Raw genomic sequence first — 144,179 nt, 5'->3', positions numbered from 1 at the left:
CAAAGAGCCGTTGTGAATGTCCCTGGGCAGCGAGGGGGAATGTTATAGGACAAAGAGCCGTTGTGAATGTCCCTGGGCAGCGTGGGGGAATGTTATAGGACAAAGAGCCGTTGTGAATGTCCCTGGGCAGCGTGGGGGAATGTTATAGGACAAAGAGCCGTTGTGAATGTCCCTGGGCAGCAAAGAGCCGGGGGAATGTTATAGGACAAAGAGCCGTTGTGAATGTCCCTGGGCAGCGAGGGGAATGGGAGCCGTTGTGAATGTCCCTGGCCAGCGAGGGGGAATGTTATAGGACAAAGAGCCGTTAGAATGTCCCTGGGCAGCGAGGGGGAATGTTATAGGACAAAGAGCCGTTGTGAATGTCCCTGGGCAGCGAGGGGAATGTTATAGGACAAAGAGCCGTTGTGAATGTCCCTGGGCAGCTGGGCAGAGGGGAATGTTATAGGACAAAGAGCCGTTGTGAATGTCCCTGGGCAGCGAGGGGGAATGTTATAGGACAAAGAGCCGTTGTGAATGTCCCTGGGCAGCGAGGGGGAATGTTATAGGACAAAGAGCCGTTGTAAATGTCCCGAGGGGGAAATGGGCAGCGAATGTCCCTGGGGGGAATGTTATAGGACAAAGAGCCATTGTGAATGTCCCTGGGCAGCGTGGGGAATGTTCTAGGACAAAGAGCCGTTGTGAATGTCCCTGGGCAGCGAGGGGGAATGTTATAGGACAAAGAGCCGTTGTGAATGTCCCTGGGCAGCGAGGGGGAATGTTATAGGACAAAGAGCCGTTGTGAATGTCCCTGGGCAGCGAGGGGGAATGTTATAGGACAAAGAGCCGTTGTGAATGTCCCTGGGCAGCGAGGGGGGGGAAGCGTTATAGGGAGGGAATGTAGGACAAAGAGCCATTGTGAATGTCCCTGGGCAGCGAAATGTTATAGGACAAAGAGCCGTTGTGAATGTCCCTGGGCAGCGTGGGGGAATGTTATAGGACAAAGAGCCATGTTATTGTGAATGTCCCTGGGCAGCGTGTTGGGGGAATGTTATAGGACAAAGAGCCGTTGTCCCTGGGCAAGGGGGAATGTCCCTGGGCAGCGTGGGGGAATGTTATAGGACAAAGAGCCGTTGTGAATGTCCCTGGGCAGCGAGGGGGAATGTTATAGGACAAAGAGCCGTTGTGAATGTCCCTGGGCAGCGAGAGGGAATGTTATAGGACAAAGAGCCATTGTGAATGTCCCTGGGCAGCGAGGGGGAATGTTATAGGACAAAGAGCCGTTGTGAATGTCCCTGGGCAGCATGAGGGAAATATTACCTTGTGTGCCGCCATTCATCTGCAAGGAGTTCTCCATTAACATGCCACCCTCGGTCCCTACAATACTGCACACATAATCATATTTCTGGATGCACTACATAATACAGTTGTATAGAACGGACCAGAGCAGCCCTGGTTTGTTGTCATCTGGGATAATGTTAGTTTCCACTGGCTGCTCTGGTCAGGGACTGGTTCACCAACCACAATAACTTCACAGTTGTATACTTTCCCCCTCACTACCCATTTCTCAGTCCGATTGAGGAATAGTTGGACCAAACAGAGGAGTAGCTTGACCAGGAAGAGGAGTAGCTGGACCAGGCAGAGGAGTAGCTGGACCAAGCAGAGGAGTAGCTGGACCAGGGAGAGGAGTAGCTGGACCAAGCAGAGGAGTAGCTGGACCAGGAAGAGGAGTAGCTGGACCAGGAAGAGGAGTAGCTGGACCAGGAAGAGGAGTATCTGGACCAGGCAGAGGAGTAGCTGGACCAGGCAGAGGAGTATCTGGACCAGGCAGAGGAGTAGCTGGACCAGGCAGAGGAGTAGCTGGACCAGGCAGAGGAGTAGCTGGACCAGGAAGAGGAGTAGCTGGACCAGGAAGAGGAGTATCTGGACCAGGCAGAGGAGTAGCTGGACCAGGCAGAGGAGTATCTGGACCAGGCAGAGGAGTAGCTGGACCAGGCAGAGGAGTAGCTGGACCAGGCAGAGGAGTAGCTGGACCAGGCAGAGGAGTAGCTGGACCAGGCAGAGGAGTAGCTGGACCAGGCAGAGGAGTAGCTGGACCAGGCAGAGGAGTAGCTGGACCAGGCAGAGGAGTATCTGGACCAGGCAGAGGAGTATCTGGACCAGGCAGAGGAGTAGCTGGACCAGGCAGAGGAGTATCTGGACCAGGCAGAGGAGTAGTTGGACCAGGACAAGGGAGAAGGAGAGGTAGGGGAGAGCATTAAGAATGTGTGATGGTGTTCGAAGGTCACTGATGAAATAAGAGCCACCATGTGATAAACCATGGACTATCACTGAGAGAGGCTGGTGAAAGAGTCCAGCCTAATACCATAGACTATAGCAATAAGCAATGGTATTCTTTCACTGTAATAGCTACTGTAAATTGGACTGTGCAGTTAGATTAATGAACGAATAGTGGTTTTGAGCAGAAAATGAACTATTTTGCTGATTGTGTGATGTCAGAGGTGTGTTGGACCAGGACAAGGGAGAAAAAGTATTGTTTGTGTGGGTAAACGGAGAGCATTAAGAATGTGTGATGGTGTTAAGGTCACTTGAAACAAAACCCATGCCCTGTCAATAGGACCAACGAATATAGAACATGATCATCTGTATTTACGTGTTGCATTCAACCACTCAACCTAATAACATAGACTATATTTACTGTAAGCAATGGAGTTTTCTTTCACTGATGAATAGGCAAAATGCTACTGTAGATGGAATGGGGACTCTGTCTCTCAGTCTAGATTAATTAACCACTCCAATGACAGTGGACTGATGGGCAGTGTTTCAGGTGCCAGTTGACAGTGGACTGATGGGCAGTGTTTCAGGTGCCAGACTCATTATGGACAGAGCACCAATGACAGTGGACTGATGGGCAGTGTTTCTGAACTCATTATAGACAGAGTCCAATGACAGTGGACTGATGGGCAGTGTTGCTGTGGTTAGGAAAAAGTGTCAGGTGCCAGTTTATGGGAGTCCAATGACAGTGGACTGATGGGCAGTGTTCAGGTGCCAATTGGACAGAGCAATGACAGTGGACTGATGGGCAGTGTTTCAGGTGCCAATACATTATTGAAACAAAACAGTGCCCTGTGGGCAATAGGACCAACGATTATATAGAACATGATCATCTGTATTTCAGGTGCCAGTTGCATTCAACACACCAATGACAGTTAACTGATGGGCTATAATTTCAGGTGCCAGACCCATTATGGACAGAGTCCAATGACAGTGGACTGATGGGCAGTGTTTCAGGTGCCAGACTCATTATGGACAGAGCACTCCAATGACAGTGGACTGATGGGCAGTGTTTCAGGTGCCAGACTCATTATAGACAGAGCACTCCAATGACAGTGGACTGATGGGCAGTGTTTCAGGTGCCAGACTCATTATGGACAGAGCACTCCAATGACAGTGGACTGAGGAAACGGTCTCTGTCTCATTATGGACAGTCTGGACTGATGGGCAGTGTTTCAGGTCATTATGGACAGAGCACTCCAATGACAGTGGACTCAGGTGCCAGCCTCATTATGGACAGAGCACTCCAATGACAGTGGACTGATGGGCTGTTTCAGGTGCCAGGACAGAGTGACAGTGGACTGATGGGCAGTGTTTCAGGTGCCAGACTCATTATAGACAGAGCACTCCAATGACAGTGGACTGATGGGCAGTGTTTCAGGTGCCAGTGCCAGACTGGACAGAGCACTCCAATGACAGTGGACTGATGGGCATGTGCCAGACAGAGCACTCCAATGACAGTGGACTGATGGGCAGTGTTTCAGGTGCCAGACTTATTATAGACAGAGCACTTGACAGTGGACTGATGGGCAGAGCAGACATTATCCAATGACAGTGGACTGATGGGCAGTGTTTCAGGTGCCAGACTCATTATGGACAGAGCACTCCAATGACAGTGGACTGATGGGCAGTGTTTCAGGTGCCAGACTCATTATGGACAGAGCACTCCAATGACAGTGGACTGATGGGCAGTGTTTCAGGTGCCAGACTCATTATGGACAGAGCACTCCAATGACAGTGGACTGATGGGCAGTGTTTCAGGTGCCAGACTCATTATAGACAGAGCACTCCAATGACAGTGGACTGATGGGCAGTGTTTCAGGTGCCAGACTCATTATGGACAGAGCACTCCAATGACAGTGGACTGATGGGCAGTGTTTGACAGTGGACTGATGGGCAGGTGCCAGACTCATTATGACAGAGCACTCCAATGACAGAGCACTGCCAGACCAATGACAGTGGACTGATGGGCAGTGTTTCAGGTGCCAGACTCATTATGGACAGAGCACTCCAATGACAGTGGACTGATGGGCAGTGTATTCAATGACAGTGGACTGTGGGCCAGGTGACTCATTATGGACAGAGCACTCCAATGACTGATGGGCAGTGTTTCAGGTGCCAGACTGACTGGGCAGTGTTTCAGGTGCCAGACTCATTATGGACAGAGCATTCCATGACAGTGGACTATGGACAGACAGAGCACTCCAATGACAGTGGACTGATGGGCAGTGTTTCAGGTGCCAGACTCATTATGGACAGAGCACTCCAATGACAGTGGACTGATGGGCAGTGTTTCAGGTGCCAGACTCATTATAGACAGAGCACTCCAATGACAGTGGACTGATGGGCAGTGTTTCAGGTGCCAGACTCATTATGGACAGAGCACTCCAATGACAGTGGACTGATGGGCAGTGTTTCAGGTGCCAGACCATGGACAGAGCACTCATTGACAGTGGACATGGGCAGCAGGTGCCCAATGACAGTGGACTGATGGGCAGTGTTTCAGGTGCCAGACTCATTATGGACAGAGCACTCCAATGACAGTGGACTGATGGGCAGTGTTTCAGGTGCCAGACTCATTATGGACAGAGCACTCCAATGACAGTGGACTGATGGGCAGTGTTTCAGGTGCCAGACTCATTATAGACAGAGCACTCCAATGACAGTGGACTGATAGGCAGTGCTAGCCCAGTTATAATAAATGTTGATCCCAGAAACAAACTCTAGTTTTGAGAGCTACCTTTTAAAAAGGAAATTCCTTCCAAGGTTTATCGCTCCCCTTCTGAATTGGCTGATGTAGTTTATCATTTCGGCGCATTACAAATTAATCTCAAAATAATAGACATTTAATGAGCGTGAAGCAGAAAGTGAATATCCAACGGAAATTGGTAATAGATATATAGAGTTACATTGTTAGGGTAGACTAAAAATGTAAACAACCCTCCTATAATGCCATATCTTAATCATTTGAAGGAGCTAAGGTTTCAATACAATGTTCCATGTCGATCAGAGGTATTGAGCCTCGGGACCGATATTAAATTAGAGGCTGCAATCTGGTGTTTGGGTTAAAGATAAGCTTCCTGTGGACCCATAGATAAGCCGCCAGTGAAAGTGAGTGGTACACACTGAACTCAGGCTGTAAGGGAAACAGTGGGACAATTTGGAACAGAGGTATGAATAATCGAATAAGATAAAACATTTTTTTACAATTTCCAATTATTATTTCTTAATTCGATAGTGTGAATAACACCAGTGATTTAAGTAACAATGTAATGTCATTTTAAACCAGTATTCTGTTTCCATTATGCGGAACTGTGTCCAAATGTTTTTAGTACCAGGGCTGTGAAAAACAAGTAAAGCACTGATAAGCCAGCACCAACTTTTTATAAACACTAGCAGATTTGTTAAACATTGGGTTTCATATTTTGGTTTGATGCCATTCGCTCCGTTCCAGCCATTATCATGAGCCGTCCTCCCCTCAGCGGCCTCCAATGCTGTGGATTTAACTCATGATGTGCGGGTGGGATGTGACCAAGACACACAGTGGAGTGCAGTTGCTTCACGTCGTGCCTTACAACAGCCTTTAGCCATGATATACTTGCCGTGTACTGAACCTCCTCGGACCTTACTGCTTAAATAACAGACAACAACATCCTGGCACATGGAACAGTAATGGCATTCTATAGTCATCTGCTTTATTGGTCTGTTTACTGTCACAGTACAATACAAGTGTCCCTGTGTAGGTTGAAGCAGGAATGTTTATCAAACCCACTGTCACGCCCTGACTTTAGTTCCTTTTTTACGTCTCTATTTTGGTTTGGTCGGGGCGTGAGTTGGGGTGGGCATGCTATGTTGTTTTTCTATGTTTTCTATGTGTTTGGCCTGGTATGGTTCCCAATCAGAGGCAGCTGTCTTTTGTTGTCTCTGATTGAGAACCATACTTCGGTAGCCTGTTCCCACCTGGTGTTTGTGGGTAGTTGTTAACCTGTTTTTGTGTTGTGTCACCTTTCAGGACTGTTTCCATTTTTGTTGTTTCACTTTGTTATTTTGTATTTCGTGTTCAGTTATATTAAACTAACATGGACACTTACCACGCTGCGTTTTGGTCCGATCTTTCCTGTTCCTCAGATGAAGAAGATCGTTACACCCACATTGATGAATGAAATTAATGATTGAATGAATGCAACAACAAAAAAATGGGGTCAAATTGCTAATTGGCAACCCATTACTTCTGGGATTAATTGACACAAACAAACATTACAAGAATTCGCTATGGTAATTAAATTATAATTCTTCCAGTGTTCTCTGCATTGTGCTTCTCATAAAGAGTGAAAAAAGTAAGGTAAAAATAAATACATAATCGTAAATTACATCCCTAGAGCAGTAAAATAATATACATACAGTACATACACACTGTACACAGTTGAAGTCAGAAGTTTACATACACCTTAGCCAAATACATTTAAACTCAGTTTTTCCTGAAATGTATTCCTGACATTGAATCCAAATAAAAATGCCCTGTCTTAATTCAGTTAGGATCACCACTTTATTTTAAGAATGTGAAATGTCAGAATAATAGAATAGATTTATTTGAATGATTTGTTTCCGATTTGTTCCTTTCATCACATTCCCAGTGGGTCAGAAGTTTACATACACTCAATTAGTATTTGGTAGCATTGCCTTTAAATTGTTTAACTTGGGTCAAACGTTTCAGGTAGCCTTCCACAAGCTTCCCACTATAAGTTGGGTGAATGTTGGCCCCTTTCTCCTGACAGAGCTGGTGAAACTGAGTCAGGTTTGTTGGCCTCCTTGCTCGCGCACGCTTTTCAGGTCTGCCCACAAATTGTCTATAGGGTTGAAGTCAGGGCTTTGATGGCCACTCAAATACCTTGACCTTGTTGTCCATTTTGCCACAACTTTGGAAGTATGCTTGGGGTCATTGTCCACTTGGAAGACCCATTTGTGACCAAGTTTTAACTTCCTGACTGATGTCTCGAGATGTTGCTTCAATATATCCACATAATTTTCCTACCTCACGATGACATCTATTTTGTGAAGTGCACCAGTCCCTCCTGCAGCAAAGCACCCCCACAACATGATGCCGCCACCCCCACAACATGATGCTGCCACCCCCGTGCTTCACGGTTGGGATGGTGTTCTGCGGCTTGCAAACCTCCCCCTTTTTCCTCCAAACAAAACGATGGTCATTATGGCCAAACAGTTCCATTTTTGTTTCATCAGACCAGAGGACATTTCTCCAAAAAGTATGATCTTTGTCCCCATGTGCAGTTGTAAACGGTAGTCTGCCTTTTTTATGTTGGTTTTGGAGCAGTGGCTTCTTCCTTGCTTAGTGGCCTTTCAGGTTATGTCGATATAGGACTTGTTATACTGTGGATGAATATACTTTTGTACCTGTTTCCTCCAGCATCTTCACAAGGTCCTTTTCTGTTGTTCTGGGATTGATTTGCACTTTTTGCACCGAAGTACGTTCATCACTACAAGAGAGAACATCTTTCTTTCCTGAACGGTATGACGGCTGCGTGGTCCCAGGGTGCTTATACTTGCGTACTATTGTTTGTACAGATGACCATGGTACCTTCAGGTGTTTGTAAATTGCTCCAAAGGATAAACCAGACTTGTGGAGGTCTACAATTTTCTTTTCTGAGGTCTTGGCTGATTTATTTTGATTTTCCCATGATGTCAAGCAAAGGGGCACTGAGTTTGAAGGTAGGCCTTGAAATACATCCACAGTACACTTCCAATTGACTCAAATGATGGCTTCTAAAGCCATGACATCATTTCCTGGATTTGTTTGTTGTTGTTTTTGTTTAAAGGCACAGTCAACTTAGTGTTTTGTAAACTTCTGACCCACTGTAATTGTGATTCAGTGAATTATAAGTGAAATAATCTGTCTGTAAACAAATGTTTGAAAAATGACTTGTGTCATGCACAAAGTAGATGTCCTAACCAACTTCCCCCAAACTATTGTTCGTTAACAATACATTTGTGGAGTGGTTGAAAAACGAGTTTTAATTACTTCAACCTAAGTTTATGTAAACTTCCGACTTCAACTGTATATACACACATACATACATAACATATACAGTGGCAAGAAAAAGTATATGAACCCTTTGGAAATACCTGGATTTCTGCATAAATTGGTAAAATTTTATCTGATCTTCATCTAGGTCACAACAACAGACACAGTCTGCTTAACTAATAACACACAAACAATTCTACGTTTTCATGCCTTTATTGAACACACCGTGAAAACATTCCCAATGCAGGGTGGGGAATGTATGTGAACCCTTGGACTCAAGGGATTCAACTGGTTGACCCTCCTTTGGCAGCAATAACCTCAACCAAACATTTTTTGTAGTTGTGGATCAGACCTGCACAACGGTCAGGAGGAATTTTGGACCATTCCTCTTTACAAAACTGTTTCAGTTCAGCAATATTCTTGGGATGTCTGGTGTGAACCGCTCTCTTGAGGTCATGCCACAGCATCTCAATCGGGTTGAGGTCAGGACTCTGACTGGGCCACTCCAGAAGGCGTATTTTCTTCTGTTGAAGACATTCTGTTGTTGATTTACTTCAGTGTTTTGGGTCGTTGTCCTGTTGCGTCACCCAACTTCTGTTGAGCTTCAATTGGCGGACAGATAGCCTAACATTCTCCTGCAAAACGTCTTGATGAACTTGGGAATTAATTTTCTGTCGATGATAGCAACTGTCCAGGCCCTGAGACAGCAAAGCAGCCCCAAACCATGATGCTCCCTCCACCAGACTTTACAGTTGGGATGAGGTTTTGATGTTGGTGTGCTGTGCCTTTTTTCTCCATACATTAGTGTTGTGTGTTCCTTCCAAACAACTCAACTGTAGTTTCATCTGTACACAGAATATTTTGCCAGTAGCGCTGTGGAACATCCCGGTGCACTTTTGCAAACCTCAGATGTGCAGTAATGTTTTTTATGGACAGCAGTGGCTTCTTCCGTGTTGTCCTCCCATGAACACCATTCTTGTTTAGTGTTTTACAGATCGTAGACTCGCCAACAGAGATGTTAGCAGTATTTAGCTGACACTCTAAGATTCTTCTTAACCTCATTGAGCATTATGTGCTGTGCTCTTGCAGTCATCTTTGCAGGATTGCCACTCCTAGGGAGAGCAGCAACAGTGTTGAACTTTCTCCATTTATAGAAAATGTGTCTTACCGTGGACTGATCAACATCAAGGCTTTTATAGATACTTTTGTAACCCTTTCCAGCTTTATGCAAGTCAACAATTCTTAATCTGAGGTCTTCTGAGATCTCTTTTGTTTGAGGCCTTCTGAGATCTCTTTTGTTTGAGGCATGGTTCACATCAGGCAATGATACTGGTGAATAGCAAACTCAAATTTTGTGAGTGTTTTTGATAGGGCAAGGCAGCTCTAACCAACATCTCCAATCTCGTCTCATTGATTGGACTCCAGGTTAGCTGACTCCTGACTCCAGTTAGCTTTTGGAGAAGTTATTAGCCTAGGGGTTCACATGCTTTTTCCAACCTACACTGTGAATGTTTAAATTATGTATTCAATATAGATAAGAAAAACACAATCATTTGTGTGTTATTAGTTTTCTATTGTTTTGACTTAGATTAAGATAAAATCAAATTTGATGACCAATTTACGCAGAAATCCAGGTAATTCCAAAGGTGTTAGACTCTAAAAACACTCAAAAAAATCACAACATACACTTCAAATTAACCTTACAAATAGCAGTGTTGGGCAATTTGGAATGCCATAGTCAGTCAATAAATAATATTATAATAATACTCGTAGGAAAGGTTGTCTTTAGCTCACAATCTGTGTATACTATACGATTAGAAAAGGTGAAAAAAATGGTGTAAAACATCACAGCACAATTAAAAAATATATGGCACATGGAAACCAAACGAGGGTGGTCTATGGTGATAGGTGTGATAAGATGAGAGTGGTTGAGGGTTGGGTTTAAAGAACTGAGGTCTATGGTGATAGGTGGGATAAGATGAGAGTGGTTGAGGGTTGGGTTTAAAGGACTGAGGTCTATGGTGATAGGTGTGATAAGATGAGAGTGGCTGAGGGTTGGGTTTAAAGAACTGAGGTCTATGGTGATAGGTGGGATAAGATGAGAGTGGTTGAGGGTTGGGTTTAAAGAACTGAGGTCTATGGTGATAGGTGTGATAAGATGAGAGTGGTTGAGGGTTGGGTTTAAAGAACTGAGGTCTATGGTGATAGGTGTGATAAGATGAGAGTGGTTGAGGGTTGGGTTTAAAGAGCTGAGGTCTATGGTGATAGGTGGGATGGGCTGAGAGTGGCTGAGGGGCAGGATTAAAGAGCTGATGTCTATGGTGATAGGTGGGAAGGGCTGAGAGTGGCTGAGGGGCGGGATTAAAGAGCTGAGGTCTATGGTGATAGGTGGGATGGGCTGAGTGTGGCTGAGGGGCGGGATTAAAGAGCTGAGGTCTATGGTGATAGGTGGGATGGGCTGAGTGTGGCTGAGGGGCAGGATTAAAGAACTGAGGTCTATGGTGATAGGTGGGATGGGCTGAGTGTGGCTGAGGGGCGGGATTAAAGAGCTGAGGTCTATGGTGATAGGTGGGATGGGCTGAGTGTGGCTGAGGGGCGGGATTAAAGAGCTGAGGTCTATGGTGATAGGTGGGATGGGCTGAGTGTGGCTGAGGGGCGGGATTAAAGAGCTGAGGTCTATGGTGATAGGTGGGATGGGCTGAGTGTGGCTGAGGGGCGGGATTAAAGAGCTGAGGTCTATGGTGATAGGTGGGATGGGCTGAGTGTGGCTGAGGGTTGGGATTAAAGAGTTTATGTTTGGTAATGTATTATTGTTATGTGACTGCTTTATATAAAAGTACCACGTATGTAAAATGTGTATGTAAAATGTGTATGTAAAATGTATGTTTATGTATCAGAAAAGCTGTAAAATAAATATAGATATATTTGTCCTCTGAAGAGGGGCAGGTGGTAGAGGGGTTAAAAAATAAATAAATAAAATAAAATAAATGATTTGTGGGTGTATTTTGGATAGCTAATTTGTGTGATTGCATCTCTCAGCACCCCCCACCCCCGCCTATGACACACACACACTGAAATACACACACACAAATACAGAATCTCTCTCTCTTCGTCACACACACACTCATTGAATCATTGGAGCTCAGCTTTGATTAATCCCTCTTCCAGGAGCTGTGGAGAGGACCATTGCTTTACTTGATTTCAGCAGCTTGATGTTAAAGCCATTACTCTGATTTGTACATGAATTAAACACACTTAATTAAGGTGCACCGCTCAACATCCATTTAACCTTCTTTTATAGGTCCCTCGAAGAAATCCCTTTAAAGCACTAGTGCATGACATTACCGGCAATATTAATATACTATGTGGTCAATACTTAAAGTAACTGTCCAGTGTTTCCATATTTCTATGAAATATGACCTTTAATTAATTACAATATGAGCTAAATAGTTTTCCTTCCAAAATATTTTAATTAAGTATGTTCAAAAGCATTTCCACAGCATGGTGTGGGCATATACCGGCCATTAATAATATTGAGGTGAGTAGACTGCTGATTGGATAGCTCTTCCAATGAGCTAACATGACTGAAAAAGAGCGCCATCATGTTATGGTGGTTTAGATCAGGTGTCGGTATCGATCAGGTGTCGGTATAGATTAGGTGTCGGTATCGATCAGGTGTCGGTATAGATTAGGTGTCGGTATCGATCAGGTGTCGGTATAGATTAGGTGTCGGTATCGATCAGGTGTCGGTATAGATTAGGTGTCGGTATCGATCAGGTGTCGGTATAGATTAGGTGTCGGTATCGATCAGGTGTCGGTATAGATCAGGTGTCGGTATCGATCAGGTGTCGGTATAGATTAGGTGTCGGTATCGATCAGGTGTCGGTATCGATCAGGTATCGATCAGGTGCCGGTATCGATCAGGTGTCGGTATCGATCAGGTCAGGTGCCGATCAGGTGTATATAGATCAGGTGTATCGATCAGGTGTCGGTATAGATCAGGTGTCGGTATCGATCAGGTGTCGGTATCGATCAGGTGTCGGTATCGATCAGGTGTCGGTATAGATCAGGTGTCGGTATAGATCAGGTGTCGGTATAGATCAGGTGTCGGTATAGATCAGGTGTCGGTATAGATCAGGTGTCGGTATAGATCAGGTGATTAGGTGTCGGTATAGATCAGGTGTCGGTATCGATCAGGTGTCGGTATCGATCAGGTGTCGGTATCGATCAGGTGCCGGTATAGATCAGGTGTCGGTGTCGATCAGGTGTCGGTATAGATCAGGTGTCGGTATAGATCAGGTGTCGATCAGGTGTCGGTATAGATCAGGTGTCGGTATCGATCAGGTGTCGGTATCGATCAGGTGCCGGTATCGATCAGGTATCGATCAGGTGCCGGTATCGATCAGGTGCCGGTATCGATCAGGTGTCGGTATAGATCAGGTGCCGTTATAGATCAGGTTCCGGTATCGATCAGGTGACGGTATAGATCAGGTGTCGGTATAGATCCGGTGTCGGTATAGATCCGGTGTCGGTATAGATCAGGTGTCGTTTTAGACCAGGTGCCGGTTTAGATCAGGTGCCGGTATAGATCAGGTGTCGTTTTGATCAGGTGTCGTTTTAGATCAGGTGTCGGTATAGATCAGGTGTCGGTATAGATCAGGTGTCGTTTTAGATCAGGTGTCGGTATAGATCAGGTGTCGGTATAGATCCGGTGTCGGTATAGATCAGGTGTCGTTTTAGATCAGGTGCCGGTTTAGATCAGGTGTCGGTATAGATCAGGTGTCGGTATAGATCAGGTGCCGGTTTAGATCCGGTGTCGGTATAGATCAGGTGCCGGTATAGATCAGGAGTGGGTATAGATCAGGTGCCGGTATAGATCCGGTGTCGGTATAGATCAGGTGTCGGTATAGATCAGGTGCCGGTTTAGATCCGGTGTCGGTATAGATCAGGTGCCGGTATAGATCAGGAGTGGGTATAGATCAGGTGCCAGTTTAGATCCGGTGTCGGTATAGATCAGGTGCCGGTATAGATCAGGTGCCGGTATAGATCAGGAGTGGGTATAGATCAGGTGCCGGTATAGATCAGGTGCCGGTATAGATCAGGTGCCGGTATAGATCAGGTGCCGGTATAGATCAGGTGACGGTATAGATCAGGTGTCGGTATAGATCAGGTGCTGGTATAGATCAGGTGTCGTTTTAGATCAGGTGTCGTTTTAGATCAGGTGCCGGTTTAGATCAGGTGCCGGTTTAGATCAGGTGACTAGTAGGAGACAGGTGTACAGAACACTGGCACAGACAAACACAAATCAAATCAAATTCAATTTTATTTGTCACATACACATGGTTAGCAGATGTTAATGCGAGTGTAGCGAAATGCTTGTGCTTCTAGTTCCGACAATGCAGTGATAACCAACAAGTAATCTAACTAACAATTCCAAAACTACTGTCTTATACACAGTGTAAGGGGATAAAGAATATGTACATAAGGATATATGAATGAGTGATGGTACAGAGCAGCATACAGTAGATGGTATCGAGTACAGTATATACATATGAGATGAGTATGTAGACAAAGTAAACAAAGTGGCATAGTTAAAGTGACTAGTGATACATGTATTACATAAGGATGCAGTCGATGATGTAGAGTACAGTATATACGTATGCATATGAGATGAATAATGTAGGGTAAGTAACATTATATAAGGTAGCATTGTTTAAAGTGGCTAGTGATATATTTACATCATTTCCCATCAATTCCCATTATTAAAGTGGCTGGAGTTGGGTCAGTGTCAATGACAGTGTGTTGGCAGTAGCCACTCAATGTTAGTGGTGGCTGTTTAACAGTCTGATGGCCTTGAGATAGAAGCTGTTTTTCAGTCTCTCGGTCCCAGCTTTGATGCACCTGTACTGACCTCGCCTTCTGGATGATAGCGGGGTGAACAGGCAGTGGTTCGGGTGGTTGATGTCCTTGATGATCTTTATGGCCTTCCTGTAACATCGGGTGGTGTAGGTGTCCTGGAGGGCAGGTAGTTTGCCCCCGGTGATGCGTTGTGCAGACCTCACTACCATCTGGAGAGCCTTACGGTTGAGGGCGGAGCAGTTTCCGTACCAGGCAGTGATACAGCCCGCCAGGATGCTCTCGATTGTGCATCTGTAGAAGTTTGTGAGTGCTTTTGGTGACAAGCCAAATTTCTTCAGCCTCCTGAGGTTGAAGAGGCGCTGCTGCGCCTTCTTCACGACGCTGTCAGTGTGAGTGGACCAATTCAGTTTGTCTGTGATGTGTATGCCGAGGAACTTAAAACTTGCTACCCTCTCCACTACTGTTCCATCGATGTGGATAGGGGGTGTTCCCTCTGCTGTTTCCTGAAGTCCACAATCATCTCCTTAGTTTTGTTGACGTTGAGTGTGAGGTTATTTTCCTGACACCACACTCCGAGGGCCCTCACCTCCTCCCTGTAGGCCGTCTCGTCGTTGTTGGTAATCAAGCCTACCACTGTTGTGTCGTCCGCAAACTTGATGATTGAGTTGGAGGCGTGCGTGGCCACGCAGTCGTGGGTGAACAGGGAGTACAGGAGAGGGCTCAGAACGCACCCTTGTGGGGCCCCCGTGTTGAGGATCAGCGGGGAGGAGATGTTGTTGCCTACCCTCACCAGCAAACAGGAAGTGGACCAGTGAAAGTGACAGTGGTTAAGAAGAACAGAGAGAAATACAGAGCAGTATTACAGAGTAGTAGTACATAGCAGTAGTACCAGACTAGGTAGCTAATAGTGGTGAGCTAACATATCACACAGCAGTAGCAACGGGGATGATGCTAGCAAAACATAGACAGTATGGAAAGGGCTTGTACAGAAGCAAGCATGCTAGACTACACAGTGGGTAGTAGCATACACTATAAACAATACAGTTGGTTAGCATGCTAGGTTACTGGCTAGCAGGCCTAAGGCTAAAGGCCGGAATAAGGGACTGTATACAAGGGATAAGCAGTGGCAAGGAGTAGCTACTGATGCTTGCAACACACGGCCATTTTGGTAGAGGCCTAGACATGGTGACATCAGAGACCGACCATCTTGGGTGAGTTTGAACAATGACTGACTGACAGCTATCTTGGCCCATAATAAGTAATGGGGAAGAGTGTACCACATGGCCAGAATGGTGAAGCACAAATAACCAGGGTTGGGTAGGTTACTTTCTAAATGTAATTCATTACAGTTACTAGTTACCTGTCCAAACTTTTAATCAGTATGGTAACTTTTGGATTAACCAAACTCAGTAAGGTAATCGGATTACTTTCAGTTACTTTTAGATTACATTCCCTTTAAGAGCGTTTTTTGTAATGAATCTTGCTCTGGAGGCGGCTCTGAGTGGTCACTAGCTAGCACCGCCAAAAAGTTATACAATCTTATTTTAAACCTAGCCCTAATCTTAACCACACTGCTATTCCTAATGCCTAAACCTAACCTTCAATTAAATAGCCAATTTTGAAGCTGGCACATCTAGGGGAAATCGCTCGCTCAGTTCTGCCTCATGGACAAGGCACAAATATAATGACCAATTGAACAACGTCCATTGCAGGATAAATCAATGTTAGAGTTTACATAGCTGGCCATAAAAAGATGTTGCATTTTACTTTATGGGGTAATGTAGGCTTCTTCAAACCCATTGCTTTCTACTACAGATAATAATACAATTAGGCTATATCTCTACATAAAAAAACAGAGTCTGTCAGATTTCCAGTCATTCCAATTAATGTAATACCCTTTGATCGTGCTATTGGCATTTTAAAAATTAATTCCATATGCTGCATTTGCTAAAGGCCTATTTTTCCTTTTTTTTGGTGACACTTCGATAGCTCCATAATTTGCAGCTGTTTAAGTCTATCAAAAGTGTGTGAGTTTCAACATGTGTCCATTAGACCTATGGATATTTTTTTGAATAAGCAGAAATTAGAGCAATAAAAGCTCCACGTCCCCATCGGAGGTCTTTTGCCTTTTGGTAGGCTGTCATTGTAAAAAATAATTTGTTCTTAACTGACTTGCCTAGTTAAATAAAGGTTAAAAAAATAATCAAATAAAAATAGTGGTCTCTGATTTGTGGTCAGACTCGCTCAGGTGGAACAAATTTAAACTTGCGCCTTTTTTCAATGCTAATTTGAGTGTCATTGAGAAACAATTTAGAAGTAATGCTAGAAGTAATCATCTTGTTCTTTAAAAATATATGGATTACAGTAAGAGTTTTTTTTCAGAATCCTTTACTCCCCAACCCTGCACATAATGTATGCCAAAGGGACCATATAAATACAGTATGCAGTAGTACGCAGGCATGTAGTAACAGCATACTAACACATAGAAGCAGTTTGTTACATAGTAGCAAGATGCTTCTACACCTGCATTGCTTGCTGTTTGGGGTTTTAGGCTGGGTTTCTGTACAGCACTTTGAAATATCAGCTGATGTACGAAGGGCTATATAAATAAAATTTGATTGATTGATTGATAGCAGAAGACATCTACACTGAGAGTAAAACACATTTGGAACACCTTCTGCCCTCAGAACAGCCTCAATTCGTTGGGGCACTACAAGGTGTCGAAAGCGTCCCAGAGGGATGCTGGCCCATGTTGACTCCAATGCTTCCCACACTTGTGTCAAATTGACTGGATGGACCATTCTTGATGCACACGGGAAACTGTTGAGCGTGGAAAAACCCAATGTGAAAAACCCAGCAGCGCTGCAGTTCTTGACATACTCAAACCGGTGCGCCTGGCAACTACTACAATACCCCATTCAAAGGCTCTTGAATCTTTTGTCTTGCCAATTCACCCTCTGAATGGTGAAGCCTCCAAACACACAATCCATGTTTCAATTGTCTGAAGGCATATAAATCCTTCTTTAACCTGCTCCCTCGCCTTCATCTAAGCTGATTGAAGTGGATTTAACAAGTGACATCAATAAGAGATCATAGCCTGGATTCACCTCGTCCGTCTATGTCCTGCCTAAATGATTGCCGCCCCGTGGCAGTCACGTCGGTAGCCATGAAGTGCTTTGAAAGGCTGGTCATGGCTCACATCAATAGCATCCTCCCGGACACCTGCACCCTCCCACTCCTATTCGCATAGCACCTCGACTGATCCACAGATGACGCAATCTCAATCGCACTCCACACCGCCCTTTCTCACCTGGACAAAAGGAGTGAGAATGCTGTTCATTGACTACAGCTCAGCGTTCAACACAATAGTGCACACTAAGCTCATCACTAAACCAAGGACTCTGGGACTAAACACCTTCCTCTGCAACTGAATCCTGGACTACCTGACAGGCGGCCCCTAGGTAGGTGGTAAGAGTAGGCAACAATACGTCTGCCACACTGATCCTTAACACTGGGGCCCCTCAGGGGTGTGTACTTAGTCCCCTCCTGTATTCCTTGTTCATCCATGACTGCGTGGCCAAACAAGACTCCAACCCCATCATTAAGTTTGCTGACGACATAACAGTGGTGGGCCTGATCACCGACAACGATGAGACGGTCTATAGGGAGGAGGTCAGAGAACTGGCAGTGTGGTGCCAGGACAACAACCTCTCCCTCAATGTGAGCAAGACAAAGGATCTGATCGTGGACTACAGGAAAAGGCGGGCCGAACAGGCCCCCATTAACATCGATGGGGCTGTAGTGGAGCGGGTCAAGAGTTTCAAGTTCCTTGGTGTCCATATCACCAACAAACTATCATGGTCCAAAAATACCAATACAGTCATGAAGAGGGCACAACAAAAACTTTTCCCCCCCAGGAGACTGAAAAGATTTGTCATAGGCCCCCAGATCCTCCAAAGGTTCTACAGCTGCACCTGACCGGTTGCATCACCGCCTGGTATGGCAACTGCTCGGCATCTGACCGTAAGGCGCTACAGAGGGTAGTGCGTATGGCCCAGTACATCACTGGGGCCGAGCTTCCTACCATACACTATTGTACTCCAGTCACCCAAGTTATAGACTGTTTTCTCTGCTACTGCTGAGCAATTCATTTAAATCACCACCGGACAATCTGAGCCAAGCTTCCTGTCATCCAGGACCTATATAATAGGCGGTGTCAGAGGAAAGCCTATAAAATTGTCAGAGACTCCAGTCAACGGATGGAGTGGCCAGGACTTGAGATGTGAAATAGGAGATGATAGCCTCTGGTGGGCCAGAGAGAGGGTTTTCTACTATTACAAACATGTTCATTGAGGAAATAGCAAGCATTTTTGAAAACGGTCTGTTTGAGGTGGGGTTTTTAAAGTATTTTTTCTCCAAGCTTTGGCCACAATTTAGAACAAGTCAACATTTTTGGGTATGAGTTAACAGAATACTAACTTTAAAACTTTTTGTCACACCTATTATGACATGTTTTGCATCAGCAGCACTTAAGAAGAGCTCCTCCTTAAATTGCAATTTTTGTTTAAAAAAAATATATATAAGTGAACAAATATGCTATTTTAGTACATTGCTGTGTTCTGTCCATCTGGAGGAATTGTAAGATATTTTTCTTTTGTGTAAATAGTTTGGAGAGATTTTAAGACATTGATCGACTTTGTTCTTACAAGACTCATCTTGCTGAATCATCAGACAACACCAGGAAGGAATTGGATAGGATGACTATGAACCCAACAAGGACAACAAGATGAATTAGGACATCAACTCATCAAAAAAAGAAACATCCTTTCACTGTCAACTGCATTTATATTAAGCAAACTTAACATGTGTTAATATTTGTATGAACATAACAAGATTCAACAACTGAGACATAAGCTGAACAAGTTCCACAGACATGTGACTAACAGTCATATAATAATGTGTCCCTGAACAAAGGGGGGTCAAAATCAAAAGTAATAGTCAGTATCTCGTGTGGCCACCAGCTGCATTAAGTACTGCAGTGCATCTCCTCCTCATGGACTGCACCAGATTTGCCAGTTCTTGCTGTGAGATGTTACCCCACTCTTCCACCAAGGCACCTGCAAGTTCCCGGACATTTCAGGGGGGAATGGCCCTAGCCCTCACCCTCCGATCCAATAGGTCCCAGACGTGCTCAATGGGATTGAGATCCGGGCTCTTTGCTGGCCATGGCAGAACACTGACATTCCTGTCTTGCAGGAAATCACGCACAGAATGAGCAGTATGGCTGGTGGCATTGTCATGCTGGAGGGTCATGTAAGGATGAACCTGCAGGAAGGGTACCACAGGAGAGAGGAGGATGTCTTCCCTGTAACACACAGCATTGAGATGGCCTGCAATGACAACAAGCTCAGTCCGACCATGACGGACCCTCCACCTCCAAATCGATCCCGCTCCAGAGTACAGGCCTCGGTGTAACGCTCATTCCTTCGACGATAAACGCGAATCTGACCATCACCCCTGGTGAGACAAAACCGTGACTCGTCAGTGAAGAGTACTTTTTGCCAGTCCTGTCTGGTCCAGCGACGGTGAGTTTGTGCCCATAGGCGACGTTGTTGTCGGTGATGTCTGGGGAGGACCTGCCTTACGTCAGGAATACAAGCCCTAAGTCCAGCCTCTCTCAGCCTTTCACTGACAGTCTGAGCACTGATGGAGGGATTGTGCGTTCCTGGTGTAACTCAGGCAGTTGTTGTTGCCATCCTGTACCTGTCCCACAGGTGTGATGTTTGGATGTACCGATCCTGTGCAGGTGTTGTTACACCTGCACGAGGATGATCAGTTGTCCATCCTGTCTCCCTGTAGCGCTGTCTTAGGCATCTCACATTGCAATTTATTGCTCTGGCCACATCTGCAGTCCTCATGCCTCCTTGCATCTTGCCTAAGGCACATTCACGCAGATGAGCAGGGACCCTGGCCATCTTTCTTTTGGTGTTTTTCAGAGTCAGCAGAAAGGCCTCTTTAGTGTCCTAAGTTATCATAACTGTGACCTTAATTGCCTAACGCCTGTAAGCAGTTGGTGTCTGAACGAGCGTTCCACAGTTGCATGTTCATTAATATTTTTTTTATGGTTCATTGAACAAGCATGGGAAACAATGTTTAAACTCTTTACAATGAAGATCTGTGAAGTTATCAGGATTTATACGAATTATCTTGAAAAGATAGGGTCCTGATAAAGGGACATTCTTTTTTTGCTGAGTTTAGATAAACAAACAGATTTCTCATGGATTTCTGGAGGATAGTTCAGGCCTTGAGGGAAACATGCTTTCAGACGAACAAACAAGCAAAATGAGTGCCTTTAAAAAAAATGTATGTACAGTTGAAGTCAAAAGTTTACATACACCTTGGCCAAATACATTTAAAATCCGTTTTTCACAATTCCTGATATTTAATCTTAGTAAAAATGCCCTGTCTTAGGTCAGTTAGGATCACCACTTTATTTTAAGAATGTGAAATGTCAGAATAACAGTAGAGAGAATTATTTATTTCAGCTTTTATTTCTTTCATCACATTCCCAGTGGGTCAGAAGTTTACATACACTCAATTGGTATTTGGTAGCATTGCCTTTACATTGTTTAACTTGGGTCAAATGTTTCGGGTAGCCTTCCACAAGCTTCCCACTAAGTTGGGTGAATTTTGGCCCATTCCTTCTGACAGAGCTGATGTAACTGAGTCAGGTTTGTAGGGCTCCTTGCTCGCACACGCTTTTTCAGTTCTGCCCACAAATTGTCTATAGGATTGAGGTCAGGGCTTTGTGATGGCCACTCCAATAGGTTGACTTTGTTGTCCTTAAGCCATTTTGCCACAACTTTGGAAGTATGCTTGAGGTCATTGCCCATTTGGAAGACCCATTTGTGACCAAGCCTTAACTTCCGTGCCTCACGTGCATTCACGGTTGGGATGGTGTTCTTCGGCCTCCCCCCTTTTCCTCCAAACATAACAATGGTCATTATGGCCAAACAGTTCAAGTTTTGTATCATCAGATCAGAGGACATTTCACCAAAAGTACAATCTTTGTCCCCACGTGCAGTTACAAACCATAGTCTGGCTTTTTATGGCGGTTTTGGAGCAGTGGCTTCTTCCTTGCTGAGCGGCCTTTCAGGTTATGTCGATATAGGACTCGTTTTACTGTGGATATAGATACTTTCGTACCCATTTCCTCCAGTATCTATACAAGGTCTTTTGCTGTTGTTCTGGGATTGATTTGCACTTTTTGCGACAAAGTACGTTCATCTCTAGGAGACAGATCGCGTCTCCTTTCTGAGCCGTATGACAGCTGCGTGGTACCATGGTGTTTATACCTTTATACTATTGTTTGTATAGCTGAACCTGGTACCTTCAGACGTTTGGAAATTGCTCCCAAGGATAAACCAGACTTGTGGAGGTCTACATTTTTATTTTCTGAGGTCTTGGCTGATTTCTTTTGAGTTTCCCATGATGTCAAGCAAAGAGGCAGTAAGTTTGAAGGTAGGCCTTGAAATACATCCACGGGTACACCTCCAATTGACTGAAATGATGTCAATTAGCCTATCAGAAGCTTCTAAAGCCATGACATCATTTTATGGAATTTTCCAAGCTGTTTAAAGGCACAGTCAACTTAGTGTATGTAAACTTCTGACTCACAGGAATTGTGATACAGTGAATTATAAGTGAATAATCTGTCTGTAAACAATTGTTGGAAAAATTACTTGTGTCATGCACAAAGTAGATGTCCTAACTGACTTGCCAAAACTATAATTTGTTAACAAGAAATGTTTGGAGTGGTTGAAAAACGAGTTTTAACTTCAACTGTAGTTCTGTCCTTGAGCTGTTCTTGTCTTAGTGTTCTGTATTGTCATGTTTCATGTTTTGTGTGAACCCCAGGAAGAGTAATTGCTTCTTTTGCAACAGCAAATGGGGATCCTAATAAAAATACCAAAAGTTAAAGGAAGTAGAAACATTCTGAAGATTGAGAGAGTATCTGTAATGTGTTGTTTTGTTGAAAAACACATTTAGGTGGGTTCGTAAATTCACTCTGGTGTGCCAGAGAGCGTTCAGAGTGCGCTCTGGGCGTTCATAAATTCAGAGCGTTGTCAGATTGTCTGTTCATAAATAGAGCGTTGTCAGATTGTCTGTTCATAAATAGAGCGTTGTCAGATTGTCTGTTCATAAATTCAGAGCGTTGTCAGATTGTCTGTTCATAAATTCAGAGCGTTGTCAGATTGTCTGTTCATAAATAGAGCGTTGTCAGATTGTCTGTTCATAAATTCAGAGCGTTGTCAGATTGTCTGTTCATAAATTCAGAGCGTTGTCAGATTGTCTGTTCATAAATTCAGAGCGTTGTCAGATTGTCTGTTCATAAATTCAGAGCGTTGTCAGATTGTCTGTTCATAAATTCAGAGCGTTGTCAGATTGTCTGTTCATAAATTCAGAGCGTTGTCAGATTGTCTGTTCATAAATTCAGAGCGTTGTCAGATTGTCTGTTCATAAATTCAGAGCGTTGTCAGATTGTCTGTTCATAAATAGAGTGTTGTCAGATTGTCTGTTCATAAATTCATAGTGTTTCACTCTCGGAGCGTTGGTGTCTGTAACTGTGCTGCTAGCAACAATTGAATTACTCTCTTTTTGCAGACATTTACACCGGCCATATTCAATTGGTGTTGAGCGTTCATAAGTTATTCTGCACTCTGGCACACTATCTTACTTAATTTGCACACATTGTATATATACTTTTTTCTCTCTATCATGTTATTGACTGTATGTTTGTTTATTCCATGTGTAACTCTGAGTTGTTTGTGTCGCACTGCTTTGCTTTATCTTGGACAGGTCGCTGTTGTAAATGAGAACTTGTTCTCAACTAGCCTACCTGGTTAAATAAAGGTGAAACAAAAATGTTAAAAAATAAAACACTTAGACAAGAATGCTCTGAAATCAGAGTAGATAGCCAGAGCGAATTTACAAATGCACCTTTAATATCTTTATTTGTATTATTCATAAAAGTGCATTGATCTATAGATGCATTATTTAAATAAGTGCTTTAATCAAGAGGCACATGCACATCATTCTAGAACAGAGTGCATTGTTTAAAGAGGTCGCCATGGAGATGAAGACGGGGATGCAGTCTTTAAGCATAGTTTCAGAGACCTTGACATCACGTATCCTAAAAATGTTACAAGTGAGTCGGGGGAAAAAAAAGTTTTATCCTGCTGTAAAAGCGAACAAGGGAATAAAAGGAATAAAAATGGATGATCCTAATTCTTTTCCATAAGACCAACAATTAACTTAAAATGTCCAAAAACAGAACAATGAGGCAACTGTACATTGGTTCCACCCCCAAATTTAACATTAATATTGATAATAATGACACTGATGGATCAAGGTTCGGAGACCAATCTGGATCAATTTGTCCTCTACTTCGACCAACAAATCCTCTTGGTCCTCAAGAGCAACCTTTTGTTTCTGAACTTAAAACCTCTCCACTGTCACTATCTGCTACAGTCTCCACTCCCTCTGTTCCCCAATATGTAGTCTCCAGCACAGCTTGGCTCCTCAAACCATATCATTATTCACACTTAGAGACTTCCACCCTGACACCATCCAGAGGGTAAATGCTAGCCTCTCTCAGGACCGTGTGCGATGGCCCAACGACGGTAGTGCACCACATGATGCAGTAAATACCATGTATCATTCACATCATCAGCCCTCATATGCTGAGAGTTTGGAGCTTCACTAGCCACACTGCCCTCCACACCACCCTCCTCAATTCCCCCCACAACCTCCCTTTAGTTTTGGTTACCTTCCATACTCTCATTCCCTGGACAGGCCTGGGAAACTCCTGCTCCCCATGGCAGGCCCAACACTGCAAAAGGAGCCACACCAAGGCCTCCTGTGCACACCCAGAATGGAATATTGGCAGCCCTTCCGATCCCCTACAGCAGCTCCAATCTTTTGGCTGGAGCTTCATCAGGGTGGACTGAGCTCTGCCAACACTGCTCTTCCAGTTCCCCCAGTTCCCGCATCCAGCAACTTGAGGGAAGTCTGTCAAATGCTCAGTCTACTCCGCTCTCACATGGTTGACCAGGGGCCTTGGCTAACTCTCAGCTCACTCAAAGAATAGCTGCAGATGACCCTATGCCTGTTAGCTCTTATGTGAATGTGCTGAATACCCTCTGACTCTAAATCTTGTAGTGGGCTTGGGCTAACGCACCTAAACGTGCAAAGTATGATTTAAAAAATGGAAACATGGTTAAATGGTTCTGTATCTATCTGATAAAGACATTGAATTAAATTATATTAATAATGTATTTAGATTTGAAATATTACATTAATGGGGAGGAGTGGCCATACATTTAAAATCTCATTTCATGACGTCCCAATCTTTAAACATTTCTGTTCCCAAGAAATTTGAGTTTATTTGTTGCTGGGATTTACCACCCCCCCTGCTGCCATGGCGGATGCTACTGGTGCTCTATCCGAGTGTTTAACACCTTTTTTGTCCTCGGAGTTCTGGTCATTTTAAGGGATCTTAATCTGGATTGGCTATCCCTGGCCTCAAATCAGTTTCGGATTATATGCATTGATTTTAATCTGACTCAATTGAGCTCAAAACCCACACGGCTAAATGTGAAAAACCCTTTTAACTCTTCATTGATTGATTTAATTCTTACTAACATCCCCCATAAAAATGTGTCAAGTGGAGTATTTGCATATAATTTCAGTGCACATTGTCCTATAATATGTATTAGAGATACAAAACAGCATCCTCGTTTAATTAAAAAAGAGAAAATGTAAAAATCTTTCTTCTCAAGGGTTTTTACATGACAGGAGTTAGCTCTAGAACATTTCTCTTCCATATGTATTAGTCTGGCAGACATACAATTCTAACCCTTGGTTTTCTTCTGAGATATCGGAGCTCATTCTGATGAGAAATCAGTCCTGACCCAAAGCAAGAAAAACTGACTCTGTAGTAGACTGGCAATCTGTCACACCCTGATTTGTTTCACCAGTCTTTGTGATTGTCTCCACCCCCCTCCAGGTGTCGCCCATCTTCCCCATTATCCCCTGTGTATTTATACCTGTGTTCTCTGTTTGTCAAGTCAACCAGCGTTTTTTCTCAGCTCCTGCTTTTCCAAGTCCCTGTCCTGACCCTGAGCCCGCTTAACTGACCACTCTGCTTGCCCCTGTGCCTGCCTGCTGACATGTACCTTTGCCCCACCTCTGAATAATTGACCTCTGCCTACCCTGACCCTCAGCCTGCCTGGTGCTGTTGCCCTACCTCCAGTTACTGACCTCTGCCTGCCTTGACCTGTATTGCCCCTGTTGGATTATTAAACCATTGTTAATTCGACATTGTCTGCATCTGGGTCTTACCTTCATACCTGATAGTACGAACTGCCCGACTGACCCAGCAGACTCAGGCCAGCTGCGCAACGCCATCTCCACCCAAGGAGCCTCCATTGGTAGGCACGAGGAATTGCTTCGTGGTCTTATGGAGGGGGTCCAGACGTTGGTTGAGCGCCATGACTGGACGTTGGACATGCTGCTGGAACAATTTCGCGGGTTGTCTGGGGGGGCAGTCTGCCATGGTGGTAACCCCACCGCCCCTCAGTAAATCGGCGGTTAGCAGCGCCGCCCCACCGGCCACTCTACTTTCCCGGTAGCCCCGTTTACTTCCACCCGGAACACCTTAATGGCGAGCCGAGCACCTATCGGCCGTTTTCAGCTCAGTGTGCCCTTATTTTCGAGCTTCAGCCCTCCTCTTTCCCCTCGGATCACACCAAGATAGCCTACCTCATCACGCTGATGTCTTGGAGGGCTCCCACCATTTGGGAACAACCGTCGGCCATTTGCGTGAGTCTGGAGGGGTTTGTGGGAGAGGTGAGAGGTTTTTGATGCCCCGTTCTCTGGGAGAGAAGCTGTCCAGAAGCTAATCCAGCTCCGGCAGGGGGGCCGACTATGCGGTGGATTTCCGGAGAGTGTGTGGAACCAGGAAGCACTTTGGCAGCTGAGAGTGTGTGGAACCAGGAAGCACTTTGGCAGCTGAGTGTGTGGAACCAGGAAGCACTTTGGCAGCGGAGAGTGTGTGGAACCAGGAAGCACTTTGGCAGCGGAGAGTGTGTGGAACCAGGGAGCACTTTTCGCCATGTTCCTGCACTGCGCCTCGGAGGTGGTTAAGAATGAGCTTGCTGCTCGGGAGTTACCCATGGATCTTGACTCCCTCATAGCCTTGACCCCTTGACCGTAACGATCGATGGGCGCCTATGGGAACGCAGGAGGGAGATGAGGTATGTTCTCGGCCACACTCGCTCATCCACGGTTTCTCCCTTGCCTCCGAAGTCGTCCTCGGAGGTCCCCAATGCCTGCATTCCTGAGAGAATCCGAAGACCCAAATCATTGGAGACTGGTAACTCGTCAGCAGAGTCTCTAACCATCTCTAAACACAACCGCTGGCCGTGTTGAAAGCGGTCTTCCACCCGTCCTCCTCTCGTTTCCAGATCCAGCTTGGAGAAAACAGTGGCCCCCTGGAGTAGGGGCCACTAATTACCTCCGATAATCCATGAAGGAGGGTGTCGACCAGGGACTCCGGGTTCCGCTCTCGGCGGCCAACGTGCGAAAGTCTACCGCATAGTCTGCCACACTGTGGAAGTCTTGACATAGTTGAAGTAGCTTCTGAGACGCTTCTCTCCCAGACCCCGGAGAATCAAACATCTTCCTCACCTCTGCTATGAAATCCTCCAGACGAAGGCAAACAGCAGAATGTTGCTCCCACACCGCCGTAGCCCAATCGAGTGCCCTTACAGACATCAGCTTTATGAGATACGCTATCTTTGTACAATCTGAAGGAGGTTTCGGTTGTTGCTTGCTGCATGATAGATAGTCTGAGGGATTGCTCGAATAATGAATTGAAACCCTGGTCAAGGCATTCTGCCAAGGTATGAAGTACTTCCATAAGGTTAAGAAGTGGCTCCTTGCAAGCTGGTCCGAGTCTGTTGGGTCAGTCATGACCAGTTTGTACTATAACGACACAGGATGAGACCCAGATGCAGACACAGGGGGCAGATGGTTAGAGTCTCAGAGATGTAATATATACAAGGGGTAGGCAAATGGTAGGTCCAGGACAGGCAGAGATTAGTAATCCTAAGAAGAGTCAAGTAGGCGTAGAGCGGCAAGCAGGCTCAGGGTCAGGTCAGTCAAAAACATGTCTGTACCGGGAAGTCTAGAACACTAACTAGAGAGAAGGAAAAAACGACTTGACGAGACAAGACGAACTGGCAACAGACTGACAGAAAACGTAGGTATAAATACATAGGAGATAATGGGGAAAATAGAAGACACTTGGTGGAGACAAGCACAAGACAGGTGAAACAGACAAAAATGCACTGAAGTGTACAAATTCCTCTTCTTCCCTGTCTGACTGACATAACTGCGAAGAATGGGATAAGTGATGCTTTTATCATCATTTTATGTCGGCAGGCTTTTTAGTTGAGAGAAAAGGTGGTTTAATTGACCCTGGTCAGTCAGTCGACTGCTCCTCCCTCTGCCAGCCTCTAGCTGACTCAACGGTTAACCTGTCTAGTGAATCTTTGTTTTTTTCATTTCAACAATTTACTATCTGTGATGTGCTCGATGCCTTGCTTATGATTGATGTAAAAAATACATCCTCTGGGGCTAATACGCTTGATCTATTTTTGCTGCAGCTCTCTGCCTCCCTGATTGCTGAATCATTAACCATTATTTTCAACTTGACAATTATATCGGGTACTATCCCCAAGGTTTGGAAGGCGGCCCATGTACTCCACCTTCACAAAAGTGGTGATCCTTGTGACATAAATAATTTTAAAAAATGGGCCTAATTCTAAACTTTCTGGACTAGCTAAAATACTACCATCCTTGATTAATCCTCTGCTAAGATCTTTCTTATCTTTGAAATGTATTCTAAATGTACATCAGTCGGGTTTTAGACCAGGTCATAGCACTTTGTGGCACAGTTGGTGGAGCATGGCGCTTGTAACGCCAGGGTAGTGGGTTCGATTCCCGGGACCACCCATACGTAGAATGTATGCACACATGACTGTAAGTCGCTTTGGATAAAAGTGTCTGCTAAATGGCATATATTATTATTATTATATTACTTTCGATACTGTTGATCACTGCTAATTCAGAGGCTTTCTTCAACTGGCCTAGACCAGGCTGCATGTAACTGGTTTAAAAATGACTTGACAGATAGAACTCCATGTGTATCTACTGATGTTGTTCAATCAGGTATCCTGGATATTACAAAAGGTGACTCACAGGGGTCGATTCTGGGTCCTGTACTTTTACTGTTTACAATATCGTCTGTAAAAACCTCTAACCTGCAATTGTATGCTGATGATACTGTTGTGTAGGTTGACCAGGCTCTAACTATAGTCTGCCTTCATTGTATTACAGAAAAACTTTATTGACCTGAAATTAGTATTGAACGCAAGTAAAACTAAATATACATTATGTTGTTCTCTAGAGCACTTAAAAATAACTTATTTCAACATATGTATGATGGTGTCTATACTGACCGTGTACCTGCTTACAAATTTCTTGGCATCTGGATAGATGAAAAGCTGTCTTTTAAAAAGCATATTGATGAGTTAAGAAGCTGAGGATAAAAATTGGCTTCTTCTAAAGAAATAGGTCCTGCCTCTCAAGAAATAGTAGAAAGCAGATTATTCCGTTGACATTCCTATCAGTCCTAGACTATGGTGACATCATCTATATGAACACAACTGCCACTTCATTAAAGCCGTTAGATGCTGTTGCGCACTGCGCTTTATTACGGGTGACAATATTAGTACCCTTCTGATGACCAGGTGGCGAATCGCATCTCTGCATGTCTGGCAGACATATCAGTGTGGATGACGGATCACCACCTCAAGCTGAACCTCGGCAAGACGGAGCTGCTCTTCCTCCCGGGGAAGGACTGCCCGTTCCATGATCTCGCCATCACGGTTGACAACTCCATTGTGTCCTCCTCCCAGAGCGCTAAGAACCTTGGCGTGATCCTGGACAACACCCTGTCGTTCTCAACTAACATCAAGGCGGTGGCCCGTTCCTGTAGGTTCATGCTCTACAACATCCGCAGAGTACGACCCTGCCTCACACAGGAAGCGGCGCAGGTCCTAATCCAGGCACTTGTCATCTCCCGTCTGGATTACTGCAACTCGCTGTTGGCTGGGCTCCCTGCCTGTGCCATTAAACCCCTACAACTCATCCAGAACGCCGCAGCCCGTCTGGTGTTCAACCTTCCCAAGTTCTCTCACGTCACCCCGCTCCTCCGCTCTCTCCACTGGCTTCCAGTTGAAGCTCGCATCCGCTACAAGACCATGGTGCTTGCCTACGGAGCTGTGAGGGGAACGGCACCTCAGTACCTCCAGGCTCTGATCAGGCCCTACACCCAAACAAGGGCACTGCGTTCATCCACCTCTGGCCTGCTCGCCTCCCTACCACTGAGGAAGTACAGTTCCCGCTCAGCCCAGTCAAAACTGTTCGCTGCTCTGGCCCCCAATGGTGGAACAAACTCCCTCACGACGCCAGGACAGCGGAGTCAATCACCACCTTCCGGAGACACCTGAAACCCCACCTCTTTAAGGAATACCTAGGATAGGATAAAGTAATCCTTCTCACCCCCTTAAAAGATATTTAGACGCACTATTGTAAAGTGGCTGTTCCACTGGATGTCATAAGGTGAATGCACCAATTTGTAAGTCGCTCTGGATAAGAGCGTCTGCTAAATGACTTAAATGTGATGTAAATGTACTCATCACTGCATTCTCTACCAGAAAGTTGGTTGGCCCTCTGTGATGTCATCACTGCATTCTCTACCAGAAAGTATATGTTTTAATTTATAAAACCCTTCTACAAAAAGTCCCACTGTACCTAAAATCTTCACGAAACTTTAGACATCCCACTGTACCTAACACCTTCACTAAACTTTAGACATCCCACTGTACCTAACACCTTCACTAAACTTTATAAATCCCACTGTACCTAACACCTTCACTAAACTTTAGACATCCCACTGTACCTAACACCTTCCCACTGTACCTAACATCTTCACTAAACTTTAGACATCCCACTGTACCTAACACCTTTAGACATCCCAACATCTTCACTAAACTTTAGACATCCCACTGTACCTAACACCTTCACTAAACTTTAGACATCCCACTGTAGACTAAACTTTCATCCCACTGTACCTAACACCTTCACTAAACTTTAGACATCCCACTGTACCTAACACCTTCACTAAACTTTAGACATCCCACTGTACCTAACACCTTCACTAAACTTTAGACATCCCACTGTACCTAACACCTTCACTAAACTTTAGACATCCCACTGTACCTAACATCTTCACTAAACTTTACACATCCCACTGTACCTAACATCTTCACTAAACTTTAGACATCCCACTGTACCTAACACCTTCACTAAACTTTACACATCCCACTGTACCTAACACCTTCACTAAACTTTACACATCCCACTGTACCTAACACCTTCACTAAACTTTAGACATCCCACTGTACCTAACACCTTCACTAAACTTTAGACATCCCACTGTACCTAACACCTTCACTAAACTTTAGACATCCCACTGTACCTAACACCTTCACTAAACTTTAGACATCCCACTGTACCTAACATCTTCACAAAACTTTAGACATATGAGTTTTCTTGCACCTTATTTGGGGAACAATCTTCAAAATGTTCTTAAATGTAATGTTGTGGTTACTCTAGGGCTGTGGTTCCCAAACTCGTTATAGTCCCGTACTCCTTCAAAACACTCAACCTCCAGCTGCGTACCCCCTCTAGCACCAGGATCAGCGCAAATGTTTTTTTTCCCCATCATTGTAAGCCTGCCACACATACACACTATACGATACATTTATTAAACATAAGAATGAGTGTGAGTTTGTCACAACCTGGCTCGTGGGAAGTGACAATGAGCTCTTATAGGACCACGGCACAAATAATAATATCATTTTTTATTTAACCATCTTACATATAAAACCTTATTTGTTCTTCGGAAATTGTGAATAACTCACCACAGGTTAATGAGAAGGGTGTGCTTGAAAGGGGGTTGTATTGGAGAGAGCCTCAGTCTTAAATCGTTTTCCACACATAGTCTGTGCCTGTATTTAGTTTTCATGCTAGTGAGGACCGAGAATCTCACTCTCACATAGGTACGTGGTTGCAAAGGGCATCAGTGTCTTAACAGTGTGATTTGCCAAGGCAGGATACTCTGAGCACAGCCCAATCAAGTAATCTGGCAGAGGCTTCTGGTTAAATTAAATTTTCACAGAACCGCTTATTGCAATTTCGATGAGGCTCTCTTGTTCAGATATTTGTAAATGGACTGGAGACAGGGCATGAAAGGTATAATGAATCCAGTTCTTTGTGTCATCCGTTTCGGTACCTGCCTAATTGCACACCCAACTCACTCAGGTACTTTGCTATATCTCATTTGACATTGTAGGTAAGCTTGAGTTAATTTGCACATAAAAAAAAATCATACAATGATGGAAGGACCTGTGTGTTGTCCTTGTTAATGCAGACACAGAAGTGCTCTAACTTCTTAACCATAGCCTCAATTTTGTCCTGCACATTGAATATAGTTGCAGAGAGTCCCAGTAATGGGAGACTCCCTGTAATCGTAGAGTCCCTGTAATGGGAGAGTCCCTGTAATGGGAGAGTCCCTGTAATCGTAGATTCAGATCATTCAGGCGAGAAGAAACATCACCCAGAGAGGCCAGTCGTGTGAGAAACTCATCATCGTGCAAGTGGTCAGACGTGAAAATTATGGTCAGTAAAGAAAAGTTTAAGCTTGTCTCTCAATTTAAAAAAACTTGTCAATACTTTGCCCATATCATTGCATAGTGCAGAAAATACACGAGAGTTCAGGGGCCTTGCTTTAACAAAGTTAAAGCATTTTCACTGTAGTGTTCAAAATGTCTTTCAAGCTGTCAGGCATTCCCTTGGCAGCAAGAGCCTCTTTGTGAATGCTGCAGTGTACCCAAGTGCCGTCGGGAGCAACTGCTTGCATGCGCGTTACCACTCCACTATGTCTCCCTGTCATAGCTTTTGCTCCATCAATACAGATGCCAAAATAAGCAGCAGCTACGTGTGGCTAGTAACGGTTGATGTGATTGGATGTTAATGATTTGACTTGGCTACCTGTATTTGACATTGTGTTGTTAATTCGCTGAACACTAGATGGTTTAATTTTATTTTTTGGCAGTGAAATGAGGCTACTCAGGCGAGAGAAGGGGAAAAAACACCCAAAAGTATAGCCCTTTGAAAAATATGAACGGACTGTTTGAAAATTAAGGGGAAAAAAGTGTTTATACATAAAAAAAAAATGTGAATCACCTTTTATTTGGTGTACCCCCCGACGGCAGGGGTACCCCAGGTTGGGAATACCTCCTTTAGGGTCATTCAGAAAGCTGATTGAGGACCATATTACTGATGAATGTGTTTGTTTTTCATGACCCTGTTTTTCTTTCTACTTGCATTTTGGATTTATATTGACGTGTGTATTTTCTATAATTTAGGGCTCATCTATTAAGAAGGTGGTGCTGTATTGTAATGTTGGGTGAATCACCAGGTAAGGCCTTCGGGAAACATTTGTTTCAGTCAGGATAAATATCACAAAGTATGTGGTAGTAGTTATCGGATTGGTGCTGATCTTAAACGTATATTTCTGCCTGTCTCAGTATGACTCCCTGATAAAATAGTTCAATAAATAAATAATATCTTTAACCTGGGTTAGGGGAGGTAATTTTCCTAAACAAGACTAGTCAACATTCATGCACCTGTGATTAAAAAAACAGTACAACAAAGTGCAAAGGTCAGTTGGAACACTATGAAATGCAGTGAAAGGGACATATTGAGATGGCCCTATGATTTCTCCATTGAAGAGCATGATCTGTCCCAAGGCAGATGCATTCTTTGCTCAGAAATTAGATTGTACAACTGGTACTCTCTGCTACTTGCTTAAAATAATTACCCTTTGGTGACTAAACTGACTATCAAAATGGTACAGCCTATGAAAGGAAGACCTTACACCCAAGTCAATTAAAATGTTTTACAGCTAAATCAAGTTTACACCGCAGTCATTTTGTTCTATAGTTGGGGTTATGCACACGAGTTAGAGTATCTTGGGCCGAAAAATAAAATGATGCATCCCTTTGATAATGTCTTATAACTAGCCCATTGTAGCGTATACAATCCTCCTCAGAGCTATCATGAAGAGGGAACTGGGTAAATAGAGGGGTAGCTGGGTAACTACAGAAGGGTTCCAGCATTCATCTCACTTTCCAGTAGTGCCGAAGATCAGAATTGTTTCCCTTAGAAAAATAGAAAACATTTCTCTGTACATTATCTCACTGAGAGAAATGAAGTTTTGACGTCCAATCAATCTCACAAACTAAGGATCATCTCTGCCGATAAGAGAGACCTCCAATTATCATAGCAAAGGGATCTCACACAAAGGAATTGCAGAAGCTCTTGAGACGTTCACAGAGGGAATATTTTTGTTTATTGTATATTCCATTTTCTTTGGCAATGTAAACATATATTTCCCATGCCAATAAAGCCCACGGAATTGAATTGAGAGTTGTGGGCAGTCTTACCTTGATTGATTCTAAAGTAACACATTGTGGTCCTGGAGTTTCAGTGATATAGTGCAGAGTTCAGGTCCAACCAGGCGCCCGACCACTCCTGACTGCTAATCACCACACTAATTTAACTAATTGACCTATCACACCACAACTTAAAATATTTATCTATCTCAATGATTAGTTGAATTCCACCTGTCTGGTCTCTCAGGTTCTCAAGGCAAAGTTGTCAGCCCAGTCAAAATGTCTGACCCCCCAATGGTGGTGTTCACCTTAGGATAAAAGCATCCCCCCTTAAAAGATTTAGATGCACTATTGTAAACAATGATGAAAATAGAATGCACCAATTTTTTTTAGCGTCTGCTAAATGTAAATTAAATGTAACACATTGTGGTCCTGGAGTTTCAGTGATATTCAGATAGCTGACTTCCTAATTGACCTATCACACCACAACTTAAAATATTTTCATCTCTGTTTTGGATAAGGCGTTTTCTTCATTTTTGTGCCTACTGAACACAACCCTGTACTTGGGGCTCTTCAAAGTCCAGGGTGGCTTTCCCCTGTATTAGAGGCTTGTTCAAAGCAATGTATAATTAACAGCCTAAGAGCACTGATGATTTGATTGAATGGATAGTGTGATGGACATCTTTATTGCACTATTTCTCGATTGGTGTAGCACGTTATAGTACTTTCAGTTGATCTGTACAACGTCAGCTAGCCTGCTTTCTTCCAAAACCAGAATTTCCAGAATGTCCTGTCATTTTATGGTGATAGACACGGAACGTAGAATGTAATTGGTTAATAATTGGTTAAAGTAAACCAATGGCAGGTCCCTCCCTAGTTCAGGAGGAGAGATCCCTAACATTCAGAAGTTTAACAACTGGAAGTACGGGTGGAAGCCTAACATTTAGAATCCATGAATTTCTATAAGGTACACTTACTAAACTTTAATAATTTTACTTAAGTTAGCTTTCAGTTGGAAATACAGACAGTTATGCAAATAGTTTCTCAGCTGTGAAAATGTATTTGGGATTTTTTAAATTGCTGTTGTATAATCATATTTGTAGCAAGAAGCAACAAACCATATAAACCACTGTAAGGCAATTCACCTTCGTACTTTAACTCTCATTCTGTTATCAGTCTTTCCCCTCCCTCCCCTCCCTCTCTCTCTCCCTCCCTCCCCTCCCTCCCTCTCTCTCCCCTCCCCTCTCTCTCCCTCCCCTCCCTCCCCCCTCCCCCCTCCTCCCCTCCCCCCTCCCCCTCCCCTCCCTCTCTCCCCCCCCTCCCTCCCTCCCTCCCTCCCCTCCCCCCTCCCTCCCCTCCCCCTCCCTCTCTCCCTCCCCTCCCTCCCCTCCCTCTCCCTCCCCTCCCTCCCTCTCTCCCTCCCCTCCCTCCCCTCCCTCTCTCCCTCCCTCCCTCCCTCTCTCCCTCCCCTCCCTCTCTCTCCCTCCCCCTCCCTCCCTCCCTCCCTCCCTCCCCCCTCCCTCCCTCTCTCCCTCTCTCCCTCCCTCTCTCCCCTCCCTCCCTCCCCTCCCTCCCTCCCTCCCTCCCTCCCCTCCCTCTCTCCCTCTCCCTCCCTCCCCCTCCCTCCCTCCCCTCTCCCTCTCTCCCTCTAGCCTTCAGCCTCAGGGACCCAGGAAATTAATTAAACGACGGAAAATGACAGGCTCTCTCCCTCCCCTCCCCTCCCTCCCTCCCTCTCTCCCTCTCTCCCTCCCTCTCTCCCTCTCTCCCTCCCTCCCTCTCTCCCTCCCCTCCCTCCCCTCCCTCCCTCCCCTCCCTCCCTCTCTCCCTCTAGCCTTCAGCCTCAGGGACCCAGGAAATTAATTAAACGACGGAAAATGACAGGCTCTCTTTCTCCCAACTCGCCCCAGCAACTGTCCTTTTCCCTCAGGCCCCAGGGACGACACATTGATTTCCCCGCTGTCTAATTTTCTCAAGCCATGTCTTCCAGGGGAAGTTTTTTGTAGCTTGAGTGGGTGGGAAGAAGGAAGAGTGAGAGGGCGGATAGGAGGGAACACACAAACAGTCACTGCCAGTGAAGGCCCTTCAATAACCCACAGTGCCGTTCCCTAGGCATACCCTCCCTTTTTTAAATGTTTTGTTTCCCTGGCTCATGGAGGAAGGTCACCCAACAAAGGAAGGACTCCTGTAGTGGCCGCAATTAAGATGCCGTATTGCTGCGTAGCTTACTTGTAATAGGCTGCAGTATAGGAGGGACTTCATGTGGGTTTGTCTGATGCGCAAACAACAACAAAAATATTCAGTTGATCAGAATAGTGATTGACTGTTGATAATTGTGAAGTAAATATATTGATACTGTGTTTTTAATTTACGGTAAAGAGTCCTTACACATATTTATACTGGGGATATTTCAATTTCTCGACTCAGAGCTCAAACAATATATATATATATATATATTTTTTTTTTAATAAAAAAAACATCCATCTTGCCTGCTGTTCTTCTAGCTTTAGAGAAATATGTAAACATACAAATACATCACAGTGACTAGTCTGTTTGAGGGACCAAGCCCCCATTAAATACGGCAAGGATTTTGTCAGGCAATGATGGAGAGGATAATAGTTATTATTTTTTTCAAACCTTAAGTGTGCTGCCCTTTACAGCCAGAATTGCAAAAGTACTTATTAAAAGCAGGTTAGCGTTTTTTTTGTCAGGAATCCCGTTCTGGAGGCAGCTCTGCAGAGTGGTCACTAGCTGGCACAGCCACAAAGTCATACAATCTGATTAGGCAAGTCAGTAAAGAACAAATTCTTATTTACAATGACGGCCTACCCCAACCAAAACCGGCCGACGCTGGGCCAATTGTGCGCCGCCCTATGGGACAGCTGGATGTGATACAGCCTGGGTTCAAACCAGGGACTGTAATGACACCTCTTGCACTGAGATGCAGTGCCTTAGACCGCTGTGCCACTCGGGAACCTTAACCATACTGCTAATCCTAATGTCTAACCATAAACGTACATGAATAACAATGTCTGTGACAAATGACATTGTTCCAGAATGAAAGATGATGCCTTGGGATTCATGGCATTGACAGGTGTGTCAAGAAGTTCAGGTCGGGGCCTCCCAAGTGGTGCAGCATGACGACAGATCCAGGTTAGATCCGGGGCTGTGTAGCAGACGGCCGTGACCAGGAGACCCATGGGGCGGTGCACAATTGACCCAGTGTTGTCTGGGTTAGGGGAGAGTTTGTCCCGGGCCGGGATGTCCTTGTCCCATCGCGCTCTAGCGACTCCTTGTGCAGGCTGGGTGCATGTACGCTGACTTCTATCGCCAGCTGTACGGTGTTTCCTACGACACATTGGCGCAGCTGGCTTCCGGGTAAAGCAAGCATTGTGTCAAGAAGCAGTGCGGCTTGGAGGGGTCGTGTTTTGGATGACGTACGGCTCTTGACCTTCGCCTCTCCTTTTCAACAGGACAATGACCCAGCACACCTCCAGGCTTTGTAAAATATATTTTGATTTGTTTAACACTTTTTTTGGTTACTACATGATTCCATAGGTGTTCTTTCATAGTGTTGATGTCTTCACTATTATTTTATAACTCCCCAGTCCTTAACGATTACAAGCATACTCATAACATGATGCAATCATCAGAATGCTTGAAAATATGGAGAGTGGTACTCAGTAATATGTAATATTTGTTTTGCCCCAAACATAACGTTTTGTATTCAGGACAAAAAGTTACCGGCTTTGCCATATTTTTTGCAGTATTACTTTAGTGCCTTGTTGCAAACAGGATGCATGTATTTAAATATTTGTGTTCTTCACAAACTTCCATCTTTTCACTCTGTCAATTAGGTTAGTATTGTGGAGTAACTACAATGTTGTTGATTCATCCTCAGTTTTCTCCTAACACAGCCATTAAACTCAAACTGTTTTAAAGTCGCAATTGTCCTCATGGTGAAATCCCTGAGCAGTTTCCTTCCTCTGCGGCAACTGAGTTAGGAACGACGCCTGTATCTTTGTAGTCACTGGGTGTATTGATACATCATCCAAAGTGTAATTAATAACTTCACCATTCTCAAAGGGATACTCAATGTCTGCTTTTTACATTTTTTTTATCATCTACGAATAGGTGCCCTTCTTTGCGAGGTATTGAAAAAAAACTCCCTGGTATTTGTTGTTGAGTCTGTGCTTGAAATTCACTGCTCGACTGAGGGTCCTTACAGATGATTGCATGTGTGGGGTACAGATATATTAATTGGCACCTTCTACCATACCTGGCACCTACTACCATACCTGGCACCTTCTACCATACCCCTTTCAAAGGCAGTGATGTACTTTAATACTTTAAAGTACTACGTAAGTTGTTTTTTGGAGTATTTGTACATTGCTTTACTATTTATATTTTTTACAACTTTTACTTTTATTTCATTACATTCCTAAAGAAAATAATGTACTTTCTACTCCATACATTGGAACATCCCTGGTCATCCTACTGCCTCTGATCTGGTAAACACACTAAACACACGTTTGCGTGTAATTTATGTGGAGTGTTTCACTGGCAATCTGTAAATAAAGAAAAAAAACAAGAAGATCACTTTTAATTGAGTCATTTTCTATTAAGATATCTTTACTTTTATTGAAGTATGACAATTACGTACTTTTTCCAATACTGTTCAAAGGATATTTTGTCTTGCCCATTCACCCTCTGAATGGCACACATACACAATCCATGATCTCAATTGTTTTAAGGCTTAAAAATCCTTCTTTAATTAACCTGTCTCCTCCCCTTCATCTACACTGATTGAAGTGGATTTAATATAAGTGACATCAATAAGGGATCATTGCTTTCGCCTGGATTCACCAGGTCAGTCCAGGTCATTGGAAAGAGCAGGTGTTCATAATGTTCTGTCCACTCAGTGTATATAAGAAACATGTCCAGATTGATATTGTATGACAATATCTTGTTCCCCATTATAGATGAAATCACATTACTATGGTCCGGACTTGATTCCTTCCCAGGTCAATGGATTATTTCACTAATGGATGATTAAGGGGCTTGGGTTCAGGGGGTCCCTAAAAAAAATCACAGCAACTCTTACTTAATCCATCACGTGAGGGGTGTAATCACTTGTTGATGGGTGCGTCTATACAGGGAGATGGGGGTAGGGCGAAACTGATGAAGATCAAGGGAGCAGTGGAGGAGAGGAATAGGAGGAAGGTAAATCACTGCCTCTGCTTCAACAATTTAGACCAGCCGTCAGCCAGTGAGAGATTAATGGACAATGGAACACTATCGGTTTTCCCTGGAAATGTTCTCCTCTGGCCTGAGTGATTCAACTCCTGATATCCTCACTCTATCTCCAGTTTTTCCCCTTCGGCCCAACCCACTGGGCACAGGCGTTAGTTTACTTTCTAGTTTTGATTTACATTTGGTTGAGTTTGCAAATAACGTGAATTCAACAAAACATTTTTCCATATCATTTGATTTAGGTTAAAAGTATAAATATGAAATGGCCTTACGTTGTCCATTCGCACAGACATCAATTCAACATCTATTCCACGTTGGTTCAATGTAATTTAATTCAAATGACGTGGATACAACGTTTATTCAACCAGTCTGTGTGCTGTGGGTAATTACTTTTTGCAAATCCAATCAGTTTTCCATGTTGATTCAACATCACATATATTTGTTCTGTTGAAATTAAACTTGTGTACTAAACTTAAGTATAGTGGTTCAAGGGATACTTCAGGATTTTTGGCAATCAGTTCATGTTCATCGGGTTCGTGATGAAAAAGGATGGCTCCTGGGAGGAGTACGTTGAGGAGCTCCAATGATTTTTCGTTGCTAATGACATTGATAAGGCCGTAAAGAAATGCACTGTGTGGCTGAGTTTGTGCAGGGGGGGGGTGACATATTCTACATGACATCCTCTGCTCGTCTCCGACCCTGCTTTCTGCAAAGGGTTATGAGGATACAGTGACATGTGAAGTGACCAGCTCCGTCAGAAAGAGATTTCATTTTCATAACTGTAAACACAAGGAAAATCTAAATGTCTCCAGTTTCATTGCGTAGGTCTGCGTTTTAGGTTTTCGGTGCACTGTAATTTTGGAGATGAGCTGGAGCCGACGTTGCGTGACATAATTGTTTGCGGGGTATCAGATGAGCCTCTCCAATGGCACCTATTGGCTAAAACCCAAATCCTTGGCGGCTTAGACTGCTGCATTTAATGCTGACTGCTTTACACTGTGAGACCAGATTCTCCGACTGTGTCTGACATTCATCTCACTGTACGTAGTCGGCTTGGGGGGGGGGCTGTTTCACATGTGTGTGTGTGTGTGGGGGGGGGGGCATAATTCCAACAGCTGTAGGCTTAGTGCTGCAACCTGTCACTATCGTAAACACAGGGGACGTATAGCTCGAGTATGTTTGAAAAAGTCCCAGTCTCTGGCAGCTGACCCATGCCCACTAGGGCCACACAGCTGACACATTTGATAAACTGTGAACCCTGAGGAGTAGGTGGTCTATAGTACTCATGGAGGGCCACAGCCCGAGTGGAAGAAGGCCTGTATGGCCACAGTGCTGCAAAATGGCCAAAAGCATGTCATGGAAATATATACAGTAAATGCCATTTAGCAGACGATTTTATCCAGTGACTTACAGTCAATACAATTTCACTTATGGGAACCAAACCCATAACCCTGGCATTGCAAGCATCATGTTCTATCAACTGAGCCATACAGAACCGGAAGTTGACTCTGGATGTTTCACTGATTAGTGAGGAAACCTTCCATGGGTTGTGTACACGGAGCTCTTACAAGGTAATGTCGTTTTAAGGCAATCGTCCCAGATCCAATTGAAGTTCCGAGTAAGATGTTGTGGACGTAAAAGCTATCGAACGGACCATAGCAGGCTACCCCTGATCCTCATTCAGGCCACTGGAGCCAGATAACTGGGCTGCGATTGGTTTGTGCCTTTGGCCATCGAGGTCACGGGGGTTTTATCACATTCAAAACTCTCTGGATTTGATTATCAAGCAGCATGAAGAAGCTTTCCAGAGCCTTGGGCTTTGCAGAGGGGCCCCTTTTGTCCATAGCCATCAACCCTAAGTAGCCCCCTAAGTCCTTAAAAGGTCACCCAGTACCCTTCACTCTCCGGCTGAAGGTAGACGAGTCTCTGGATAAATTGCTGGCTCAGGGGTTTTCAAACCAGTGAAGCACTCTAAGTGGGTTACATCCATTGTAGATGGGCTGCTAGCCCACTATGATGATAGAAAACCCCTGTTACTGGTCTGTGATGCGTTTCCATATGGTCTCTGTGCCTTGTTGAGTCATGTGGAATATAATGGTCGGGAGGCACCTGGGTGCTTCGCATCTCGGACCCTAACTGCCAATGAACAGAACGATACACAGCTGGATAAAAAAAGCCCTGGTGATCTTTTTTTCCCGTCAAGAAGTTCAATCAGTATTTGTCAGGTCGCCATTTTGTGGTCTACACCAACCACAAGCTCTTATTGGGCCTGTTCCATCATATGAAGTCAGAGCTTGATACTGGGACCCCATAGCTATGAGCTATAGTCTCCTGCCACTCGCTACACCTGTCTGAGCCACCACCTCCCTGGGAAGTAATGCTGTTGGAGGGGTGGTGCCTGATGCCCCTCTCCATGCTTCTAGGATAGCTGCACTGACCTTGAAGGATCCTGTATGGATGGGCCTCCGGGAGGTTCCTAGCAGACAGTTTGGGCCCTACTGGTCTCGTCAGAGGAACTTTGTGTTGAGGGGCAACCAGGTGGTGGTTCCTGGCCTGGCGAGGGAGTTGGTCATTTCCATGCTGCATGATATGCATCCTGGAATAGTGAGGATGAAGGCACTGGCACAGAGCTATGTTTTTTTTCACCTTTATTTAACCAGGTAGGCAAGTTGAGAAGGGGGGGGGTCGGAGTGTTTTGGATATAGTGGTAGTGGGCACCCATTGGTGTTAAAGTTCACAGTCACCTGCAGACACGTCGTTCATGTCCATTGCCTGCACCATGGAGTAAATAGCCTAAACTTACCGTTGTGCCTCCTCGTTGTTGGATTTCTAATTTCACCATGTCATAGACCTAATTGAAAGTGACCAGTGGAAAGTGATCCAACTTCTAATACCTTCACTCTATCCAACTGCTGATATCTCCACTGTATCCAACTGCTGATATCCATCTCCACTGTATCCAACTTCTGATATCTATCTCCACTGTATCCAACTGCTGATATCTATCTCCACTGTATCCAACTGCTGATATCTATCTCCACTGTATCCAACTGCTGATATCTATCTCCACTGTATCCAACTGCTGATATCTATCTCCACTGTATCCAACTGCTGATATCTATCTCCACTGTATCCAACTGCTGATATCTATCTCCACTGTATCCAACTGCTGATATCTCCACTGTATCCAACTGCTGATATCTCTATTGTATCCAACTGCTGATATCTCCACTGTATCCAATTTCTGATATCTATCTCCACTGTATCCAACTGCTGATATCTATCTCCACTGTATCCAACTGCTGATATCTATCTCCACTGTATCCAACTGCTGATATCTATCTCCACTGTATCCAACTGCTGATATCTATCTCCACTGTATCCAACTTCTGATATCCATCTCCACTGTATCCAACTTCTGATATCCATCTCCACTGTATCCAACTGCTGATATCTATCTCCACTGTATCCAACTTCTGATATCTATCTCCACTGTATCCAACTGCTGATATCTTCACTGTATCACTCTCCAACTCATGATATTCTCACTCGTTCCAGTTTTCCCACTCCTACGAGGCCACGGAATGATTTAAGATCTTTCCATCATTCCATTCCACTTGCTGGGCCTGGGAGCCCGGCAGTGGTGCTTAGTGACAAATATGGTGGGAAAGAGGAAAGGAAGAGGGGGGAGATGCCGACCATAGAGGAGAGAGAGCGTCTTGATGAAACCTTAGTGTCAGGGTCGTGGTCAAGGGGCACAAGGGAGGATACGCTGAAATTAGTTATTGTAAATGTCACTGGCAATATCCAAAGGGACTTTTTGAAGGAGAGATATCTGTGACCTAAATGAGCAAACTGGGGCGAAAGGGGGTTTCGTTTATCCCTGCAATAGGAATCCAATTTCAGTTGGAGGGTGGTTGAAGGGTGGTTAGGAAAGATTGTGGTAACAAAATGAACAAGAGACCATTTGAAAAACTCAAAGTATATACTTTTTTACTGATTTAATCTTTATTTATCCAGGTTAGTCTTATTGAGTTCAAATCTATTTTTCAAGAGAGCCCTGGTCCAACCAAGAGGTGATTTTATTTTCAGGCTTAACAACTGAGACAGATACGCTCCATAAACAAATGATATACGTAGACACACATACATTACAGTTACAGTGCATTCAGAAAGTATTCAGACCCCTTGACTTTATCCACATTTATTACATTACAGCCTTATTCTAAAATTGATTTTTTTTAAATGTCCTCATCAAATCTACACACAATACCCCATAATGACAAAGCGAAAAATGTTTGCAAATGTATTCAAAATTTAAAACAGAAATACCTTATTTGCATAACTATTCAGACCCTTTGCTATTAGACTCGAAATTGAGATCAATTGCATTCTGTATCCATTGATCATCCTTGAGATGTTTCTACAATTGGATTGGAGTAAATTCAATTGATTGGACATGATTTGGAAAGGCGCACACCTGTCTGTAAAAGGTCCCACAGTTGACAGTGCGCGTCAGAGCAAAAACTAAGCCATGAGGTTGAAGCAATTGTCCGTAGAGCTGCGAGACAGGGCTGAGTCGAGAGACAGATCTGGAGAAGGGTACTAAAACATTTCTGCAGCATTGAAGTTTCCCACGAACACAGTGGCCTCCGTCATTCTTAAATGAAAGAAGTTTGGAACCACCAAGACTCTTCCTAGAGCTGACCACCCGGCCAAACTGAGCAAACAAGGGGGAGAAGGGCGTTGGTCATGGAGGTGAAAAAGAACCCGATGGTCACTCTGATAGAGCTGTAGAGTTCCTCTGTGGAGATGGAAGCACCTTCCAGAAGGACAACCATCTCTGCAGCACTCCACCAATCAGGCTTTTATGGTAGAGTGGCCAGACAGAAGCGACTTCTCAGTAAAAGGCACAAGACAGCCTGCTTGGAATTTGCCAAAAGGCGCCTAAAGAATCTCAGACCATGAGAAACAAGATTCTCTGGTTTGATGAAACCAAGATTGGACTCTTTGACCTGAATGCCAAGTGCCACATCTGGAGGAAACCTGGCACCATCCCTACGGTGAAGCATGGTGGTGGCAGCATCAGGCTGTGGGGATGTTTTTCAGTGACAAGGTCTGCGAGACTAGTCAGGATCGAGGCAAAGATGAACGGAGCAAAGTACAGAGAGATCCTTGATGAAAAACTGCTCCATAGTTCTCAGGACCTCAGAATGGGGTGAAGGTTCACCTTCCAACAGGACAACGACCCTAAGCACACATCCAAGACAATGCAGGCGTGGCTTCGGGACAAGTCTCTGAATGTCCTTGAGTGGCCCAGACAGATTTTGGACTTTTTTTGGGGATCAAACATCTCTGGAAAGACCTGAAAATATCTGTGCAGCAACGCTCCCCATCCAACCTGACAGAACTTGAAAGCATCTGCAAAGAAGAATGAGAGAAACAACCCAAATACAGGTGTGCCAAGCTTGTAGTGTCATACCAAAGAAGACTCGAAGCTGTAATCGCTGCCAAAGTATCTTCAAAAAGTACTTAGTAAAGGGTCTGAATACTTATGTAATTGTTTTTATTTGTTTTTATTTGGAATACATTTGAAAACATTTATAAAAAATGTTTTTTCATTGTCATTATGGGGTATTGTGTATAGATTGAACTATTTAATCAATTTTAGAATAAGGCTGTAACGTAACAAAATGTGGAAAAAGTCAACGGTCTGAATACTTTCTGAATACACTGTACATACAGAAACATAGAAACAATGTAGATAAAAAAAATAATCATTTGGATTAATTGGTCATTTGCCTCTGTCATTTTGGTTGGTATGAGTAGACATTTTTTATTTTCTTTCTTTTATATAACTTTTGTTTAAAATAATTGATGGAACCCTTTATAACACTTGAGTGGAAAATCTGACACAAATTGCATTGTTAATTTTTAGACAAAGAAGGGGACAATGATTGAGCAATTGTGGAGTGTTGAGCCCAAGACGATTATCCTACTGTACTGATTGACAATATAGTCAGTTGCTATGACAGAAGAAAAGTGGAAATGGAATAGACAAGGATTTTGGAAAGCATGTCCATTGTTGGCAGGCTAAACAATGAAAATCAAGTGAACAATTAATGACCTCTTTGTTGACCTTTTGACCTTTCTTTGGGCGGCTAAAACGTGCCAGTATTTCACTAAGGTCATTTTACGATTGAAAAAGATAAAACAGGAGGTTTTGTAGTCCCAGCACTTGGAGAGCTGCAGTGTCTGCAGGCATTTGTCCCGTCCAGACAGCGAAGCCTGAATCGGCAGCAGAGCTCGTAACCTCCTCCGTGAATGGGATAGAAACTATGATGAAGACAACAATCAGTCAAATGTGATATGTGCTGCCTCCCAAACGGTGCAGTGGTCTAAAGCACTAGCAGCGCCACTATAGATTCTTGGTCCAGGCTCCATTGCAACTGGCCGCGACAGAGAGGCCCATGCACAATTGGCCCAGCTCACGCTGACACGGTCACCAGGTGTATGGTGTTTCTTGCAACACACTGAAGCGGCTGGCTTCCGGGTTAAGTGGGCATTGTGTCAAGAAGCAGTTGGTTGGGTTGTGGTACTTTTTCTGGTAGCAAAACGTAAATCCAGTTCTTTCACACTGGCATTGAACTGTGAAGAAGTGTTTTGAGTTATGAAAGAGGAAATATCCACATTGTCCCCACGTTGTTTCTTAACAGCATTGCATCCAGGCTGTATCACATCCAGCCCGGAACTGAGGGGTAGCCCGGAACTGAGGGGAAGCCCAGTACTGAGAGAAAGCCCAGTACTGAGAGGAAGCCCAGTACTGAGAGGAAGCCCTGTACTGAGATGAAGCTCAGGCAGGTAGTAGGCTCCGGTAGATCCTGGCTGGCTGGCGGATCTGGAAGAGACTGGTTGACTGGCAGATATGGAAGAGACTGGTTGACTGGCAGATCTGGAAGAGACTGGTTGACTGGCAGATCTGGAAGAGACTGGTTGACTGGCAGATCTGGAAGAGACTGGTTGACTGGCAGATCCGGAAGAATCTGGTTGACTGGCAGATCTAGAAGATCATGGCTGACTGGCGGATCTAGCTGCTCTATGCAGACTGACAGCTCCTTGCAGACTGACAGCTCTGGCAGCTCCATGCAGGCTGACAGCTCCTTGCAGACTGGCAGCTCTTTGCAGACTGACAGCTCTTTGCAGACTGACAGCTCTGGCTGCTTCATGCAGACTGACAGCTCTGGCTGCTTCATGCAGACTGACAGCTCTGGCTGCTTCGAACAGACTGACAGCTTTGACTGCTCCATGCAGACTGACAGCTCCTTGCAGACTGGCAGCTCTTTGCAGACTGAAAGCTCTGGCTGCTTTATGCAGACTGACAGCTCTGACTGCTCCATGCAGGCTGACAGCACCCTGCAGACTGGTTGCTCCTTGCAGACTGACAGCTCCTTGCAGACTGGCAGCTCTTTGCAGACTGACAGCTCTGGCTGCGTCATGCAGACTGACAGCTCTGACTGCTCCATGCAGGCTGACAGCACCCTGCAGACTGGCAGCTCTTTGCAGACTGACAGCTCTGGCTGCTTCATGCAGACTGACAGCACCTTGCAGACTGACAGCTCCCTGCAGACTGGCAGCGCAGGCTGCTCCGAACAGGCAGGAGGCTCCGGCAGCGCTGTAGAGGAGGAAGGCTCTGATAGCGCTGAACAGACAAGAGACTCCAGTAGCGCAGGAGGGAAGGAAGGCTCTGGCTGTGCGGAACAGGCAAGGCGCACTGACGGCCTGGTGCGTGGTGCTGGAACTGGTGCTACAGGATCGAGGACACGCACAGGAAGCCTGGTGCGGGGAGCTGCTACCGGAGGACTGGTGTGTGAAGGTGGCACAGGATGGACTGGACCGTGAAGGTGTACTGGAGAGCCTGAGAGCAGGACTGGCACAGGACGTGCAAGGCTAGGTAGGTACACAGGAGGCCTAGTGCATGAGGCTGGCACATTTTTCACCAGCCGACTAAATCCCCGACACGCTCCGTCGGACGAATCTTGTACCTAAAGCACCAAGCTAGCAACTCCCTCATTACTCTCCACTCCACCTTCCCCATTAACTCCTTCACAGTCTCTGCTTCGCTCACCTCTAACACGGGCTCTGGTTCAGGTCTCATCCTTGGCTCCTCACGATAAACAAGGAGAGTTGGCTCTGGATAGACCGGACCATGCAGGCGCACTGGAGCTCTTGAGCACCGAGCCTGCCCAACCTTACCTGGCTCGATGCCCACTCTAGCCCGGCCAATACGAAGGGCTGGTATTTGAGTTTGCGCAGGTCTCCAACCTGGCATAGCCATACTCTCTTTAAGCCCCCAATATTTTTTGGGGCTGCTTTTCCCTCGTATCGTCGGCTCCTATCTCCGGCTGCCTCTGCTCTCTCTGCGTCGGCCGCCCACCTGTCTATTTCTTCCCACGTCGTATACACCATGCCATTGCTGTCCATAACGTCCTCCCTTTTCTGCTCCTGCTGTCGCTGCCTGTTAACACGCTGCTCGGTCCGTGTGTGGTGGGTGATTCTGTAATGGCGTTCTTCGTTTGTAGAAAGAGAGTCGGACCGAAATGCAGCGTGGTGGTTACTCATGACTTTAATGAAGAAAGTGACACATGAAATAACTTCTACAAATACAAAACAACAAACGGAACGTGAAATCTAATTACAGCCTATCTGGTGAAACTACACAGAGACAGGAACAATCACCCACGAAATACAAAGCGACACCAAGCTACCTAAATACGGTTCCCAATCAGAGACAACGAGAATCACCTGACTCTGATTGAGAACCGCCTCAGGCAGCCAAGCCTATACAACACCCCTACTCAGCCGCAATCCCAATAATACAAAATCCCCAATACGAAATACAACAACATAAACCCATGTCACACCCTGGCCTGACCAAATAATTAAAGAAAACACAAAATACTATGACCAAGGCGTGACACCTCCCTTGTTTCAGCTAGTGGTTTTGCAATGCAGATGTCCAGATACCATACCTGTGCTTTACAAGTCAAATTAGTGAGGATAGTTGTGATCAAGAAGCGAATGTCAGCACGCTTACTAATGTCCTGCTAGATTTTAGATTATGTAAACATTTTAACCTTCAAAAACAACTTTGTCTCACAACCAATCAATCACTCTCATTTTCTGAACTTCAGCAGCCTTAGAAATGCTCATATCTAACATTTACATGCATCTAACTCATTCTAAAATAACTTTTTAATATTTTCAAATATCCATAATAAATCCAACAGTAAAGATTAACATATTAAGCTTGGGGCATGACCTCTTCAGGCAAAGCCTAACACTGTTTGCTGGCTCTCAGTTCAACCAAGGTGCATGACATGAGTAACAAACTGGACCTACAGAGGGTGGTCAGCGACTCTAAGGAAATTGGAATTTTAATACAAATCTATAGTTTTAAATAATACAAAATATACCTTTTTATTGAACTTATCTTCAAGTGTTGCCAAATATCTTCTGTAATGTCCCACCTTTCTAACCTATGTCCACCCTCTAGTGCAAGTGTCCCCCTACTCTCATTCTCTTGACCCGAGACGCACAGCTCATTTCACCACCAGACAGACTCCAACCCAAAGAACTATAGCTATTTCATCCCTCTCTTCCCTCTGTATCAATCATTACCTGAAAGTGTGATACCACTGAAAAGCTCATTGCTATCTGAAAAAAAACTCTCATGCTACAACAATAAACAAAAATAAAAAATATATGTTTCTCTGACAAACACTTTAGACTTACAGTTTTAATTAGTCCCTCAGATTTAGAGTTTAATGCAGGCCTGGGAATCTCCTCCGGGGCCTGATTGGTGGTCACACTTTTGCCCCAGCCCCAGTTAACACAACTGACACCAATAATCGACTAATCATGATCTTCAGTTTAGAATGCAATTAGTTTAAATCAGGTGTGTTCGCTAGGGATGGGGAGGAAAGTGTAACACCAATCCGAGGACTGGAATTGCCCAGGCCTGGTTTAAGAGAGGGGGTCTCATCATGTTAGATGGGGCAAATAACATGTCCGTGCATAATCACCTCCCTTTTCTGTCTATTATTCGTCTAATTCCCATCAACCACTGTCTATGTAATTCAATTGTATAATCAACCCACTCTGCACTGTGGAACATTACAGAGACAAAGTGTGACCTTAATATAAACCCCTCTGTCACAATGACTGACCGCCTTGTATGATTTTATGAGCTTTTGAGTCACTGTGGCTTCCGTCTTCCAACCGTGACCTCGTGCGTGTCCTTTACAATGCACTACTTTTGAGCAGAAGATAATAGAGTGCCATTTGCGACAAAGACTTTTGTCTTCTGTGGTGATAAGGCAGACCCGCAGTGTGTAGAAGTGCACACATGACTGTAAGTCGCTTTGGATAAAAGCGTCTGCTAAATGGCATATTATTATTATTATTATTAAGTGTTCAAGTGTAGGAAAAGGCTACGTGATCATGTCAGTCATAAGGCGCTTCATCTGTGTTGTTGAATTGGATGACACTTTCCTTAATGGATCATTATCAGCTAATACATTCTTTAGTGTCCACTATTTCGAGATCTTTGAGGAACTTGTCTCTTTTTTTTCCCCCCACACTTTTTCACAGATTACTCTACATACACTCCCCTCTTTGATTTGAATATAAAATGTCACCTTATATTTTTTGTGTGTATTTTCATACATATCATTACCGTTTCGAAATAAAAGCACTTTTGGCATCTAGTCCCCTCATTTGAAGAAGTCAGAAGTAGTCAAGACGTTTTCACTAGGTTTACTTTAATATATTAAAGTCATTGTTATCAAGTGTAATTGGTCCGATAATTGGTCACAAGCAATGACTACATACAGCTTGTGACTCTACAAACTTGTTAGATGCATTTGCCGTTTGTTTTGATTGTGTTTTAGATTATGTTTAGCCTGTTTTCACAAAGCGTCTCAGAGGAGGAGTGCTGATCTAGGATCAGGTTTCCCCGTGTCCATATAATCATATTTACTATGATCTAAAAGGCTAAACTGAACCTAGATCAGCACTTCAGAGTTAATTCACCTGGAATTCTAATCCTGACCCTGTAGAGCTTTCTAGTCATGGATTTCACAGCCTGTCACTCCAATGTTATGCTTGTTATGATAACCAACTGATGCCAGAACGTGTCTTGGAACTAGAATGACATTTCTAAAGTAAATCATCCGTTTGTCATTATTATGACATCGTCAGGTTTAGTTTAGATGGCTATGTTACCATTATCTATCACCTATCGTCATCAAAAGCCTAAACTCAGCTAAACTCTGGTGCTCTTCATGCAATCTGAGGTAGCTAGCTAACGCTATGCTAAAGACAGGCGGGAAAACATTCAACTGCCTATACAAAATTGGAGGTATGGCTGTCGTCTGCAGCGCTGTCAACACAGCAGTAGTTATATGAGTGGGTCACACAAAATCCCAAGTGTTTGATTCCCTCTCGACAACAACTAGGCCGTCATTGTAAATGAGAATGTGTTCTTAATTAACTGACTTGCCTAGTTAAATATTAAATAAAAGTAAAATATTTAAAAAATCATGGACTGATACAAAACTAGAAGAAACAGTTTGTCTGTCTGTTTGTACAGGATATTTCCCAGTGCATTTGAAAAATGAAGAAGAATGATATATATGAAAACCAGCCAAAATTAATTGATTGAAAGCAAGGATATTGGGCAACTAGGCTTATCTATTTTTAATTTTCTCATTATCATCCTCAGTGGGGAGTCCTCATCACCAGTACCAATTTAGGAAGTCGTGAAAAGGGGGAGAGGAAGCTGACATCTGCTCCAGACTCCAGTGGTAATTGGCTCCAGGGTTTTGAAAGGTTTTCTAGCAGAGCAGGGCTGTTTATACATTTTTGTTCTGAGCCCAAGTCTGCAATGTTGCTTAACAAAAAGGCTGTATAGCCTACTGGGGTCTAGATTATATCAGATCTACTGGGGTCTAGATTTTATCAGATCTACTGGGGTCTAGATTCTATTAGATCTACTGGGGTCTAGATTATATCAGATCTACTGGGGGCTATATTATATCAGATCTACTGGGGTCTAGATTATATCAGATCTACTGGGGTCTAGATTCTATTAGATCTACTGGGGTCTAGATTATATCAGATCTACTGGGGTCTAGATTCTATTAGATCTACTGGGGTCTAGATTATATCAGATCTACTGGGGTCTAGATTCTATTAGATCTACTGGGGGCTATATTATATCAGATCTACTGGGGTCTAGATTATATCAGATCTACTGGGGTCTAGATTATATCAGATCTACTGGGGTCTAGATTATATCAGATCTACTGGGGTCTAGATACTATCATATCTACTGGGGGCTATATTCTCTCAGATCTACTGGGGTCTAGATTATATCAGATCCACTGGGGGCTATATTATATCAGATCTACTGGGGGCTATATTATATCAGATCTACTGGGGGCTATATTATATCAGATCTACTGGGGGCTATATTATATCAGATCTACTGGGGGCTATATTATATCAGATCTACTGGGGGTTAGATTCTATCAGATCCACTGGGGGCTAGATTCTATTAGATCTACTGGGGGCTATATTATATCAGATCTACTGGGGGCTATATTATATCAGATCTACTGGGGGCTATATTATATCAGATCTACTGGGGGTTAGATTCTATCAGATCCACTGGGGGCTAGATTCTATTAGATCTACTGGGGGCTATATTATATCAGATCTACTGGGGGCTATATTATATCAGATCTACTGGGGGCTATATTATATCAGATCTACTGGGGGCTATATTATATCAGATCTACTGGGGGCTATATTATATCAGATCTACTGGGGTCTAGATTATATCAGATCTACTGGGGGTTAGATTCTATCAGATCCACTGGGGGCTAGATTCTATTAGATCTACTGGGGGCTATATTATATCAGATCTACTGGGGGCTATATTATATCAGATCTACTGAGGTCTAGATTATATCAGATCTACTGGGGTCTAGATTATATCAGATCTACTGGGGGTTAGATTCTATCAGATCCACTGGGGGCTAGATTCTATTAGATCTACTGGGGGCTATATTATATCAGATCTACTGGGGTCTAGATTATATCAGATCTACTGGGGGTTAGATTCTATCAGATCCACTGGGGGCTAGATTATATTAGATCTACTGGGGGCTAGACTATATTAGATCTACTGGGGGCTATATTATATCAGATCTACTGGGGTCTAGATTATATCAGATCTACTGGGGGTTAGATTCTATCAGATCCACTGGGGGCTAGATTATATTAGATCTACTGGGGGCTATATTATATCAGATCTACTGGGGGCTAGATTCTATTAGATCTACTGGGGGCTAGATTATATTAGATCTACTGGGGGCTAGATTCTATCAGATCTACTGGGGGCTAGATTATATTACATCTACTGGGGGCTAGATTATATTAGATCTACTGGGGGCTGGATTCTATTAGATCTACTGGGGGCTAGATTATATTAGAGCTACTGGGGGCTAGACTATATTAGATATACTGGGGGCTAGATTACATTAGATCTACTGGGGGCTAGATTCTATCAGATCTACTGGGGGTGAGATTCGATTAGATCTACTGGGGGTGAGATTCTATCAGATCTACTGGGTGCTAGATGCTATCAGATCTACGGGGGCTAGATTCTATCAGATCTACTGGGGGCTACATTCTATCAGATCTACTGGGGGCTAGATTCTATTAGATCTACTGGGGGGTTCAATTCCATCAGATCTACTAGCCGACACTCACATAGCGGTTGATTTGGCAGTGTTGGAGCCGGAACTGTGTTAGAGCTGTCAGATCCACCAGTGGCTCTCGGCATTGTACATTTACATTTTAGTCATTTAGCAAACGCTCTTAAGAGGACATTGCTAAGCGGACATAGCCATTTGCTGCATGGAGTCGCATTAGCAGGAATCCCATATAGCCTTGTTAACAAGTTCGAACACTGGAATGTGAGATTATCAACACCTCGATTAGGCTGATAGAAATACTCATTATTTTGTTGAATGATTTTCCATTTGGCTGTCATTACGTCTATATAGCCTTCACTTTCTTATTCTGAACTTCTAATGGGAGTGGGACGGGTGTGGCTTCGTGACAATGACCACACGAGCAGCCGCTCACCAATTTGAAAGCTCTAACGCAGTTACATCTCCGACACGGCCCAAAAAACACAGGTCGGCGGGTGTTGTTGGCTATCACGTGTTGAAGCTTGAATTGATTGAATTTAGGCCTAGGATAATGTGTGGGGTTTCAAAATGGACGGACTGGGACCAGAAATCAGCCCAGGAAACATTTCGGGCGATTTTGCTGTGACATTTAGCTTCCATTTCTTGCTGCTCACTACACACTCGTTATTATAAACATAATTCAATTTCCCAAATACAATAGTTTTTTTGTACTCTATTTGTCAATAAATAATCATATATATTTCTTGTAATATGTCACGCCCTGATCTGTTTCACCTGTTCCTGTGATTGGCTCCACCCCCTCCGGGTGTCGCTTATTTTCCCCAGTGTATTTATCCCTGTGTTTCCTGTCTCTCTGTGCCAGTTCGTCTTGTATGTTAGTCAAGTCAACCAGCATGTTTTTCCCGTACTCCTTTTGCTATTCTCTTTTTGATACTCTTCCCGGTCTTGACCCCTGCCTGACTCTGGACTACTTTCCTTCCTGCCTGATCATCCTGCCCTGACCTTGATTCTGCCTGTCATTCGGTACCGTTTGGACTCTGAACTGGTTTTGACCATTTTGCCTGTTCACAACCATTCTCTTGCCTAACCCTTTGGATTAATAAACATTGTAAGACTCCAACCATCTGCCTCCTGTGTCTGCATCTGGTTCTCGCCTTGTGTCATGATATAATACATAATTGTATTTTTACAATGCCCAAACAATGAGCTTATTAATTAAATAACCACAACAATGATACCAATTTCACCTTAGAGGTGAAATTTGAATTGTGCACCCATAGAACCGATAAGAGAAAGGTGAAGTAAGCAGTACGTTAATTTGATCGTTTGACAAACCCTTACCCATGTCCTTTCTGCAATGCAATAATGATTGCCACATTAGTGGACTCCTTCGAATTGCCAACAAATAAGGTGTTCTGGAACTGATTTCAAGAGTAATCTAAGGGGGGGACATGCTGCTGCAAACACATCCTGAGCGTCCTGAGCGGTCAGCTGGAATAATAGTCTTTTTAAAAAATCCAACAAAGCAACTTCTTGATATAATACATATAATGAATCAATTAGCTATTGAACTTCCTGGCTCATCTCTCTGTATATTTACTCAGTGGTTCATGATTTTGCTGCTGGCCATCCACTGATAGCTGGGCACACAGCCAATCGCCATGGCAGTGAGTGTTATTTGGCATGAGCGGAAGATAAATTCCACCTGTTGGGGGTGCGTCAATTCAAGACAGATTTGGAGCACTACAGGTGTCACAGACGCTATTCATTTACAGGAGCAGAATACCAAAAAAAACATCAACAGCCTCCAAGCCATGTGCTATGATTTAAATGCAATTTCAAATCTCACAGAATATTTCTCAGTGGTCTAACCTGTGGTTAAGGATAAGAAGAACATGCATTTTGAACAGATAATTGCCACAAAATGGAAAAAAACTAAATCACAAAAACAATTATGAATAATTATAAAAATCAGTTAAGGATTACTTTTATTAACACTAGAGTAATCTAAAAGTTATTGATTTAAAACAATGCTAAGTATTCGTAGTGGCAGCTTGTGTGAACTGTGAAATAAAAATGAATGGCAACATGATGGAATGGAGGCGAGTAAATCATGGGGGAGGGGGAAATAACTAAGTGGAAAACCGTCCTCATTACTCAAAAGAAGTCAACTTTCCGTCAAAGTTCAAGAGCAGCTTTTCATTTCCTCCTGCTGTTTTTGTTTTGCTCTTATTTAATCACATCGAGGAGTCCTTGATGTTCTACAACTGCGGGAAGGTAAAGATAGGACGCAGGACCTGTGTCATTACAGGGCAGGTATTTATCAAAACAACTGAATTAATCATTTTCTTTGCCCATTCAGAATGTGAAGACACCAGGCTGTCCACAAGGTTAACAAGCAAGTACCTGCAGCCTTCTGATGGAAATCACAAGACCTAAGACAATGTGGATTATTAAAGTGACTCTTATCTCTACTCTGCTAAGGCCTCTCTGAACACTAGTGTCCAAATTATAGCCCCACACCGCAAACTCCAAATGTCTACTTCACTCCAGGCAGATAGCATCAGTTTGGGTCCTGATTCCATCAACCCCCAGGTATATTAAAAGGAGTACAATCTAGAGAGGCCCTGGCCACAGTGCCCCAAGGAGGATAAGTCCCTCTTCTCAAGAGTCTGGCTGGCATACTCTTGTGCCTCCCTTTGTTAATATGACATGTTTTAATACATTTTTATTGAACCTTTATTTTATCAGGGAGTCTTACTAGATTCTATTAGATCTACTGGGAGCTAGATTCTATTAGATCTACTGGGAGCTAGATTCTATCAGATCTACTGGGGGCTAGATCCTATTAGATCTACTGGCTAGATTCTATCAGATCTACTGGCTAGATTCTATCAGATCTACTGGGAGCTAGATTCTATCAGATCTACTGGGAGCTAGATTCTATCAGATCTACTGGCTAGATTCTATCAGATCTACTGGGAGCTAGATTCTATCAAATTTACTGGGGGCTAGATTCTATCATTCTATCTAATTCATTTATTTGTATTTTTTTGTAGGGAGTCATGCTGAGACTCATGCTGAGAAAATTCACAGAAAAAAACAAATACAAATGCAAGCCGAAAGAAAACACGAACATACCAATAAATACACAGCCATTCTGAGTGATTGTCTTCAACCTATGGAGAATCATTTCTATCCTGTTGGGAGTGATCTCTTCCAGGATGACAATGGCCCCATCCACAGGGTATAAGTGGTCAATGAATGGTTTAATGAGCATGAAAACGATGTAAAACACATGCCGTCTCAGTCATCATATATAATTAACCCAATTGAACACATTCTGCAGCGACACCATTCCACCATCAACAAAACACCAAGAATGGTGTTGCATCCCTCCAATAGAGTTCCAGACAGTTGTAGAATCTATGCCAGGGTGCATTGAAGCTGTTCTGGTGGCTTGTGGTGGCCAAACGCCCTATTAAGACACTTTGTTTCCTTTATTTTGGCAGTTTGCCAGAAAGGATTGTGGTTTAAACTTGTGGTTTAAGCTCGTGGTTTAAGCTCGTGGTTTAAGCTCGTGGTTTAAGCTTGTGGTTTAAGCTCGTGGTTTAAACTAGTGGTTTAAGCTCGTGTTTAAGCATGTGGTTTAAGCTCGTGGTTTAAGCTCGTGTTTAAGCATGTGGTTTAAACTCGTGGTTTAAGCTCGTGTTTAAGCATGTGGTTTAAGCTCGTGGTTTAAACTCGTGGTTTAAGCTCGTGGTTTAAACTCGTGGTTTAAGCTCGTGTTTAAGCATGTGGTTTAAGCTCGTGGTTTAAACTTGTGGTTTAAGCTCGTGGTTTAAACTTGTGGTTTATGCTTGTGTTTAAGCATGTGGTTTAAGCTTTGAAGGCCATATACAGTATAGGGTACATTATATTGTCTGTTACGGATTCCCTACTGGCAACTGTTATCAGCACCTCACAACCCTGAGCTTTCGATCCACTCCCCGTCACCCACAACCGGAACCTGAGAGTTTAGGGGGAACCATAAACCTGCCTCTCAAACTCTCTCTAGCCTGCGTGACCTGTGCCCTGATAGGTTGCTAGGGTTACTAGGGGGTCGGACATCTGCCCTTACTCTTGACTCCACAGCTCATGTTTGTGAGGTGTTGATGTCTCCCTCAAGCAGTTGCCGAGAGCAACATCTCGATCTCTGGCCATCAACAACGAAACTCATTTACATTAAGTGTACAAAATATTAAGGACACCTGCTCTTTCCATGATATAGAAATACCAGGTGAATCCAGGTGAAAGCGTTGATCCCTTATTGATGTCACTTGTTAAATCCACTTCAATCAGTGTAGATGAAGGGCAGGAGATAGGTTAAAGAAGGACTTTTAAGCCTTGAGACAATTGAGACATGGATTGCGTATGTGTGCCATTCAGAGGGTGAATGGGCACGACAAAAGATTGAAGTGCCTTTGAACAGAGTATGGAAATAGGTGCCAGGCACATCGGTTTGAATGTGTCATGAACTGCAATGCTGCTGTTTTTTTCCACACTCGACAGTTTCCCATGTGTATCAAGAACAGTCCACCACCCAAAGGACATCCAGCCAACTTCACACAACTGTGGGAAGCATAGGAGTCAACATGGACCAGCATCCCTGTGGAATGCTTTCGACACCTTGTGGAGTTCATGCCCTGACGAATTGAGACTGTTCTGAGGACTAAAGGGGATGCAACTCAATATCAGGAAGGTGTAAATCTCTGGACTGGCGAGATTATGTGCGGGCCCAAATGGAGTTGTGTGACATTAGTATATTGTTCTTCGTAGTTAGTTACTACTGTTGTCCCTCTGAGTTTACTGTGGGATGTAATACGCTGCAGGTGGCATATACAATCTATACATTCCCTATTCTCTAAGATTTTGTATCTGTGCATTTGTGCCTGGGTGTATTCATTGGGTATGTATGTATTCATTACCTCTGTTACAATACCACTACCATTCCCACTTTTCATCCCCATGTTCATCTTCCTCAGTGTGTTTAAATAAACTTTACTGGGTGTGTTAACTCTTGAGCTGCCTGTTGAGTGGGTCCAAGGTCAGAAACTACGTAGAGCCGGGCTGTTAAGTGGATCCAAGGTCAGAAACTACGTAGAGCCGGGCTGTTAAGTGGGTCCAAGGTCAGAAACTACGTAGAGCCGGGCTGTTGAGTGGATCTAAGGTCAGAAACTACGTAGAGCCGGGCTGTTGAGTGGATCTAAGGTCAGAAACTACGTAGAGCCGGGCTGTTGAGTGGATCTAAGGTCAGAAACTACGTAGAGCCGGGCTGTTGAGTGGATCTAAGGTCAGAAACTACGTAGAGCCGGGCTGTTAAGTGGATCCAAGGTCAGAAACTACGTAGGTTACTACCTGTAACCTAGCCCTTACCTAAAGCTTTCAAATGGCCTTCTTGACCAGGTAGTCATACGTGGAAGGGAGGAAAAGTGAAAAAAAGGTGTCTGAATGACTATTACTACCGTAACAGTGTAATTTAAAAGTTGGCACTACTCAGCGACCTTGTGGTTAGAGTGTCTGCCCTGAGATTGGAAGGTTGGGGGTTTAATCCTTGGTCAAGTCATACCGAAGACTCTAAAGGACCTGATGCCTCTCTACTTGGCACTAAGGAGATAGATTGGGGGGTGTAAGGCCTTGTGATAGACTAGATCTGTCCAGGGGGGTGTACTTTTCATCAAGATACCTCACACTACAGAGATAGGCTTCTGCCCTATGGGTCGTTCCAGCTCAGATAATGCTACCTTATTATCATTGGTCTGCATATTGTGTAACACCTCTATATAACTTTATTTTACAGTTATCAGATACTTGTTTGTACTTTCATTGGGCCCAGTGTGTACAGCAGCTCTGTACAGAATACATCAACAACAGAAGACATTTTTTAAAAATAAAAATAAACTTTATTAAACCGCAACCGTCAAAACAGTATGAAATTCTTCTCACTTTGTTGTCACATTATTTAAGTACTGTAACTGGTCTGTCCATTTATTTATTTATAAGACAAACATACAGTCATACAGTCCATAGTCAACTGTCTCTGTGGTCAGTTAGTTAAGGACACATCTATGTACAGTGTTGAATGCATTCTTTTCCCCCCCAGTGAGATAACATTCCACTACAAATGGTTACACATATTCACCCTGGTCAATTCAAGCATTTAATAACTCCTACATAACCATTCTATTGTTAATATTTTTTTTAAATGGTGTAACATCAACTTCTCTGATTTTAAGCAAACAAACACATTTCAAACAATATGCAAATGTGGGACACCTGTCAGCTCATTGTAAATAAGTTAACTGACTTGTCTAGTTAAATAAAGGCTACATTTAAAAAATATATATATTTCAGATTTGAACAACAATGTGCTCCAGTTAAAATGAAAATAATTCAGAAAGTGTGCTTTGTTCATACTGCACTCACTATACATGAAGTGGGCCATTGGGCTTCCTTACTGCTGCGCCAATCCACATTTTAATTTCCACCAGAAGCACTGGGCATAACCTCAAAAGTTGGGGTGCAACATCTACAGTAAATGATGTAAGGCTCAAGGCCAGTAATAGTAAAACTCATATGATCACATGCTCTTAACGACTCCTCTACTTCCTCTTTGTGCCGTCATAACAAGCCGTGCACTTTGTCATTCTTCAGACCCAATTGGGTATGATGTAAACGTGATTATTTTCATAGTTTGTACTTAAACTGATATTCAAATTAGACCAATTAGTCAAAGTAAACAAACTAGCTAGCAGTACAAGTAGCTAGCAGTAATTCATATATTATCACTGTATAATTTCCAGGTAATTACTGTCAGACCTTTTAAATGATAACTTCAAAGTATTTTGTTTTTATATAGATGAGGCCTGCGTTGTTTGAAGCATTTTACAATACGACAGAAGTGTACTACAATCATTTCACGTCATTATAGGCTTAACCAGGAAGTCCCTCGTTTTGACCAAATGTGGGTAACACAAACTGGCAAAAAGAAATGTAACCAGGGATGTAGTGGTAGTGATAAAAAAGAAATGTAACCAGGGATGTAGTGGTAGTGATAAAAAAGAAATGTAACCAGGGATGTAGTGGTAGTGATAAAAAAGAAATGTAACCAGGGATGTAGTGGTAGTGATAAAAAAGAAATGTAACCAGGGATGTAGTGGTAGTGATAAAAAAGAAATGTAACCAGGGATGTAGTGGTAGTGATAAAAAAGAAATGTAACCAGGGATGTAGTGGTAGTGATAAAAAGAAATGTAACCAGGGATGTAGTGGTAGTGATAAAAAGAAATGTAACCAGGGATGTAGTGGTAGTGATAAAAAAGAAAAAAGGGAAATGTAACCAGGGATGTAGTGGTAGTGATAGTGATAAAAGAAAAAAGGGAAATGTAACCAGGGATGTAGTGGTAGTGATAAAAAGAAATGTAACCAGGGATGTAGTGGTAGTGATAAAAGAAATGTAACCAGGGATGTAGTGGTAGTGATAAAAAAGAAATGTAACCAGGGGATGTAGTGGTAGTGATAAAAAGAAATGTAACCAGGGATGTAGTGGTAGTGATAAAAAAGAAATGTAACCAGGGATGTAGTGGTAGTGATAAAAAGAAATGTAACCAGGGATGTAGTGGTAGTGATAAAAAGGAAATGTAACCAGGGATGTAGTGGTAGTGATAAAAAGAAATGTAACCAGGGATGTAGTGGTAGTGATAAAAAAGAAATGTAACCAGGGATGTAGTGGTAGTGATAAAAAAGAAATGTAACCAGGGATGTAGTGGTAGTGATAAAAAGAAATGTAACCAGGGATGTAGTGGTAGTGATAAAAAGAAATGTAACCAGGGATGTAGTGGTAGTGATAAAAAAGAAATGTAACCAGGGATGTAGTGGTAGTGATAAAAAAGAAATGTAACCAGGGATGTAGTGGTAGTGATAAAAAAGAAATGTAACCAGGGATGTAGTGGTAGTGATAAAAAAGAAATGTAACCAGGGATGTAGTGGTAGTGATAAAAAGGGTAATTGCTGATTACCAATCAAGATGATGGGTGGCGAGTAACGCCCATGTTAACGTTAGCAATTCTAATTCAGTGGGTTGATATCTAACCATGTACACTACAGTAAGACACATTCTGTCTCGACACCTAGCTAATCGTAGGCCTAAATCATAAAATCTGCAATCATATTTCACATGAAAAGAAACAAACTATTGTATCATAATGCTGTCAAGTTGTTTAAAGGCCCAGTGCAATTTTAAAAAACTTGATTTTCACACTATGAAGTTGGAATAATACTGTGAAATTGATGATCATGCCAAGTTTGGTGTAAGACAACCAAAGAACCTTTTTGGAACCCTTTTTTCTAACCCTGGACCTCCAGCCTCCACATTTTATCACCTGGTGATACGTTTTAAGTCGTTTTATGTACTTTTTTGCATATTTACATAAAATGAAGAAATATACATATCAGACATGCTACCTATGTTTATGACAAATGATATACAACAAGTAACGTGTGACTAGATACAGTTGAATACGTTTTAAGTGTCGAGTGATGAAACCAATTTAAAATATTTGATAGAAAATGTAATACAGCAATTGATCAATGCTCAGAATTCATTAACAGTTCAATTTCCTCGTTACCTTTTGTGGGTTTTTTTTCGTTTTTTTTTCTGAGCACTTTGTCATCTTCACACCTTTGAAACATGTCTCCTGAAAATACTTGAAATACAATACTTGAGTTCCCTCAATCTGTGACTCCAATCTCCGCTCAGTACAAAAATACACTCTTCATCTCTCTCTGTTTTTTTGCACTATAAAGGTACACTGACAGGGGGTGAAATCACATCGACATGTCATGGAACTAATATATTTTACAAAACATTACAAATTGCACAAAATAAATTGGGGTTCTTCGCACCATTCTCTCCCCACTCTCGGTCCATAGGCGTATTTGAGCTAGTAAACGGCGACAGAATGTATAAGCTTGTGCAGACCCAGACAGATTGATGTCCTCCCTCAAGATGCACTAGCAGCTCCTGCGGCTCCCCTTCCAAAGAGTCCGGAGGCATTCAGATTTTATAGCCTGCTGTCCATCATACTGACAGCACTAAATCCACTTTGATGACTCCTCTGGATTCTCCTCCCCTCCCTGTAATTGGTTCCTAGGGGTTGTAACCCCTGTTCGCCCCAGAACGCCGTTGTAGTGGGCCACTAGTGACACAATGGTGGGCCTGACCATGTCAGAGTAAGCAGGGGCGGCTGAGTCCAGGGTTGCATTCCCCAGCTGGGGGACGTCGCTGGTGGGCTGCCCAAGGGAGGTAACCATGAAAGTTAAGTTGTGTTGGTTGGTTTTGCGGGCACTGCCTCGGGTGGCTTTGGGCAGTGCCTTGGAGGAGTTCCTGAGGCTGGAACCCCGCTGAGGCTCTTGGCACCTCAGCAGCGCTCGGAAACACCTGTGGAACTGGCATACCAGTGCACACACACACACGCGCCCACGTCCAAACACACACCCAACATGCAGACGGACAAACAGAAGGATGCAGAGACAGTAGATAATCTGTTGGCTGTGTATTATCAGATTGAACCACTAAGGAATGGTCAGGCTAGAAAACACATCCAGTCATGGCCTTTCTTAAAATGGGGAAAACAAATGATGTATGTACTATCATTAGCCTTTATTCATTGCAAACAGCAGTGTTAAGGTTTAAGGACCATTTACTAATGTACCTACTTCAAGTTATTACCTACCCCAACTCCACGAAGACTACTTAGAGATACAAGTGTACCTGCTTGAGGTTAATATATACCATTTAGCATACAGTCATGCGTGCATACATTTTACGTATGGGTGGTCCCGGCAATCGAACCCACTACTCTGTGGTTACAAGCGCCATGCCCTACCAACTGAGCTACAAAATCACATCTCTGCGGGCACAATCACATAAACTCTCCAACTTCCTGCTGACAAACAAGGGGTCCATACAAGTTGAGCCTTTCTCACCAGGGAAATTAATTCGCTCCGTGACACATGACTCCCGCTCTCTTTCTCTTGAGAAGTGCAATGGTCGATAATTACGAGCAATTCAGAGCCGTCTGATTGGAGACCTTCGTTTCCTTTTCATGTGGAACAAAGCTGAGAGACACTAATTATTTGTGCATTTCCCAAATGGAATTAAATGCTGAATTAATTACATTCTCAATCAAGAATGGAACAATTTCAGCTTTTTCAATTGGATAAGTGTTTGCTAATGTGAGGTACTGGTGACCTTAAATGGAAAAAGCCTGCTGAGGTAAGAGGACAACAGAGACTTATTTTCTCACCCGTACCCTAACCACTACATCATAGTCCCGTCCCAGAGAGATGAGCAATGATTGCAATAATGGACTAGATGGAGTCAGGTCTATAATTATTGGCACCCTTGATAAAGATTAGCAAAAAATATTGTATACATTAAATAATACTGAACTATATTGTATTCTCAAAAAAAACCACCCTGTTTGCAGCACCCTCCCCTTGCGAGGGTAACAACACTGAGCCTTATTCTAAAATGTTTTATGACATCGGAAAACATGTTGGGAGGGATTTTAGAACATTCATCCATACAGAATCTTTCCAGATCCTTGATATCCTTCGTCTGTGCTTATGGACTGCCCTCTTTCATTCAAACCACAGGTTTTCAATAGGGTTCAAGTCCGGAGACTGAGATGGCCATTGCAAAATGTTTATTTTGTACTAAATTAACCATTTCTTTGTGGATTTGAATGTGTGCTTGGGGTTATTTTCTTGCTGGAATATCCACCTCCGGCCAAGTTTCAGCTTCCTGGCAGAGACAACCAAGTTTTTGGCTAAAATGTCCTGGTACTGGGTAAAGTTCATGATGCTGTTGACCTTAATAAGGGCCCCAAGGACCCGTGGAAGCAATATAGACCCATAACATCAAAGATCCACCATCATATTTTACCGTAGGTGTAAGGTACTTTTCTGCATATGCTTCTGCCTATCAACAGAAATAGATTGGATTCTGCATGAACACGCCATCTATATTTAAAACCCACAGTGATCAGGAAACTACAGATGATCTATCTCACGTTTCACTCCAAAGTTAAAAAAAACTCACAGCTCAGATATTTAATTTATTGAAAGCAGACAGATTGAATTATTAAAACACTCCAGAACCCGTTTTAAAAGCATAACAATTAGGCCATTGGTTTGTTTTTATTCCAGGCATACACACATTCAGATGGAGACAGAGACCTTAGTAGAAACATCCTATGGCCCAGGCTGAACTTTCACAACCCTCCCGTCCTGTACCGCCATCTTAAGGGCACTGACGTCACCTCCCTTGAGAAAACGTAGTGTACTTAGTATACTCAGCATATTTCATGTATACTTATAGTCTACTACATTTCCTCAAGAGAAGTCAAAAAGTAGAGAGCCCTACGGCACTGTTGCCTCTTCAGACGGAAATCACTAAAACAGAGACACACACCCCTCCCCCCGCACGCACACACGCACACACACACACACACACACACACACACACACACACACACACACACACACACACACACACACACACACACACACACAGAAGTGATAATCCAGACAAAACCAAGATACAGTAACAAAGATCCACAGTACGTTGGCAAAAGTAGACAATCCCCATCTCATGATATCATATCGGAGAGGCTAGAGACTGGCATGAGGTGGATAGAACCTCTATGATCTTGTTGTTGAGCATCCCCTGGTTTTTGTCAGCTGTCAAAACACAAACCCTACTGGGGAGAGGATAGGATAGATGAGTGAGAGGTGGAAAGCAGAACATGAGACAGCAAAAGGCAATAATACTGTATGGGTGATATAGGGGGAAACATCAAATAGTGGGTCTAAGACCCGGATGGAAAGAACTGTGATACATAGGTGGAATGAGAGAAGTTGTGGGAAAGTTTGTAATGAACTTTGACTGTTCTGGTCTGGTTCAGTGCACTGAAGCAAGATCTAAATGTTTCATTGGCACTGGTTGAAAAACACCTGAGGGGTATGTCACGAAGAGGGGTGGAGGAGTTGGTTAGCTCCAAGGCTGGCTCTGCAAACACAGCAGTTTATATAAGGCCGGGAGTCCATCCGAACCTTCTAGTTGACAAAGGAGATTCAAGGTAAATAGAAGGTAAACGCTGCAGATGTTGGCTCAATTCAAAACTATCTTTATTAAAGCGGCAATCAGTAATTGAAACAATAACAAAGAGTACTCCCACTTATTTTATTTAACCGTGTAAGTCAGTTAAGAACAAATACTTATTTTTACAATGACGGACTACTGTGGAACAGTGGGTTAACTGCCTTGTTCAGGGGCAGAAGGACAGAAATGTACCTTGTCAGCTCAGGGATTCAATCCAGCAACCGTTCAGTTACAGGCCCAACGCTCTAACCACTAGGCTACCTGCTGCCCCAAAATGACTGACCGTCCATGATGTCAAAGTCATATTTGTAATGTTTTGAGGCTATACGGCATTTCTTTATACTTACATTGTTTACAAACAGTGGAGTAAAACAGCTTATATTTTGTGTTCAGATGGCATACGACAATTGAACTAAGCTCATGGAGGCATTTATGAGTTACATCTATGGGTACATATACAGTACCAGTCAAAGGTTTGGCCGCACATACTCATTCTTTATTTAGACTATTTTCTACATCCTGGAAAAATATTGAAGACAAAACTATGAAATAACACAATCATGTAGTAACCAAAAAAAAAGTGTTAAACAAATCAAAATATATATTTATATTTGATATTCTTCAAAATTGTCACACATTGCCTTGATGACAGCGTTGCACACTAATTTTAAAGGAAATACACAGAGTATACAAAACATTAAGAACACCTGCTCTTTCCATGACATAGACTGACCAGGTGAAACCAGGTGAAAGCTATGATCCCTTATTGATGTCACTTGTTAAATCGACATAAATCCGTGTAGATGAAGGGGAGGAGACGGGTTAAAGAAGGATTTTTAAGCCTTGAGACAATTGAGACATGGATTGTGTCTGTGTGCCATTCAGAGGGTGAAGGGGAAAGACAACATATTTAAGTTCCTTTGAACAGGGTATGGTAGAAGGTTCCAGGCACACTGATTTATATCAAGAACTGCAACGCTGCTGGGCTTTTCACACTCAACAGTTTCTCGTGTGTATCGAGAACGGTCCACCACCCAAAGGACATCCAGCCAACTTCACACAACTGTGGGAAGCATTGGAGTCAACATGGGCCAGCATCCCTGTGGAACGCTTTGTAGAGTCCGTGCCCAGACAAATTTAGGCTTTTCTTTAAGGCAAAAACTGTGTTCCTAATGTTTGGTATAGCCAGTGTATATAGACAATTTTATTCACAAAAACTGTTGTGAGCCAACTGTTGAAAGGACTTGAGGAAGAAAGGGAATGGTAAATGGGTGGGTGTACCTAGTCAGTTGTACATCTAGAAATGCCTTCAGCTGAAATGTGTCCTAAACCCCTCAAGAGTTGTAATGTGAATGACCTCGCTGACAGGAACTGATCATAAAAGCAGGGAGATGTACACAGCCGGACAACAGTTTTTCTCCGTCATTACTACAGATATGTGATTGAGGTGGAAATGTTACATGTTTGATTTGCCAGTAGAAATGTCAGATGTATAACCTTTAAAACGCTTCAAGCGCTTCATTCTATTAACCGCCGACTATTTTCACTTTGTTTGGCAGCACCTTTACTGGGCCTTTATAAAGGTAGCAACTCTAAACAAAATGCTACAGTTCAGCAACATCATTTGGATATTTGTTTCCTTACCTCATGAGCAATAAGGAAATGTGAATTATAGTTTGGATTATAATTCATGGACATTCTGGTTGGGGTTTGATAAACGTTTAGTCGGGACAATTGATGTCTGACATTATTTAAAGTGGAAATTACAGACTTTAGAAGCCTTTTTAAACCTCAAATACACTACAAGTTTGCATTATCTGCTGTGCAGGACATTTCCTGCAAAGAAACAGGGTGATCAAATGAAGACCCTGCATCTGTACGCTCGTTTTTGTAGCCATTTTAACAATCCTCCATCTGCAATATCCCATGGCCACCTTCACTGTACTAAGAGGGAGAGAAGAAGCTAATTGTACTCACCATATACACAGTGCCATACTGTTGTCTTCGATGGTCTTCAGTGAGACATTCACATACCGCTACTTGTATCTGTACAGCATTTTTAGTCTTCAACTCGCCTCAACTCACAGTTTCCATTGTTACGGGCTGGGAGGAATTGAAGACTGAAAATGACATACAGGACATTCCGGTCTCCGATGAGCGGGCTCAAAACATCCTTTAAGGTCAGCCATTGGTGGGATGTATTTGAGGTCAGCCATTGGTGGGATGATTTGAAATAGGCACGATGAGACATTGGAGCATTCATACTGTCATTATGTAGCATTATATCATTCATATAATTGTGAGCAATAAACCTACATTTAAGACATAGAGGGCTTTCAACTGTGCACACCAGGGTTTTACTGTTGAGTAAAAGTTGCACTTGATACACACAATGCTGGACTCATACGAAAAAGTTAATGGAGCTGTATGTACAGTGCCTTGCGAAAGTATTCGGCCCCCTTGAACTTTGCGACCTTTTGCCACATTTCAGGCTTCAAACATAAAGATATAAAACTGTATTTTTTTGTGAAGAATCAACAACAAGTGGGACACAATCATGAAGTGGAACGACATTTCTTGGATATTTCAAACTTTTTTAACAAATCAAAAACGGAAAAATTGGGCGTGCAAAATTATTCAGCCCCCTTAAGTTAATGCTTTGTAGCGCCACCTTTTGCTGCGATTACAGCTGTAAGTCGCTTGGGGTATGTCTCTATCAGTTTTGCACATCGAGAGACTGAAATGTTTTCCCATTCCTCCTTGCAAAACAGCTCGAGCTCAGTGAGGTTGGATGGAGAGCATTTGTGAACAGCGGTTTTCAGTTCTTTCCACAGATTCTCGATTGGATTCAGGTCTGGACTTTGACTTCTAACACCTGGATATGTTTATTTTTGAACCATTCCATTGTAGATTTTGCTTTATGTTTTGGATCATTGTCTTGTTGGAAGACAAATCTCCGTCCCAGTCTCAGGTCTTTTGCAGACTCCATCAGGTTTTCTTCCAGAATGGTCCTGTATTTGGCTCCATCCATCTTCCCATCAATTTTAACCATCTTCCCTGGGCCTGCTGAAGAAAAGCAGGCCCAAACCATGATGCTGCCACCACCATGTTTGACAGTGGGGATGGTGTGTTCAGGGTGATGCGCTGTGTTGCTTTTATGCCAAACATAACGTTTTGCATTGTTGCCAAAAAGTTCAATTTTCGTTTCATCTGACCAGAGCACCTTCTTCCACATGTTTGATGTGTCTGCCAGGTGGCTTGTGGCAAACTTTAAACAACACTTTTTATGGATATCTTTAAGAAATGGCTTTCTTCTTGCCACTCTTCCATAAAGTCCAGATTTGTGCAATATACGACTGATTGTTGTCCTATGGACAGAGTCTCCCACCTCAGCTGTAGATCTCTGCAGTTCATCCAGAGTGATCATGGGCCTCTTGGCTGCATCTCTGATCAGTCTTCTCCTTGTATGAGCTGAAAGTTTAGAGGGACGGCCAGGTCTTGGTAGATTTGCAGTGGTCTGATACTCCTTCAATTTCAATATTATCGCTTGCAGTGCTCCTTGGGATGTTTAAAGCTTGGGACATCTTTTTGTATCCAAATACGGCTTTAAACTTCTTCACAACAGTATCTCGGACCTGCCTGGTGTGTTCCTTGTTCTTCATGATGCTCTCTGCGCTTTTAACGGACCTCTGAGACTATCAAAGTGCAGGTGCATTTATACGGAGACTTGATTACACACAGGTGGATTGTATTTATCATCATTAGTCATTTAGGTCAACATTGGATCATTCAGAGATCCTCACTGAACTTCTGGAGAGAGTTTGCTGCACTGAAAGTAAAGGGGCTGAATAATTTTGCAAGCCCAATTTTTCAGTTTTTGATTTGTTAAAAAAGTTTGAAATATCCAATAAATGTCGTTCCACTTCATGATTGTGTCCCACTTGTTGTTGATTCTTCACAAAAAAATACAGTTTTATATCGTTATGTTTGAAGCCTGAAATGTGGCAAAAGGTCACAAAGTTCAAGGGGGCCGAATACTTTCGCAAGGCACTGTACAAAACTACCTCAATTACCTTATACCCCGGCACATCGTTCGGTACTGGTGATCCCTGTGTATACAGTAGCCATGTTATTACCTGGTACTCCCTGTATTTACAGTAGCCATGTGATTACCTGGTACTCCCTGTATTTACAGTAGCCATGTGATTACCTGGTACTCCCTGTATTTACAGTAGCCATGTTATTATCTGGTACTCCCTGTATTTACAGTAGCCATGTTATTACCTGGTACTCCCTGTATTTACAGTAGCCATGTTATTACCTGGTACTCCCTGTATTTACAGTAGCCATGTTATTACCTGGTACTCCCTGTATTTACAGTAGCCATGGTATTACCTGGTGCTCCCTGTATTTACAGTAGCCATGTTATTACCTGGTACTCCCTGTATTTACAGTAACCATGTTATTACCTGGTACTCCCTGTATTTACAGTAGCCATGTTATTACCTGGTACTCCCTGTATTTACAGTAGCCATGTGATTACCTGGTACTCCCTGTATTTACAGTAGCCATGGTATTACCTGGTGCTCCCTGTATTTACAGTAACCATGTGATTACCTGGTACTCCCTGTATTTACAGTAGCCATGTTATTACCTGGTACTCCCTGTATTTACAGTAGCCATGGTATTACCTGGTACTCCCTGTATTTACAGTAGCCATGTTATTATCTGGTACTCCCTGTATTTACAGTAGCCATGGTATTACCTGGTACTCCCTGTATTTACAGTAGCCATGTTATTACCTGGTACTCCCTGTATTTACAGTAGCCATGTTATTACCTGGTACTCCCTGTATTTACAGTAGCCATGGTATTACCTGGTGCTCCCTGTATTTACAGTATCCATGTTATTACTTGGTACTCCCTGTATTTACAGTAGCCATGTGATTACCTGGTACTCCCTGTATTTACAGTATCCATGTTATTACTTGGTACTCCCTGTATTTACAGTAGCCATGTGATTACCTGGTACTCCCTGTATTTACAGTAGCCATGTTATTACCTGGTACTCCCTGTATTTACAGTAGCCATGGTATTACCTGGTGCTCCCTGTATTTACAGTATCCATGTTATTACCTGGTACTCCCTGTATTTACAGTAGCCATGTTATTACCTGGTACTCCCTGTATTTACAGTAGCCATGTTATTACCTGGTACTCCCTGTATTTACAGTAACCATGTTATTACCTGGTACTCCCTGTATTTACAGTAGCCATGTTATTACCTGGTACTCCCTGTATTTACAGTAGCCATGTTATTACCTGGTACTCCCTGTATTTACAGTAACCATGTTATTACCTGGTACTCCCTGTATTTACAGTAGCCATGTTATTACCTGGTACTCCCTGTATTTACAGTAGCCATGTTATTACCTGGTACTCCCTGTATTTACAGTAGCCATGTTATTACCTGGTACTCCCTGTATTTACAGTAACCATGTTATTTTTACTCATTGTTATTCATTATTCACTGTGTATTTATTCCTCGTATTGCTCAAACATAAAACCTCCTCACAGAATAACTCAACAAAAATACACTGCTTTATTTGTCCGCGAGTGGAATACATTTGATAACAAAACAGTGTGGGGGGGATATAGTATATCAGAATTCGTACTGATCAATTATTTGGGTGTTTGTGGATATTTGATTAATCACCTCTTTGATAGGCATGCAACTCCAGCAGTTTAGCTATACTGAAGCAACTGTCTGTATGACAGTTCACTTCCTTGCCCTGACCACTGTTCAAAACCCCTTTATTTGACTCACTGGTCCAAAGAGCATAATAACTCAAAAATAACACACACAATACAAGGGTTGGAACCGGTTCAGGGAAAAGAACCAAAAACCAGAGAATAACCACATTTTTCATGGAACAGAACCATAACTGAGAATGATAGTGATCTACACTGTTTCCAGGAAGCATTAATCTAAAAGCATGGGAATCAGTTAATGACGATCTTTTATGTTCTGGGATTTTTTTTCTTCAGATCCACAAAAAAACAAAAAACATAACAAAGCCTCTACACAAATCCCTCAGTGTCACTCAGAAACGAATTCCAGTGTCTACCTGCCATTACCAGTGTGTGTGTAGGCTACTTGCCTCCCCCCGAAGCAAGCGTAGACTACTGTAGTTAATGACGTTACACACGTGATTGAGAAATTAGGGAGAGAGATTTTTTTTTCACTTGAGAACAATGGATTCACTTTATCAATGCTAGTTAAGGAGACTATAGTTATCACGTTTCACATTGGATTTATTAACTACAAAAAAGGTATGTGTTTTTATTTTCATTCTGGTGCCTCTCTGCACACACAAGCTTGTTAGATAGCCAGCTCATTAAGATAGCCAGCTCGTAAGCTAGCCAGCTCATTAGATAGCCAGCTCGTAAGCTAGCCAGCTCGGTAGATAGCCAGCTCATTAGATAGCCAGCTTGTTAGCTAGCTCTGGTCTAGCTCTTGAAAACTCAAAGTGGTAATTTTAAAAATATATATATATATTTCACCTTTATTTAACTAGGTAGGCTAGCTGAGAACAGGTTCTCATTTACACATGTGACCTGGCCAAGATAAAGCAAAGCAGTGTGACACAAACAACAACACAGAGTTACACATGGAATAAACAAACACACAGTCAATAACACAATAGAAAAATTATATATACAGTGTGAGCAAATGGTGTGAGGAGGTAAGGCAATAAATAGGACATATTAGAGAAGTAATTAAAATTTAGCAAATTAACACTGGAGTGATGGATGAGCAGATGATGATGTGCAAGTAGAAATACTGGAAATAGAGGTGTGCAAAAGAGAAAGAAAAGTAAATAAAACAATATGGGGATGAGGTATTTGGATGGGCTATTTACAGATGGGCTATGTAATGTAATGGAACTGAGAGTCATGATCAGGGGCTAGCTCTGGTCCAACGATAGGTATCTCTGATCCAACGATAGTTAAACCAACTCTCTGAAGTTCAAAGACATTGAAAGTTCCTCCATAGAAGCCACTCCTCCGTAGGTATAATACTGTGGACCTAATTCAGATATTGCACGTCATAACAACAAGATGCCTAGCGTTTCATGCCCAGCGCTCTCCTTACCCGCAAAATGTTAGTCCTACTCCACACCTTACACTACACTTGTCTGTCTAATGCATGTACATAGCTTGCACGCTCGATAGCAATCTGCTCTATCCATTGGTGAAGTCATTTAATTTTAATCTAAATGTTTCCAAAATATATATTTGATTTTACACAGCTGTCTTTTTAAACCTGTCTGGAAAAAAACGATACTATATCTTTGTTGAAAGAAATCATCTGAGCTGCATGCGATTAAACACGCGCTCCTTTCGTTGCCTTCATTTGGACACCAAACCCAAAGAAATGTAAACACATGTTTTCAAATCTCTAGAGACAGAAGGAGCGGTAGAGATACTCTTCATTATCGGCTATGAAAAGCCAACTGACATTTACTCCTGAGGTGCTGACTTGCTGCACCCTCAACAACTACTGGGATTATTATTATTTGACCATGCTGGTCATTTATGAACATTTGAACATCTTGTCCATGGTCTGTTATAATCTCCACCCGGCACAGCCAGAAGAGGACTGGCCACCCCTCATAGCCTGGTTCCTCTCTAGGTTTCTTCCTAGGTTTTGGCCTTTCTAGAGAGTTTGTCCTAGCCACCGTGCTTCTACACCTGCATTGCTTGCTGTTTGGGGTTTTAGGCTGGGTTTCTGTACAGCATTTTGAGATATCAGCTGATGAGAGAAGGGTTATATAAACACATTTGATTTGATACTGAAGGTGTACTGAAGGTCAACTGAATGTGCACTGAAAGTGTACTGAAGGTCTACTGAAGGTCGACTGAAGATGTACTGAAGGTGTACTGAAGATGTACTGAAGATGTACTGAAGGTGTACTGAAGGTCAACTGAATGTGTACTGAAAGTGTACTGAAGGTCTACTGAAGGTCGACTGAAGATGTACTGAAGGTGTACTGAAGATGTACTGAAGGTGTACTGAAGGTCAACTGAATGTGTACTGAAAGTGTACTGAAGGTCTACTGGAGGTCAACTGAAGATGTACTGAAGATGTACTGAAGGTGTACTGAAGGTCAACTGATAACCCTATTTTTATCACTTTGTATTCATGTGGATGATTACGAGCGTGACTCTCTCAACTAGTTATGAAGATATAGGTAACCCAATGTTGTAATGTTACGTTATGACAGTCATGTGCTATCTAACCTCCAAACGAGCTTCAATGCCATACAACACTCCTTCAATTTGGCCTCCAACTGCTCTTAAACGCTAGTAAAACCAAATGCATGCTTTTCAACCGATCGCTGCCTGCACCCGCATGCCCGACTAGCATCACCACCCTGGATGGTTCCGACCTTGAATATGTGGACATCTATAAGTACCTAGGTGTCTGGCTCGACTGTAAACTCTCCTTCCAGACTCATATCAAACATCTCCAATCGAAAATCAAATCAAGAATCGGCTTTCTATTCCGCAACAAAGCCTCCTTCACTCACGCCGCCAAGCTTACCCTAGTAAAACTGACTATCCTACCGATCCTCGACTTCGGCGATGTCATCTACAAAATGGCTTCCAACACTCTACTCAGCAAACTGGATGCAGTCTATCACAGTGCCATCCGTTTTGTCACTAAAGCACCTTATACCACCCACCACTGCGACTTGTATGCTCTAGTCGGCTGGCCCTCGCTACATATTCGTCGCCAGACCCACTGGCTCCAGGTCATCTACAAGGCCATGCTAGGTAAATCTCTGCCTTATCTCAGTTCACTGGTCACGATGGCAACACCCATCCGTAGCACGCGCTCCAGCAGGTGTATCTCACTGATCATCCCTAAAGCCAACACCTCATTTGGCCACCTTTCGTTCCAGTACTCTGCTGCCTGTGACTGGAACGAATTGCAAAAATCGCTGAAGTTGGAGACTTTTATCTCCCTCACCAACTTCAAACATCAGCTATCTGAGCAACTAACCGATCGCTGCTGCTGTACATAGTCTATTGGTAAATAGCCCACCCATTTTCACCTACCTCATTCCCATACTGTTTTTATACTGTTTTTATTTATTTACTTTTCTGCTCTTTTGCACACCAATATCTCTACCTGTACATAACCATCTGATCATTTATCACTCCAGTGCTAATCTGCAAAATTGTAATTATTCGCCTACCTCATGCCTTTTGCACACATTGTATATAGACTCCCCTTTTTTCTACTGTGTTATTGACTTGTTAATTGTTTACTCCATGTGTAACTCTGTGTTGTCTGTTCACATTGCTATGCTTTATCTTGGCCAGGTCGCAGTTGCAAATGAGAACTTGTTCTCAACTAGCCTACCTGGTTAAATAAAGGTAAAATAAAATAAAAATAAAAAATGTAGGTGAACCCATGGTGTAATGTTATGTTATGAAGATGTACGTGACCCCATGGTGTAATGTTATGTTATGACAGTCATGTAGGTGACCCCATGGTGTAATGTTATGTTATGTTATGAAGCTGTAACCTTTCCCCTAATTCGCAGGTTTTCCAGAAATTCCCAGAATCCTACAACCTTGATTTCTGAAAAACCTGAGGATTTTGTAAGTATGACCATTCCGTTCTAACAGTGATGAGCATGATTATCTATCTCACCTGCTTGTTCATGAAGATATAGATAACAGGGTTGAAGACCGTGCTGGTCTTGGCCATGATCGCGGGGACGATGCTGGCCTCGGGGGTGACCAGGCCAGGGCGTCCGAAGGTGGCCAGCAAGGCCATGACCCCATACGGCAACCAGCACATCAGGTACACCATCACCATGACTACCACCATGACGAGAACACGCTGCTCCCTCTTCCTGCTCATAGCTGTGTTGATGGCGGTAACCTGCCGAGGCAATAAGCAGGGAAGGAGAGACGACGTGTGCAGTCGATGAAAGAGAAAGGTAACAGAGGGGGGGCATAGAAAAACAGGAAGCGAGAGAGAATAACCTTTAGAATGTCATTCTTGCTCCTCAGACACAGGGAACACAGTGGCATTAGAGTGGAATCAGAGAAAGACAATGAAGGGAATGAGATGGAGTGGCTTTTCCCAGACAAAAATGTTCTGACAAACAAACAGAAAGTGCTTAGCTACTGTTTAGGAGTCCTCATTTTATAGATTTTTCCCCAATTGTAAACAGTTGGTCAGCACCAGAGGAGGCTGGTGGGAGGAGCTAAGTCAGTTAAGAACAAATTCTTATTTACAATGACACACTATCCAGGCCAAACCCGGATGACGTTGGGCCAATTGTGCGCCGCCCTAAGGGACTCCCAATCCCGGCCGGCTGTGATACAGCCTGGAAATGAACCAGGGTCTGTAGTGACACCTCTACCACTGAGATGCAGTGCCTTAGACCACTGCACCACTCGGGAGCCCTGTTCCATAAAACACATCATATGGAAACCACGTTTGACTCCTTCCATTATTAATTCCATTCCAGACATTACAATGAGCTGTACTCCTATAGCGCCTGCCACCAGCCTCCTCTGTTAGGCACAATGCGACATCAGGGATACATGTCACATGTCTTGACATGGCTGGATTCTGAGGAACATACTCATGCACTATAGAAACACACACACTATATAAACACACACACACTATAGAAACACACACACACACTATAGAAACACACACACTATAGAAACACACACACTATAGAAACACACACACTATAGAAACACACACACTATAGAAACACACACACACACACACACACTATAGAAACACACACACTATAGAAACACACACATTATAGAAACACACATACTATAGAAACACACATACACACACACTATAGAAACACACACACACTATAGAAACACACACACACTATAGAAACACACACACTATAGAAACACACACACACACACACACTATAGAAACACACACACACTATAGAAACACACACACTATAGAAACACACACACTATAGAAACACACACACACTATAGAAACACACACACACACAGTACCTGCTGGGATTCTTGCTCCGCACAAACATGAGCTGTTTTTATTTCACTGTCTGCATTGTTTCCCAATGGCTACCCGTAATATCAAATCAAATGTTATTTGTCACGTGCTTTGTAAACAGGTGTAGACTAACAGGGAAATGCTAACTTAGGGCCCTTCCCAACAATTCAATGAAAAAAAAGATAAATTAATAGTAAAATGTATATTTTTTTAAAGAATAACACGTGGACCAAATAAACATGTTTCCACGGAGACAGACACTTTGACAGAAATCCGGGTTCAAAAAGCCTCAGTGCTGACATGATATAGGGGATCGGAGTGTTTGCAGCCACTCTGTCACGGATCCCTCCGGAACATTCATTACGCACACCTGTCCCCACTGATTAGTACTTGTATAAGTACTTGTATAAGTGTGTCCTTTGGTTTCCATTGGGAAGGTTAGTATTAGGTTAGTATTGGGAAATATCTACAATGCTGTTGATCCATCCTCAATTTTCTCCTATGACAGTCATTAATCAACTCTGTAACTGTTTTAACATCACCATTGGACTCATGGTGAAATCCCTGAGCAGTTACCTTCCTCTCTGGTAACTGAGTTAGGAAGGACGCCTGTACCTTTGTAGTCACATCCACCAATAGGTGCCCTTGTGAGGCATTGGAAAATCTCCCTGGTATTTGTGGTCGAATCTGTGTTTGAAATTCACTGCTCAACTTAGGGATCTTACAGATAATTGTATGTGTGGGGTACAGAGATGAAGTAGTCATTCAAAATCATGTTATACACTATTATTGCACACAGAGTGACTCCATGCAACTTATTATGTGACTTGTAAAGCACATTTTTACTCCTGAATTTATTTAGGCTTGCCATAACAAAGAGGTTGAATACTTAATGACTCAAGACATTTAAGCTTTTCATTTTGTATTCATTAGTACAAAATTTGAAAAATTGGGATGTTCCCCAAAGCTGGAAGAGGGGCCTGCGTGAAAAAATGTGGGAACCCCTGACTTAGCAGACACTCTTATCCAGATCGACTTACAGATAGATAGGTGGGTCAACCACATATGACAGTCATAGTAAGTACATTTTCCCCAATAAAGGGGGGGGGGGCTCCCCTGTAATTGGTAATGGTGAGAGGTTAGCATGTCTTAGGGTTATGATCTTTGACCCTCTGTAACTTTCTCACTCATACAATATTTACTATTAATTTCTCTTGGGCACAAAATAATCTGAAACACAACCAAAACGAACTGCAAATGCATCCAGCAAGTTTGTAGTCACCAGCTTGATGTAGTGATTGCGTGGTATGAATATGAGTCCAAATTCAAAACTATACATTACTTTATTTCTAAGAACTTTTAGGGATGTCAATAATGTTGACCTCTTCTTGGCTCCTTGAGGGACATTTTGTTTTCTGTGTTTGTATCTCCTCTTTCCAAGGCTTTTAAAGTTAATGAGCAGAGTCATGATTTACCCAATCAACCTTTTAGTCGACTGTTTGGGGAAATCAAAGGATTCTTAATGGGTTCAATCTAACGCTCTTTGAACCCATTTAGTGCCCTTTCACCAGATGAACAGTTATTTTATGGACCAAAGCGTTGTTTAGAGCCAAAATGGAGTGGATGAAAAGCCTTGCATCCATCGAAGATTTGACATTTCCTCTCCAATTCTGACCTTTTCCTGCTTAAAATGCTTTTGGTTAAATTGGTCTCAGCCTCTAGGCCAAACTGAAAAAAGTTGCTTATGACGCAGAGGCCTCAACAGCAACAGGAATAAATAGTCCCAAGCAGTCCAATCCTTAACCAATTTCCTGGTAATTCCCACTGTAAACATAATAATTACGGTAATGTTTGGGACTAATTTATATCAAAATACTTTGAAATGTGATAATACCCCCCTTGTTCGCTAGTGCCTGGTTAACCCTAACCCACAATACATAGGGGAGTGGGAAGAGACCAACATTTATCAAATCATCACAGGATTGTCTCTGGAGAGACAAAGGCAGAGACGGATTGAGTGAATCTTGCTGTCATGATTAGCTGCCATGAGATTAGTGATTGATGGCTGAAACCTGGAAGTTGTTTTAGGCTTTCAGTAATGTTTTTTTCTGATGTTGTTTGAGTGCGTCACGCTGGCATAAATGTTTCAGGAGACAGGCACAGGAATGCTTAATAGTCTTTTTTTTATTAAACCCAAATTACAGCGTGCCGTGTAAAGGTATGAAGACCAAACAACCATGTAACAAAACACAGGGTAGAAACCCAAACAAAAGAGAGGAGTACCTTGAATAAATAACACAAGCACACAATGATTAACACACGGGACGAGACCCGTAATCATCTGCGCAATCCACAATGGCACAAGAGCCAAAACACACAGCACCAGGTACTCACATGCACCAATGGCCATTGTAACAACAAGGTGCTAAAGTAATACTGAAAAAAGGGTGTCAAAGCAATTCACTTTTTTACCTGAATACAAAGGATTGTTTGGGGCAAATCCAATACAACACATTACTGAGTGCCACTCTCCATATTTTCAAGCATAGTGGTGGCTGTATCATGTTGAGAGTATTCTTGTAATTGTTAAGGACTGGAGAGTTTTTCAGGATAAAAAATAAATAGAATGGAGCTAAATACAGGCAAAATCCTAGAGGAAAACCTGGTTCAACCTGCTTGTCACCAGACACTGGGAGATGAACTGCCCTTTTAGCAGGACAATAACCTAAAAAGTCCAAATCTACACTGGAATTTCTTACCAATAATACAGTGGATTTTCCTGAGTGGCGAAGTTACAAATTTGACTTAAATCTACTTTAAAAAATGTATGGAAATACCTGAAAATGGGTGTCTAGCAATGATCAACAACCATCTGGCAGAATTTAAAGAATTTAAAAATAAAAAAAGTGGGAAAATGTTGTAAATCCAGGTGTGGAAAACTCTTAGAGACTTACCCAGAAAGACTCACAGCTGTAATCACTGCCAAATGCGCTTCTCCAAGTATTGACTCAAGTGTGTGAATACTTATGTAAATTTATTTTTCAATAAATTTGCTAACATTTCTAAAAACATGTTTTTACCTTGTCATTATGGGGTATTTTGTGTAGCTATTGTGTGTAGCTCCATTACGTTTTTTGTTTTTCCTGAAAAATTCTCCAGTCCTTAACAATTACAAACATACCCACAACATTATCACAGCCATTAAACTCTTTAACTGTTTTAAAGTCAACATTGACCTCATGTTGAAATCCCTGAGCAGTTTCCTTCCTCTCCGGCAACTGAGTTAGGATGGATGCCTGTATCTTTGTACTGTCTTCGTGTATTGATTTTTTCTGAAGCCATTGTATATGTAGTATGGAAGATGTATTGGTGGCCTGAGATCAGTGAAACAATACTACACAGAATAGAAGCAGCAGTAAGGGAAAGGGGAATACCTAGTAAGTTGTACAACTGAATGCCTTCAACTGAAATGTGAGCCAGAGAGGCTGCCTTAAACAACATCTTCAGCACCCGGGAAACAGTAGGTTAACATCCTTGCTCAAGGGCAGAGTGACAGATTTACCTTGTCAACTCTGGGATTTGATCCAGCAACCGTTCAGTTACTGGCCCAACACTCTAACCACTAGGCTACCCGCAGTAGCAGTAGTAGCAGCAGCAGTAGCAGTAGTAGTAGTACTAGCAGTAGAAGTAGTAGCAGTAGAGGTAGTAGCAGCAGTAGTAGTAGAAGTAGTAGTAGTCATAGTAGCAGCAGTAGTAGCAGTAGCAGTAGCAGTAGCAGTAACAACAGTAGCAGCAGTAGTAGTAGAGGTAGTAGCAGCAGTAGTAGTAGTAGCAGCAGTAGTAGCAGCAGTAGCAGTAACAACAGTAGCAGCAGTAGTAGCAGCAGTAGCAGTAGTAGCAGTAGCAGCAGCAGTAGCAGCAGTGTCAGTGGGATTTGCATCCAGCAAGCAGTAGTAGCTGCAGTAGCAGTAACAACAGTGGCCCAACACTAGAAGTAGCAACAGTAGTAGCAGCAGTAGAAGTAGTAGTAGCAGTAGTAGCAGCAGTAGCAGTAGCAGCAGTAGTAGCAGCAGCAGTAGCAGTAGCAGTAGTAGTAGTAGCAGTAGCAGTAGCAGTAGTAGCAGCAGCAGTAGAAGCAGCAGTATCAGTAGCAGTAGCAATAGTAGTAGCAGTAGTAGTAGCAGCAGCAGCAGTATCAGTAGCAGCAGTAGCAGTAGTAGTAGAAGCTGCAGCAGTAGTAGTAGCATATCCTGTTTCTGTAGCTGAGACAGCTTGATGTACAAGTACCACAAAACCACTGAGTTGGTACATTCACAGCACAACCCTAACCTTCAATGAGTATTCAACCTCTCTGTAGTGTGAACAAAGAACCCATTGTCTTTTGAATGTAATACTGCAGTCCATTTATTTTATGCAGTCGCAAAAAAATTGTTTCGAATTTAGATTTAGAAAAATAGTTGTGGTATTAAATATAATCAAGGTGCTGTGTCAGTGTGTGCCAGTGTTACTCTGGCTGACATTGTAATGGCAATAGACTAGAATAATTAGCATGTGTCAAATGAGTGTCCCTCCCTGGGGACAAAACGGTCTGAAATCTGGTTACATTGGAAGTTTCATTTTAATAACAGCAAGGCCCGTGTTAAGGCTATGACGGACCCTCAGAAGGTCTGAATGTGACCTTTGACCTCCGTTGCCCTCACAAGCTACGCACAAAACAACAACAAAAACTATGTTTATGAGGACTTGTGGTATAAACGTAGGCGAGGGGAAACGCTGGTGGACACCGCCTCACAAATGCACTTCTATACGTGCTTAATTGTATGTAAAATCAACTTAAACTGTGGCCTGCATAAAAGTATTAAGAGCCACGGGTTATTCCAGAGCCATGTCTCCATAGTCTGACTGACCAGCTACACTACGTATAGTGCTGTGAACAGGGTGTTAAATTGGAATTACATTACATTTACATTTAAGTCATTTAGCAGACGCTCTTATCCAGAGCGACTTACAAATTGGTGCATTCACCTTATGACATCCAGTGGAACAGCCACTTTACAATAGTGCATCTAAATCTTTTAAGGGGGGGGGGGGGTGAGAAGGATTACTTTATCCTATCCTAGGTATTCCTTAAAGAGGTGGGGTTTCAGGTGTCTCCCCACCTCTGACAATGTAATGTCAGTGAAAGGCAAGGGAGAACTTTTTTTTGCCTGAAATGTATTTGAACATTAGCAATGCTTACAGTACATCTATGCGTCATCCTTACAACTCTGACTAACAATCAATCTGGAAGTCTATACTGCCCCACACCAGTGTCTCCTTAAAGCAAGCCAACAACTACGAGAAGACACTTTCTTTGCAGACACAGCGCCGGCACCAGCCCACAAATTAGAGTGCCTTAATGGGCTTAATTAATCCACATAATCAGTCAATTTAAAGCAGTAGACAACCTAAATGGATTAAACGTGTGCCCCTAATGCTGGAGTGAGTCGATACCTCGCGTCCCCCGTGCTGTCTGCTTCCTTCAGCGCCAGGGACAACATGGACCTGCAGGTAATTATACTGGATGAGTGGAAGGTTGCCTGTATGTCCTTGTCGAAGGTGAAATCTGGGGCCTCTGATTTGAGTGTAATGCTCAGGCTACTATAATGAATTACCCTTAAGGTGCAGGAAGTGCTGGGAGAGCAAGAAACCTGTGGCCTCTCATGCCCATGTAATGTCCAATCTATTTCCAGCGTGTGTCGTATCACCGAGGAGTTGGGTGATAAATTACGTGTTCATATGCCCCCCTCCCCACCTTCTCTATATTTTAGATGGAGGTGATTAGCATCGGTGGCTCGCCAGCCTTGGAATAGGTGAGCCTCTATGTCGACTGGGCAGTGAAGCGAAAGCAAAATGACCATGTACTGTTAGCCGAGGGAAGACAAACAGGCCTCTCACCTTTAGTGCTGCATGCCTCACTCATCAACCCCAGAAAGACAAACAGGCCTATTCCACCTATAGGGCTGCATGCCGCAAGCAACAACCCACAAACCTGCCACCCGCACCACTGCATGGCTTCCCCCAGAAGACTCTTATAAAGCAGAGGGCAGATCAATGTGGGTTAGCATCTGCCAAACAAAAGAGGTCTGCCAGAATGTATCGTCTACGCCTCACAATCTTGGGAGAGATGAGCTGGAACGGAATGGTTTACAAAAGACTTTCTGAGTGAAGACTGAATTTCATATCTCCCTAACATAATCCTGAGACCAGAACCACACCAGTTTCTCTCAGGGGCTTTTAAAATCAAGGCAAGGCCTGAAACCAAGGCAAGGCCTGAAACCAAGGCAAGGCCGCAATCAAGCTTTATAGCGATGCTTATTCTGACCTCTGGATAGGTTTCCTTTCCTAAAATTCTGTATAATGAGGAAGAATCTGTGGAATCAATCAGGCCATCTTGAAGTTCTAATGATTGTTCTAATGACAACCGTATCTGTTCATTCATTATAGTCCTTTAAAAACCGGATGTATGTAAAATATTGTGTGCTATTGGAAAATAAAAAAGTTTGACTTTGGATGACCAAGTAATGATCTTTGTAATGAACTTTAGGTCTGTTTTCCTAAGAAGTTAAATACGCTTTGTGTTTCGTTTCCTTCTTCACACACGAAAATATATTCATCAAAGGCTCTTTCTATGTTGTTCAGTATTAGAGGGGGTGGGGGGGTCATACACCTCCCAACAAAACAAATAAAGACACACGGGCACATTCATTTCAAATCAGACTCAAACAGCCACACAATGACATGTTCCCAAACACACACCAGACACACACCAAGCCCAGAAAGACACACACCAACCCCCTAAAGACACACACCAACCCCCTAAAGACACACACCAACCCCCTAAAGACACACACCAACCCCCTAAAGACACACACCAACCCCCTAAAGACACACACCAACCCGATAAATATACACACCAGACACACACCAACCCCCTAAAGACACACACCAACCCCCTAAAGACACACCAACCCCTAAAGACACACACCAACCCGATAAAAATACACACCAGACACACACCAACCCCTAAAGACACACACCAACCCGATAAATATACACACCAGACACACACCAACCCCCTAAAGACACACACCAACCCCCTAAAGACACACCAACCCCCTAAAGACACACACCAACCCGATAAAAATACACACCAGACACACACCAAGCCCAGAAAGACACACACCAACCCGGTAAATATACACACCAGACACACACCAACCCCCTAAAGACACACACAAACCCCCTAAAGACACACACCAACCCCCTAAAGACACACACCAACCCGATAAAAATACACACCAGACACACACAAACCCCCTAAAGACACACACCAACCCGATAAAAATACACACCAGACACACACAAACCCCATAAAGACACACACCAACCCCCTAAAGACACACACCAAGCCCAGAAAGACACACACCAAGCCCAGAAAGACACACACGAACCCCCTAAAGACACACACCAACCCCAGAAAAATACACACGCAGCACTTTTGACTGCTTGTTTCGCTTCAGCATTCCAATTCCTCAGTCCACATGGAGTCCCTGCCAGTCCTGCTGTAGCCTGTTAAATGTGATAGATTGTACACTTTAGGTCTCCCACATTAGGCTACACGAGGCTATAGTGACCTGCTGAGACTCACTTGTAAAGCTCTCTCTCTGTAAGAAGACTAAACACTCAACTGCGCCCAGCAACAAACGCTCACAATCATTTGACATTTTAGGTGACACTCTTATCCAGAGAGACTTACAGTAGCAAGGGCATACATTTTCATATCACCCCCACCCCCGTAATGGTTCCCCCGAGATGAATCTTACCCAAAACCCTGTCATTGCAAGCACCATGCTCTACCAACAGAGCCACACGGGACCCCACCAAACCCTCCTTCCCTTTGTGTCACACCATCAAGGTGTTTCCCTTCTGTGTGAGAGGTCAGACACAGGGAATGATTATTGCTTTAACTGAAGGAAAAAAACGGTGTTACATTACATTGAGGCAAAGCACCGCCAGGTGTTATTAAAACATTATGTTGAGGCAAAGCACCGCCAGGTGTTATTAAAACATTATGCTGAGGCAAAGCACCGCCAGGTTTTATTAAAGCATTATGCTGAGGCAAAGCACCGCCAGGTGTTATTAAAACATTATGTTGAGGCAAAGCACCGCCAGGTGTTATTAAAACATTATGCTGAGGCAAAGCACCGCCAGGTTTTATTAAAGCATTATGTTGAGGCAAAGCACCGCCAGGTGTTATTAAAGCATTATGTTGAGGCAAAGCACCGCCAGGTGTTATTAAAGCATTATGTTGAGGCAAAGCACCGCCAGGTGTTATTAAAGCATTATGTTGAGGCAAAGCACCGCCAGGTGTTATTAAAGTAGGTTGAGGTTAAAAGTTTAGAGTCAATTGGAGGTGAAGTTCAGGAGGGTGCAGTGATTTTAAATCAGAAGGCAACGGTTAGGAGTGCTGAGATACATTCCGGCTTGGAGGAGTGCTGAGATACATTCCGGCTTGGAGGAGTGCTTAGACATATTCTGGCACCATGAGCGCCAGCTCTACGCAAATAATAATATAAATGAAAAAGTAGAAGTGACATATTGGAGCTCCCGAGTGGCACAGTAGTCTAAGGCACTGCATCTCAGTGCTTGGGGCTTCACTACAGACCCTAGTTTGATTCCAGACTGTATCACAACCGGCCATGATTGGGTGTCCCATATGGCAGCGCACAATTGGCCCAGCATCGTCCAGGCTTGGGGAGGGTTTGGCCAGGGTAGGCAGTCATTGTAAATAAGAATTTGTTCTTAACTGACTTACCTAGCTAAATAAAAAAAATATTGGACACATGGAGCATCCGAGATCGCTCCAGCAAAACACCCGTGGAAAAACAAAAAAAGAAAGGAAAATCTTTTTCATGAACTGCCTTGAAAACTTAAAGAGTCTTGTTTAACTCTACGTGAGTGTTGTCCTGGTTGATGAGTTCATATTGGGTCAGCTACACTGCTGCCACCAAACCCAACCATCTGGAGAGGTTCCAGAGAGCCGAAGTGTCTGCCTGTCTGCATGCCTTCATTCCAACCAGGAACAGAGTAATACGTTTGAAGAACAAGAACTCGTGGTCAAGGCCAATTAGGTACTACTTGTGTTGTTAAGGAGATGAGCTATTTAGATAAATGTACTGAGATGATGCACGAGTACAATGGTCCTGAGGAGCATCGGAGTCTACAGGCTTCAGCTGTTGTACTCAAGGACAAGAAGCATGTCACACCCCCTAGTATTCAATTAACCAATATTACTCATGTGGTTGTTTTGAACTGCAGTGAACACGAGCGTGAGGCTCTCTGGTCTTTCTTAACCCTTTAAACCTAGCCCCCCCCCCAGCATTCCTGCGATAATTTATATAATGTGTCCTTTTGCAGTTCAGTGTTGGAGCACTCTAACTTTACCCACTCAGAGGATGTAAAAACACTCAAAATCAGTCACCAAAGATCTGGGATAAAGGCAGGAATTCAGTTGGTGAGGGATTCATATTGCACCATTAGTAGAGACCTTGAAGAGTAGGAATAATGAAGATAAATATTTGCAATGTAAAAAGGCTAAAAAGCAAGAATTCTTTGAGGAAGAAATTGCTCAACCAGATGGTTGATATGTCAGTAAAAAAGTATGGGGGATTTGTTTTGTATTAAAAATACTTATTTTGGTGAAAAATATGATTGAACTGTTGACACGCTATATTAGGTATCATACAACTGTAATATATATACAGTGCCTTGCGAAAGTATTCGGCCCCCTTGAACTTTGCAACGTTTTGCCACATTTCAGGCTTTAAACATAAAGATATAAAACTGTATCTTTTTGTGAAGAATCAACAACAAGTGGGACACAATCATGAAGTGGAACGACATTTATTGGATATTTCAAACTTTTTTAACAAATCAAAAACTGAAAAATTGGGCGTGCAAAATTATTCAGCCCCCTTAAGTTAATACTTTGTAGCGCCACTTTGATTACAGCTGTGATTACAGCTGTAAGTCGCTTGGGGTATGTCTCTATCAGTTTTGCTCATCGAGAGACTGAATTTTTTTCCCATTCCTCCTTGCAAAACAGCTCGAGCTCAGTGAGGTTGGATGGAGAGCATTTGTGAACAGCAGTTTTCAGTTCTTTCCACAGATTCTCGATTGGATTCAGGTCTGGACTTTGACTTGGCCATTCTAACACCTGGATATGTTTATTTTTGAACCATTCCATTGTAGATTTTGCTTTATATTTTGGATCATTGTCTTGTTGGAAGACAAATCTCCGTCCCAGTCTCAGGTCTTTTGCAGACAACATCAGGTTTTCTTCCAGAATGGTCCTGTATTTGGCTCCATCCATCTTCCCATCAATTTTAACCATCTTCCCTGTCCCTGCTGAAGAAAAGCAGGCCCAAACCATGATGCTGCCACCACCATGTTTGACAGTGGGGATGGTGTGTTCAGGGTGAAGCGCTGTGTTGCTTTTACGCCAAACATAACGTTTTGCATTGTTGCCAAAAAGTTCAATTTTGGTTTCATCTGACCAAAGCACCTTCTTCCACATGTTTGGTGTGTCTCCCAGGTGGCTTATCCACTTTTTATGGATATCTTTAAGAAATGTCTTTCTTCTTGCTACTCTTCCATAAAGGCCAGATTTGTGCAATATACGACTGATTGTTGTCCTATGGACAGTCTCCCACCTGTTAATGAATATTTATATTTTGTGTTTTTAAGTTATCATTTAAGTTTTACTTGGTGTTATCACTGTTACTTACACACTTTTGTTGTCGATTGCGTTGCTGTTAAAGAGAGTCTTGGAAGACTGGCACGTTAATCTCTAGGGGAACCCCCTTCAACTTGATTTTAGCCTTGGCAAAAATGTTTTGTTTGTTGTTTTTTATGAAATAGGATTTGTTGTCAGGAGCTAGGTGTTTTTGTTCCCATTTAAGCAATTATGAAAAGTAAACTAGTAAGAAGAACTTTAAATTGATAATAATTCCCTGTAAGGTTTTCTGGGAGTTTTTCATTTGAGTTTAAATGAGTTTTATATAACTTAAACAACAAATAGGGTTCTGATTTCATGAGAACTTTAGTGTGTACAATCTCGTGGAACTGTTTGGGATTCCAACTAGCTCAGCCAGAAAGTCTCCATATGGAACCAGTGTTTACTTTGTTGAAATGCAGCAATATCTAAAAATTAAACATTTACAAAAAGGAGTACAACAAATATCCCAAATGAATTTAAAATGCAGCAATATCTAAAAATTAAACATTTACAAAAAGGAGTACAACAAATATCCCAAATGAAGTGTTTCCCAAGTTCTCTGTCATCTTCAAATAATATTTTTTCAGGAATCTCCTTGCGAATGATTTTGCCGAAGATTGTATCACCGCCGGGCTGGGCAACCTGAGCTTTTGCTATCTCGCCAATTATTATTATTATTTGCAGTAGATCTCTGCAGTTCATCCAGAGTGATCATGGGCCTCTTGGCTGCATCTCTGATCAGTCTTCTCCTTGTATGAGCTGAAAGTTTAGAGGGACGGCCAGGTCTTGGTAGATTTGCAGTGGTCTGATACTCCTTCCATTTCAATATTATCGCTTGCACAGTGCTCCTTGGGATGTTTAAAGCTTGGGAAATCTTTTTGTATCCAAATCCAGCTTTAAACTTCTTCACAACAGTATCTCGGGCCTGCCTGGTGTGTTCCTTGTTCTTCATGATGCTCTCTGCTCTTTTAACGGACCTCTGAGACTATCACAGTGCAGGTGCATTTCTACGGAGACTTGATTACACACAGGTGGATTGTATTTATCATCGTTAGTCATTTAGGTCAACATTGGATCATTCAGAGATCCTCACTGAACTTCTGGAGAGAGTTTGCTGCACTGAAAGTAAAGGGGCTGAATAATTTTGCACGCCCAATTTTTCAGTTTTTGATTTGTTAAAACAGTTTGAAATATCCAATAAATGTCGTTCCACTTCATGATTGTGACCCACTTGTTGTTGATTCTTCACAAAAAAATACAGTTTTATATCTTTATGTTTGAAGCCTGAAATGTGGCAAAAGGTCGCAAAGTTCAAGGGGGCCGAATACTTTCGCAAGGCACTGTAAATTGGTTAAACCACATTTCATGACCCATGACCCACTAATCGATATTGAGACTTAATATGACCTATAAATGTATGCCTATAATGGTAATACTCTCAAGATTAGTCTGAACATGTGGTGAACACGGTGGAAGAAACTAGATCAATTGAAATTTTAAGAAAACCACTGTGAGGGACATTGCACTATTCAGCACTTGAAAACTACATTCATTTCAATGTATACTGAACAAAAAAATAAACACATTCATTTCAATGTATACTTAAAAATATAAGCTAAACATGCAACAAATCCAACAGTTCATATAAGGAAATCAGTCAATTGATATCAATTCATTAGGCCCTAATCTATGGATTACACATGACTAGGAATACAGATATGCATTTGTTGGTCACAACAGTTACCTTAAAAAAAGGTAGGGGCTTGGATCAGAAAAACAGTCAGTATCTGGTGTGACTGCCATTTGCCTTATGCAGCGCAACACATCTCCTTTGCATAGAGTTGATAAGGCTGTTGATTGTGGCCTGTGGAATGTTGTCCCACTCTGTTGTTGGATATTGGCGGGAACTGGAATAATCTGCCGTATATGTCGATCCAGAGCATCCCAAACATGCTCGACATGTCTGGTGAGTATGCAAGCCATGGAAGAACTGGGACATTTACAGCTTCCAGGAATTGTGTACAGATCCTTGCAACATGGGGCCGTGCATTATCATGCTGAAACATGAGGTGATGGCCACGGTTGAATTGCACAACAATGGGCCTAAGGCCCTCATCACGGTAACTCTGTCATCAATAAAATGCTATTGTTTTCGTGTTCTTATGCCTGCCCATACCATAACCCTACCGCAACAACGGGGCACTCTGTTCACATCAGCAAACCGCTCGCCCACATGACGCCATACATGTGGTCTGTGGTTGTGAGGACAGTAGGACGTACTGCCAAACATTCTAAAACAACATTGGAGTCGGCTTATGGTAGAGAAAGGAACATTTAATTCTCTGGCAACAGCACTGCTGGACATTCCTGCAGTCAACATGCCAATCGCATGCTCCCTCAAAACTTAAGACATCTGTGGCACATTTTAGTGTGGCCTTTTCTTTTCCCCAGCACAAGGTGCACCTGTGTAATGATCATACTGTTTAATTAGCTTCTTGATATAATATAATATAATAATATGGTGGTATGGTGGTATATGTGGTCCTTCTGTAGCTCAGTTGGTAGAGCATGGCGCTTGTAACGCCAGGGTAGTGGGTTCGATCCCTGGGACCACCCATACGTAGAATGTATGCACACATGACTGTAAGTCGCTTTGGATAAAAGCGTCAGCTAAATGGCATATATTATTATTCTTGATATGCCACACCTGTCAGGTGTATGGATTATCTTGGCAAGGGGGAAATACTCACTAACAGGGATGTGAACAAAATTGACTGACTTTGGACTTCTTAACCACCGGTAGAGCTCTGTTATTTCCTAAATAAACATAAAGTTGAGGGAGTTCTTACTGTAGTAATATAATATAATATATAGTATAACATAATAATTTTACACTTGACAAACATGGTGTAAAAACTAAATATAGGCAGGTTAAGCAAACACCAGGACACCCATTACCAGACAGAGATTCATTTGCACACACACACAACACACACACACACACACACACACACACACACACACACACACACACACACACACACACACACACACACACACACACACACACACACACACACACACACACAAACAGCTCCCAACCTCAGAACAGGGAGAATCTCCTCCCTTGAGCTTTAAACCCATTCAGTATGCCATCATTCTTATTCATAGTCCCAGTATGGCTCCAGTTTTAATGCATTGTAGGGATGCTAAATTCCAACAGCAAATTAATTGTATTCATGAATATTTTATTTCAAATAACACAAAGAGCAAACCATTAGAGGTGTGAAATGTGTTTGTTTTTTTAGAAACATAATAACAGATTGGCGACGTCAGTTGTTTTAGGAAGGCTTGTATTTATCATAGACATTGGATTGCTGCAGAACACAAAATATCTGTAGATAGCTAAATATCTCAGGTTGTTATTGAGGCTTTCATACGTTGCAGCTACAGTATATTTAACTATTGAGCAATTACCACATTATGTGCACGGCTTTATCATGTGCCTTTTAAAAGTAATTCACGCATCCCACAGAGTTTACCACAGTGTTTACCATGAATGCGATCTTTGCAAACATTGTGGAAATTGCCTTTAATAAAAGGCGCTTTGTTGGTAGTGCAGAACGAATTAATCCTGTCCAAAGAGCCAGCGGGTGTACTAAACCACGTTGAGATGCGCATCGTTTCCACATTGCCTGATGTCTGTGGGAGACGCTTCTTTAGGATTGTGTCCATAGAAATGTTTATTTCGTTTTCATGGAATGTTTCATCCTATCGTTATTTTTTTATTAATGACACTTTATTTATTCACTGTGTACTCAAGACAGGGAAGACTGTAAAAAAAGACAATCTCCCGGAGACTAAGCCATCCTAACGTCTGTAAAGTTATTTCCTTCTGGATGTTCGGACCTTAGTTCTGTTGTTAGGTCTTTGTTTTAGTATGGTCAGGGTTGTGAGTTGGGTGGGTTTCTGTGTTTGGCCTGGTATGGTTCTCAATCAGAGGCAGCTGTCAATCGTCACATTTCAGGACTGTTTCGGTTTTCGTTTGTATCATTCACTTTGTTATTTTGTATTTTTTAGTGTTCAGTTTAATAAACTAAAATGGACACTTACCACGCTGGTCCGATCGCTCCTTCTCCTCCTCGTCAGAAGAAGAGAAGAACCGTTACACTGGAATCTTCTTCTTTGATTTAGCAAAGACCCTCACTTTTCCAAACCAGAAACAAGCAAGTGGCTTCACTGTTAAACAGAACATTTTAAGGGGCAATCTGCAATTGCGACATCTGCTTTCTTTTACTTTTAATTCATGACATATACCCATTGATTCATGAAGAATACAATTTATACACTGAGTATACAAAACATTGAGAACACCTGCTCTTTCCATGACATAGATTTACCAGGTGAATCCAGGTGAAAGCTATGATCCCTTATTGATGCCACTTGTTAAATCTGCTTCAATCTGTGTAGATGAAGGGGATGAGACAGGTTAAATAAAGAAGGAACATGGATTGTGTCTATGTGCAATTCAGAGGGTGAATGGTCAACCCTGCTGGGTTTTTCACACTCAACAGTTTCCTGTGTGTATCAAGAATGGTTCCCCACCCAAACTGTGGGAAGCATCTGAGTCAACATGGGCCAGCATCCCTGTGAAACCCCTTGTTTTGTCCTTTGTTTGTAAACAAAGTAATTGTAAACAAACGATGTATAGCCTCAAAACATGGTTAAAACAAAACATTTGTGTACAGATCGAAATAGGTTTGCAAGAAAAATCTGCTAATCAGCCAGGCCGGTGCTTCAATTCCGATGTAGAATTCTCTGGGGAATAAAGATATCTAATCTCAAAAGACAGACGTGGAGACAGGAGTAAGATTCGCAGTGGCTTTCCTGAATATGCCAAGGTATGGCAGTGATATTACTGTCCATCACTCACAATCGTTGAATGAATGCCAGGGCCTCAGCACTCGACTTTGTTTTGGATAGATGGTGAAGGAGCATCGGTGTGAGGCACCAAATTATATATTTTATAGCTAAAGACAGAAAGTAAAATCGGTTTGTTTTGGCAATGCTCACACTTGTTGTCATTGAGTCAGAGGCTGTAGCCGCTGCACTAAGCAATTAAGTGAATTAACACGAATCAACTCGACCCATGCATAGATTGATATAAACATTTAAAATAACACCTACCCCCAACTGAATGTGCTGTAACTGGAAACCCTCTCAGATGTGACAGCTTGTATGAAGTGGAATGGGTGGAGGGAGATATTAGCAACAAAGCTAACATATTCCCCAACGCTGTATTGTACACTCTCAAAGAGTTTATTCGACTTTTGCCACCAAAGATGGCAGACCATAAATGTTTGCAAAATAATGAAGAGCTTTTTTTTTAGCTTCTTTGAACTTACCCCTTTTCCCTTTTTTGTTTGGCCCTGATGCTAAACTATTGTCCCTCTCTGACGCTCGAGATCATCAGGCTGCTCATTATTACGCACACCTGTCACCATCGTTACGCGCATTGGGGCATCATCAGACTCACCTGGACTCAATCACCTGCCTGATTACCTTCCTATATCTGTCACTTCCTTTGGTTCTTTTAAGGAATTTTAATTATGAGATTTCTGTTGTTTTGAATTTGGCGTCCTGCACTTTCACTGGCTGTTGTCATATCATCCCGTTAACAGGATTGCAGCCATAAGAAGTTAACAATCCTTTGAATTTGGGGAGAATTTGTTTTGATGTTGCACTGACAAGCACACCCACAAAATCTACAGCAATACTTTACGTAGTGTAGCTTGTTCATTTTTTTTCTATTACATTATATCAACCCATGATGCTGTGAATGGTCCTGTGTTGCAACATTTTTCCAAACAGGAAGAAAATAAATAGAAAACATTATTTTGGGGGGACTTCTGTCGCTGAACATGAAAGCAAAAACACTTTGGTAACTAAGCAACACGTGGTAATAAGTGTGAGGTATTGCCTATCGGTCGGCCAGATGTGGCAGACCTCGCTAAGTGAAAATCACAGATGTGGCAGACCTCGCTAAGTGAAAATCCCAGATGTGGCAGACCTCGCTAAGTGAAAATCCCAGATGTGGCAGACCTCGCTAAGTGAAAATCACAGATGTGGCAGACCTCGCTAAGTGAAAATCACAGATGTGGCAGACCTCGCTAAGTGAAAATCACAGATGTGGCAGACCTCGCTAAGTGAAAATCACAGATGTGGCAGACCTCGCTAAGTGAAAATCCCAGATGTGGCAGACCTCGCTAAGTGAAAATCCCAGATGTGGCAGACCTCGCTAAGTGAAAATCACAGATGTGGCAGACCTCGCTAAGTGAAAATCACGGATGTGTCAAAGCAAATATGATAATCACCTAAAACTGAGGGATTGCGGAAAAATGACTAAATCTGAACGGATATTCACTGTCAAGGGATAAATGTCCGTCACTCTATTGCTAAATTGGTGCTCTTACCCACTTTACAGCTAATTGTATTATTAAAAAAAGCTTTTACCATCACCAAATGTAGTAGCCTGGGCACCAGTCTCCTTACCTAACATTCCACTCCTTGGCATCCCTGTAATTTTCCAAAGTCTTTGACAAATGACAATACACAGTGGACATGTAACAAACAAACAGACACTCAAACTGACATACACCAAATACACAGACAGCACATTGACACCTTAAGAGTATAATTAGGAGGTGTCATTGTAATAAAGACTTTCAATATAAAGCCATGCGCGGTAAATAGCTATTTTTGTCTGAACTAACGAAAGACTACACTCTGGTGTCCATGCCAAATATTTCTCTATTTTAATGCAACAGGTGTGTGGTATCATCTTGACAGCTGTGAATCCCTCTCACACCTTCCTGTCGATAGAAAATGGTTGCCCAAATCAACAGAAATTGGACCGGAGAAGAGACATGGTGGAATGGCAATTACAGAGAGGAGAAAGCTTTCATTGGGAATGAAGGATATAGAAAGAGTCAGACAGAGAATTAAACAGACAGAGAAAGAATCAGACAGAGAAAGAATCAGACAGAGAAAAAGTCAAGACAGAGAGGGTCAGACAGAGAGGGTCAGACAGTGAAAGAGTCAGACAGTGAAAGAGTCAGACAGAGGGTCAGACAGTGAAAGAGTCAGACAGAGAAAGAGTCAGACAGTGAAAGAGTCAGACAGTGAAAGAGTCAGACAGAGAAAGAGTCAGACAGAGAAAGAGTCAGACAGAGGGTCAGACAGTGAAAGAGTCAGACAGTGAAAGAGTCAGACAGAAGGTCAGACAGAGAAAGAGTCAGACAGAGAAAGAGTCAGACAGTGAAAGAGTCAGACAGTGAAAGAGTCAGACAGAGAAAGAGTCAGACAGAGAAAGAGTCAGACAGAGAAAGAGTCAGACAGTGAAAGAGTCAGACAGTGAAAGAGTCAGACAGAGAAAGAGTCAGACAGTGAAAGAGTCAGACAGTGAAAGAGTCAGAGAGAGAGTCAGACAGAGAAAGAGTCAGACAGAGAAAGAGTCAGACAGAGAAAGAGTCAGACAGTGAAAGAGTCAGACAGTGAAAGAGTCAGACAGTGAAAGAGTCAGACAGAGAAAGAGTCAGACAGAGAAAGAGTCAGACAGTGAAAGAGTCAGACAGTGAAAGAGTCAGACAGTGAAAGAGTCAGACAGTGAAAGAGTCAGACAGAGAGTCAGACGGTGAAAGTCAGACAGTGAAAGAGTCAGACAGAGAAAGAGTCAGACAGAGAAAGAGTCAGACAGAGAGTCAGACGGTGAAAGTCAGACAGTGAAAGAGTCAGACAGAGTGAGAGTCAGACAGAGAAAGAGTCAGACAGAGAAAGAGTCAGACAGTGAAAGAGTCAGACAGTGAAAGAGTCAGACAATGAAAGAGTCAGACAGAGAGTCAGACGGTGAAAGTCAGACAGTGAAAGAGTCAGACAGAGAAAGAGTCAGACAGAGAAAGAGTCAGACAGAAAAAGAGTCAGACAGTGAAAGAGTCAGACAGTGAAAGAGTCAGACAGAGAAAGAGTCAGACAGTGAAAGAGTCAGACAGAGAAAGAGTCAGACAGTGAAAGAGTCAGACAGAGAAAGAGTCAGACAGAGAAAGAGTCAGACAGAGAGTCAGACAGAGAAAGAGTCAGACAGAGAAAGAGTCAGACAGAGAGTCAGACAGAGAAAGAGTCAGACAGTGAAAGAGTCAGACAGTGAAAGAGTCAGAGTGAGAGTCAGACAGAGAAAGAGTCAGACAGAGAAAGAGTCAGACAGTGAAAGAGTCAGACAGTGAAAGAGTCAGACAGTGAAAGAGTCAGACAGAGAAAGAGTCAGACAGAGGTCCTTCTGTAGCTCAGTTGGTAGAGCATGGCGCTTGTAACGCCAGGGTAGTGGGTTCGATCCCCGGGACCACCCATACGTAGAATGTATGCACACATGACTGTAAGTCGCTTTGGATAAAAGCGTCAGCTAAATGGCATATATTATTATTATATTATTATTATTAGAGAAAGAGTCAGACAGAAAAAGAGTCAGACAGTGAAAGAGTCAGACAGTGAAAGAGTCAGACAGAGAAAGAGTCAGACAGAGAAAGAGTCAGACAGAGAAAGAGTCAGACAGTGAAAGAGTCAGACAGAGAAAGAGTCAGACAGTGAAAGAGTCAGACAGAGAAAGAGTCAGACAGAGAAAGAGTCAGACAGTGAAAGAGTCAGACAGAGAAAGAGTCAGACAGAGAAAGAGTCAGACAGTGAAAGAGTCAGACAGAGAAAGAGTCAGACAGAGAAAGAGTCAGACAGAGAAAGAGTCAGACAATGAAAGAGTCAGACAGAGAAAGAGTCAGACAGAGAAAGAGTCAGACAGTGAAAGAGTCAGACAATGAAAGAGTCAGACAGAGAGTCAGACGGTGAAAGTCAGACAGTGAAAGAGTCAGACAGAGAAAGAGTCAGACAGAGAAAGAGTCAGACAGAAAAAGAGTCAGACAGTGAAAGAGTCAGACAGAGAAAGAGTCAGACAGTGAAAGAGTCAGACAGTGAAAGAGTCAGAGTGAGAGTCAGACAGAGAAAGAGTCAGACAGAGAAAGAGTCAGACAGTGAAAGAGTCAGACAGTGAAAGAGTCAGACAGTGAAAGAGTCAGACAGAGAAAGAGTCAGACAGAGAAAGAGTCAGACAGTGAAAGAGTCAGACAGTGAAAGAGTCAGACAGTGAAAGAGTCAGAGTGAGAGTCAGACAGAGAAAGAGTCAGACAGTGAAAGAGTCAGACAGTGAAAGAGTCAGACAGAGAAAGAGTCAGACAGAGAAAGAGTCAGACAGAAAAAGAGTCAGACAGTGAAAGAGTCAGACAGTGAAAGAGTTAGTCAGTGAAAGAGTCAGACAGAGAAAGAGTCAGACAGAGAAAGAGTCAGACAGAGAAAAAGTCAGACAGTGAAAGAGTCAGATAGTGAAAGTCAAACAGTGAAAGAGTCAGACAGAGAGTCAGAAAGAGTCAGACAAAGAAAGAGTCAGACAGAGAAAGAGTCAGATAGTGAAAGTCAAACAGTGAAAGAGTCAGATAGTGAAAGTCAAACAGTGAAATAGTCAGACAGAGAGTCAGACAAAGAAAGAGTCAGACAGAGAAAGAGTCAGACAGAGAAAGAGTCAGACAGAGAAAGAGTCAGACAGTGAAAGAGTCAGACAAAGAAAGAGTCAGACAGAGAAAGAGTCAGACAGTGAAAGAGTCAGACAGAGAAAGAGTCAGACAGAGAAAGAGTCAGACAGAGAAAGAGTCAGACAGATAAAGAGTCAGACAGAGAAAGAGTCAGACAGAGAGCGATGACCAAACATAGAAGAGAAAAATAGCAAAAGGGAATTGCAGAGAAAGAAGCCACGGGTCAGGAATATGGGCTCTGTTCCAACCTTCACACTAACAGTGAGAATGATTAGATGTATTGAACATGCTTTCTAACTGTTTGAACCTAGACTGTCTGATAATCAAATGGTTCTTTACCTGCAGTTTCATGTCAATCATTTCACCTGCTAAAGGTTTCTCCAAGGTAGATCATTACCACATTCCCTAAATCTAATTGGCCGCTGAAGTTTCTCCCAATCTATTAGGTCAGCTTCAAATAAATACAATTTCATAAACTCACAGGACATTGCAAATATCAATCCAAAATATGTAGACAATTGATTGGGGCGGCAGGGTAGCCTAGTGGTTAGAGCGTTGGACTAGTAACCACAAGGTTGCGAGTTCAAACCCCTGAGCTGACAAAGTACAAATCTGTTGTTCTGAACAGGCAGTTAACCCACTGTTCCTAGGCTGTCATTGAAAATAAGAATTATGTTCTTAACTGACTTGCCTAGTTAAATAAAGGTAAAATAAAAAATCTGAGCTTATTTGTTGTCAAACTTGTGGCACTATAAGCTTTAGAGTGGTTGTGACTTTATTCTCGTGGAAGTCACGGAGATATAACATTCCATTGATCAAAACACACATGGATTATACATTACGTGACTTTAAGGAAAATAGAATGTTTCATGGTGACCATGAAAGTACCTCCAGACAAATACATCACCCAATGAATGCATTAATTATAACACACATACAGTATAAGGTTTCAGATGATACAACCTCAACTCTCTTTTTATGTCCTCACAAAAACAATCAGATACCTCCGACAAAAAATTACTGAACCGATGGCCTCTTGTCAATTTTAATTCTAGCGATTTCGTCAGAGCAAATATAGAGCCAAGATAAAGGATAATTCAAGTTGCGGGGGAAGCCAAATTGAAATGTAAGATGTCAGGTCGGTGATGCAGACAATTAAATATTAGGCGGTTCCACACTCAGGAACGTTATCAAAGACATCCTTAATAGCTGAGTGATTCATCTTCAGTGGTTGATGTCAGTCATAAAGTGGCCACGGCTTAATGGAAAGGAATGACATCTATGATTATGGCCTGGCACCTTGCCATGGAAAAGTAGTCATTTGTTTTTATGAGTACTGTGTGTGTGTGTGTGTGTGTGTGTGTGTGTGTGTGTGTGTGTGTGTGTGTGTGTGTGTGTGTGTGTGTGTGTGTGTGTGTGTGTGTGTGCGTGTGTGTCATTTCACATCAGTAATAAATTACATTCACTAGGACGGTTCTTCTCATAGCTTGCAAATGCATCAGGCATCAAGAATCTGCTCATTACTAATGCCTCATGTAATACAAAATCACACACACACACACAGCTCTCCAAAGGGCTCACTTCGCCCAATCCCCCAAAGCAGGTACAGTTTCATACACTTGCACACCTTCAAAACAGACACACTCTTTGCTTCACTGCTTTTCGTTTAGTCCCCTGAGACACACACACACACACACACACACACACACACACACACACACACACACACACACACACACACACACACACACACACACACACACACGCACACACGCACACACGCGCGCGTCCTGGGACCCGTTCTGGTTATAACAGCCATATTATCAAGCAACTGGAAGCTCTGCACCCAATAGGGAGGAGGGAGTGGAGGAGGGGGTCGAACCCTTCAGCAACGCATCACAAAGTGAGTGGGGGACCAATTACAGTATTTCAGACAATCAAAGTGAGTGTGATGCTGTCAAAAAATATGGAGGGTGGAAAGGGGCTCAATTGCAGGAGGCCACTGGGAACGTCATTCCATGTCACTGTTATGAAACAGCAGAGTACTATAATAACAGCTGTAAATCTAAATCACATTAAATCTAATCAAATCATAAAAGCTTGCAGCCTTTTGTCACTCCCTCAAACCACACAACTGTGATATAAACCAATTACAAAGAAAAAAAAAAAAACAAGACAGCCACTTCCTGATATTTTCCCTGTTTTTTTTTTTTTTTCTAGCAGCCTTTGTGGCGAACTTGGTTGGTTCTGGTGCAGCACTGATAGTGGCTGTGCATGTCGGTCATCATGTGCACCTGTCAAAGACAAAACTGGCACATGTGGTATCTCTGGTCTACCTCTGGCTGCCTATTGGCCATCACATTTGGCAATCGACGTCAGTCTGCACAACTGGCTGTCACAAAGCTTCAGAATTGAATTGCATTATAGGACAGATACATAGGACAGTATCTTAACGTCCTCTATTGGCTATGTAGTACTAAATTGGTTTCATCATGACAACAAATGTAAATCAACTTGTATATGTCAGTAACAGTTTGTATAGATATTAAAAGTTCTGAATGGGACATTTGGACCCAGCCTAATAACTGCTCATACCTGTCAGATCTACAAGAAGTGTCTGATGCAAAGGATCGATTTTGAAATTGAACACACGACTCACCCTCTAAAGCAAATGGAAACTTCACGTCACCTCTTTGAGCGTCTTCAATCAGGCTTTAGGGTCACAATCACAGCACGGAAACTCTGGTCAAAGTGGCCAACAATCTATTACTAGCGACTGAACCTGGCAATCTTAGCTTTCTCACTCATCCTACTGGACCTCTACACTTCCTTTGACATTGTTTACCATTATATCCTCCTTGGAATAATGATAATGATAATGATAATAATAATAATGGAAAAGACTCTGGAAATCACCGGAACAGCCTTGGTTCATGTCCTAGCTGTCAGACCGGCAGCAGTTTCAAATCCACCCATGCTCATGTCTGCTCCTGTCCCCCACAAGGCTCAGTCCTAGGGCCTCTCCTTTTCATTATCTACATCCTGCCCCTCGACCAAATCATCCGACAACACGGTCTCCATTTGTTACGCTGATGACACAGAAATCTATTTTCACTCCAAATCCACCACTGACCTCCACCCGTCGTCACTCATCAACCTCCTAAAATAAATAAAATCATGGATGAGCTCAAATCTTCTGAAGTTCAATGGCAATAAGACAGAGGCCATGTTGTTGGCACCCAGATCTCTCCTGAAGAAGGAGAGGAGTTGAGGAGTTTGACCTCGACTGCTGCCCTGCCTCTCAGGTGAAGGATCTTTCCTTTGATGCCCACACTAAAACCATCACTAAATCTGCCTTCTTTCTCAAGAACATCGCCAGACTCCACCCCTCCCTTACAGACTCAGCTGCTGAAACCCTTATACATGCCTTCTTTACCTCATGCATGGACTATTGCTTAAATATATCAAGAACTCAGCTGCGAGACATCTCACCCGCCCTAAATCCTGAGAGCACATTACACCCACACTCCTCCACCACTGACCTCCAATCAAAATCAACTTTAAAATCCTTCTACTCAAACAACGAATCCCTGCATGACTTGGCTCCCTTCTCTCTCTCTCACATGCTACACAGCTGCAACAAACAAAAAAATCTAAAAACACCACAATCATTCAAATCCAACAAGTATTCAAATCCATAAAATAGGCATCATTACAAAGATAATTTATTATTAATTTGTTACATGCATGTCTTAAGAAATACTGCTGTGCTTTGAGTGTTGTGAGCGTATGTAATCGCAGTAATTATATTTTGAAATAGAGCTCAAGGGGTCATTTGTAAGAGGTGTTTGGCAAGGTGATTTGAAAAACTGCAGCTCTTTCTGATATTTTTTTATAGTGTCTTACTTGTTTCGTTTCCCCGCGTCAATTCCAAGTTCTGCTGTTCATCAGATTCTTCATATATACGATTTAACAATTGATAATATTCTCACCCATTAGTCTATGGTCAATTTAATCTTGTCTTTAGGCTAAACTCTATTATTATATGTGTGAAAATGTTTTTCCCGATATGGTTTAGTTGTAGTTTCGATGGACCATCATCAGCTGTGCAGACTAATTGCTAGTGATTGACATGGTGGTGAATGACGGGAAGGGGGGGAGTAACATGTCCTCTTAAAACTACTTACAAAACAAATGATGTTTGTGATATTAAGGTTCTAACAACGACAGTGTGTTATTTGCGGTCACTTTTGATAATGGTGTTTTCCCACTCATGGAACTGCCATGTGCGCATTGCTCCACTTAAAATGTGAAGAAAAAGCCTAATAGTTTATCAACATTTAAAGCTAAACGTTCTGATCTGTTGCGTCAGCCACATTGTGTAAAGGTTTTCCTCCTCTTCGTCTGAAGAGGTGTAGCATGGATCGGACCAAGATGCGGCGTGGTAAGTGTTCATGATGTTTATTTAAAAAACATAAACTGAACACTAAATTAAATACAAAACAATAAACGTGAACAAAACCGAAACAGTACCGTGTGGCGAACAAACACAGACACGGAAACAAACACCCACAAACCAACAGTGAAACCCAGGCTACCTAAGTATGATTCTCAATCAGAGACAACTAACGACACCTGCCTCTGATTGAGAACCATACTAGGCCGAAACATAGAAATCCCAAAATCATAGAAAAACAAACAGACTGCCCACCCCAACTTACGCCCTGACCATACTAAATAACTACAAAACAAAGGAAATAAAGGTCAGAACGTGACACATTGAGTGAAAAAGTGTTTTTGATGCTAGTGGTTGTATTAATGTGGGATGTATCGCATCCCACCTCTGTCCCAGAATATGTTTGGAATATTTATTTCTCACACAGACTAGGTAAACTTTTGTACTATGGGGGATAATAAATTGACATATGTTAGTGCTTTTGTTGTTCTTTAGGCCTACTCATCTTGTTGGCTGACGAAAAGTACATGTGGACAGTTCTTCCAATATCTTCAAAATGCACCTCAGAATTGGATAAGGAAACTCTCTATGTGTCTGTCTTCACTTGTAGCTTGTGAGAAAGACCAGATCACGTGATGGAGAGCCATGTGAGTGAGAGATACTTCGGAGTGCTCTACACTCAGGGAGAAGAGAACAACATAGCACTCCGTGCCAAAGGCGCCTTACGGCCACACAAAGGGGATGCCGCCATGAAATTCGAGGCATTATCAAGTGTTGTCAAATTGTGAATGAGAGACTGATGATGTGTGTACAGTCTGAGCAAAAAAGAAAAGCAGAGGTCATGCCTTTCAAGCGACTTATTTCAAATCATCATGAGAGTCGCATCATGCAACCTTACAATGTATTGCAAATCAAAACATATAGCCCAACTTTTGCAGAACAACTAAAGTTACATGCATTACTCTAAACTCTAAATTAAATATATAGGAAATTCTATTTCTTTGTTAATCACTCAACACAGAACAGCCTCATGTCCACACTTGTCACGACTTCCGCCGAAGTTGGCTCCCCTGCCTGTTCGGGCGGTGCTCCCCTGCCTGTTTCGGGCGGTGCTCTCCTGCCTGTTTGGGCGGTGCTCGGCGGTCGTCGTCACCGTCCTACTAGCCACTACCGATCCCTTTTTCGTTTGTCTGTTGGTTTTGTCTTATTAGTTTCACCTGTGTGTATTTTGGTTTAATTAGCTTCCCTATATGTAGTAGTTTGACCCGCCCTTGTTTTGTGCGGGATTGTCTTTTGTTATGTGTGTACATATTAGGTCGTAGTGTATTTTATTTTCTATACTGGACACCCTGTGGTTTTGGGTTGTCTGTAGTGTCCTGTGCCCTGTATTGTATTGGGCTTATCAGTTTGGTGTGCAATAGTAAAGCACTTTACTCCGTTACTCTCTCTCTGCGTCTGATTCCTGCACACACACCTAGTCCCGCGTGACAACACTCCCTCAAATCTTTTGGAGAAAATATCCTTTCTATTTTATTCAGCTCTGTTCAATTGTATTCTTCATACTATAAAAAAATATTATATAATGCCACAGAATTCTAAACAAATCTTGCCTGCTAAATGAACTAGTGTAGCCCACAGCCATCAGGACCTAACATAAGGACAACTCAGAGTATGCTATTCAGTTCTTCTGAACAACATTTTCTTCATATTATGCTTCTTTAGACCTAAAATAAATAATGGATTTATTGTAAAGGTGTAGGCTATATTACATGGCTTTACTAGACTTTTGTAAATGTAGATGTTCCAGAGGTCTGCATCAGTGGCTTGTAGGCTGTGTGTGGAAGCCAGGAGATGCTACGTGTGTTTATGTTAATTAACAGTCAATTACTGTGAGACCGGCAGTTAATTGCATGACAATCACCCTGACTCAATTTTGTGACTGCTACAGCCCTAGTTCCAACCCCTGCCTTTGGAGAAACCTTTGGGTTTCAGGTAGAACCCTTTTCACAGAGGGTTCTACATGGAACCCAAAATAGTTGGAACTGAAAAGGAACTTTTGGAACTCATTTTTCGGAAAGTGTTGTGTTTTAACAGATTATTGTCACGGTATGCTCTTCATTTGAAGTGTTAGCTACATGAGTATCTACAGACAAGCCTGTCTTTGGAAAAATAAAAGCAAGGGTACTACTGGATATTACATGGTATCCATAGGCATTGATCAATCAAATATCACATTCACTGCATTGTTGGGAAGGGCCCGTAAGCATTTCACTGTAAGGTCTACCTACACCTGTTGATTTCGGCACATGTGACAAATAAGATTTGATTTGATTTGAATAACATTTGATTTGATTTAAATCGATGATACGGAGTGACTTGGTGTAGGTTTCAGGGTACTACACTCTTAGAAAAAAAGGGGTCCAAAAGGATTCTTCGGCTGTCCCCATAGGAGAACCTTTTTTGATTCCAAGTAGAACCCTTTTGGTTCCAGGTATAACTATTTTGGGTTCTATGTAGCACCCTCTGTGGAAAGGGTTCGACAAAAAAATACATTAACACCGACAAAGGGTGAGCTGCATCATTCCAAATGTCCCTCCCTCACCTCCCCTACGGTGAGTGGCTATTTATCATTGATAAGGTAGAGATGGTGGAGCCTGTCACAGCTTAAAATAGATGAATCGATTTCGCTATCCTCGTGTGGCTCGGACCAAAGACGAGCACTTTAGTAGATTGGGGAATTCAAAGCTGTCAGCTTCTCTGCTTTATTGGTCAAGTACTTGCTTGACAGGGAATAATTTGAGAAGAAATAACATTTTTAAAAAGAAAGGAGGGAGGGATATGCTTCTTAAAATAATGGAAAGTGGTTATTATTCATGGCTGCACGTCACTCCTCATGGTTGTTGAAGAGCCACTGAGTGTTTATCATTTTAAGACATGATGCACTGACAGTTGAGCGAGCTGTACTCCTGGGAAGAAATCAGAGCAGGGCGAGATACACTGAGAGAGAGAGAGAGAGAGAGAGAGAGAGAGAGAGAGAGAGAGAGACAGAGAGAGAGAGAGAGAGAGAGAGACCTCCCCGGAGTGACAACGCTGCCTTTACAGCTTGTCTGCTCATATTTCCCCGGTCAGAGATGAGTGTGGAAGTGAAAACAGGACTTGCTGTAGTTCATCATGATTTAGTGTATTGGAAGTATCGTAACATACGGTATGGTTGCAGGCGAGACACAATTGTGGTTTATTCCATATACTGTATTTAACAGCTGAACTTGGTTGAAAAAATATTTTTTAAGGCATTTTAAGGCGGAGGTCTAGAAAGGGCCACGATGGTGATAACATACTGTATGTCTCTGTATCTGCAACTCAGCACTGCTGAGAAATAGTCCATGCATTTAATAGTGTGCACTGTAACACAGGTATGTGTGCAATAGCCACTGTTTGATGAGTTCATTCATGAATTTAAGAAAACAAGTGTGGTTGTCCTACTCACCTGTTTGATTGCATGCATCAGTTTAGCGTAGCAGTAGACTATGACCAGGAAGGGGACGATGAGGCAGAAAACAAAGAGCGAGATGATGTACGAGATATTGTTGGCGCTCTTGGCCATCCAGTCCACTGAACAGGTGGTGCCGGGCCCCTCGGGGCCGTAGCGGCTCCAGCCGAAGAGCGGCGGCAGGGTCCACATCAGTGAGTAGACCCAGGAGAAAGCGATGCCCAAGGCTACCTTCCGGTAGTTGGTGGAGTCGGCCTCGGTTGGACCCATCATGGTAGTGTAACGCTCGTAGGAGAGCACGGCCAGGGAGATGAGGGACACGATGCCTTGGAACCAAAACACAGACACGTGCTCAGAATATGTTGAACAGGGCCAATACAGAAGTTCATAAAGGGAGGGCAAGACAACATCACAGACAACACTTCTGACTTCAAACACATGTTTACCTTTGGGGTGTTTGAACAAAAGGCAGACAAAGCAGTGGGAGTGCTTATGCAGTTAAGTAATGAAGCACAAGGTGGAGTGGTATATTTGATTTACCTTTATTTAACTAGGCAAATCAGTTAAGAACAAATTTTTACTTGCAATGACAGCCTAGGAACACTAAGTAAGAATTTGTTCTTAAATGACATGCCTAGTTAACTAAAGGTAAATCAAATATACCACACTACCACATTCCCTGAGCTGACAAGAAATATTTCTGTCATGTTCAGTGGCAGAAAGACAGAAATGTATCTTGTCAGCTCAGGGATTTGAACCGGCAACCTTTTGGATACAGGCCCAACACTCTAACCACTAGGCTACCTGCCAACCCTACACTTTAACCACTAGGCTACCTGCCAACCCTACACTTTAACCACTAGGCTACCTGCCACCCCCTCTAACCACTAGGCTACCTGCCATCCCTACACTCTAACCACTAGGCTACCTGCCAACCCTACACTCTAACCACTAGGCTACCTGCCACCCCTACACTTTAACCACTAGGCTACCTGCCACCCCCTCTAACCACTAGGCTACCTGCCACCCCCTCTAACCACTGGGCTACCTGCCACCCCCTCTAATCACTAGGCTACCTGCCACCCCCTCTAATCCCTAGGCTACCTGCCACCCCCTCTAATCACTAGGCTACCTGCCACCCCCTCTAATCACTAGGCTACCTGCCACCCCCTCTAATCACTAGGCTACCTGCCACCCCCTCTAATCCCTAGGCTACCTGCCACCCCCTCTAATCACTAGGCTACCTGCCACCCCCTCTAATCCCTAGGCTACCTGCCACCCCACGGCTAAGGCCTGTTCTTATCTCACCACAAACTCCCAAGGTAAATTATTGCTATTATAAACTGGTTACCAACGTAATTAGAGTAGTAAAAGTACATGTTTTGTACAGACCGTGGTATACGGTCTGTCAGCCAATCAGCATTCAGGGCTCGAACCACCTACTGTAGTTTATATGCTGTGTATGCTGGCTTCCAACTGTAATGCATTCATTTCGGTTGCTATTACTTTGCAAAGAGAGATTCCAATGTACTATGGAAAATGTAAGGGTGATCACTCTACATACAGTAGCAAAGGGGCAGAATTCAGCTTTTAGACATTATGCAGGAGGGCCCATGTAATAAGAAAGACTCTGAATACAAGCAACTGAACTGGAGCTTCACATTTACTCAAACTAGTTAGTACCAGAATAACATAGAACAACACTGCGCATGACCACGGGTGCTCCATCCTTAAAGGGGACATCAGTAATTAACAGAACATAACATTCCTTCTCTTATACAATCAGAGTTACTTTTACCAAACCACAACTGAAACATTTCCCAGAACTCGTTGTAGTTATTTTGCATCTTTTAATTTGAACTTGAACAGTTAGTTTTTGTTTGTTTGTTTATAAGTTAGTCTGTCTTTTTGTTTGTTTGTCTGGATAACATCCTCAGTGTCTGTCTGGTGGACGGTGCCTTCGTTCTGTGTAGCGCCTCAGATTGTCTGGAGGCTCCTGAACATCCTCAGTGTGTGCTTGTTCCATTATAGCGTCTGCTATAGCAGCACCTTCATCAACACATTCCCTTCTTTCAGCCTGGGGTCTCTCTACTGCCCCACCGTCCTCTACAGTTCCTTGTGTGTCACTCTCGGGAGCTCTCTGTGCCTGTTCTCTCTCGATTGTTGTGCTGTTTTCCGTGGAATGCATTTGGTTAATGTGACGCCGCCACATTATGTCTGGGCTCACTTGAACCTGGTAAGTTCTGGGTCCCGTTTGTGTGTGTATGGTCCCTCTTGTCCATTTCCCTCCTCTTCTGTAGTCTCGCACCATCACTTCCTGTCCTGTTTGGAGATGGCGCTCCCGGCCACCGGAGAGCATCTTGGCTTGTTTGTTCAGCACTTCATTACGCCTGTTTGGCTTCATGATGTCCAGCTGTGTGCGGAGAGGCCTCCCGAACATCAGTGCGGCTGGGCTTTCATTTGTTGTGGCATGTGGGGTGTTTCGGTAGGAGGCCAGGAACTTGGCCAGTTTTGTTTGCAAAGTCCCTTCGTCTCGTTTTGCTGCACGGAGTCCTTGCTTTAGGGTTTGCACAAAGCGTTCTGCCAGCCCATTGGTGGCAGGGTGGTACGGAGCTGAAGTTGAGTGTTTGATTCCATTTACTGACATGAATCTTGTAAACTCGTCACTTACAAAAGCTTGCGCGTTGTCACTTACCAGCTGCAGTGGCAAACCGAAGCGTGCAAACGTTGTTCTGAGACACTCTATCGTCTGAGCTGAGGTGGAGGAGTCAGTGCAAAACACCTCTGGCCATTTGGAATGGGCATCAACTATAACCAGAAACATGTGCTTTTCAAAGGGACCAGCGTAGTCCACATGAATTCTCTGCCATGGCTCTGCGGGCCATTCCCATGGGTGGACTGGGACAGGAGCAGGCATGTGAAGGGTTTCCAAACATCCACTACAGTTCTTTGCCATATTTTCTATCTGTTGGTCCAGACCTGGCCACCAGAAGTGGCTCCTTGCGAGCAGCTTCATTTTGACAATTCCAACATGACCTTCATGTAGTTGCTGCAAGACTAGATGTTGGCATTTCTGGGGTATCATGACTCTCATTCCCCACATCAAACATCCTTGGTACGTTGTAATTTAGTTTCTCCGCTGGAAATACAGAGTCAGCTCCTTTCTGCCAGTAGCTGGCCATCCTGACATGGTGTAGGTGTACACTTTTGACAAGGTCACATCTTTCCTTGTCTCATGTTTGATAACTGTGCTTGTGACCGGTAGTGCCTCGAGCTGAGCGGTATGGAACATGTCCACTGCATCCACCCTCCTTTGTCTTTCTCTTGTACACGGCAGTCTGGATAATCCATCTGCATTTGTGTGGAGGGATGACGGCTTAAACTCAATGTCATACATATGACTGGCAAGGAACAGGGCGTATCGCTGTAACCTGGCTGCTGTCATTGCCGGAATGGCTTTCTTTGGACTGAAAATGGAAAGCAACGGCTGGTGATCTGTAACCAGTGTGAAACGCTTGCCATATAGGTATGCGTGGAATTTCTTGACGCCCCACACTAGTGCCAGTGCTTCTTTGTCGATTTGTGAGTAGTTTTTCTCTGCATCATTCAATGTTCGTGACGCAAATGCAACTGGCCTCTCTGACCCATCTTTCAGTGTGTGTGAAAGGACTGCCCCTAATCCATAAGGGGACGCATCACAAGCCAACTTCACTGGCATTTCAGGGTCGTAATGCATCGGGACCTGTTCAGATGTTATGAGCCGTTTTGCCTCCAGAAATGCATTTTCACACTGCTCTGTCCACCGCCATGTCCTATTCTTTTCCAGGAGCTGACTTAGAGGCTGGTGTACTGCTGAAAGGTTTGGGAGGAATCTTCTGTAGTAATTGATCAGTCCCGTGAAAGATCTCACTTCTGTGATATTTTGTGGTCGTGGTGCCTGCACCACTGCCTCGATTTTGTCCTGTGTTTTGTGCAATCCATTACAGTCAATCTCATGTCCACAGAAGACAATCTTGTCTTTGAAGAACTCACACTTCTTTAAGTTTGCCTGTAGACCACACTCTTTCAGTCTTTTCAGGACCTCTTCCAGGTTAGCCAGGTGCTCTTTGTCGGTGCGTCCTGTTATGATCATGTCATCCAGGATACACTGGGTTCCTGGGATTCCTTGCAAAATCTGGTCAATAGTTCGTTGCCAAATGGCTGGGGCTGATGCAATGCCAAACACCAGGCGGTTATACCTGTATAGACCTTTGTGTGTGTTTATTGTCAGGTACTGTTTCAGATCGATTTTACTGAAGTGTTTCCCACCAGCTAGTGCAGCAAAGATGTCATCCAGGCGTGGTAGGGGGTATTGGTCCACATGCAACATTGGATTCACAGTTACCTTGAAGTCCCCACACATTCTAACAGACCCGTCTTTCTTCACAATAGGAACTATGGGTGGGGCCCATTCGCTTCTGTCCACTTTCGTCAGGATCCCTGTATCCTGCAAGCGATCGATTTCCGCTTCCACCTTTGGTCTCCGGGAGTATGGAACAGATCTGGCTTTGCAGAATTTTGGGGTTGCGTCATCTCTTAGTACAAGTTTTGCTGTGAAGCCTTTTACTATTCCCATCTGATCACTGAAAACTGTGTTGTATTTATTCCGCAAGTGTTCCAGTGTTTGGTCTGTACCTTTCTCTTTGGACTGGAACGTGTGGAGCATTTTCAAGTCACACCAATTCAGCTTTATTTTTGAAAGCCATTCCCTGCCAAATAATGGGTGGGCAGTTCCAGGCACCACATACAGCTGTAACTGCCCATAATGCACTCTGACCTGCAACGCCCCCATTGGGCTCAATCTCTCTCCTGAGTATGTCTTCAGCAACACATTTGTGTTCTTCAGCTTGATAGCCTTGAAGTGCTCATTGTAGACAGTAGTGGAAATTATAGACACTGCAGATCCTGTGTCCAGCTCCATTTTGAGGGGTTTGCCTTCGATATCTGGTGTCACCCATATTATGCTACTGCTGCGAGAAGTCACTGTGTTTAACTCCATTGTACCAATTAATCGTTCATCTGAATCACTGCCACTGTTCTCTGCTAGTGCATTCACAGACCCTTTCATTTTCTCAGTTTTCCTGTTGTGACTGAATTTGGCTTTGCATGCTCTTTGAATGTGCCCCCTTCTACTGCATTTGTGACAAATTTCGTCTTTGAAACGGCAGTCCTCTGCTCTGTGACCATCTCTGTCACACCTGTTGCATTTTTCGGCCACACAGGGGCGTTGTCGACTGCGTGAAAACTTGTGCAGGGAAATTTGTGACAAGTCGGTACTTCTTTTACTTTGCAACTCAAAAGTATCTTTAGTCGCGATTTCCATAGCCACAGCAATTTCAACAGCCTTTGCAAATGTGAGCTCTGATTCTGTGAGCAAACGTTTTTGAATGTGTTCATGTTTCAGTCCACAAACAAATCTATCCCATAATGTGTCATTTAGGTTCTCTCCCAACTGGCAATGTTCAGACAGTTTCTTCAACACTGTTACATATGTACTAACACCCTCCCCCTCATTCTGATCTCTCTTGTGGAAACGAAAACGTTCCGCGATGAGGAGTGGTTTAGGTGATAGGTGATTTTGCAATATCTCCACAATCTCTGTGAATGTTTTATTTGAGGGCTTCAGAGGGGCAGTCAGATCTCTTAGCAAACTGTATGTTTTTGGGCCAATTAAACTCAACAACGCTGGCACTCTCTTGTTATCAGCAATGTCGTTTGCAATGTACTGTTCCAGTCGTTCAATGTAAGTTGCCCAGTTTTCTTGCGTGTCATCAAACACGTCTATTTTCCCGATGCTCGCCATTCTCTTTACCTCTGGCTCCACGGGTCTTTGATCTGCCGCCTCGTTCTCGTCAGCTCTCCCCTCATCCTCACTGCTTGCTAGCTGTTGTGCTACAGGGTCAAAATCTTCCTCTCTTCCTACGAACTCCATCTGTATTCGTGATGCACACTGCAGGTAATCATCCTCGTCGCCATTGTGGTGTCTTAACACTTAGTACTTATTTATGTAATAAGAAAGACTCTGAATACAAGCAACTGAACTGGAGCTTCACATTTACTCAAACGAGTTAGTACCAGAATAACATAGAACAACACTGCGCATGACCAAGGGCGCTCCATCCTTAAAGGGGACATCAGTAATTAACAGAACATAACACCAGCAATGATTTATATTTTATTTAACAAAGAGCGAGATGACGTAAGTCAACTAAGAACAAATTCTTACTTACAATGACGGCCTACCGGGGAACAGTGGGTTCACTGCCTTGTTCAGGGACAGAACAACAGATTTTGAACTTGTCAACTCAGGGATTCGATCCAACAACTTTTCAGTAATTGGTTTAACGCTCTAACCACTGGGCTACCTACCGCCAAATTGATGCCGCAAAACCTGTCAATGCACACACTTCCTGCTACTGCACCCCGAAACCTGACCCCCGTCATCTTCTTTGTCTTGTTTGTCATTTACTTTGAAGTGAAAATGATCCATGAGGATGTCCTTCAAGGCCATTGATTTCCAACAGCAGTGAAGCAGACACAACCAGTCCTCTAATTAAAACATATGGATCAGACCTTTTTTCCTGTATAGTTCTTCTCAGCTTATAAAGGCAATGGGGGATAATGTACTTGGGCTGTGGCAGCGCAGGTTGTTAACGCTGGTTCACAGTATTAATAAATTACATTCATGCCCCTGAGTACATGTGTAATATACAGCTGTTAGCTATCTGAGCCGCAGGCAAAGCTCTGAGATTTTAGTCACATGTTTACCTCATACTGTACGATCACAGCTGCTACATTGTGGGTTTGCATGCTACATTGTGGGTTTGCCTGCTACATTGTGGGTTTGCATGCTACATTGTGGGTTTGCATGCTACATTGTGGGTTTGCATGCTACATTGTGGGTTTGCCTGCTACATTGTAGGTTTGCAACATTGTGGGTTTGCCTGCTACATTGTGAGTTTGCATGCTACATTGTGGGTTTGCATGCTACATTGTGGGTTTGCTACATTGTGGGTTTGCCTGCTACATTGTGGGTTTGCTACATTGTGGGTTTGCCTGCTACATTGTGGGTTTGCATGCTACATTGTGTGCTACATTGTGGATTTGCCTGCTACATTGTGGGTTTGCTTGCTACATTGTGGGTTTGCTTGCTACATTGTGGGGTTTGCTTGCTACATTGTGGGTTTGCTTGTTACATTGTGGGGTTTGCTTGCTACATTGTGGGTTTGCTTGCTACATTGTGGGTTTGCTTGCTACATTGTGGGTTTGCTTGCTACATTGTGGGTTTGCTTGCTACAATGAGGCTATCAATTCAAACTTGGTATGTTTTCATTGATATTCTTGACCCATCTGGGCCTGTGAGATTTGTGGATTTATGAGTTCTGAAATTGCAATATATATATATATATTAAATGGCACTAATAAATACTTACTGTATCTCGTGGTTTCTATACATAGACATTCAGATACTCCATTAAAAATAAAGTGCCCAGTATCTTCTCTGTGCACTGACCCCAGGACCCCAGTGACATCTAATTAAACAACAAACCATCTAATTAAACAACAAACCATCTAATCAAACAACAAACCATCTAATCAAACAACAAACCGTCTAATCAAAAAACAAACCGTCTAATCAAACAACAAACCATCTAATCAAACAACAAACCATCTAATCAAACAACAAACCGTCTAATCAAAAAACAAACCGTCTAATCAAAAAACAAACCGTCTAATCAAACAACAAACCATCTAATCAAACAACAAACCATCTAATCAAACAACAAACCGTCTAATTAAACAACAAACCAACAAACCATCTAATCAAACAACAAACCATCTAATCAAACAACAAACCGTCTAATTAAACAACAAACCAACAAACCATCTAATCAAACAACAAACCGTCTAATTAAACAACAAACCAACAAACCGTCTAATTAAACAACAAACCAACAAACCGTCTAATTAAACAACAAACCAACAAACCATCTAATCAAACAACAAACCATCTAATCAAACAACAAACCGTCTAATTAAATAACAAACCAACAAACCATCTAATCAAACAACAAACCGTCTAATTAAATAACAAACCAACAAACCATCTAATCAAACAACAAACCGTCTAATTAAATAACAAACCAACAAACCATCTAATCAAACAACAAACCGTCTAATTAAACAACAAACCAACAAACCATCTAATCAAACAACAAACCGTCTAATTAAATAACAAACCAACAAACCATCTAATCAAACAACAAACCATCTAATCAAACAACAAACCATCTAATCAAACAACAAACCATCTAATCAAACAACAAACCAACAAACCATCTAATTAAATAACAAACCAACAAACCGTCTAATTAAACAACAAACCAACAAACCATCTAATCAAACAACAAACCATCTAATCAAACAACAAACCGTCTAATTAAACAACAAACCATCTAATCAAACAACAAACCGTCTAATCAAACAACAAACCATCTAATCAAACAACAAACCGTCTAATCAAACAACAAACCAACAAACCATCTAATCAAACAACAAACCGTCTAAACAAACAACAACCCATCTAATCAAACAACAAACCATCTAATCAAACAACAAACCATCTAATCAAACAACAAACCATCTAATCAAACAACAAACCATCTAATCAAACAACAAACCATCTAATCAAACAACAAACCATCTAAACAAACAACAAACCATCTAATCAAACAACAAACCATCTAATCAAACAACAAACCATCTAATCAAACAACAAACCGTCTAATTAAACAACAAACCAACAAACCGTCTAATTAAACAACAAACCAACAAACCATCTAATCAAACAACAAACCGTCTAATTAAACAACAAACCAACAAACCATCTAATCAAACAACAAACCGTCTAAACAAACAACAAACCATCTAATCAAACAACAAACCATCTAAACAAACAACAAACCATCTAAACAAACAACAAACCATCTAATCAAACAACAAACCATCTAATCAAACAACAAACCATCTAATCAAACAACAAACCATCTAATCAAACAACAAACCATCTAATCAAACAACAAACCATCTAATCAAACAACAAACCATCTAATCAAACAACAAACCATCTAATCAAACAACAAACCATCTAATCAAACAACAAACCATCTAATCAAACAAACCATCTAATCAAACAAACCATCTAATCAAACAACAAACCATCTAATCAAACAACAAACCATCTAATCAAACAACAAACCATCTAATCAAAACAACAAACCATCTAATCAAACAACAAACCATCTAACAAACAACAAACCATCTAATCAAACAACAAACCATCTAATCAAACAACAAACCATCTAATCAAACAACAAACCATCTAATCAAACAACAAACCATCTAATCAAACAACAAACCATCTAATCAAACAACAAACCATCTAATCAAACAACAAACCATCTAATCAAACAACAACAACAAACCATCTAATCAAACAACAAACCATCTAATCAAACAACAAACCATCTAATCAAACAACAAACCATCTAATCAAACAACAAACCATCTAATCAAACAACAAACCCATCTCAACAAACCAACAAAATCTAATCAAACAACAAACCATCTAATCAAACAACAAACCATCTAATCAAACAACAAACCATCTAATCAAACAACAAACCATCTAATCCAACAAAACTAAACAAACAACAAAATCTAAACAAACAACAAACCAAACCAACAAATCTAAAACCAAACTAATCAAACAACAAAACAAACCAAACCATCTAATCAAACAACAAACCATCTAATCAAACAACAAACCATCTAATCAAACAACAAACCATCTAATCAAACAACAAACCATCTAATCAAACAACAAACCATCTAATCAAACAACAAACCATCTAATCAAACAACAAACCATCTAATCATACAACAAACCAACAAATCTAAACAAACGACAAACCATCTAACAAACCATCTAATCAAACAACAAACCATCTAATCAAAAACAACAAACCATCTAATCTAATCAAACAACAAACCATCTAATCAAACAACAAACCATCTAAAACAACAAACCATCTAATCAAACAACAAACCATCTAACAACAAAACTAACAAACCATCTAATCAAAACCATCTAATCAAACAACAAACCATCTAATCAAACAACAAACCGTCTAATCAAACAAAACAAACAACAACAAACCATCTAATCAAACAACAAACCATCTAATCAAACAACAAACCATCTAATCAAACAACAAACCATCTAATCAAACAACAAACCATCTAATCAAACAACAAACCATCTAATCAAACAACAAACCATCTAATCAAACAACAAACCATCTAATCAAACAACAAACCATCTAATCAAACAACAAACCATCTAATCAAACAACAAACCGTCTAATCCAACAACAAACCATCTAATCCAACAACAAACCGTCTAATTAAACAACAAACCGTCTAATTAAACAACAAACCAACAAACCATCTAATCAAACAACAAACTGTCTAAACAAACAACAAACCATCTAATCAAACAACAAACCGTCTAATTAAACAACAAACCAACAAACCATCTAATCAAACAACAAACTGTCTAAACAAACAACAAACCATCTAATCAAACAACAAACCATCTAATCAAACAACAAACCATCTAATCAAACAACAAACCATCTAATCAAACAACAAACCATCTAATCAAACAACAAACCATCTAATCAAACAACAAACTGTCTAAACAAACAACAAACCATCTAATCAAACAACAAACCATCTAATCAAACAACAAACCATCTAATCAAACAACAAACCATCTAATCAAACAACAAACCATCTAATCAAACAACAAACCATCTAATCAAACAACAAACCATCTAATCAAACAACAAACCATCTAATCAAACAACAAACCGTCTAAAGAAACAACAAACCATCTAATCAAACAACAAACCATCTAATCAAACAACAAACCGTCTAATTAAACAACAAACCAACAAACCATCTAATCAAACAACAAACTGTCTAAACAAACAACAAACCATCTAATCAAACAACAAACCATCTAATCAAACAACAAACCATCTAATCCAACAACAAACCATCTAATCAAACAACAAACCGTCTAATCAAACAACAAACCATCTAATCAAACAACAAACCATCTAATCAAACAACAAACCATCTAATCAAACAACAAACCATCTAATCAAACAACAAACCATCTAATCAGACAACAAACCATCTAATCAAACAACAAACCATCTAATCAAACAACAAACCGTCTAATCAAACAACAAACCATCTAATCAAACAACAAACCGTCTAATTAAACAACAAACCAACAAACCATCTAATCAAACAACAAACCATCTAATCAAACAACAAACCATCTAATTAAACAACAAACCGTCTAAAGAAACAACAAACCATCTAATCAAACAACAAACCGTCTAATTAAACAACAAACCAACAAACCATCTAATCAAACAACAAACCATCTAATCAAACAACAAACCATCTAATTAAACAACAAACCGTCTAAAGAAACAACAAACCATCTAATCAAACAACAAACCGTCTAATTAAACAACAAACCAACAAACCATCTAATCAAACAACAAACCGTCTAATCAAACAACAAACCATCTAATCAAACAACAAACCATCTAATCAAACAACAAACCATCTAATCAAACAACAAACCATCTAATCAGACAACAAACCATCTAATCAAACAACAAACCATCTAATCAAACAACAAACCGTCTAATCAAACAACAAACCATCTAATCCAACAACAAACCGTCTAATTAAACTGATGCTCCGCTGATGGAGAGCTGTATACAGCCAATCAAATTACTCAAATCAAATAGAATTACTCTAAAATAATTTGTGTTTTATCCATGACTCACACAGAGTGACAGCGAATACGAGATCTAATATTCCCGTCATTATGTGGAGTAACCAACCCGGCGTCTGTCCTTGGCCCTCAGGGCATAACGCAAATCTTATTTAAGGTTCATTTGGACTTTTTGTAAATAGGTTATGTTGGTTGGCAAAGCAGATGCCTCTGCCCAAGATTGTGCCACCTCGCTAGCATGTAATTGACATGGGACTGATTATTCAAAATAGGGCCTTATGGAGTGGGACACCAACTCGTAGGATGTCTTTTCTTCTTTAACTAGGACCCCGGTGTAATCAGAGAGGCCAGCAAAATCTAATAAACTCAAAATAAATGTGATCTGAAATGTTTTTAAATGAACTTAATAAGATTAAATTCACTTGAGCAGTTCCCCCATCTTGGGTTAATCCCTCATGCATTGTGTGTTTGTTTTTCACACAAAAAAATGTCATAAAGTAAATGTTCTGGTATTATACGGTTTGTATACAAGATGGAATGATACCTACATTTGTCAAATAATTGACTGCCGTCATTTATGATATCCATTGTGGCCGATAAATAAAAATCTGGAGATCTTTAATCAGTGCAATGTTTTCAGACAAGTTTCCCTATGAAAAAGATAGATACGAGAGCTCACCACATTTCACCACAACTGTTTTGCTAAAGGTTTTCATGCATACACATCTGTAGTTCCACCCTAGTCTGTATGGGTTCATATTTGAAGATTAAGGTTGTACAAAATACATAACCGAGCATCAGAATCTTTATCTTTATCTTTAATCTTTAAAATATAATCAGCAAGAGAATGAATAGAGGCCCATTGTTAAAGGTTTGGACATAGAACTGAAATGCACAGTGCCTTCAGAAAGTATTCACACCCCTTGACCTTGCCAAATGTTGTGTTTAAACTGATTTAATTGTCTTTTTTTTGGTTACGATCTACACAAAGTACTCTGTAGTGTAAAAGTGGAAGAAAAATTGTTTACAAATGTTAGAGTTTATGAAATGTAACACTAATATATCTTGATTCAATGAGTATTCAACACGCTGACTCAATACATGTTTTTTAGACCTACCTTCAGCAATGCTTCGTGATCATGCATACGTGATATCCGATGAAGGTAAGAATGTTTAAAAAGAGGAAGAAAGTATTTTCCAGTACAATGGAGGACAACAGATTTTCTGAAAGATAAGGATAAAAATGCAAAGAGAGAAGAGTTGGACTGGCTAAATGGGAGGCCGGGGCTGCTAACTAAGCAAGAGGAGAAGAGTTGAACTGGCTAAATGGGAGGCCAGCCTGCTAACTAAGCAAGAGGAGAAGAGTTGGACTGGCTAAATGGGAGGCCAGCCTGCTAACTAAGCAAGAGAAGAAGAGTTGGACAGGCTAAATGGGAGGCCAGCCTGCTAACTAAGCAAGAGAAGAAGAGTTGGACTGGCTAAATGGGAGGCCAGCCTGCTAACTAAGCAAGAGGAGAAGAGTTGGACTGGCTAAATGGGAGGCCGGGGCTGCTAACTAAGCAAGAGGAGAAGAGTTGGACTGGCTAAATGGGAGGCCAGCCTGCTAACTAAGCAAGAGGAGAAGAGTTGGACTGGCTAAATGGGAGGCCAGCCTGCTAACTAAGCAAGAGGAGAAGAGTTGGACTGGCTAAATGGGAGGCCAGCCTGCTAACTAAGCAAGAGGAGCTAAAGAGTTAAGCAAGAGGAGAAGAGGACTGGCTAAATGGGAGGCCAGCCTGCTAACTAAGCAAGAGAAGAAGAGTTGGACTGGCTAAATGGGAGGCCAGCCTGCTAACTAAGCAAGAGGAGAAGAGTTGGACTGGCTAAATGGGAGGAGGCCAAGAGAAGAAGAGGGCTGCTAACTAAGCAAGAGGAGAAGAGTTGGACTGGCTAAATGGGAGGCCAGCCTGCTAACTAAGCAAGAGGAGAAGAGACTGGCTAAATGCCTGACAAGAGGAGAAGAGTTGGACTGGCTAAATGGGAGGCCAGCCTGCTAACTAAGCAAGAGGAGAAGAGTTGGACTGGCTAAATGGGAGGCCAGCCTGCTAACTAAGCAAGAGGAGAAGAGTTGGACTGGCTAAATGGGAGGGCCAAGAGGAGAAGAGTTGGACTGGCTAAATGGGAGGCCAGCCTGCTAACTAAGCAAGAGGAGAAGAGTTGGACTGGCTAAATGGGAGGCCAGCCTGCTAACTAAGCAAGAGGAGAAGAGTTGGACTGGCTAAATGGGAGGCCAGCCTGCTAACTAAGCAAGAGGAGAAGAGTTGGACTGGCTAAATGGGAGGCCAGCCTGCTAACTAAGCAAGAGGAGAAGAGTTGGACTGGCTAAATGGGAGGCCAGCCTGCTAACTAAGCAAGAGGAGAAGAGTTGGACTGGCTAAATGGGAGGCCAGCCTGCTAACTAAGCAAGAGAAGAAGAGTTGGACTGGCTAAATGGGAGGCCAGCCTGCTAACTAAGCAATTCACAGGAAAGATGTGACTATAATAATGTTTTCCAGTGTTTAACCTGCTGTGGTCTCAGGCCATTAAGTCGAGGCAGCAGGTTCTAAAGTCATTAAGTCGAGGCAGCAGATTCTAAAGTCATTACAGACATCACTTATCTACAATAATGGCAGCTAAGGTCCAGGGGCAAGACGGATGTATGCAACATTCAACTGTTTAACAGATTCTGAAAAATAATTTTAATAATCTTACAATGGCTAGCAGGGTTGGTCAATTCCATTTCAATTCCAGTCAATTCAGAAAGTAAACCAAATTCAACATTTTCCTAACTGAAAAGGATTAAATAGAATTGTAATTGAAATTTCAGTTTACTTGATTTGTCTGGAAATGAAATGGAATTGACCCCAACCCTTAAGCTGGTCAACTCACAACATCAACTAAAGGACGGTGTGCAGACTTGAGATCTGCAGTCTCTACTTGAAACTACAATAAAGCTGTCATCCTGCCTACGTTTTAGTCACACCCTGATCTGTTTCACCTGTCTTGTGCTTGTCTCCACCCCCCCACCAGGTGTCTCATATTTTTCCCCATAATCCCCTGTTTATTTATACCTGCATTTTCTGTTTGTCCGTTGCCTGGTCGTCTTGTTTTGTCAGGTCTTACCAGCGTGTTTCCCATTTCTCCAGTTCTCAACTTCTTGTTTTCGTCCCGGTTCCGACCCTTCTACCTGTTCTGACCTTGAGCCTGCCTGACGTTCTGTCCCTTATTGACTCTGCCTTACAAACCTCTCCCTGTGTCACGACTTCTGCCGAAGTCGAAGCCTCTCCTTGTCCGGGCGGTGCTCGGCGGTCAACGTCACCGGTCTTCTAGCCATCATTGATCAATTTTTCATTTTCCATTGGTTTTGTCTTGTCTCCCTACACACCTGGTTTCAATCCCATTTATTACCTGTTGTGTATTTAACCCTCTGTTTCCCCTCTTGTCTTTGTCAGAGATTGTTTGTTATTCAGTGTTGTGTTGTTTTTGTATTGGTGTGCGACAGGTCCTCGTACCCACTTTGTTTATTGTTTACATTTAGTGTTTGGAGTACGTTTCGTTTATTGTTATTAAATACCTCCATTACACTTCTCCTGCGCTTGACTTCCCTGCCACCTATACACACGACTCTGACACCCTGCCCTCAACCTGCCCTTTGACTGCCCCTTTATTATAATAAATATTCTGAGAACTGGACTATCCGCCTCCTGTGACTGCATCTGGGTCATTTCCTGAGTCGTGCTAGTTATGCTAAAAAAAGCTGAGGGATAGGCCAGGAGAAATGTAACCACTCTCAAATTCATAGACAGAGCTATGGATGCAAGGACTGACCATCCGTGATGTAAAAAAAATATTGTTTTAAAGATGCACTATGCAGAAATCACTCCGCCATTTCCTGGTTGCTAAAATTCTAATACCGTAGTTCGCCTAATTTCAGTTTGTGACAAAACAAGCAAGTATGACGTAAAGAATCATTGTACCCTCTAGACATGCTGTGAAATATATTTTCCATTAACAAAAATCTTGTATTTTCAGCTGCTTGAAGCTGGTGTACAAAACCCTAAAGTAAACTCAAAAAATAAACTTAAAAATGGGAAGCATAGAAATAGAGCACATAGAACAGATCTGCCGCTTCTTAGACTTGCTTTCAATGAGAATGACCGATCTATATCTCACATGTCTCTGTGAATTTGGTCGGGTTGCCCAAAAAAGTGACATATTGCAGCTTTAACCATCTTTTGGTGCTACTATGGTGTTTGTTTACATTTACATTGTTTACAAACATTGGGGTTAAACAAGCTTATATTTTAGGTTTTGATGGGGTGTGACAGTTTAACTAAGCTCATGAGGCATTTAAAAGTTATATTTTTGAAGAATCAATGGGTATATTATAATTCATTTATAAGTCCAAAAATGGATGTTGCAACTAAGGATTCTAGCCTCAACACACATTTCTGAGGAAGTCTTCCATTGACATGAATTAATGATTTAAGCAAAATTCTGAGTGTTGCACGCTTAACTCAACTCTGAATTGGCTCTGATGTGAGAGGTTATCCCTGGTCAGTATTTTCCGTCACACAGCTAAAAGTGTGGGTGCTGACGAGTGTGGACTCTTGCTTCACACTCTATCGCGCATATCAAGATATTTATCTCTGATACCTAACATATAAACATTTTTGTACATTATGTGTATACTTTCTGTTTTGGTCCCCAAAAGTGATTCTCTCCTATCAGCATGATGTATGACACATACTGATGATGTATGGTCCTTCTGTAGCTCAGTTGGTAGAGCATGGCGCTTGTAACGCCAGGGTAGTGGGTTCGATTCCCGGGACCACCCATACGTAGAATGTATGCACACATGACTGTAAGTCGCTTTGGATAAAAGCGTCTGCTAAATGGCATATATTATTATTATTATTATATATTATATATTTTTTAAATATTTATATATTTATGTATGACACATACTGATGATGTATGACACATACGGATGATGTATGACACATACTGATGATGTATGACACATACTGATGATGTATGACACATACTGATGATGTATGACACATACTGATGATGTATGACACATACGGATGATGTATGACACATACTGATGATGTATGACACATACTGATGATGTATGACACATACTGATGATGTATGACACATACTGATGATGTATGACACATACTGATGATGTATGACACATACTGATGATGTATGACACATACTGATGATGTATGACACATACTGATGATGTATGACACATACTGATGATGTATGACACATACTGATGATGTATGACACATACTGATGATGTATGACACATACTGATGATGTATGACACATACTGATGATGTATGACACATACTGATGATGCATGACACATACTGATGATGTATGACACATACTGATGATGTATGACACATACTGAAGATGTATGACACATACTGATGATGTATGACACATACTGATGATATATGACACATACTGATGATGTATGACACATACTGATGATGCATGACACATACTGATGATGTATGACACATACTGATGATGCATGACACATACTGAAGATGCATGACGCATACTGATGATGTATGACACATACTGATGATATATGACACATACTGATGATGTATGACACATACTGATGATGCATGACACATACGGATGATGTATGACACATACTGACGATGTATGACACATACTGATGATGTATGACACATACTGATGATGTATGACACATACTGACGATGTATGATACATACTGACGATGTATGACACATACTGACGATGTATGACACATACTGATGATGCATGACACATACTGATGATGCATGACACATACTGATGATGCATGACACATACTGATGATGTATGACACATACTGATGATGTATGACACATACTGATGATGCATGACACATACTGATGATGTATGACACATACTGATGATGCATGACACATACTGATGATGTATGACACATACTGACGATGTATGACACATACTGACGATGTATGACACATACTGATGATGCATGACACATACTGATGATGTATGACACATACTGATGATGCATGACACATACTGATGATGTATGACACATACTGACGATGTATGACACATACTGATGATGCATGACACATACTGATGATGCATGACACATACTGATGATGTATGACACATACGGATGATGTATGACACATACCGATGATGTATGACACATACTGATGATGTATGACACATACTGATGATGTATGACACATACTGATGATGTATGACACATACTGACGATGTATGACACATACTGACGATGTATGACACATACTGACGATGCATGACACATACTGATGATGCATGACACATACTGATGATGCATGACACATACTGATGATGCATGACACATACTGATGATGCATGACACATACTGATGATGCATGACACATACTGATGATGTATGACACATACCGATGATGTATGACACATACCGATGATGTATGACACATACCGATGATGTATGACACATACTGACGATGTATGACACATACTGACGATGTATGACACATACTGACGATGTATGACACATACTGACGATGTATGACACATACTGATGATGTATGACACATACTGATGATGTATGACACATACTGATGATGTATGACACATACTGATGATGTATGACACATACTGATGATGTATGACACATACTGATGATGTATGACACATACTGACGATGTATGACACATTGTTCCTCCTCTGAGTATTTTCCTGACAAGCCTGCATAAAACCAGCCTGAGTCCATAACACTGAAACAGAGAAATAATCAGCAGTGACTCTGTGACTTGTACAGTAATTCCTTAGCCACAGCTGACGGAATAAGGAGCCTTGTTGTGGTAGCTAAGCAACAGTGCTTAGCTACCACACTCCGTGCCTCAGATTCAGATGCCAAATACTTGTCAAAGAGTTTTAGTAAATTGTCTCCTTGCGGATGGCACTGTGGCTGTGTTTATATTTGTTTCACTAATTGGTATTTTTTAATTGGAAAAATCAGATCAGAAAAAGATCTCTGAAAAAGATCTTATGTGATTGGTCATAAACTCAATTTGTAGAAAATATGTCCGAATTGGGCTGCCTGTGTAAACGCTGCCTGAGATACCATTTCAGAGGCTAATTTAAGCGATGCGAAACCACGAATATCTCTGAGATATAGTTGGTAACCTAGAAAGCAATAAAGCGAGACTAAGAGACGTGCTTCAGTGTGTCTGAAATGATCACAATGAAATACCAAATCCCATCCAAAATTACTAATACATCTCTGAGGAGCTGGTATGATGGTGTGTGAGCTTCCTTTCAATTTGGAGGCATAAAACTCTTTGAGAAGAGAAAAAGTCAAGAGTGTTCTGCGAGTATAAAACGTTTTAACAATGTCACAAAGAAACCACCAATGTAGCCTGAAGGGATGTACTAACAATGTTCCTATATCAAAGAAAGTTGTAAATGTGTTCTGATACTGCCCACAACTCCACAGAAAATCACTTTTTTTGAGTTTCAGAAGAAAGCTGTTGAAGACAGGAGAACATCATTTTTCGAACTATATCAAGTTTCTTTCTCATTTCCCAATAACACATTAATTACAGCCTGCTGGAGTATCACTCAAAATCATTTTCATGGAAAACGCATCTGTATATTTAATAGTGATGGTTGTATTCTGTTGTTCACCGTGGCTCACTGCCACTACCTAGGAAGCATTTCTAGGCAAACCAGTGTGGAAGACTTTTTAATGAAACATTTAATCTAAATTGGATGGCAAATACTAGATTCATGGTACAAAGTTGAATGTGCAATTTTGAGACTGTGAGCATTTGCCCCCCTCTGAATGTCTCTGCACCGCCCTGCATCGCTTCATCACAAGGGACAGATGGAAAACCAACACGTATATCTCTTTGTGACCGCATGTCGGGCTGACAGTACAGCCTTTAACGTTGGTCATCACGAAAGGGACTAGTATTGGCTGTGATTTGGGGCAGCTAAAACTGGTTTAGATGTGCCATACTGGATTGAAACATTTACATTTACATTTAAGTCATTTAGCAGACGCTCTTATCCAGAGCGACTTACAAATTGGTGCATTCACCTTATGACATCCAGTGGAACAGCCACTTTACAATAGTGCATCTAAATCTTTTAAGGGGGGTGAGAAGGATTACTTATCCTATCCTAGGTATTCCTTAAAGAGGTGGGGTTTCAGGTGTCTCCGGAAGTTGGTGATTGACTCCGCTGTCCTGGCGTCGTGAGGGAGTTTGTTCCACCATTGGGGGGCCAGAGCAGCGAACAGTTTTGACTGGGCTGAGCGGGAACTGTACGTGACATTTATTTTCAAAATGGTGCCAATTGGTATCAATGCAGGTCTGGACAAATAAAAAACGTGTATGCTCGTGGGTTTTTTAACGGAGACTATTAACGAGAGCTATAGCTGCTCAATACTGTTGTATTAAGATAACAGAGAGCCCAAGATGTTATTAAAAGAGAAGGGGAACAGGCTCCGATCTAGAACAACCTGAGCAGCCCCAAATACGGCCAGTTGAATTAAACTTGTGTTTTTATTGGCAAACAGATCGCAGGAATATAGATGATTCTTCCTGTACAGCCTATTGAGGCCTGGTTGGATGGACTAATGCACTTTGGACAGTTTAATGTGCAAGGCATCAAGAGAGTTGGGCTTTGGGGAGAGTTATGAGGATGCCCAACTCCAAAAACAACTGTAAAACCCAACAACACAAAGAGGTCGACTGATATCTCTGAATAAGCCAGACTGGAGTATTTACATCAGCAGACATTTTATCTCATGAGGCTAAGCCAGCATGGCACAGATCTAAATCAAATAATCAAGGGAAACTCCAGACATTTGTGAGGGAGTGAAACAGCATCACAGAACTGATAACGTTGCACAATTCAGCTCGCTTGAAATCACATGACATTAAGTCAAGGGTATCCTGAATATCTGGTAGACAGCGAACCTATCACACAGCATGTTTTATCAGTAATTATAAACTGGGTGGTTGGAGCCATGAATGCTGATTTGTCTGGCAGATGTGGTATATCAGACAGTATACTGTACCACAGGTATGACAAAACATGTATTTGTACAGCTCTAATTACATTGGTATTCACTTTATAATAGCAATAAGACACCTCGGGGATTTGTGATATATGGCCAATATACCACGGATAAGGGCTGTGTCCAGGCACCTGCATTGGCTATATACCACACACCCTCGGGCCTTATTGATTAAATAGACAGTTATAACACCCACAGCTGATTGTGACTGAAGCTTTAAGTATCTTTTGACTATTATAATGTTGTATATGATTCTTGGCAAAGAGGCCCATGGTGAGTCTATTGTCGACTTTACAATATGTCTTGTACAGTCATCCAACCAAAATGCAAGGTCGGTGAGAGTACATGACAGCGACCTGCCGGTGCCCTCAAATGCCTTTTCATTATCCTTTGAAGTCAACATATTTCATGGCAACTTTGATAGTAGCCTTCCTGACAGTTCCTGAAAACCATTAGAACGGACTATAACATACAGTATATGACTCGCGATACGTTCGGAGGGGCGCTTTAAACAGTTATAACGACTAGACAAAATGTCTAAACGCTTTTTGCAAATATGATGAGTCCTTTAATGTATATGGACGCCAGTGGACGGAAGAGCTATTTACATGTACTGTAGCCTATACTTACAATGATGAAAAACATAATGCAGATTGATCGACCAGAGATATTTTTTTTACTAGCCTGTTTTGAAAATGTTTATGACAAGTTAAGGTATTTCATTTATTTTGAATATTTTAGCTATGACAAATAAATGAGTGACAGACTTCAGAAGGGATTTTGCGACAAGATTTCTGACCCATCATTAACCTTGACCTGCAAACCATCGTAAGAAGCCTATCGACGTGCAATTGTAACATTCAAATGAAATGATAAAATAATACTACCAAGCATAGGCTGTCCCCTCTTTACGCATTGTGCTGGCCAGATTCCAAAAGTGCACACCACATCTAGGGTAGACTAGCTCTTTTAAAACCACATTTTTAAACGTAACCAAACATTAATGGAGCAAAGTTACAGTACACTTACCTAATAGTGAATTGGCAAAGCCGTACCATACACACCCACTTTCTCCTATGAGCCATCTTCCCTGTGTACTTGCCGCGAAACTGAACGGAGTTCCCACCACACACACCAGCAGATCACTGAATGAAATGTTAATCAGTAGCAAGTTGATAGGCGAGCGCAGCACCTTGTAACGGCAGAAGAGGACGAGAACCAGGAGGTTGTTGAGGAATCCGAAGCTGCCAATAAAGCCCAAACACACTGAGACTATCAGGTTCCCGGTCGGGCTGAGAGTGGTGCGGGATAAATTGTGTTCCAGGTGCCTGTCTGCAGCACCAGTACACAGCGCGCTATTGGCCCTCGTGCAGCCGCTGAAGCTCACGTTGGACACGATCATCGCAATCCGTTTTCGCTACACAAGCACGCGCAGTGGATTGCACAAGAGCTAATTTGTGCTTGGCATTTTTAGGAAAGTTGGAAAAATGTGGGCTTCTGAGTTGGCTAACAATATATTAAAGTTGATGGCAGATTCACTTGTTGCTCTGGGGAATTTGTTTTCCAAAAGTGGATCAAAATAGGCCGCGCGCTCGTTGGGAATGTATAACTTTGTTTTCCAGTTCAGGGTTTAAAACCAGCATAAAGTTTGAGGGGGCTGTGCTCCACCGTGTGGTAGTCTACTCAGAATCCACACGCACGGCTGGATAAGACTCCCCCCGTCAGTGTTTATATTGCTGTACCACTTTCACAGCTGACGTCGGCGCCAGTGAACAGCACGTCCTCACAGGGTCTGTGCTATGCTATCCCGGGTACTTGGAACATTACAGAACAAGTGGACTACAGCAGGCTATACCTTCCATATGCTGCCGACTCTCAATTTACTTCGATTAAAATCTAACTAGATTTAGGCTAAGTGCAGTGCTGTGATAGTTTCAGTGATAGGCTCATGTTATTTTGTGCCGTAGTAACCGCCACACGTTCCTGTTGGTTGCGGGCGCTGTCCATGGTCCTGCAGCCTGTGTGTCCTGAAGTCATTGCCAATTTGACATCAAAGTTCTAGAAAACGCCAACAATCAACGGTGCGGACAATTTCAGAATCCCCTGAGAGAAGAGTCTTCTGTTCCTATTGTTTTACTTGCCTTTTCGTTGGTAGCACTTAATCACTTCTTAAAAGGTTAAATCAAATGTAAGTCAGTTATAGGCTACCTACAGCCTGTGCCTGGTTTGTGCTTGCTATCAGTCTGTATTTGTTGTTAGGGCCATTAATAATTTCTCAGTAAAACAAAGTTAAAGTTGCAGATCCACTATAGTCTGTTCATTATCTGTAAAGTGTGTTTTATTGTCATAGTAGGTGATGGAGAATCTCAGACTGAAAAGATAGGACATTTCATACCATTTTTTTGTTAGGATTAGAGCTTTCTCTGCCCTTGACCTTGTTCTGAACACCTCCAAAACAAAGGTAATGTGGTTTGGTAAGAAGAATGCCCCTCTCCCAGCAGGTATGATTACTACCTCTGAGGATTTAGAGATTGAGGTAGTCACCTTATACAAGTATTTGGGAGTATGGATAGACATTACACTGTCCTTCTCTCGGCACATATCAAAGCTGCAGGCTAATGTTAAATCTAGACTTGGTTTCCTCTATCGTAATTGCTCCTCTTTCACGCCAGCTGCCAAACTAACCCTGATTCAGATGTCCATCCTACCCATGCTAGATTACGGAACGGAGACGTAATTTATAGATCGGCAGGTAAGGGTGCTCTCGAGCGGCTAGATGTTCTTTATCATTCAGCCATCAGATTTGCCACCAATGCTCCTTATTTTTTTTATATTTTTTTTATTTCACCTTTATTTAACCAGGTAGGCTAGTTGAGAACAAGTTCTCATTTGCAACTGTGACCTGGCCAAGATAAAGCATAGCAGTGTGAACAGACAACACAGAGTTACACATGGAGTAAACAATTAACAAGTCAATAACACAGTAGAAAAAAAGGGGAGTCTATATACAATGTGTGCAAAAGGCACGAGGAGGTAGGGGAATAATTACAATATTGCAGATTAACACTGGAGTGATAAATGATCAGATGGTAATGTACAGGTGGAGATATTGGTGTGCAAACGAGCAGAAAAGTAAATAAATAAAAACTGTGGGGATGAGGTAGGTGAAAATGGGTGGGCTATTTACCAATAGATTATGTACAGCTGCAGCGATCGGTTAGCTGCTCAGATAGCTGATGTTTGAAGTTGGTGAGGGAGATAAAAGTCTCCAACTTCAGCGATTTTTGCAATTCGTTCCAGTCACAGGCAGCAGAGTACTGGAACGAAAGGCGGCCGAATGAGGTGTTGGCTTTAGGGATGATCAGTGAGATACACCTGCTGGAGCGCGTGCTACGGATGGGTGTTGCCATCGTGACCAGTGAACTGAGATAAGGCAGAGCTTTACCTAGCATGGCCTTGTAGATGACCTGGAGCCAGTGGGTCTGGCGACGAATATGTAGCAAGGGCCAGCCGACTAGAGCATACAAGTCGCAGTGGTGGGTAGTATAAGGTGCTTTAGTGACAAAACGGATGGCACTGTGATAAACTGCATCCAGTTTGCTGAGTAGAGTGTTGTTAGCGATTTTGTAGATGACATCGCCGAAGTCGAGGATCGGTAGGATAGTCAGTTTTACTAGGGTAAGCTTGGCAGCGTGAGTGAAGGAGGCTTTGTTGCGGAATAGAAAGCCGACTCTTGATTTGATTTTCGATTGGAGATGTTTGATATGGGTCTGGAAGGAGAGTTTGCAGTCTAGCCAGACACCTAGGTACTTATAGGTGTCCACATATTCAAGGTCGGAACCATCCAGTGTGGTGATGCTAGTCGGGCATGCGGGTGCAGGCAGCGATCGGTTGAAAAGCATGCATTTGGTTTTACTAGCGTTTAAGAGCAGTTGGAGGCCACGGAAAGAGTGTTGTATGGCATTGAAGCTCGTTTGGAGGTTAGATAGCACAGTGTCCAATGACGGGCCGAAAGTATATAGAATGGTGTCGTCTGCGTAGAGGTGGATCAGGGAATTGCCCGCAGCAAGACCAACATCATTGACATATACAGAGAAAAGAGTCGGCCCGAGAATTGAACCCTGTGGCACCCTCATAGAGACTGCCAGAGGACCGGACAGCATGCCCTCCGGTTTGACACACTGAACTCTGTCTGCAAAGTAATTGGTGAACCAGGCAAGGCAGTCATCCGAAAAACCGAGGCTACTGAGTCTGCCGATAAGAATCTGGTGATTGACAGAGTTGAAAGCCTTGGCAAGGTCGATGAAGATGGCTGCACAGTACTGTCTTTTATCGATGGCGGTTATGATGTCGTTTAGTACCTTGAGTGTGGCTGAGGTGCACCCGTGACCGGCTCGGAAACCAGATTGCATAGCGGAGAAGGTACGGTGGGATTCGAGATGGTCAGTGACCTGTTTGTTGACTTGGCTTTCGAAGACCTTAGATAGGCAGGGCAGAATGGATATAGGTCTGTAACAGTTTGGGTCCAGGGTGTCTCCCCCTTTGAAGAGGGGGATGACTGCAGCAGCTTTCCAATCCTTGGGGGATCTCAGACGATATGAAAGAGAGGTTGAACAGGCTGGTAATAGGGGTCGCGACAATGGCGGCGGATAGTTTCAGAAATAGAGGGTCCAGATTGTCAAGCCCAGCTGATTTATACGGGTCCAGGTTTTGCAGCTCTTTCAGAACATCTGTTATCTGGATTTGGGTAAAGGAGAACCTGGAGAGTGGGCGAGGAGCTGCGGGGGGGCCGGAGCTGTTGGCCGAGGTAGGAGTGGCCAGGCGGAAGGCATGGCCAGCCGTTGAGAAATGCTTGTTGAAGTTTTCGATAATCATGGATTTGTCGGTGGTGACCGTGTTCCCTAGCCTCAGTGCAGTGGGCAGCTGGGAGGAGGTGCTCTTGTTCTCCATGGACTTCACAGTGTCCCAGAACTTTTTGGAGTTGGAGCGACAGGATGCAAACTTCTGCCTGAAGAAGCTGGCCTTAGCTTTCCTGACTGACTGCGTGTATTGGTTCCTGACTTCCCTGAACAGTTGCATATCACGGGGACTGTTCGATGCTATTGCAGTCCGCCACAGGATGTTTTTGTGCTGGTCGAGGGCAGTCAGGTCTGGAGTGAACCAAGGGCTGTATCTGTTCTTAGTTCTGCATTTTTTGAACGGAGCATGCTTATCTAAAATGGTAAGGAAGTTACTCTTAAAGAATGACCAGGCAAACTCAACTGACGGGATGAGGTCAATGTCCTTCCAGGATACCCGGGCCAGGTCGATTAGAAAGGCCTGCTCACAGAAGTGTTTTAGGGAACGTTTGACAGTGATGAGGGATGGTTGTTTGACTGCGGCACCGTAGCGGATACAGGCAATGAGGCAGTGGTCGCTGAGATCCTGGTTGAAGACAGCGGAGGTGTATTTGGAGGGCCAGTTGGTCAGGATGACGTCTATGAGGGTGCCCTTGCTTACAGAGTTAGGGTTGTACCTGGTGGGTTCCTTGATGATTTGTGTGAGATTGAGGGCATCTAGCTTAGATTGTAGGACTGCCGGGGTGTTAAGCATATCCCAGTTTAGGTCACCTAACAGAACAAACTCTGAAGCTAGATGGGGGCAATCAATTCACAAATGGTGTCCAGGGCACAGCTGGGAGCTGAGGGGGTCGGTATAGCAGGCGGCAACAGTGGGAGACTTATTTCTGGAGAGAGTCATTTTCAGAATTAGTAGTTCGAACTGTTTGGGTATGGACCTGGAAAGTATGACATTACTTTGCAGGCTATCTCTGCAGTAGACTGCAACTCCTCCCCTTTGGCAGTTCTATCTTGACGGAAGGTGTTATAGTTGGGTATGGAAATCTCTGAATTTTTGGTGGCCTTCCTGAGCCAGGATTCAGACACAGCAAGGACATCAGGGTTCGCAGAGTGTGCTAAAGCAGTGAGTAAAACAAACTTAGGGAGGAGGCTTCTGATGTTGACATGCATGAAACCAAGGCTTTTTCGATCACAGAAGTCAACAAATGAGGGTGCCTGGGGACATGCAGGGCCTGGGTTTACCTCCACATCACCCGCAGAACAGAGAAGGAGTAGTATGAGGGTGCGGCTAAAGGCTATCAAAACTGGTCGCCTAGAGTGTTGGGGGCAGAGAATAAGCGGAGCAGGTTTCTGGGCATGGTAGAATATATTCAGGGCATAATGCGCAGACAGGGGTATGGTGGGGTGCGGGTATGGCGGAGGTAAGCCCAGGCACTGGGTGATGATGAGAGAGGTTTTATCTCTGGAAATGCTGGTTGTAATGGGTGAGGTCACCGCATATGTGGGAGGTGGGACAAAGGAGGTATCAGGGGTATGAGGAGTGGGACTAGGGGCTCCACTGTGAACTAAAAAAAAGATAACTAACCTGAGAAACAGTATACAAGGCATATTGACATTTGAGAGAGACATACAGCGAGGCATACAGTAATCACAGGTGTTGAATTGGAAAAGCTAGCTAAAACAGGCCACTTATAGGCCACATCACTGCACTCCATACTCTTCTGTAAACTGGTCATCTCTGTAGACCCGTCGCAAGACCCACTGGTTGATGGTTATTTTTAAAATGCTCTTAGGCCTCACTCCCCCTTATCTGAGATATCTACTACAACACCCGTTCTGCCAGTCACATTCTGTTAAAGGTCCCCAAAGCACACACATCCCTGGGTCGCTCGTCTTTTCAGTTCGCTGCAGTTAGCGACTGGAACAAGCTGCAACAAACACTAAATCTGGACAGTTTTATCTCAATCTCTTCAATCAAAGACTCAATCATGGACACTCTTACTGACAGTTGTGGCTGTGTTGCGTGATATATTGTTGTCTCTACCTTCTTGCCCTTTGTGCTGTTGTCTGTGCCCAATACTGTTTGTACCCTATTTTGTGTTGCTACGATGTTGTGTTGTTGTCATGTTGTGTGCTACCATGTTGTGTTGTCATGTGTTGCTGCCATGCTATGTTGTTGTCTTAGGTCTGTCTTTATGCAGTGTTGTGTTGTCTCTCTTTTCATGATGTGTGTTTTGTCCTATTTTCTTTTTTTCATTTTTTTTATTCCCGTCTCCCGTCCCTGCAGGAGGCCTTTTTGCCTTTTGGTAGGCCGTCATTGTAAATAAGAATTTGTTCTTAACTGACTTGCCTAGTTACATAAAGGTTAAATAAATGTAATTTTAAAATAATAATAATAAGCGTGGCACACCTGTATTTGGGGAGTTTCTCCCATTCTTCTCTGCAGATCCTATTTTCAGGTCTCTCCAGAGATGTTAGATCAGATTCAAGTCCGGGCTCTGGCTGGGCCATTAATTGACATTCAGAGACTTGTCCAGAAGTCACTCCTGCATTGTCTTGGCTTTGTGCTTAGGGTCATTGTCCTGTTGGAAGGTGAACCTTCACCCCAGTCTGAGGTCCTGAGGGCTCAGGAGCAGGTTTTCATCAAGGATCTATCTGTACTTTGCTCAGTTAATCTTTCCCTCAATCCTCACTAATCTCCCAGTCCCTGCCACTGAAAAACATCCCCACAGCATGATTCTTGTTTCTCATGGTCAGAGAGTGCTTTAGGTGCCTTTTGGCAAACTCCAAGCGGGCTGTCATGTGCCTTTTACTCAGGAGTGGCTTCCGTCTGGCCACTCTACCATGAAGACCTGCTGCAGTGCTGCAGAGATGGGTGTCCTTCTGGAAGGTTCTCCCATCTCCACAGCAACCGATTGCTCAGTTTGGCCAAGCAGCCAGCTCTATGAAGAGTCTTGGTGGTTCGGAGCTGTCTCTGATCTCTACGGACAATTCCTTCTACCTCATGGCTTGTTTTTTTCTCTGACATGCACTGTCAACTGTGGGACCTTATAGAGACAGGGGTGTGCCTTTCCAAATAATGTCCAATCAATTGAATTTACCACAAGTGGACTCCAATCAAGTTGTACAAACATCTCAAGGATGATCAATGGAAACAGGATGAACCTGAGCTCAATTTCGAGTCTCCATAGCAAAGGGTCTGAATACTTATGTAAATAAAGGTATTTCTGTTTTTTAATTGTAATACATTTGCAAAACTTTGAAAAATTGTATGTAGATTTAGGAGTGAAAAATGGTATTAAAACATTTTAGAACAAGGCTGTAATGTAACAAAATGTGGACAAAGTCAAGGGGTCTGAATACTTTCCGAATGCACAACCAGGCCTTAACAACCAGGTCTTAACAACCAGGTCTTAACAACCAGGTCTTAACCACCAGATCTTAACAACCAGGTCTTAACAACCAGGTCTTAACCACCAGATCTTAACAACCAGTTATTAACCACCAGGTCTTAACCACCAGGTCTAACAACCGGGTCTTAACAACCAGGTCTTTACAACCAGGTCTTAACAACCAGATCTTAACAACCAGATCTTAACAACCAGGTCTTAACAACCAGGTCTTAACAACGTACTGTTTTTCCAGCTCACGGACACACAGTGTTGCACAACTACATTAGTATTTCCCCTCAGTCCCATTGTTTCTGTGTACCTTCTCACTTGACATACAAGTAGAGTTCTAAGGATTCCATTGAGATATACTGTAGTACAGTGGCAGAGTACACTTGGTGGTTCAGGCTTGATTTAAACAGTTCCTTTGGATTCCTTGTAGTTTCCCTCAAAAGCCACTGATGCTATAATGGGCATAATGCATTTCTGAATGGAATCGCATGACTCCCTGACTGACTTGTGAATTGTAAAAACAAACAGCCTCTCTTGAAAGATTACCCGCTAGCCTGCATGGAGCACGAAGCACGACTCTCATGTCATGGACAGTTATAATTGACCTGTTCTGAGAGAACTGTGAATTCCTTGCTACTTTCTTTGCATTTGTTTGAATGATCTCTGTCAGTATATACATTTGAAAAGCATGTTGCCTATTGTCTGTCTAAATCCAATTCTTTATTGATATGTTTAATAATGTATCGACCTGCACAGACTGTTTAGTGATGTGTGTTATGTGTTAGGCTATTAGTTGGTTGTGTTGTACTTACCAGTACCCAGTGTTCATGGGGTCCGCCATGCCAATCAACCTGCTGTCTGCCAATCACGGGAATGCCTGGAATGTTCTGATGCCGGGCATCCTGGTGGTTGGTGGAGAGGCGTGGAGGGGGGTTGGGCAGGGAGCATTGGAAATTAAGACCAGGTTTAGCCATTGTTCTCTCTCTTATGTCTGGCCTTCACAAGAGAAGGTCACGGTTGTTTTGTAGGTTATCCTTCATTTTTTGGGCTTGGACTACGGCCAAACAGTAGCCTGTGTGAAGTTGGGTTAATAAAATGTAAATCTGGACAATTGTTCCTTTATATGATCTAGTCAGGTCATATTAATAATCAATATATATATATATATATCACACACGTAAAAAACGTAATAGCGCAATAGAAATGCAAGGTCATTTCCAATTGAGCCGACATATGCAATGTTTACTGTGAATGCAGTCTCCGCTAAATCCCTTATATTTCAATCATGCTGTAAAACTAAACTTCCGCAATGCGGATTAAATATAGCCCCTAGTAGCCTATTGATTTGATGACAATGAAAAACTGCAGAAATGGCAACTGGATGACTAATGTATGACTTTCATAATTACAACTCACTCATAAAAAAACTATATTCTACAGTATATAAGGAATATGCATGTAAGGGTGTGTTAATTAAGCAACACTTAGCATCAAGGGGCCTATGACGGAACGCTTAGAACACAGCATTTAGAAATGCAGCATTTAGAACACAGCATTTAGAACACAGCATTTAGAACACAGCATTTAAAACACAGCATTTAGAAATGCAGCATTTAGAAATGCAGCATTTAGAAATGCAGCATTTAGAACACAGCATTTATAAATGTAGCATTTATAAATGCAGCATTTATAAATGCAGCATTTAGAACACAGCATTTAGAAATGCAGCATTTAGAACACATAATTTAGAACACAGCATTTAGAACACAGCATTTAGAACACAGCATTTAGAACACAGCATTTAGAACACAGCATTTAGAACACAGCATTTAAAACACAGCATTTAGAAATGCAGCATTTAGAAATGCAGCATTTAGAAATGCAGCATTTAGAACACAGCATTTATAAATGTAGCATTTATAAATGCAGCATTTATAAATGCAGCATTTAGAACACAGCATTTAGAAATGCAGCATTTAGAACACATAATTTAGAACACAGCATTTAGAACACAGCATTTAGAACACAGCATTTAGAACACAGCATTTAGAAATGCAGCCTTAAGGACACAGCATTTAGAACACAGCATTTAGAACACAGCTTTTAGAACACAGAATTTAGAACACAGCATTTAGAACACAGCATTTAGAAATGCAGCATTTAGAACACAGCATTTAGAACACAGCATTTAGAAATGCAGCATTTAGAACACAGCATTTAGAAATGTAGCATTTAGAACACGGAATTTAGAACACAGCATTTAGAACACAGAATTTAGAAATGCAACATTTAGAACACAGCATTTAGAACACAGCCTTTAGAACACAGCATTTAGAACACAGACTTTAGAACACAGCATTTAGAACACAGCATTTAGAACACAGAATTTAGAACACAGCATTTAGAACACAGCATTTAGAAATGCAGCAATTAGAACACAGCATTTAGAACACAGCATTTAGAAATGCAGCATTTAGAACACAGCATTTAGAACACAGCATTTAGAACACAGCATTTAGAAACAGCATTTAGAACACAGCATTTAGAACACAGCATTTAGAACATGCAGCATTTAGAACACAGCATTTATTTAGAACAAATTTAGAACACAGCATTTAGCAGAATTTATAACAGCCTTTAGAACACAGCATTTAGAAACATGAACACAGCATTTAGAACACAGCATTTAGAACACAAATAGAACACAGCATTTAGAACACAGCCTTTAGAACAGCATTTAGAACACAGCATTTAGAACACAGCATTTAGAACACAGCATTTAGAACACAGCATTTAGAACACAGCATTTAGAACACAGCCTTTAGAACACAGCATTTAGAACACAGCATTTAGAACATTTAGAACACAGCCTTTAGAACACAGCCTTTAGAACACACATTTAGAACACATTTAGAACACAGCATTTAGAACAACATTTAGAACACAGCATTTAGAACACAGCCTTTAGAACACAGCATTTAGAACACAGAATTTAGAACACAGCATTTAGAACACAGCATTTAGAAATGCAGCAATTAGAACACAGCATTTAGAACACAGCATTTAGAAATGCAGCATTTAGAACACAGCATTTAGAACACAGCATTTAGAACACAGCATTTAGAACACAGCCTTTAGAACACAGCATTTAGAACACAGCATTTAGAACACAGAATTTAGAACACAGCATTTAGAACACAGCATTTAGACCACATAGAACACATTTAGAACACAGCCTTTAGAACACAGAATTTAGAACACAGCCTTTAGAACACAGCATTTAGAACACAGCCTTTAGAACACAGCATTTAGAACACAGCATTTAGAAAACAGCCTTTAGAACACAGCATTTAGAACACATTTAGAACACAGCCTTTAGAACACAGCATTTAGAACACAGCATTTAGAACAAGCATTTAGAACACAGCAGAACACATTTAGAACACAGCCTTTAGAACACAGCATTTAGAAACAGCCTTTAGAACACAGCCTTTAGAACACAGCATTTAGAACACAGCATTTAGAACACAGCCTTTAGAACACAGCCTTTTTAGAACACAGCATTTAGAACACAGCCTTTAGAACACAGCATTTAGAACACAGCCTTTAGAACACAGCCTTTAGAACACATTTAGAACACAGCATTTAGAACACAGCATTTAGAAAACAGCCTTTAGAACACATTTAGAACACAGCATTTAGAACACAGCCTTTAGAACACACTTTAGAACACAGCATTTAGAACACAGCCTTTAGAACACAGCATTTAGAACACAGCATTTAGAACACAGCCTTTAGAACACAGCCTTTAGAACACAGCATTTAGACCACACAGAACACAGCCTTTAGAAACAGCCAGCAGAATTTAGAACACAGCCTTTAGAACACATTTAGAACACATTTAGAACACAGCATTTAGAACACAGCATTTAGAAAACAGCCTTTAGAACACAGCCTTTAGAACACAGCATTTAGAACACAGCATTTAGAACACAGCCTTTAGAACACAGCATTTAGAACACAGCCTTTAGAACACAGCATTTAGAACACAGCATTTAGAACACAGCCTTTAGAACACAGCCTTTAGAACACAGCATTTAGAACACAGCATTTAGAACACAGCATTTAGAACACAGCATTTAGAACACAGCCTTTAGAACACAGCATTTAGAACACAGCCTTTAGAACACAGCATTTAGAACACAGCATTTAGAAAACAGCCTTTAGAACACAGCCTTTAGAACACAGCATTTAGAACACAGCATTTAGAACACAGCCTTTAGAACACAGCATTTAGAACACAGCATTTAGAAATGCAGCCTTTAGACCACAGAATTTAGAAATGCAGCATTTAGAATGGCACCTTCAGCACTCTCTAACATGCAGAACACATATCATTAGAATGCCTCACTATATTTATATAATAGAACTGTGAACTTCTATTTGCCAACATTCTGACATTTCCGTGGCCCTTTGCATAAACTCAAAGGAACCTATTATATTCCCGGATAAACTTGGAAACTGCTGATGATGACATAAGTACTCCTGAATCACATGGCACGGACAATTTCCAGATGTCGCCAGTATGAGACAAATTCATAGCGGGCAGACCTCTCCTCCTTCGTGCATACATGTACATAATGTATGTCAGTAGATTTTGTGCATCAGTGTTGCACGTGTAGCCTACACACTACTCTAAGTGGTTTGGGAGTTATGTAATGTAACACTATTCTATTGTCACTTGCATGGCCATATTTTTTCCTATTCTTACCCCGACACTAAGGAAAGTGCTTTCCTTTGGATCCACACTTCCGTTGTATTTTTAAAAAAAACTTTAAAAAAAAAAGCTTAATTTACCCCTGAAAATAGCATGGCGACATTTAAGAGGACAAAAACGCAGCTCTAATTGGGTTGGATTAAGACATTATAGGTCCTCCACTGAATATCATTTCCATTGAATAATCTCAGTGGGCCTTTCGTGGTATTTCAACAAGGTTTTCAGGTCAATAGTGTAGATAGAATTCAGAGAGCTATCATTGTACAAGAGGGCCTGACTAAAGTCACAAGGTTATTGGGTTTAACCTTTAACCTTTATCCAGGACATTCTCAACTGGATTTTGGATGGTTCCATTAATCAGTGTCACGTCTGTGAGTCCAATAGGAACCCAAATAACAAAACCTTAGGCTATTATTAGTCTAATCAGTGTGGCCATTTACAGCATGTTCATGTACACCCACTGCAGACCAGTAAACCAACTGCTATGTTTTTCCCATATGAGTCAGATGGAGACCTGAGCCAACTCCCCGTGCGTACCGTAGCGAGCATCGTACTGGTCAGGCACCGTGTTATGAGGTGGAGCGCACGGTGTCTCCAGTGCGCGTTCACAGCCCGGTGCGCTACATCCCAGCTCCCCGAATCTGCCAGGCTAGGGTGAGCATCCAGCCAGGGCGGATGGTGCCGGCTCAGCACGCCTGGTCTCCAGTGCGTCTCTTCGGCCCAGGATATCCTGCGCCAGCTCTGCGCACTGTGTCTCCGGTACGTCTGCACAGCCCAGCACGTCCTGTGATAGCGCCCCGCATTTGCAGGGCGAAGATAACCACCCAGCCAGGACTAAGCAGGGTCTAAGCTCGAGACATCCAGTGCGCCTCCACGGCCCAGTGTATTCGGTGCCTCGGCCAAGGACAAAACCTCCTGTATGTCTCCACAGCCTGGTGAGTCCTGTGCCTGCTCCCAGAGCCAGGCCCCCTGTGTGTCTCTCCAATCCAGTGTTGATCCATGGCAGGAAGCCTCCAGTGTTGATCCATGGCAGGAAGCCTCCAGTGATGATCAATGGCAAGAAGCCTCCAGTGATAATGAATGGCACAAAGCCTCCAGTGATGATCAATGGCACAAAGCCTCCAGTGATGATCAATGGCAAGAAGCCTCCAGTGGTGATCCGTGGCACGACGCATCCAGTGAGGAGTCATGGCACGAAGCCTCTAGCGACGGCCTCCAGCAACGTTTCCCAGTCCGGGGCCCGCAATGAGGGTCCCCGCACCAGAAGTGCCACCAAAGTGGGGTAAGCCAGTGGTCTGTATCCCGCACCTGAGCCGCCACAGCGGTTAGATGCCCACCCAGACCCTCCCCTATAGGTTCAGGTTTTGCGACCGAAGTCCGCACCTTTGGGGGGGGGGGGATTTTTATCTCTCTATTTGGTTTGGTGTGGGCATTCTATGTTTTTGTTTTCTATGATTTTGTATTTCTATGTTTTGGCCGGGTATGGTTCTAAATCAGGGACAGCTGTCTATCGTTGTCTCTGATTGGTAACCATACTTAGGTAGCCCTTTCCCTCCTTTCAGTGTGGGAAGTTAACTTTGTTTGTGGCACATAGCCCTTCAGCTTCACAGTTGTTTTTGTATTGTTTATTGTTTTTGTCCGCATCATCCTAATAAAACGGAATATGTACGCTCACCACGCGCACTTTGGTCTACTTCATTCGACGGCCGTGACATTATTGAAAATAATTAATTACACAAAAAACAACAACAATAATCCAACTATTGGTCAATTAGTCAGATTACATTCTTGTGGCTAGAAATAGTATTGTATGCCTCTTATATCACTACCCATATGGAGTTGTGAGATTTTTTGAAGGCCCTAATGTAGCTGTTTTTATCTCCTCATCAAATCATTTCTGGGTAACAACCTTTCTGTAATAGTGTCCAATTAAAATGGTTAAAAATAATAATAATAATAATAATAATAATACATTTAGCTTTTTAGACAAAAAAAACGATTCCTCAAGACATAATTTTGCTAGGGCTGCCTGGGAATGGTCTGAGGGGGAGGGGAAGGGCACCAAAGTGGTGGCGAGGCCAAATGGGAGGGACATGTCATCTGAAACCCAGCTGTTATTATAGAAGAAACACTTGAGTCCCAAATCTTCAGGTTTTTGATTTATGTGGCAATTTCCTGGAATCTTGGATCATGGTCTCATAATTGTAAATGTTAATTCAAGAACCTATTATCTGAGCCTAGTTGTGTGGGTCGCATAAAAAGCACAAGGCTGTCTTTACTCTGCTTGATGATATATTTTCTCTCCTAGGTTCTGTGCCTGTCTAGTGAAAGGATAAAAGCCGTCTATCCAGAAAAGCTGTATTTGAAGGTTATGAGAAATGGAAAGTACACTGTATCCACATATAGAAACGGAACATAAAGAACTTGTATAGTCTCATGATGTAAGTTGTTGAATACTGTTGTGTCTCGTTGGTTTCATAACCTCGTCTTTCAAACAATTCAATAACGATGAGACCGGAAACAGGAATCCGCTCCACCATTTATATACAACGTGCTCAGTCTTAGTACATAGAACCCTCATGATGCTCTGCGGCACAACTCCAGTACATCACATGCCCCCCCTACTTAAAACCTCTTAAGGATCCGCCCCTTTTTTAAATTTTCGCCTAAAACGACATACCCAAATCTAACTGCCTGTAGCTGACCTGGAAAGTGCATCATTGTTGCAGTGCAACTCTGACTTGCGATACTTGGGGTATCCAAGATAGCCTTGTGAAGGCCTGTGGCATCAATGACATGTCCAAGGTATTCAACCGCTGATTTAAATATTATTTTATTTAACTTTTATTTAACTAGGCAAGTTAGTTAAGAACAAATTCTTATTTACAATGACGGTCTACCGGGGAACAGTGGGTTAGCTGCCATGTTCGGGGGAAGAACAACATATTTTTACCTTGTCAGCTCAGGGATTCGATCCAGCAACATTTCGGTAACCACTAGTGCCCCAAAAGCACATTTGTCCTTACGACCTCACAGTCCGTAGTCCTTCCACATCTGTAAGGTCGCATCCAAGTTTCGAAGATGGTTTTCTTGATTTTTTCCAGTTACGAGGACAATACTGTAACATGGAAAATAACAGTTTCCTGTAGGTTCAGACTTACCGGTCGCCAATCTTTTGTTATGTCTCGTGGGTACTATAACCGCGTCTTTATATCAATTCAATACTGATGACACATGAGACAGGAATCAGACAGGAATCGGCTCAACCATTTATGCTCAGTCTTAACATATAAAACCCCTATGATGCTTTGCGGCACAACCCTAATACACCCCAGAATACACTGTTAAGCTATATTTAGGTGCCATGATATGGTAATAAGTGATTGATATGATTCCTCTTACAATCATTCAGGGCAGCTCATGTTGTTTGAAGAAAAAATATATTTTTTTCTGGTTTACTTTACTTACTTTAGCATTTATTTACTTAATTATAATGAAAATTCTGTTTTAGCCATGGCTGGAAAATATTGTGGCAGCCGTGGCATGTTTGTACTTGCATTGTGAAGTAGAGGCCTTTACGATTCAAGGTAAAGTGTCACCCGTTGATGTTGCACTTCATTTAAATGACTCTCATGTAGAATCTCTGGATCTCTGTATGCATGTGGGCATTCCCTTGCCATATTGTCAGAGACAAAAACATGTCACAACAGAGGCAAGGAGAGAGAGCCAGTGGAAACAAATCGCAGGAGAGAAGCGAGAGAACACGTGAAGAGTACAACAGGCAGAGGAATTGCGTCTGTGAGTGCCAGAGAGGGGTACACATAGAGGTTAGTCATTAACAACACAGCAACCAGGCCTTCACATGGCTCTGTGTGTATCAGTATCAGTTGTATAATCGAATGAAACCAATTCAAAACATTATTTGCCCCTTTCCCCGAATACAAGTGTAGACCTTACCGTGAAATGCTTACTTTTACAAGCCCTTAACCAACAGCGCAGTTCAAGAACCGTTAAGAAAATATTTACCAAATAAACTAAAGTAAAAAAGAATAAATAGTAACACCATAAATAACAATAATGAGGCTATACACACAGGGCACCGGTACCAACTCAGTGTGCTGGGGTACAGATTAGTTGAGGTAATTTGTACATGTAAGTGGGGGTGAAGTGTCTATGCATAGATAATAAACAGTGAGTAGCAGCAGTATAGGATTAACTCAGTGATAATGGTAGGATAGGATGAACTTTAATGCCCCAAGGAGAGAATTGTCTTCAACACCCAGTACTGCTGTATATAAAATAGACACATTATATTATACACTCAACGCAATACATACATTACACAATACCCAATATAAGCAGGTATATGCAGATAATTGTGCGTTATAAATTACCAGTCCAACCTAATGGACGAACAGAAGAATGTGTGTATGGTAGCCTGGTATGGCAGCCCGGTATGGCCGCCTGGTCTGGCAGCCTGGTCTGGCAGCCTGGTATGGCAGCCTGGTATGGCAGCCTGGTATGGCAGCCTGGTATGGTAGCCTGGTATGGCAGCCTGGTATGGCAGCCTGGTATGGCAGCCTGGTATGGTAGCCTGGTATGGCAGCCTGGTATGGCAGCCTGGTATGGCAGCCTGGTATGGCAGCCTGGTATGGCAGCCTGGTATGGCAGCCTGGTATGGCAGCCTGGTATGGCAGCCTGGTATGGCAGCCTGGTATGGTAGCCTGGTATGGCAGCCTGGTATGGTAGCCTGGTATGGCAGCCTGGTATGGTAGCCTGGTATGGCAGCCTGGTATGGTAGCCTGGTATGGTAGCCTGGTATGGCAGCCTGGTATGGCAGCCTGGTATGGCAGCCTGGTATGGCAGCCTGGTATGGTAGCCTGGTATGGCAACCTAGGGGTTCAAAGCATTGGGCTGGTAACTGCCTGGTTGGCAGCCTCCCTGGAGCCTGGTATGGCAAATGTGCCCTTGTACTGAAAGGTTCAATATGAGCCTGTCAATGTGCCTTTGTACTGTCAATGTGCCCTTGTACTGTCAATGTGCCCTTGTACTGTCAATGTGCCCTTGTACTGTCAATGTGCCCTTGTACTGTCAATGTGCCCTTGTACTGTCAATGTGCCCTTGTACTGTCAATATGCCCTTGTACTGTCAATGTGCCCTTGTACTGTCAATGTGCCCTTGTACTGTCAATGTGCCCTTGTACTGTCAATGTGCCCTTGTACTGTCAATGTGCCCTTGTACTGTCAATGTGCCCTTGTACTGTCAATGTGCCCTTGTACTGTCAATGTGCCCTTGTACTGTCAATGTGCCCTTGTGAAAGGCACTTAACCCTAATTGCTCCTGTAGGTTTCTCTGGATAAGAGAGTCTGCTAAATGAATAAAGAGAGCGTATCCTGTGTATGAACATTACATGGGGAGATAGACCGATAGACAATAGAGTCCATTTCCAATAAGTTTGCATGACCTCCTCACCTCTTTCCCTCTGCTGAAAAATCATCACCACTCTAGCGAGTAGCTGCAACTTAATT

The 144,179-nt window shown here is 42.5% G+C and overlaps 1 protein-coding gene across 1 annotated transcript; it reads right to left on the bottom strand.

Moving 5' to 3' along the window:
* Window positions 1-60,451: 60,451 nt before the first annotated feature.
* Window positions 60,452-127,037, bottom strand: LOC118394406 (pinopsin-like). Its single transcript, XM_035787583.2, has 4 exons — window positions 126,665-127,037; window positions 104,574-104,902; window positions 74,821-75,054; window positions 60,452-62,376 (listed from the first exon to the last, which is right to left on the bottom strand). The coding sequence occupies exons 1-4, from the start codon at window positions 127,035-127,037 to the stop codon at window positions 62,023-62,025; spliced, it is 1,290 nt and encodes a 429-aa protein (XP_035643476.2). The 3' UTR covers window positions 60,452-62,022.
* Window positions 127,038-144,179: the final 17,142 nt, after the last annotated feature.

This window comes from Oncorhynchus keta, chromosome 15, assembly GCF_023373465.1.
Source record: "Oncorhynchus keta strain PuntledgeMale-10-30-2019 chromosome 15, Oket_V2, whole genome shotgun sequence".
Taxonomy (NCBI): Eukaryota; Metazoa; Chordata; class Actinopteri; order Salmoniformes; family Salmonidae; genus Oncorhynchus; species Oncorhynchus keta.
The sequence above is the reverse complement of the archived record's forward strand: the minus strand, read 5'-3'. Positions and strand labels throughout refer to the sequence as shown.

Bases quoted from the DNA above. Each gene is read 5' to 3' on its own strand.
- LOC118394406 (XM_035787583.2), bottom strand. From the start codon at position 127,037: ATGATCGTGTCCAACGTGAGCTTCAGCGGCTGCACGAGGGCCAATAGC. The intron at 75,055-104,573 runs GTGAGTAGGACA...TTGCCTCGGCAG, and splicing joins TGATGCATGCAATCAAACAG to GTTACCGCCATCAACACAGC. The intron at 62,377-74,820 runs GTGAGATAGATA...CTGGTATGCCAG, and splicing joins ATATCTTCATGAACAAGCAG to TTCCACAGGTGTTTCCGAGC.